At 44.2% G+C, this 144,179-nt stretch overlaps 1 protein-coding gene across 5 annotated transcripts; it reads left to right on the top strand.

The window, feature by feature from the left end:
• The first annotated feature begins 42,750 nt into the window (after positions 1-42,750).
• NOVA1 (NOVA alternative splicing regulator 1) lies at positions 42,751-141,401 on the top strand. 5 transcript variants are annotated; one of them, XM_083165903.1, is made up of 5 exons: positions 42,751-43,696; positions 45,370-45,513; positions 124,489-124,655; positions 129,713-129,784; positions 137,372-141,401. In XM_083165903.1, exons 1-5 carry the CDS (start codon positions 43,561-43,563, stop codon positions 138,377-138,379), a joined length of 1,527 nt encoding a protein of 508 aa, XP_083022029.1. In that variant the 5' UTR covers positions 42,751-43,560; the 3' UTR covers positions 138,380-141,401. The 5 variants fall into 5 exon arrangements, with proteins under 5 accessions (XP_083022029.1, XP_083022031.1, XP_083022027.1 ...); XM_083165901.1 differs by lacking the exon at positions 42,751-43,696 and adding an exon at positions 44,062-44,422; XM_083165904.1 differs by lacking the exon at positions 42,751-43,696 and adding an exon at positions 44,429-44,580.
• The last annotated feature ends 2,778 nt before the right edge of the window (positions 141,402-144,179 follow it).

Raw genomic sequence — 144,179 nt, 5'->3', positions numbered from 1 at the left:
GATACAAACTGTCCAACTAACTGATATTTAACTGCTTGTTTGACTCTTGTATTATTATAAAGAACTCAGCTGCGTGTGGGATAAAGTGGCTGTTTGTCATTCTTATGGTTGGACTGTCACATATAAGCCTTAAACTGCATTTACACATCCTCTGAGCAGATGGAAAAATAGTCTGTTTGCATTTACAAAAAAAAAACTGCAGCCTGTAAAAAATATGAAGTTTGCCTGCGATTGAACACACGCATTGTTTTATAGTTGCTGAACTATATTTTTGATTTTTTTGCATAGAAATAAAATATTTAATTGACATTTTTTAGTACTACTGCCATCAAATAAAAATGTGTACATTTATTGGTCCTTTGATGGCTATGCTAAGTATTCCATATTCCAACTCCTCCATATTTATAACAGAAGAGCAGCACAAGAAAATGTGTCTGTGGATTAAAGGTTCAATGGGACGGTGCCCGGAGAAAGGGCATGTTCCGCAACTTTACACATAATGCCACACATGATGCTATACTATATAACACACTGTAATGCCCATTACATACTATATAACACACTGTAATGCCCATTACATACTATATAACACACCGTAATGCCCATCACATACTATATAACACACCGTAATGCCCATTACATACTATATAACACAGCGTAATGCCCATTACATACTATATAACACACCGTAATGCCCATTACATACTATATAACACACCGTAATGCCCATTACATACTATATAACACACCGTAATGCCCATTACATACTATATAACACACCGTAATGCCCATTACATACTATATAACACAGCGTAATGCCCATTACATACTATATAACACACCGTAATGCCCATTACATACTATATAACACACTATAATTCCCATTACATACTATATAACACACCGCAATGCCCATTACATACTATATAACACACCGTAATGCCCATCACATACTATATAACACACCGTAACGCCCATCACATACTATATAACACACCGTAATGCCCATTACATACTATATAACACACCGTAATGCCCATTACATATTATATAACACACCGTAGTGCCCATTACATACTATATAACACACCGTAATGCCCATCACATACTATATAACAAACCGTAATGCCCATTACATACTATATAACACATCGTAATGCCCATTACATACTATATAACACACTATAATTCCCATTACATACTATATAACACACCGTAATGGCCATTACATACTATATAACACACCGTAATGCCCATCACATACTATATAACACACCGCAATGCCCATTACATATTATATAACACACTGTAATGCCCATCACATACTATATAACACACCGTAATGCCCATCACATACTATATAACACACAGTAATGCCCATCACATACTATATAACACACCGTAATGCCCATCACATACTATATAACACACCGTAATGCCCATTACATACTATATAACACACCGTAATGCCCATTATATACTATATAACACACTGTAATGCCCATTACATACTATATAACACACCGTAATGCCCATTACATACTATATAACACACTATAATTCCCATTACATACTATATAACACACCGTAATGGCCATTACATACTATATAACACACCGTGATGCCCATCACATACTATATAACACACCGCAATGCCCATTACATATTATATAACACACTGTAATGCCCATTACATACTATATAACACACCGTAATGCCCATTACATATTATATAACACACCGTAATGCCCATTACATACTATATAACAAACCGTAATGCCCATTACATACTATATAACACACCGTAATGCCCATTACATATTATATAACACACCGTAATGCCCATTACATACTATATAACACAGCGTAATGCCCATTACATACTATATAACACACCGTAATGCCCATCACATACTATATAACACACCGCAATGCCCATTACATATTATATAACACACTGTAATGCCCATTACATACTATATAACACACCGTAATGCCCATTACATACTATATAACACACCGTAATGCCCATTACATACTATATAACAAACCGTAATGCCCATTACATACTATATAACAAACCGTAATGCCCATTACATACTATATAACACACCGTAATGCCCATTACATACTATATAACACACCGTAATGCCCATTACATACTATATAACACAGCGTAATGCCCATTACATACTATATAACACACCGCAATGCCCATTACATATTATATAACACACTGTAATGCCCATTACATACTATATAACACACCGTAATGCCCATTACATACTATATAACACACCGTAATGCCCATTACATACTATATAACAAACCGTAATGCCCATTACATACTATATAACACACCGTAATGCCCATTACATACTATATAACACACTATAATTCCCATTACATACTATATAACACACCGTAATGGCCATTACATACTATATAACACACCGTAATGCCCATCACATACTATATAACACACCGCAATGCCCATTACATATTATATAACACACTGTAATGCCCATCACATACTATATAACACACCGTAATGCCCATCACATACTATATAACACACAGTAATGCCCATCACATACTATATAACACACCGTAATGCCCATCACATACTATATAACACACCGTAATGCCCATTACATACTATATAACACACCGTAATGCCCATTATATACTATATAACACACTGTAATGCCCATTACATACTATATAACACACCGTAATGCCCATTACATACTATATAACACACTATAATTCCCATTACATACTATATAACACACCGTAATGGCCATTACATACTATATAACACACCGTGATGCCCATCACATACTATATAACACACCGCAATGCCCATTACATATTATATAACACACTGTAATGCCCATTACATACTATATAACACACCGTAATGCCCATTACATATTATATAACACACCGTAATGCCCATTACATACTATATAACAAACCGTAATGCCCATTACATACTATATAACACACCGTAATGCCCATTACATATTATATAACGCACCGTAATGCCCATTACATACTATATAACACAGCGTAATGCCCATTACATACTATATAACACACCGTAATGCCCATCACATACTATATAACACACCGCAATGCCCATTACATATTATATAACACACTGTAATGCCCATTACATACTATATAACACACCGTAATGCCCATTACATACTATATAACACACCGTAATGCCCATTACATACTATATAACAAACCGTAATGCCCATTACATACTATATAACAAACCGTAATGCCCATTACATACTATATAACACACCGTAATGCCCATTACATACTATATAACACACCGTAATGCCCATTACATACTATATAACACAGCGTAATGCCCATTACATACTATATAACACACCGCAATGCCCATTACATATTATATAACACACCGTAATGCCCATTACATACTATATAACACACCGTAATGCCCATTACATACTATATAACACACCGTAATGCCCATTACATACTATATAACAAACCGTAATGCCCATTACATACTATATAACAAACCGTAATGCCCATTACATACTATATAACACACTATAATTCCCATTACATACTATATAACACACTGTACTGCCCATTACATACTATATAACAAAACCGTAATGCCCATTACATACTATATAACACACTATAATTCCCATTACATACTATATAACACACCGTAATGGCCATTACATACTATATAACACACCGTAATGCCCATCACATACTATATAACACACCGCAATGCCCATTACATATTATATAACACACTGTAATGCCCATTACATACTATATAACACACCGTAATGCCCATTACATACTATATAACACACCGTAATGCCCATTACATACTATATAAAACACCGTAATGCCCATTACATACTATATAACACACCGTAATGCCCATTACATACTATATAACAAACCGTAATGCCCATTACATACTATATAACACACTATAATTCCCATTACATACTATATAACACACCGTAATGCCCATTACATACTATATAACACACCGCAATGCCCATCACATACTATATAACACACCGTAATGCCCATTACATACTATATAACACACCGTAATGCCAAGTACATACTATATAACACACCGTAATGCCCATTACATACTATATAACACACTGTAATGTCCATTACATACTATATAACACACCGTAATGCCCATTACATACTATATAACACACCGTAATGCCCATTACATACTATATAAAACACCGTAATGCCCATTACATACTATATAACACACCGTAATGCCCATTACATACTATATAACACACCGTAATGCCCATCACATACTATATAACACACCGCAATGCCCATTACATATTATATAACACACCGTAATGCCCATTACATACTATATAACACACCGTAATGCCCATTACATACTATATAACACACCGTAATGCCCATTACATATTATATAACACACCATGTTGCCAATTACATTCTATATAACACACCGTAATGCCCATTACATACTATATAACAAACCGTAATGCCCATTACAAACTATATAACACACCGTAATGCCCATTACATACTATATAACACACCGTGATGCCCATTACCTATTATATAACATAACATAATGCCCATTACATACCAGTTATTAAACCATAATGCCCATTACATACTATATAACACACCATAATTCCCATTACATACTATATAACACACCGTAATGCCCATTACATACTATATAACACACCGTAATGCCCATTACATACTATATAACACACCGTAATGCCCATTACAGACTATATAACACACCGTAATGCCCATTGCATACTATATAACACACCGTGATGCCCATTACCTATTATATAACATAACATAATGCCCATTACATAGTATATAACACCGTAATGCCCATTACATACTATATAACACACCGTAATGCCCATTACATACTATATAACACACCGTAATGCCCATTACATACTATATAACACAGCGTAATGCCCATTACATACTATATAACACACCGTGATGCCCATTACATACTATATAACACTCCGTAATGCCCATTACATACTATATAACACACCGTGATGCCCATCACATACTATATAACACACCGTAATGCCCATTACATACTATATAACACCATAATGCCCATTACATACTATATAACACACCGTAATGCCCATTACATACTATATAACACACCGTAATGCCCATTACATACTATATAACACACCGTAATGCCCATTACATACTATATAACACAGCGTAATGCCCATTACATACTATATAACACACCGTGATGCCCATTACATACTATATAACACTCCGTAATGCCCATTACATACTATATAACACACCGTGATGCCCATTACATACTATATAACACTCCGTAATACCCATTACATACTATATAACACACCGTAATGCCCATTGCATACTATATAACACACTGTGATGCCCATTACCTATTATATAACATAACATAATGCCCATTACATACCAGTTATTAAACCATAATGCCCATTACATACTATATAACACACCTTAATTCCCATTACATACTATATAACACTCCGTGATGCCCATCACATACTATATAACACACCGTAATGCCCATCACATACTATGTAACACACAGTAATGCCCATTACATACTATATAACACACCGTAATGCCCATTACATACTATATAACACACCGTAATGCCCATTACATACTATATAACACACCGTAATGCCCATTACATACTATATAACACACCGTAATGCCCATTACATATTATATAACACACCGTAATGCCCATTACATACTATATAAGACTCCGTGATGCCCATCACATACTATATAACACACCGTAATTCCCATTACATACTATATAACACCATAATGCCCATTACATACTATATAACACACCGTAATGCCCATTACATACTATATTACACACCGTAATGCCCATTACATACTATATAACACACCGTAATGCCCATTACATACTATATAACACACCGTAATGCCCATTACATACTATATAACACACAGTAATGCCCATTACATACTATATAACACACCGTAATGCCCATTGCATACTATATAACACACCGTGATGCCCATTACATATTATATAACATAACATAATGCCCATTACATACCAGTTATTAAACCATAATGCCCATTACATACTATATAACACTCCGTGATGCCCATCACATACTATATAACACACCGTAATGCCCATTACATACTATACAACACCATAATGCCCATTACATACTATATAACACACCGTAATGCCCATTACATACTATATAACACACCGTAATGCCCATTACATATTATATAACACACCGTAATGCCCATTACATACTATATAAGACTCCGTGATGCCCATCACATACTATATAACACACCGTAATTCCCATTACATACTATATAACACCATAATGCCCATTACATACTATATAACAAACCGTAATGCCCATTACAAACTATATAACACACCGTAATGCCCATTACATACTATATAACACACCGTAATGCCCATTACATACTATATAACACACCGTAATGCCCATCACATACTATATAACACACCATAATGTCCATTACATACTATATAACACACCGTAATGCCCATTACATACTATATAACACACCGTAATGCCCATTACATACTATATAACACACCGTAATGCCCATTACATACTATATAACACACCGTAATGCCCATTACATATTATATAACACACCATGTTGCCAATTACATTCTATATAACACACCGTAATGCCCATTACATACTATATAACACACAGTAATGCCCATTACAGACTATATAACACACCGTAATGCCCATTGCATACTATATAACACACCGTGATGCCCATTACCTATTATATAACATAACATAATGCCCATTACATACCAGTTATTAAACCATAATGCCCATTACATACTATATAACACACCATAATTCCCATTACATACTATATAACACACCGTAATGCCCATTACATACTATATAACACACCGTAATGCCCATTACATACTATATAACACACCGTAATGCCCATTACAGACTATATAACACACCGTAATGCCCATTGCATACTATATAACACACCGTGATGCCCATTACCTATTATATAACATAACATAATGCCCATTACATACTATATAACACCGTAATGCCCATTACATACTATATAACACACCGTAATGCCCATTACATACTATATAACACACCGTAATGCCCATTACATACTATATAACACAGCGTAATGCCCATTACATACTATATAACACACCGTGATGCCCATTACATACTATATAACACTCCGTAATGCCCATTACATACTATATAACACACCGTGATGCCCATCACATACTATATAACACACCGTAATGCCCATTACATACTATATAACACCATAATGCCCATTACATACTATATAACACACCGTAATGCCCATTACATACTATATAACACACCGTAATGCCCATTACATACTATATAACACACCGTAATGCCCATTACATACTATATAACACAGCGTAATGCCCATTACATACTATATAACACACCGTGATGCCCATTACATACTATATAACACTCCGTAATGCCCATTACATACTATATAACACACCGTGATGCCCATTACATACTATATAACACTCCGTAATACCCATTACATACTATATAACACACCGTAATGCCCATTGCATACTATATAACACACTGTGATGCCCATTACCTATTATATAACATAACATAATGCCCATTACATACCAGTTATTAAACCATAATGCCCATTACATACTATATAACACACCATAATTCCCATTACATACTATATAACACTCCGTGATGCCCATCACATACTATATAACACACCGTAATGCCCATCACATACTATGTAACACACAGTAATGCCCATTACATACTATATAACACACCGTAATGCCCATTACATACTATATAACACACCGTAATGCCCATTACATACTATATAACACACCGTAATGCCCATTACATACTATATAACACACCGTAATGCCCATTACATATTATATAACACACCGTAATGCCCATTACATACTATATAAGACTCCGTGATGCCCATCACATACTATATAACACACCGTAATTCCCATTACATACTATATAACACCATAATGCCCATTACATACTATATAACACACCGTAATGCCCATTACATACTATATTACACACCGTAATGCCCATTACATACTATATAACACACCGTAATGCCCATTACATACTATATAACACACCGTAATGCCCATTACATACTATATAACACACAGTAATGCCCATTACATACTATATAACACACCGTAATGCCCATTGCATACTATATAACACACCGTGATGCCCATTACATATTATATAACATAACATAATGCCCATTACATACCAGTTATTAAACCATAATGCCCATTACATACTATATAACACTCCGTGATGCCCATCACATACTATATAACACACCGTAATGCCCATTACATACTATACAACACCATAATGCCCATTACATACTATATAACACACCGTAATGCCCATTACATACTATATAACACACCGTAATGCCCATTACATATTATATAACACACCGTAATGCCCATTACATACTATATAAGACTCCGTGATGCCCATCACATACTATATAACACACCGTAATTCCCATTACATACTATATAACACCATAATGCCCATTACATACTATATAACAAACCGTAATGCCCATTACATACTATATAACACACCGTAATGCCCATTACACATCTGACACATAAGTGCACCTACCTACATGCTCATTGCTAGGAACTTCATGCTCAATGCCAGGGGCTTCATGCTCGATGCCAAGGGGCTTCATGCTCGATGCCAAGGGGTACTAAAATAGCTCATTGCCAAGGGGGACCAGTGGCGAATTTAGGGATGAGGACGCCCCTAGGCACAACAATAATGTTTGCACCCCCGCCTAATTATATTATTTTTATTGATTACTTATAATCCCTTATTTGATAATAGCCAATATAATGGATTTATAAAAAAGCCACTAACTGTGACATGTCCTTTTATTATGAATACATATTTATTAAGTAGGACAGGTTACAGGGGCAGTATCTGCTTGTCCTATCCATTTACACTCTATTTAAGATGGAATATAGTACAGTACAGTGGATATTTTGCAGGTATTGGTATTGGCATCCAAGTGCCGCCCCAAACATGTGCCGCCCCTAGGCACGTGCCTCACGTGCCTAATGGGAAATTCGGCTCTGAGGGGGACTGCTAATATCTCATTGCCAAGGGGGACTGAAATTGCTCGTTGCCAAGGGGGGGCTAAAATTGCTCGTTGCCAAGAGGGACTAAAATTGCTTGTTGCCAAGGGGGACTAAAATTGCTCTATGCCAAGGGGCAACGAGCCCGTCTGCTCGCTCCCTGCTCTGCCTGGCTAAGCTGCCCCTGTCCGCAGCTATTAAGTCTGCTGCTGGACCGCTAGCCAATAGGCACATGTGGTCCAGCAGCCATCAATGCTGCTTCTGATTGGCTGCAGGACCGTAAGCGCCTATTGCTAACGGTCCAGCGGCAGACTTAATAGCGGCGGACAGCGTAGCTGAGAGAAGCCGGGCAGAGCGGGGAGCAGTTCAGGTGCCCTTTGATGTCTCGGCGCTCGGAGCTCGTGCTCCGCCGGCTCTGCCCTAACTATTCCCCTGGGGACGATGACATCATCAGTGGCCCCCATCTTCCCAAGGCCATTGAGCGCAGAGTAAGTCTAGACTTACGCCATGCTGCACAAGGTGGGGGGACTTTAACAATGGCTAGTGAATTTGTATGGACTTCCCCCTCTTCGCACAGCTGTGAAGCCCTTCACAGCCATCCACAGGGGAATGGATTTCACTTTGGTGGGGAGGGGGCGAACTGTTATCTGGTATCAGGACTGAATTGGCCCCAATAAGTCAACACCAAAAGGTTTACATGCCAGGATTGACAGGTCAACATTGAAACATATGGAAAAGTCGACACATTATATAAACAAAATAGGTGTGTGGTTTGTCTTGGGTAAGGAACGTCTGTTTCATCCATGGTCACGTGCACCTAGCATAGGCTGTAAGGGGAATGGGAGTTGTGGCTGTGATATCAGGGGGCAGAGCGGCTTCCTATTTGTAGCTGCATGGAGATATCCAAGAGCCCCATAGAAAATCGCCTTAGCATAAAGTAGTAAATCTGGGTTCCGTGCCAGCACACAAACATAGCCCACACTAAGAATCAGTCCCAATGTGGGTGTGTGTGTGTGACAAGCCCGGAGAGGAGACCAGAGTGTGCCTGTCAGGGGGGCGGGGCAAGGATGACATCACCAAGTCCCACTAACTGAGAGTCAAACTCTGGCCATTCGCAGGTTCGTGGATTGGGGGAGGGGCTAAAATTACACGAAATGACGCTATTTGTGTCATTTTAGCCCCGCCCCTAATTCACAGACCTGCGAATCCCATTGTTTAGTATAACAGGGCAGGGGATTGCAGGAGAATTACCCACCTTCATAGGGGGTGCCGGGAGGGTAGGCAAGTATGATTTATTTATTTATTTAAAGTTTCTTATATTGCGCAGCATATTCCGTTGTGCTTTACAATTGGTTTATACAAGTATTCCTGGCCAATAAAGCTGATTCTGATATCATTCTAAAAATCTACCGACCAAGATCTTTAAATAGTCGTGTGATGTGCCTCTCTCAGACAATGGCATCATATAAATAAGTCGTCCTTTTGCTATTAATATATAGATGCATGCGGTGATCAGCGGTGCCCTAACTAAAATAGTTGAATGCTGAATTCATCCTGTGGCACAGATGCAGATGGCATACTGTATGTGTGCAGCATCGCGTCACCCCGGGGTGGAGTGCTAAAAGTGAAACACGGCTAGATGGAGAAGACCTGTCATCTGTGGGTCATACAGGAAATCACTTTGGCCCTTATTCAGATTCGAGCGGTACGGCCCGCGTGCGGCCGTACCGCCGATGTTTTCCGTCTGCACATGCGCAGAGGTCAATCTGCGCATGTGCAGGCGAATTCGCCGCACATAAATTTACTACGCCGCAAAGGGGGCGTATAGGGGAGTGAGGGGCTTCATGCCCTCATTTCCCTATGTATACGCCCCGCGTTTCATGGGCGTTCCCATGCAAACGCGGGGCGTACGCATGCTAATGAGGGCATGACGCAACTCATGGGGGCGGAAAGCTGACGTCGCCGGATGTCAGCTTTCAGCCCCCATACAAGCTACCACACGGACGATTGTCCGTGTGGTCTCAGCTTGCGGGAGCTGCCGCGGCGTGCGGACCTGCCTTCGATGGTCGACGACCATCGAATGCAGGGGGCAGCTCCCACCATGGTGGAGGCGTAGCCTCCACCATTTTTATGCGGATCGCCAGCCGTCCGTGTACGGACGGCCGTGGCGATCCGTAGGGTGGGCGGGGATTCGTCTGGTGCGGTCGGAGCCGCATATGCGGCTCGACCGCACCAACCAGAATAAGGGCCAGAGTCACGCTACAGACCGGCATTGCTAACAAACTCGGGGAAATTTTCTAAGATGTGCATTCTACTTCACATGTGATGTTGCCTTGGGCAACCAATCAGATCCTGTCTACTATCTTCTAGAAGGTGCTAAATAAATAAGTAGTACATTCTGATTGGTTGCCCATGGCAACATCACATGTGAAGTAGAATACACATTTTAGTAAATTTCCCCCCATGAGTCTAGTTGCATCATTAATATTCAAAATAAAAAGCACATACCGGAAATAACATCTACCAGACCCGGCGCACATGGTCCAAAAGTTACAAAATTATCTGTCAAAATATTGTATAAAAAGTACAAGCAATAAACATAATAATGAAATAAGCAGAAACATTGCAGGAGGCACCAAATAACATCTACATTAAAGCCAAACTTTAGGCTTCTGATTCTTTTTCAGTACATAAATTGGCTGGAACAGAGTTACGGTAATATCTGAAGCTGATAAAAATGGAGGTATATCACGCTTAATCACCGATAATCATGATCGCATTATCTAGTTAGCGTCCGTTTGTAACGCCCAAAATTGTGAACCCCATGAGCCTTGCAGCTGCCTTAGGCACACAGAACATAATACCCAATAACAGCGGGTATCGGGAGTAACGGATGTCGTCATGGGGAGGTATGGGTAAAAAACGGACCCGGACAAGACCCCGGAATGCCAGACCAGATTACAAACTCTGCATTGCGGAGCTTGTAGTGTCCTGTCAGGGGGTGTCCTGTACAGGGGGAAGGGGGGGGGGGGGGAGCTGCCTGTCACCAGAGAGAGGAGGAGGGATAGAATAAAGTCACCCTGTATGACCCGGGCATGTAGCAAAAACCGGAACGGTCCGGACCACACGGGAAAGCTGTAATGTCCCCATGCCCCTGGACAAGACACCCCCGGACGGGACACTACAAGCTCCAGAATGCAGAGTTTGATGTCAGGATCGGCGTTCCGGGGTGTTGTCCGGGTCCAGTTTTGATTAAGTTCCATCATCGGGGCTAGTACGAAAGCTCCCAGTGAAGTACCACTGCTAATAGGATACCCCCATGTAGTTTTTACACCATTCACCATAGTGTTCATATGCCCCATAAGTATAAAATAAATGCAAAATACAGCGGTAGATTCCAATGCGTAAGGGGAGTGGCCTCCTGAGGGGAAGCGGACAGTCACCAGAGAGGATTGGCTAGGCATTAGAGCAGATGGTGTGAGCCCCTTCATTAATGTATAAATAGCACTGTATGCATAGTAATGTACCAACCTAATAACAGCGATGCATTGTAGGGAATACATCAAAGGCATGGGATTGTGGTCTAATGTGTAAGCACCTGATGGTGATCCTGTCTACATGTACTACCACCTACAGCAATGCACTGTAGTGAATACATCACAGTCCTGGGAATGTAATATAATGCAACATATCATCTATATATATATGTCTAGTGTCCATGAGTCTCCGACACACTGCCATCTGCTGGCAGAGAGTGACACTACATCTCTTTCTCACACATTCACTAACACAGAAGGTAGCAGACTAGCTTTCGAAGCTTGTGCTTCGCGCAGGCTTACTAGTGAATAATAATAGGGCACATGATGGCAATTCTGGCTATGTTTACTACAGCAATGCACTGTAGTGAATACATCACAGGGTTTATTTAAGGTAAAATATGTGCCAATGTAACAGACAAAATGACTATATTACCAAGGGGAGGACTTTATTGCAGTTAGGGAACAGTTATAATGACATTCCAATCACTGTGAGGAACCATATTCAATATGTTAAAGCCTACAACCATTGTGAGGTGACCATCTATTCTGATGCCAGCAGGGACACCCGGCGGCGGGCATGGAGGGGTGAGTACCGGACCCGCCGTGTCCAGCAGGGAATCTTGGTGTAGTTTCTATAGGCTTGAACCTAGCACCATGTAGTCCTGGTCCACCAGGTACTGTAACTGACCCTTAATAGAGTAACAATGTAAAAGTAGTACGGAACTCCTAGAGAAAGAGGTGGTCCCTCAGACCATGTGACCAACAGGCTGCTTTCTACTGCGCTCTTGTGGGTCAGTCCATCCCTGCAGAAAGGCAAAGATAGAATTTGGAGCTACAGTGCGATCCATTTCCCACTTGCTGGATCTCTCCATGCACGGATTCTTGCTAGGGTACTGAATGAATGCAGTCAAGACCTTAGGATACAGGTCTCCCCTCATCTCTGCTGCCACACACTGGGGGAAATATACTAAGATGGGAATAAGACTTCACATGTGATGTTGCTCTAGGCAACCAATCAGGAGAAACACCCCTGATGAAGTATTTAATAGATGAAACGCGTTGGATTTCAATTAAAAAACTGAATGTTATTGGTATTACCATATAGTGAACACAGATCTGAATTTTAGAAGAAAGTTTTAATAAAAATGATTGGACATCACAATCTGGTCTGATTGGGACGGAGACATCTCTAATTCATAAGGGAGAAAGGCTCCAATCCACTACTGTTGTGTATCGACCTCTTGGTGTTGACTTGTTGACTGTCTACCTAGACATTGTCTGTGAATTAGTCCACACTCACACTTAAGTTGCTTTACATTTGATTTTGATATGACCTTTACACATCTGCACAAAGGTCCTGTTGAGATTTTCTGCCTCAGCACAATTACTCTAAGAGGAAACTAAGAGAATGAATGAAGCGCACTTTTTGCGTCATCCATGTATCCTTGTGCAAAATCAAGGTGTATGATGGGAGTGTTAAATCAGCCAATTCAACTGTCGATATTCACTCTTCCTATTGTCAGAAATGTTTTGACCGTTGGAAAACCAGTGGGTAGGCGAAAATGTTATTAAAGCGAAGAAGCCAGAAAATAGCAACCAGCCAACAGCTTCAGGACATCCGCTTTGAATATATGGTTTTATATCGACATTGCCAGGAATTACAACAAGCAACAGGCGCAAGGGCAAACACGGGGCCAGTCAGGGACCTGCCACTTTAGAAGCAATGTTGCTGTTTTTGTTTCTTTTCTTGGTTAATATGTCAATTTAGCAGTTCATTAAATGTCCCGACTGATGAATGTGTTTTATTTGGGGAAGTGACTGACATATGTGAACATGTTCCTTGTAGGGTCCGGCGGTGTATTGTTACATGTCGCGGAAGATCTTGCAGCTCTTTGCTTGATTAAAAGTCTGGTTGGAGCGAGATAAACTTTATAACACTCATCATTCTTCAGTTACTCCACACGGACATGATGGATTATATATTGCAATGAATGTGGCAGAGCCTCTCCACGTCCCTGTTGTGGCATTTATTCACTGGAAAATGATGCTGCTCCTTACAGTTAGGAAATGGATAAGACAACTTAATATATTAAAGTATATTATGTAATATCATTTTCTGCGGCATGTCACAGCTGGGCCCTGCAGATAAGGCTATATTTTGTTCAGTGCACAGTATTTTGATTTGTTAAGGGGCAGATATGGATTATTCAATAGAAACTATTATGTCATAGAATACAGCTTCCACTGAGACTGTCATTAGGGGATCAATAGAAAGAACATCCCTAAGTCCAACAAATGGTACTTTCACCCAGTGTTGGACAGGGGTATGAAGGCCTACCAGCAGGTAGGGTGGTGGTGGTCAGTCCGCACTGAGGCTTGGCTAAATGGAGTGCATTGTCTTAGCTCCTATATAGATAAGTATAGAATATACAGATAATGCATGCAGTCAGAGGAGAGAGAACTTCCATTGGTGCAGAAGATGCACTGCAGCGGGGCCCCTGAGTGACTAAGGGGCCCACTGCTGCCACCCACTGCTGTGTGGCATATTGTGAACTTGGGATGGAGTGGAGGAGGGGGGCAAAGTATTTTTTGCATCTATGCCAACCACTCACAAGTTCCACCATGGCATGACGTATAATGTACTAGACAGACCATATAGCGGTGCAATGTAAAATCTGTATAATAATAAAGTACATGATGACAGGAGACACCAAACTCATCACCAGCCAGTGTGTAAACTTCAATAAGAACAGCAATTAAAGTCTAATAAACCAAAACCTGCAACTTAATGAATGTTATTATCTAAGTTATTATTAGGGAAACTAATTTCAGTAATTGATGCTTACTTCGTTTTTCCAGTTCCAGATGTGTGTACTGATACATATTCTCTGTAGTAGCCTTAAGGCCGTCCGACGGACAGGCGAATGTTTATGCTTATGCAATTCTCAAAAAAAATTTGGTACTTGTTTCCTAGCACGGCGCCACCGATTTTGATTGTATCCATCGGGTCGGAAAAATCGGGTCGATCGCATCGCATGCCAACCAAATCGCATGCGATGCGATCGACGCGATCGACCCGATTTTTACATTGGAATCAATGTAAAATGGTCCCTGAGACCCGATTTTACATTGATTTCAATGTAAAAAGCCTCAAAACCCCCCATTTTAATACCAAGCCCCCCCCCCCTCATGTTTCAAATCCCCCCCTACCATTGTTAACGCCACCCCTCTATTGACGCCAACCCGAAGCGTGGCGAGCACAGCGAGCCCACGAGGGGCGTCGGTACGCGTCCTCTAACCACGTCGGCGTGGAGTTGATTTCATATAGTGTGGCGAGCGCAGCGAGCCACCGAGCCTGAAGCGTGGCGAGGGGACGCGGATACCTTCACAGGTATCCGCGTCCCTTTGCGGGCTTCACAGGTATCCGCGTCCCCTCGTGGGGCTCGCTGCGCTCGCGATGCTTTCGGCCTCGGTGGCTCGCCACACTATATAAAATCAACTCCACGCCGATGTGGATAGTAGGGGTATGAAAAGGTCGGAGGACGCGTACCGCCGCCCGTCGCGGGCTCGCTGCCCTCGCATTATAATGGCCCGCAACCAAGGCGATCAACCCGATTTTCACTTTAAAAATAATTTTACATTGTTCCCTATGGGAAAATCGCGTTGATCGCGTCGGTCGCATAGCGGCCCCGTATTAGGGACCGCGATGGACGCGATCAACCCAATTTTGTCTTTCACCGGCAAATTAGCTGGTGATTGACACAAAATCGGTTCCATCGCGTTAATTGTATGCCTTAAGTGCCTTAAACTTAAGGCATACAATCAACGAGATGGGCGCCGTGATAAGAAACAAGTACCCATTTTTTTAAAGAGAAAATGTTTTTCATTTAATGGACCCTTTCAGGCCTTTGACCCCTTCGGTGGTAGGGTTGGAAATTTGTCGGGCTGAGCTGCGCTGCAAGAGCGGGATTTCCGTGAAATTTCCAGGCACGCCACTGTAAAGAAAGGGTGCATCAGTGGTGCCTCCAGCGGTGAAACCCCCCCCCCCCCCCATCGCTGATCCCACCCCCCTCCACTGTTGCCGTTCTTTCCCTTCACAGCTCCATCGCCGCTCTTCCCTGTTGCCGCTCAGGGAGGATGTGTCAGCTGTTCGTGTGTTCAAGCATCCAAACACAGGAATGTCCGAACAGACGAATGTCTGAGCATTCCAGAGCCCACCATGCGGCCCCAAAATTCTCCAATTGCCCACAAACAGCTGAAGCCGGCAGCAGCAGCGGCTGCCCCTTCTGTGGTGAGTATTTCTGGGGCAGGACAAACCTGCCCTGATCCTATTCGGCACAATGAACAGCAAATAAAGCTTAAATCTCTTCTATTTCAATCAGCCAGGTTCTCACCCGTGCCTGTGCAGGTCTGAACAGTGGCGGATCTAGACTTCTCTTCTAGGGGGGGGGGGTGGGGGGTGGTTTACTGTTTAAACTTGACCCTCCCCCTCCAGTCCTGACTCCTTCCCCTTCCCATTTCCGACTCCTCCCACTGTAAGGCTGCCCCCCCCCCAAATAATAATAATAATAATAATAAAAAAAAAACAATAATAAATGTAAAAGAAAAAACCCTGCATGGGGGGTCTGCATTGCAAACACACTGTATGTGCAGCCGGACACACCAGCAGCCGGACAGTGCACACACAAGGGAGCTCCAGGCTGTGGCAGCTCCCGCTCACCAGGCGACTTCATCCTGAAAGTTTGTCACTGCGGTGCCCGATGGCGTGTTCTGGTTGACTATACAGCAGACTATACAGCAGTGCCAAGTGTCCTAAAGGTGCTTGACGTAGTACAGAATTTATCCAGACATGATGGGACCACCTAACTTCTCTGACGATACTTAGGATGGTATGCACTCAGGGGGGTGGCTGCACAGGGTGCTCTGGTATCAGGCGATGGTGCTGATTGTAGTCACAATCACCAAAAGCTCAACTTGTTTACAGCAGAAGTCATATCTCTATGATCGAAATTGAACAGTTTTCAGACACAATCATTCCCGATTCGATGCCGATGAGCGCTTTCATTCAACCTACTGTATATCAAATAGAAAAATAGATTGTGCAGGCAAGACTATATACTGTAGTACAGATATTGTACAGATCTGTACTATACAGTAAAAATTGCATGGCTACACTCTGCAGTGCAATTCGATCCCAATTCAATCCTGATCGAATTGGGATTGAATAGAAAAGGAATCACATTGTGTGCACCGGGCTTTAACCTCATAATTATCGTTTGCAGTAGTCAACATTTTGACCTCTCGGGATCAGGCTGCTGAGTGTCTGTATTCTGATCGCATCCAATACAACAGTCTACAGTGATCTACTGTATACAGAATGTTTGGTACTGCTTTCCTAGCACGGTGCCCGTCTCTAAGTTTAAGGTACTTAAGGCAAACAATCAACGCGATGGACCCGATTTTTTAATCTCATGGATCTTATGCATCCATAAGATGCATGAGATCCATGAGATAAAAAATTGTGAGCCCCCAATAACCATTGTTAACGCCACCAGCACTATCAACGCCAACCCGAAGCATGGCGAGTGCAGCGAGCCCGCGAGGGGCGGCGGTACGTGTCCTCCGACCTTTTCATACCCCCACTATCCACGTCGGCGTGGAGTTTATTTTATATAGTGTGGCGAGCGGACGCGGACTACTTTACATGTATTCTGCGTCCCCTCGCCACGCTTCGGGCTCGGTGGCTCGCTGCGCTCGCCACACTATATAAAATCAACTCCACGCCGACGTGGATAGTGGGGGTATGAAAAGGTCGGAGGACGCGTACCGCCGCCCATCGCGGGCTCGCTGCGCTCGCCACGCTTCGGGTTGGCGTCAATAGTGGGGTGGCGTTAACAATGGGGGGCCATTTCACCCATGGGGGGGGGGCTAGCAATTAAAACTGGGGTTTTGGGGCCTTTTTACATTGATTCCAATGTAAAAATCTCGTTGATTGCATCATCTCATGCATCGTATGCCGCACAAACACATAAGATGCATGAGATGCTTGAGATATCAGCCCCACACATACAATCTAGATCGTGGGCGCCGTGCTAGGAAAGCAGTACCGAATGTTTTACTGGTAAACAACAATGTAAGAGATTTATTTACATCAGTGTCCTTGTAAAACTAAGTGAAATATTTAGAATATACCTTGGTGAAAACACAATGCAAGGCAATGTTAGAATGACACACCTGCTCTATTACAGTCACCAAAATGTGCACAGTGCAATGTTGGAGTCACAATCACCAAAAGCTCAACTTGATTACAGCAGTAGTCATATCTCTTGAATATGGACAATACACCCATTAGGGAAGGGAACCAATGCAAGTTGAATACAAGTAATTTCTTTGTAAGCAATAGAAACAAATGGGGGGGGGGGGGCATAGACGTACCCCCGAAATTAGGGGGAGCATGGACGTTTTTACTTCAGTAATTGAAGGCATTAAATCACAGTAGTAAGGCAGTAATGATGATCACTACTCCAACACTAGCCACTAGCCAGGTCTGTCTGCGGAGTGTGGCCATGGCCAGGAAAATAGAACTCTGTGTACTGCAAATAGGGACATTTGTCTCCGTCTGCAGCTGGCCCCCAGATGGCACAGCCCAGGTAATCTGTCCTCACTGGCTGCCTCTATGCCATCCATTTCCCCTGACACCAAGAGAGTGTGTCAGGCCTTGAGAAGACGTGTATACTCAGTAGTGAGCGGGGGAATACTGTGACCCTGGCATTAGTGTAAATGCATTAATAGAATAATGCAGGGTAATATACAGTAGAGAGATTGCATATTCTTCTGTTGTTCAATAATGAAAAGTAAGAAACAATGTAAAAGAAACAAGTCTATTAAATGTAAGGTGCAGCCTTTAATCCACAGTAGCCAGAACAGCGGGAACATTCAGTGTAATGTAATAGAGAAGAAATCCCAGATTACTGTGCAAAGGTCACATGACGTGTGACTGATAGCCGACAGCACCGGTCTCTCTATGGGGAAGCTCTGCATTTACATGATAAATCCTCTCACACTCCTTCTACACAAGCACATTATGAATGGGTGTGCTTAACATGCCAACATGACAATGTCCGCAAGGTCAAACTGTTGGCATGGAGACAGTGAGTCTGCTGACATTCACCATTTCTACACGGCTGACATGTCAACATGATAGTAACATAGCATCCCAGGTGGCACAGAGGTCACATGACTGGTTCCACCGCAGTCCCTGTCCCCCTATCCTTTATCCTAATGCCTACCCTAACCCTAGTATCTAACCCTAAAACCTCCTCCCCATAGCATAACCCTAACCTCCCCTTAATCAGGGCTATAAAAAGTTGGCCAGCATGGACACACCCATTAAAAATATATGCACATGGGGCGCAGTGCACCCCTCTGCCAATAAAAGAGCTGGGGACGGCCATTCTGCCCCCCCCCCCCCCCCCGCCAGACAGAGCTGGGGACGGCCATCAGTGCAATAGCCCCAGCTCTCCTGCTGCTTATAAAAAAAAAGTGACATTCGGAAAATGGCTGCCCCCATACGAAAGACGATGCTACAGGAGGCAGCGGTCTCCTCTAGCAACCTTAAAAATGGTCGGCATTATGGGGGAAGCCATTTTCCAAATGTCACCTTTTTTTATAAGCAGCAGGAGCCGGGAGAGCCGGGACCCGCAAGACAGATGCGGCAGGAGGTACCGGCCGCACGGGGGGTGGGGGGTTATTAACACTACTGGGGGGAGGAGGTTGTTAACCCTATGGGGGGGGGGGGAATGTTAACCCTACTTGGGGGTGCTGACAACATTTTCGGCAGGGGGGGCGCATAATTAATAGTTACGCCACTGCGGTAAGTGTCTTTTATGGAGGTTTGATCACAAAATACAGTTTGACACATCCCATCCTATATCATTATCTCCTTCATTCTTCTCAGTAGCATCCCGACCCCAACTGCACTTTTTTGCACTTTTTTCATTTAACTTTGTTTAAATGGCACTAACCTTTGTGCCCTTACCCCCCCCCCCCCCCCCAATTTTTTTAATTTGTTATTTGATTTTTTGAGTAACAGAAAACAGTCACTGCAACTCTCTGATCTACGTTTAACTGAAAAAAAAACACATTATCTAAAATATACAATTACTTGGCTTTAAATATATCCATTCGATTTTGAATATACAGTAGATAATTTTTGAAAAAAAAAAAATCTTACTTTTTTTACATTATGGATTATGGTCCTTATTCTGGTTCACTCACAAAGGTTAATTCTTTCTCAACCCACCGGCTACCATCAGTGCACAAGAACTTGCCTCCTACTTTAAGGACAAGATTGATAACATCCGAGATGAAATGGTATGCTCTTCTACTACCTCTAACCCGCTCTCTTCCCTACCTGAACCCTCTGGCACTTTCTCTTCATTTGAGCCCACAAATGAAAAGGAAGTATCTGCACTCTTCTTATCCTCCTACTCTACTACCTCTCCTCTTGATCCTATACCTGCACAAGTTATAAAAAATCTATCTCCTGTGCTTATTCCAACCTTAACTAACATCTGCAATCTCTCTCTTGCTACTGGTACTTTTCCATCTCTGCTCAAACATGCAGTGATTACTCCTATTCTAAAAAAACAGAATTCTGACCCTAACTCTCTCTCTAACTATCGTCCTATCTCTCAGCTTCCATGCCTTTCTAAGCTACTGGAGAGACTTGTCTACTCTCGCATCACAAACTTTCTTAACTCTCACACCCTATTAGACCCGCTTCAGTCAGGCTTCCGCTCTCAACACTCCACTGAGACAGCACTGACTAAAGTGGTGAATGATCTGGTAACTGCTAAGGCTAAAGGCCATTACTCACTACTTATTCTTCTAGATCTATCTGCTGCATTTGACACTGTGGATCACACTCTTCTTGTAGAAATACTACACTCCCTAGGTCTTAATGATACAGCCCTTTCCTGGTTCACATCTTACCTATCTGATCGCTCTTTCAGCGTTCGCTTCTCTGACTCTACTTCCTCTTCACTACCTCTGTCAGTCGGAGTTCCGCAAGGCTCAGTCTTAGGTCCTCTGCTGTTCTCCATCTATACTTCCTCTCTTGGCAAACTAATAAGCTCTTTCGGATTTCAGTATCACTTATATGCGGATGATACTCAAATCTATCTATCAACCCCAGACTTGTCACCAGTGGTTTTGGGACGAGTTTCAGAATGTCTCTCTGCCATCTCATCTTGGATGTCTTCCCGCCAACTCAAACTCAATATTTCAAAAACAGAATTACTTATATTCTCGCAAACTAAGAACAGTTACCATCCTGATATCTCCATCACTGTTGACAACTCGACCATCTACCCTACCCCACAAGCTCGTTGCTTAGGGGTCATCCTCGACTCTGACCTGTCCTTTCTTCCCCACATTCAATCTGTCTCCAAATCATGTTACATGCATCTAAAGAACATATCCAAAATACGACCGTATCTCACACAAGACACTACTAAATCTCTTATACATGCACTCATTATATCCCGCATTGATTATTGCAATAGTCTCCTGACTGGTCTTCCCAAGAACAGACTCTCACCACTACAATCCATTTTAAATGCTGCTGCTAGGCTGATCTTCCTTGCAAGACGCTCATCATCTGCTGATCCGCTCTGCCAGTCCCTCCATTGGTTACCTGTATCTTACCGTATTCAATACAAAACACTTCTACTAACTTATAAAGCTATTAACCATACTGCACCAGCATATATCTCTCTACTTATCACAAAATATCTCCCATCTCGACCACTCCGCTCTGCACAAGATCTGCGTCTCTCTTCTGCACGGATCACCAGCTCCCATTCACTATTACAGGACTTTCATCGGGCTGCTCCCATCCTATGGAATGCCCTTCCACGCACAATAAGACTCTCCAATAGCCTCCAAACATTCAAGCGTTCCCTGAAAACTCACCTCTTCAGGCAAGCCTATAATGTTTAAGTTCTACATGCATAACCCTCTGAGGCACTTATGTATTATATAGCTACCCTTCTGGACTTGTAACTTGGTGGGACTGCTATGGTATTACTGGTGCCTGTCCTTGTGTTTCCCCCTATATCCCTATAGATTGTAAGCTTGCAGCAGGGCCCTCCTACCTCCAAGTCTGTATGTTGTTACCCAGTTTGTTTTATCACTGTCTACTATTGTAAAGCGCAACGGAATCTGCTGCGCTATATAAGAACCTGTAAATAAATAAATAAATAAAAGGACAAAACCATGTGCAATGCAATGTAACTTGTGCATAGAGAACTAGATTTGGGTGGAGTTTGTACTTCAAAGTGAGATCTATATTGCCGTGTAAATATAAAGAAGCCAGTATTTACCCTGCACAGAAACAAAATAACACCCAAATCTAACTCTCTCTGCACAAGTTACATCTGCCCCACCTGCAGTGCATATGGTTTTAGAGAGAGAATTTGGTTTTGCGAGTGAACCAGAATCAGGTCCTATGTGTAAAGATCACAACAATTAGTAAAAGTAGTCAGTGTAGTGTCCCTGTCAGGCAGCGTAGTGTCCCCGCGGCAGCATAGTCAGTGTAGTGTCCCTGTCAGGCAGCGTAGTGTCCCCGCGGCAGCCCTGCATAGTCAGTGTAGTGTCCCTGTCAGGCAGCGTAGTCACCGCACTGTCCCCGTGAGCTGCAGCTCTGTCCTTGGCATCCCTGGCAAGCCTAGTGAGCACCTCTCACACAGCGCCGGTAACAGCCAGATCCCCTGCACTGGCGGATAGGCGATCATGTGCAAGTGCGTCTCAGTAATTTATGTGGCAGGGTACGGCAACCCTGCCCGTGTCTGCTTCAGGGAGATGGATAGGGTTAGGGGTTCGGTAGCTTGTGCGTCTCGTGCAAAAAGGGGGGTGGGGGGTGCGGGCGCAAGTGCATCTCATGCACAATAAAGGACGCATTTGCCAGTGCTCCATGTTACATACTGGCAAATGCCTCCATTTCAAACCCCCACTATCCATGTCAGCCCGAAGCGTGGCACACATAGCGAGCCCCGCAAAATACACGTCAAGTAATCCGCGTTGCTCGCCGCGCTTTGGGCTCATTTTCCGCGTCCGTTCGCTGCGCTTGCCACACTTTATAAAATCAACTCAACGCGACGTGGATAGTGGGGGCATGAAGAGGCTGGGAGGACGCGTACAGAGTCCCCTCGCAGGGTTCGCTGGCTGCAGGAACACGACACTGATGCTGACAGGGACACTACGCTGACTACATAAGTGGCGCCGTGAAACCATTTTTTTTTGCTAAAAGCACTACTGGGGACATGTGTAACTGGCACTACTGGGGACATCTGTAACTCGCACTACTGGGGACATCTATAACAGCACTACTGGGGACATGATATGTAACTGGCACTACTGGGGACATCTGTAACTGGCACTACTGGGGACATGTGTAACTGGCACTACTGGGGACATCTGTAACTCGCACTACTGGGGACATCTATAACAGCACTACTGGGGACATGATATGTAACTGGCACTACTGGGGACATCTGTAACTGGCACTACTGGGGACATCTGTAACTGGCACTACTGGGGACATCTATAACATTACTACTGGGGACATGATATGTAACTGGCACTACTGGGGACATCTTTAACTGGCACTACTGGGGACATCTATACCAGCACTACTGGGGACATGATATGTAACTGGCACTACTGGGGACATGATATGTAACTGGTACTACTGGGGACATGATATGTAACTGGCACTACTGGGGACATGATATGTAACTGGCACTACTGGGGACATCTGTAACAGCACTACAAGGGAAATAACATGTAACTGGCTCTATATATATGCAAGAAATGATTGCTTGGCATTCACATTCAGTATCTGAGATTGTACACAAACTTTGTTTCATATTTTGAAACATTGTTTTATGCACAAATAATGCAAGATACCTCATTGAAATATAAAAATATTCTGAAATACTGAATAATCCGTTGTCCAAAATTCCTCTGGTCCCGAGAATTTTAGATAAAGGATACTCAACCTGTACATGTGAAAAAAAAAAAGAATTTTAAATACAACAAAAATCATCTGATTTCTAATATGGTTTAAAGACTTTAAAATCAATATTTTCACCACATTGGGGGTTATTCTAGTTCATTCTTTCTGACAAAATCCTTCTTAGATGGACAAAACCATGTGCAATGCGGGTGGGGCAGATGTAACTTGTGCAGAGAGAATTAGATTTGGGTGGGGTTTTTCTTCAAAGTGAGATCTATATTGCAGTGTAAAATCATGCAGTCAGTATTTTCCCTGCACAGAAACAAAAAAACTCACCCAAATCTAATTCTCTCTGCACAAGTTACATCTGCCCCCCCCCTGCAGTGCACATGGTTTTGTCCATCTAAGAAGGATTTTGTCAGAAAGAATGAACTAGAATAAACCCCATTGAGAGGTGAACCAAATCAATTCCATGTCACTTGCATTGGCGGATCCATTTCCTTTCTCTTTCAGTTCACCTGATAATGCCATAGGCATCTGCACTGCAGGTGGGGCAGATGTAACATGTGCAGAGAGTTAGATTTGGGGGAGTTATTTTGTTTCTGTGCAGAGTAAATACTGGCTGCTTTATTTTTTACACTGCAATTTAGATATTAGTTTGATCACACACCACCGAAATGTAACACTCTTTGCACATGTTACATCTGCCCTACCTACAGTGCACATGGTTTGTCCATTAGAGAGTGAATTTGCTTTTGCGAGCCGACCAGAATTAGGCCGGAAGTGTAGTGCATGGCTCCGGGCCTCTAGGAATATTGCAGGTGTATCAGATCCTTCTTAGTAATAGAAGAAAAGTCACTGGTGCTTTTCTTCATTGGAAGAGATTTCTTCAGAAGATGTCACCGTGTTTATTGCAGCGCTGGGGAATTCAGAGTAATTCTACTCTACTAGCCACAGATGGTTAATCTACTAGATCAACACAACTCTGTAAAAGCAACTAACACACATACAGTATAGGGGTAAAGTTACTAAGATGGGATGTTACCCATGTCAACTAATCAGACTCTACCTCTTATTGGGGCAGTACGGATGGTGTAATGGTTACATTACTGCCTCACAGCTCTGAGGTCATGGGTTCTATCCCCACCATGTGTTATATATACGGGGCAGTACGGATGGTGTAATGGTTAGCATTACTACGTCACAGCACTGAGGTCATGGGTTCTATCCCCACCATGTGTTATATATACGGGGCAGTACGGATGGTGTAATGGTTAGCATTACTGCCTCACAGCGGGTTCATGGGTTCAATACTCAGCATGTGTTATATATACGGGGCAGTACGGATGGTGTAATGGTTAGCATTACTACGTCACAGCACTGAGGTCATGGGTTCTATCCCCACCATGTGTTAGATATACGGGGCAGTATGGATGGTGTAATGGTTAGCATTACTGCCTCACAGCGCTGAGGTCATGGGTTGTATTCCCACCATGTGTTATATATACAGGGCAGTACGGATGGTGTAATGGTTAGCATTACTGCCTCACAGCACTGAGGTCATGGTTTCTATCCCCACCATGTGTTATATATATATATATATATATACGGTGCAGCACAGATGGTGTAATGGTTAGCATTACTGCCTCACAGCGCTGAGGTCATGGGTTGTATTCCCACCATGTGTTATATATATGGAGCAGTACGGATGGTGTAATGGTTAGCATTACTACGTCACTGCACTGAGGCCATGGGTTCTATTCCCACCGTGTGTTATATATACGGGGCAGTACGGATGGTGTAATGGTTACATTACTGCCTCACAGCGCTGAGGTCATGGGTTCTATCCCCACCATGTGTTATATATATGGGGCAGTACGGATGGTGTAATGGTTACATTACTGCCTCACAGCGCTGAGGTCATGGGTTCTATCCCCACCATGTGTTATATATATGGGGCAGTACGGATGGTGTAATGGTTATCATTACTGCCTCACAGCACTGAGGTCATGGGTTGTATTCCCACCATGTGTTATATATATGGGGCAGTACGGATGGTGTAATGGTTAGCATTACTGCCTCACAGCGCTGAGGTCATGGGTTGTATTTCCACCATGTGTTATATATACAGGGCAGTACGGATGGTGTAATGGTTACATTACTGCCTCACAGCACTGAGGTCATGGTTTCTATCCCCACCATGTGTTATATATATATACGGTGCAGCACAGATGGTGTAATGGTTAGCATTACTGCCTCACAGCGCTGAGGTCATGGGTTGTATTCCCACCATGTGTTATATATATGGGGCAGTACGGATGGTGTAATGGTTAGCATTACTACGTCACTGTACTGAGGCCATGGGTTCTATTCCCACCATGTGTTATATATACAGGGCAGTACAGATGGTGTAATGGTTACATTACTGCCTCACAGCGCTGAGGTCATGGGTTCTATCCCCACCATGTGTTATATATATGGGGCAGTACGGATGGTGTAATGGTTAGCATTACTGCCTCACAGCGCTGAGGTCATGGGTTCTATCCCCACCATGTGTTATATATACGGGGCAGTACGGATGGTGTAATGGTTACATAACTGCCTCACAGCGCTGAGGTCATGGGTTCTATCCCCACCATGTGTTATATATACGGGGCAGTACGGATGGTGTAATGGTTAGCATTACTGCCTCAGAGCGGGTTCATGGGTTCAATACCCTCCATGTGTTATATATATAAGGGGCAGTACGGACGGTGTAATGGTTAGCTTTACTGCCTCACAGTGCTGAGGTCATGGGTTCTATTCCCACCACAGCCCTTACTGTGTGGAGTTTGTATATTCTCCCTACCATAAGGACATGCCACTCTCTGAGAAGCTTTCAAGTACACTGGGTTTCACCGGGTGCCCCGGTGATGCCTGACCCCAGAATCAGGGCTTTGGTTTGCTAATGGACAAAAACATATGCACTGCAGGTGGGGAAGATGTAACATGTGCAGAGAGAGTTAGATTTGGGTGGGGTGTACTTCAAACTGATATCTTTATTGCAGTGTAAAAATAAAGCAGTCAGTATTTACTCTGCACATAAACTCCCAAATCTAACTCTCTCTGCACATGTTACATCTGCCCCACCTGCAGTGTGCATGGTTTTGTCTATTAGCAAACCAAATGTGCTTTGAAAAACCAACCCAAATCCCCCCCCCCCCCCCCCCCTGACAACAAGTTAACATTTACCTAATTAGGCTAGGGGGGGGGGGAGTCGAACTAATAGTGAGAAAATTCTGCATATATGTCATAATAGGGGTAAGTCAGGTGTTAGTCAGTGTGGTAAACCGGATAGGATGGAGCTGTGGAACAGTCAGGGGGGGGGGGTTCCCTAGAGGGTGGCATTGCCCATCTCATGTCTTACCCCAGTTGGTCCTGACCTTGATGTTGCAGGTGGTCTGGGTCCACAGATGGAGTATTACAGGTCACTGGAAGACACTGCTGCGAGAGTGTTATTTGGATTGTCCATCCCGTTCGCTGGAGATGCTGCCAGCGGAGATAAGGGCTCTGTGTGAGGAATCTATCCTTTCAAAGATGGATTGCACGTGGGGCTCCATGATGCCATTACCATTGGTTGTTGTTTGTGCTTGGGATCCTGCGCTGTGCAAGTTACTTCCAGGCACTGGTGTAGCTAGGTGCCACGGTGCCCGGAGCAAGGGCATGTTTCGCGCCCCTCTCCCCCCCCCTGATTTGTAGTAGGCGGGGCTCTTGCAAGGCGAAAAGGGGGCACGGCCTGACATTATACCACACACACCACAATGCCCATTGCACATTTTAGCGAACTTTGTAATACACATAAAGCCACATGCCGTAATGCCAATTACACATTGGACTGATTGGACTGATTTTGCTCATTGTCAAGGGAGACTGATTTTGCTCATTGCCAAGGTGGACTGACCTTGCTCGTTGCCAAGGGGACTGACCTTGCTCATTGCCAGGGCCAGTGCCAGGTTTGTCAGCACCCTAGGCGAACATAATGCCCCACCTCCCCAGTGCCCACATTTATACACATCAATACCGGGCAACAGCATGAGGCCATTCGCTGGGCGGTAGCAGAAGGCAGCTAGCGGTGGGCGGGCGACAGCAGGACTCAGGAGGCTAGCGCCATTGTAGCAGGAGGAAGCTAGCGGGTGGGCAGGCGGCAGCAGGACTCAGGAGGCTAGCGCCATTGTAGCAGGAGGAAGCTAGCGGGTGGGCGGGCGGCAGCAGGACTCTGGAGGCTAGCGCCATTGTAGCAGGAGGAAGCTAGCGGGTGGGCAGGAGGACTCAGGAGGCTAGCGGCTGCGTTGAAACAGGAGGAAGCTAGGGGGTGGGCGGCAGGTGGAAACTAGTGGTGGGCCAAAGGTGCACTCTGTCTCTGATCACGGGCACAGCAGGAAGCGGGCGGGCAGGGCGTGGGAGCTGGCGGTAGAGAGCACAACTCGGCTCCCGGTGACATTCCGGCGCCCGGAGCTTGTGCTCCACCGGCTCCGGCCTAGCTACACCTCTGCTTCTGGGTGCCTGATCTTGCAATGCTGCAGGCACTTGTCACATGTCCACAGATGCAGGGTGCAGCTAGCTACCCACTGTGTGTGCGGGAGAGGGGTTCAGTGTGGAAGAAAAACTAGTCAGAGGACTATTCTCATTTGGCATTTGGTGTTGTTGTACCCTCTCTCTACAGTGCACTAGACCCAGAGAACATCCTGACACCACTGGCTTGTATCTCTGCTGCTGGGCCGCTGGACATTTGTCCCTGGTGCTGGTGCCTCTGGAGCTTCTTTGCAGGCATGTAGTGAATGGCTTCTGCAATTGTACATAATACACAATCAGAGTGCAGCATTATCTACCTGCTTCCCAGCCTGCAGCCAGACAGTGAATGCCTGTCAGCGTGCTATTAGTGGGTGGCTGGAGCTATCCACCAATCAGAGTGCAGCATTCCCTGCCTGCTTCCCAGCCTGCAGCCTGACAATGAATGCCTGTCAGCGTGCTATTAGTGGGTGGCTGGAGCTATCCACCAATCAGAGTGCAGCATTATCTACCTGCTTCCCAGCCTGCAGCCTGACAATGAATGCCTGTCAGCGTGCTATTAGTGGGTGGCTGGAGCTATCCACCAATCAGAGTGCAGCATTCCCTGCCTGCTTCCCAGCCTGCAGCCAGGCAGTGAATGCCTGTCAGCGTGCTATTGGTGGGTGGCTGGAGCTATCCACCAATTAGGGTGCAGCATTCCCTGCCTGCTTCCCAGCTTGCAGCCAGACAGTGAATGCCTGACAGCCATTTTCTGTATGGATGCATGTGGAGAGATAGCACAGGACTGCATAAGGGGTCATTTTTTAAAAATACTTTTTTCATTTATTCCCAAGAATGGGAAGGTAGTAGCCCCAGTATATTTCGTATATTTAGTAGCCCCAGTATATTTCGTATACTTAGTAGCCCCAGTATATTTCGTATACTTAGTAGCCCCAGTATATTTCGTATATTTAGTAGCCCCAGTATATTTCGTATACTTAGTAGCCCCAGTATATTTCGTATACTTAGTAGCCCCAGTATATTTCATATACTTAGTAGCCCAGTATATTTCGTATACTTAGTAGCTCCAGTATATTTCGTATACTTAGTAGCCCCAGTATATTTCGTATACTTAGTAGCCCCAGTATATTTCGTATACTTAGTAGCTCCAGTATATTTCGTATACTTAGTAGCCCCAGTATATTTCGTATACTTAGTAGCCCCAGTATATTTCGTATACTTAGTAGCCCCAGTATATTTCGTATACTTAGTAGCCCCAGTATATTTCGTATACTTAGTAGCCCCAGTATATTTCGTATACTTAGTAGCCCCAGTATATTTCGTATACTTAGTAGCCCCAGTATATTTCGTATACTTAGTAGCCCCAGTATATTTCGTATACTTAGTAGCCCCAGTATATTTCGTATACTTAGTAGCCCCAGTATATTTCCTATACTTAGTAGCCCCAGTATATTTCGTATACTTAGTAGCCCAGTATATTTCGTATACTTAGTAGCCCCAGTATATTTAGTATACTTAGTAGCCCCAGTATATTTCCTATACTTAGTAGCCCCAGTATATTTAGTATACTTTGTAGCCCCAGTATATATCGTATACTTAGTAGCCCCAGTATATTTCCTATACTTAGTAGCCCAGTATATTTCGTATACTTAGTAGCCCCAGTATATTTCCTATACTTAGTAGCCCCAGTATATTTCGTATACTTAGTAGCCCCAGTATATTTCGTATACTTAGTAGCCCCAGTATATTTCGTATACTTAGTAGCCCCAGTATATTTTGTATACTTAGTAGCCCCAGTATATTTCGTATACTTAGTAACCCCTGTTTATTTCGTATACTTAGTAGCCCCAGTATATTTCCTATTCTTAGTAGCCCCAGTATATTTAGTATACTTAGTAGCCCCAGTATATTTCATATACTTAGTAGCCCCAGTATTTTTCGTATACTTAGTAGCCCCAGTATATTTCGTATACTTAGTAGCCCCAGTATATTTCCTATACTTAGTAGCCCCAGTATATTTCGTATACTTAGTAGCCCCAGTATATTTTGTATACTTAGTAGCCCCAATATATTTCGTATACTTAGTAGCCCCAGTATATTTTGTATACTTAGTAGCCCCAGTATATTTCGTATACTCAGTAGCCCCAGTATATTTCCTATACATAGTAGCCCCAGTATATTTTGTATACTTAGTAGCCCCAGTATATATCGTATACTTAGTAGCCCCAGTATATTTCCTATACTTAGTAGCCCAGTATATTTCGCATACTTAGTAGCCCCAGTATATTTCGTATACTTAGTAGCCCCAGTATATTTCGTATACTTAGTAGCCCCAATATATTTCGTATACTTAGTAGCCCCAGTATATTTCGTATACTTAGTAGCCCCAGTATATTTCGTATACTTAGTAGCCCCAGTATATTTCGTATACTTAGTAGCCCCAGTATATTTCCTATACATAGTAGCCCCAGTATATTTTGTATACTTAGTAGCCCCAGTATATATCGTATACTTAGTAGCCCCAGTATATTTCGTATACTTAGTAGCCCCAGTATATTTCGTATACTTAGTAGCCCCAGTATATTTCGTATACTTAGTAGCCCCAGTATATTTCGTATACTTAGTAGCCCCAGTATATTTCCTATACATAGTAGCCCCAGTATATTTTGTATACTTAGTAGCCCCAGTATATATCGTATACTTAGTAGCCCCAGTATATTTCCTATACTTAGTAGCCCAGTATATTTCGCATACTTAGTAGCCCCAGTATATTTCGTATACTTAGTAGCCCCAGTATATTTCGTATACTTAGTAGCCCCAATATATTTCGTATACTTAGTAGCCCCAGTATATTTCGTATACTTAGTAGCCCCAGTATATTTCGTATACTTAGTAGCCCCAGTATATTTCCTATACATAGTAGCCCCAGTATATTTTGTATACTTAGTAGCCCCAGTATATATCGTATACTTAGTAGACCCAGTATATTTCCTATACTTAGTAGCCCCAGTATATTTCGTATACTTAGTAGCCCCAGTATATATCGTATACTTAGTAGCCCCAGTATATTTCCTATACTTAGTAGCCCAGTATATTTCGCATACTTAGTAGCCCCAGTATATTTCGTATACTTAGTAGCCCCAGTATATTTCGTATACTTAGTAGCCCCAATATATTTCGTATACTTAGTAGCCCCAGTATATTTCGTATACTTAGTAGCCCCAGTATATTTCGTATACTTAGTAGCCCCAGTATATTTCCTATACATAGTAGCCCCAGTATATTTTGTATACTTAGTAGCCCCAGTATATATCGTATACTTAGTAGACCCAGTATATTTCCTATACTTAGTAGCCCCAGTATATTTCGTATACTTAGTAGCCCCAGTATATTTCATATACTTAGTAGCCCCAGTATATTTCGTATACTTAGTAGCCCCAGTATATTTCCTATACATAGTAGCCCCAGTATATTTTGTATACTTAGTAGCCCCAGTATATATCGTATACTTAGTAGCCCCAGTATATTTCGTATACTTAGTAGCCCCAGTATATTTCGTATACTTAGTAGCCCCAGTATATTTCGTATACTTAGTAGCCCCAGTATATTTCGTATACTTAGTAGCCCCAGTATATTTCGTATACTTAGTAGCCCCAGTATATTTTGTATACTTAGTAGCCCCAGTATATTTCGTATACTTAGTAGCCCCAGTATATTTCGTATACTTAGTAGCCCCAGTATATTTCGTATACTTAGTAGCCCCAGTATATTTCGTATACTTAGTAGCCCCAGTATATTTCGTATACTTAGTAGCCCCAGTATATTTTGTATACTTAGTAGCCCAGTATATTTCGTATACTTAGTAGCCCCAGTATATTTCGTATACTAAGTAGCCCCAGTATATTTCGTATACTTAGTAGCCCCAGTATATTTCGTATACTTAGTAGCCCCAGTATATTTCGTATACTTAGTAGCCCCAGTATATTTCGTATACTTAGTAGCCCCAGTATATTTCCTATACATAGTAGCCCCAGTATATTTTGTATACTTAGTAGCCCCAGTATATATCGTATACTTAGTAGCCCCAGTATATTTCGTATACTTAGTAGCTCCAGTATATTTCGTATACTTAGTAGCTCCAGTATATTTCGTATACTTAGTAGCCCCAGTATATTTCGTATACTTAGTAGCCCCAGTATATTTCGTATACTTAGTAGCCCCAGTATATTTCGTATACTTAGTAGCCCCAGTATATTTCGTATACTTAGTAGCCCCAGTATATTTCGTATACTTAGTAGCCCCAGTATATTTCGTATACTTAGTAGCCCCAGTATATTTCGTATACTTAGTAGCCCCAGTATATTTCGTATACTTAGTAGCCCCAGTATATTTCCTATACTTAGTAGCCCCAGTATATTTCCTATACTTAGTAGCCGCGGTATATTTCCTATACTTAGTAGCCCCAGTATATTTCCTATACTTAGTAGCCCCAGTATATTTCGTATACTTAGTAACCCCAGGACGTACAATGCTCCTTAGATGTCCCTGGTTGTACATAATCGGATAGGTGTACGAACTATAAAGAAGACAAACCATAACCGACCTCAGTCTGCATCCAGATCATGGGAGAATTCCCAGTGAGGTCGGCAGTGATCACAGCTATTGGTGACGGAAACCTGGTGTCTAGGCAACCTCCAATGGTGATGTGCGATTCATTCACAGCTATTGGTGACGGTCATACATGTGTAGGCAACCTCCAATGGTGATGTGCGATTCATTCACAGCTATTGGTGACGGTCATACATGTGTAGGCAACCTCCAATGGCGATGTGCGATTCATTCACAGCTATTGGTGACGGTCATACATGCCTAGGCAACCTCCAATGGCGATGTGCGATTCATTCACAGCTTCAACCACGTCTGAAATCTCACGATCAGCTCCCTGGAGCTACTTAATGTTGTTGTAAATCTGCAAACGTTCCATAAACAACTTTCATTATTAGTTACCTTATGCAGATAGTAGAGTTGTGCCCGAATTTGATCCCTCACCATCTGTTGGAGAGGACTGTAGTAAATTCCTGCTACAAAATGATCTCCTACTAATCTGTCATCACACATTCCACCAGGATCTCACTTCACTAACATCTTCACTGTTATTTGCGAAGTCAGGACATGCAGCTTCAGGGTTGCCCTCTCTCTGTACATCAGAGCAGCGCTTGTAACTCAGGGACATCACTGAGTCATACTGTACCACGGAGCAAGTCCTCTTTGGGGATGTACACAGTATATCATGGACATCTGTGCCCCAGGGAAGCACGAAGTGCTGAATCTCCATCCCGCCCCTAAAACATCATTTCAATGCCATGCTAGTATACATGGCATTGAATGGGCATCAGACAGTAGGACATGCCTACCAACTGTATCCACAATGGCAAAAAGTCCTGATAATCTGGTACAATAACCTAAAATCGGGACATTTGGGGGGTATGCTGTATTTATATTCCAAAATGGAATCATCTTCTTTAGATCTCCATAGTATCAAGTTACATAGGGGGTTATTCTGGTTGAGTCCACCAAACCCCGCCCGGCGAATGGACGCCCACCCACCGCCCCCTCGCAGTGCAGGTTCACCCGCACAGGCTGTGAATATATGTTTTGCATAAACATCCATTTGTATGCCTCGGTTATCCGCCCACATCTTTTGATGGTCGACGATCATCGAATGATGTGGTGCGTGCACGCATATAAAAGTGACTTTTAAGTTACTTACACGCTGACACGGATATGGGCGGGCAGCTGGCATCCGGTGATGTCAGCTACCCGCCCCCCGCATCCGCGTCACTGCCTCATTACCATGAGAAGGCCCAGCATTCTCATGGGAACAACCCCCGCACGCCATCATGGGTGCGTGCACCCGGCGAACGGAAAGTTTGCCGTGGGTGCACGCACCCTGCGCATGTGCAGACGCAGGGTGCATGCACCCAGACGCGCACCATCGGTCCTCCGTGCCAATGCACAGAGGACCAAATGGATAAGAACAACCCCCATAATCTCTTATTACACTAAGTTCCACCTCAGCATTACAGGTGGAGGGGCTCGGTTCCACCTCAGCATTACAGGTGGTGGGACTCGGTTCCACCTCAGCATTACAGGTGGAGGGGCTCGGTTCCACCTCAGCATTACAGGTGGAGGGGCTCGGTTCCACCTCAGCATTACAGGTGGTGGGGCTCGGTTCCACCTCAGCATTACAGGTGGTGGGGCTCAGTTCCACCTCAGCATTACAGGTGGTGAGGTTCAGTTCCACCTCAGCATTCCAGGTGGAGGGGCTCGGTTCCACCTCAGCATTACAGGTGGTGGGGCTCAGTTCCACCTCAGCATTACAGGTGGTGAGGCTCAGTTCCACCTCAGCATTACAGGTGGTGGGGCTCAGTTCCACCTCAGCATTACAGGTGGAGGGGCTCGGTTCCACCTCAGCATTACAGGTGGTGGGGCTCAGTTCCACCTCAGCATTACAGGTGGTGAGGCTCAGTTCCACCTCAGCATTACAGCTGGTGAGGCTCAGTTCCACCTCAGCATTACAGGTGGTGGGGCTCAGTTCCAAATCAGCATTACAGGTGGTGGGGCTTAGTTCCACCTCAGCATTACAGGTGGTGAGGCTTGGTTCCACCTCAGCATTACAGGTGGTGGGGCTCAGTTCCACCTCAGCATTACAGGTGGTGGGGCTCGGTTCCACCTCAGCATTACAGGTGGTGGGGCTCGGTTCCACCTCAGCATTACAGGTGGCGGGGCTCAGTTCCACCTCAGCATTACAGGTGGTGAGGCTCAGTTCCACCTCAGCATTACAGGTGGTGGGGCTCGGTTCCACCTTAGCATTACAGGTGGTGGGGCTCGGTTCCACCTCAGCATTACAGGTGGTGAGGCTCGGTTCCACCTCAGCATAACAGGTGGTGGGTCTCAGTTCCACCTCAGCATTTCAGGTGGTGGGGCTCGATTCCACCTCAGCATTACAGGTGGTGGGGTTCGGTTCCACCTCAGCATTACAGGTGGTGGGGCTCAGTTCCACCTCAGCATTACAGGTGGTGGGGTTCGGTTCCACCTCAGCATTACAGGTGGTGGGGCTCAGCTCCACCTCAGCATTACAGGTGGTGGGGCTCAGTTCACTGGTGAACATCCATGTCCAGCATGTCTATGTACAGTATGTACAGTTGTGAATACAAGGGCCATCTGCTTGCTGAAGGGGGCTTGATCACACCATCTTGAGGGCAAAACTGAGCCTCCTCAACAGCATGGGCCTATGGACAGGCTTGGATGCTTTTTACCCTCTCCTTCCTTTTGCCCCGGAACATCCAATATGAGTCATTTTAGACATAAAAGCAGGAAAACCATAGAGGCACATATGGAACTGGACGGATGAGACACAGATATGTAACAGACTGATGTTGGAAAAGCAGAAAGAAAGGCAAACCTGATCGTACACAATTATTTTGTAACCCAATCAATTACATCTTTTACTAATTTTCTATGCAACCCAGTTCCTGGCAGCAGCCCGTGCAGAGTATCATCTTTTTTTTGGGAGGTGGTGGTAGAATTACAAAGCTTTACAAAATTTGTTAGTGTATTATACTATTCAGTGCTGGAGCTGGTGTAAAAGGGGGCGTGGCCAGGTGGGGCATCATTTGCATATGACACGCCCTAATTTGCATCGGCCACATCCCCTTTTCGGCGCGCTTCTCCTTTACAAGAAGTTGGGAGGTTTGCATAAGGCTTTTAATCTGTCAAAAATACAGGTCAGAAACCTTTAAATAATGGGACTTTTCACGGGTTCAGTTGCCCTGCTGCAGTAGGAATGTGTGTACAGTATTTGTTAGTTGCAGAATTGAGCGCACTTCTGCATTTTGGCTAAAATGATACTAAATTAAGAGACAATGGGGGAGATTTATCAAAGCTTGGAGATAAAGGGGTATACTCAATGCTGTGACAGTGAGCTATGATGGCAAGCAGTGCAGATAGCTCACCGTCAGCATTCAACTGCCCCCCCCCCCCCCCCCCCTTAACTCACCGTTTCCACCTTGCTGGTTCTTTTCATCAAAGTGGAAAAGGCTCACCAATATGCAGTGGGCTCGCTGCATTTGCGGAGAACCTCGCCGTTTAAGGGAATCGCGAGGATTTACACGGAACCTTTAATACAGCGCAAGGCTGGCCAGGGGGTTTGACGGCAAGGATGGCTTGTTTTTGACGATCCTCGTGGAAAACAAGCCATCCTCGCCACACAAACCCCCTTGCTGGCGGCATTGAATACTGCCCCAAGTATTAGCCAATGAGTTTCTGTCATTTTTCAAACACAGGCTATAAAATACCAGTTGAAAGCTGATTGGTTAGTATTTATATCTCTTCACTTTATTTCTCATCAATCTTTGATAAATCTCCTCCAATATTTGAGACTTACAGTATGCGTCGACAGTACTTAGGTTGACAGTCAATAATCAACTCATGAAATAGGTCAACATGCTTTAGGTCGAAATGGTCATTAGGTCGCCATGGAAAAAGTAGACTTGAAAAAGGCCAACATGTGATATGGTTTTTGGGTGGCTATGTCGAAAGGCCCCCATACAGTATGCCGAGGTATCGCATGCAGCCTCACATGCAATACCTTACCGGCCAGGATCCCTTACATCGTATGCGGCCGGTGACAGGAGTTTGTAGGGTGAGGATGGCTTTGTTTAGTGAGGAAAAGCCATCCTCGCCATCCAGCCCCCTCGCCGGCCCCTCGCTCTATTCTAGGTTCCGGGAAATCTTCACCGTCAGAGGGCAGCGAGGATTCCCCGGAATGGCGAGGCTCGCCGCAAATGCAGGCTCCCTGCATTTGCGGCGAGCCTCGCCATTCCGGGGACTCCTCGCTGCATATAGCGGCATATAGCGGCGAGCATTGCCGTTTTGACAGCCGCACTCTCCGTTTCCACCTCAGGGAGCCGGTGAGGTGGAAACGGCGAGTGAGGGGGAGGGGGGGGGGGTGTTGAATACTTGATGGCGAGTTATCAGCACTGCTAGCCGTATAGCTCACCTTCCGAGGCTCGCCACCCCCCCCCGCATTGAATAACACCCAATGTATCCTTGTTGATCTCTGGATCTGAGCCGATGCACACGAGACTGCACCTTGTTAGTAAATGACATACAATATGATACTTTTTACACAATTTATCGGCCCGATGAGATGACATCATGTGAAAAAAGCCCATATCGCACTAGTATAACGGGCACTTAGTGTTCTGTAACCAGATCCGAGCTGTTATTTGCCTATACCAGGCAAAAAATAAAAAGTAGTCTTCTGATTGGTTGTGATGGGTTCCAGCACCTCTGAGCACATGGGGGTGAGCACAGGGGAGCATCGTTCAGTGACTGCACATTTCTGTGCATGTGCAGACAATGGCTGCGATGGGACACGCAAAGTGCTAATTCGCTGTCCCGTACGCAGCTAGCAGTGTGGGCGGGAGGCAGTGGTGAGGGGTCGCGCCCATGGGAACAATCAGCATTTCATGGGCGTTCCCAAGGTAATGGGCTGGTGACACCGGGGAGGGGGGTGTGTGTGTGTGTGTGTGTGTGGACAGCTGACGTCAGCACATTCGCCAGTCGTATGAATTTTTCGTTCTATCAAATTCCTTTGATGGTGGTCTCCGATGTCCGTCCCTACCTCTCTGCCTCACCTGCAGTGCAACATACTTTTGTCAATTTGCAAAAATTACAGCCTTGCTAAAATGTCTGAATTAGGCCCATAGCTCCAAAAGAAGGGTATGGATACAGTAGTTAGGTCGACATGCATTTGGTCAACACATTAGGTCGACATGCAGAAAGGTCAGCATGGGTCATTAGGTCAACACAAGAATTAGGTCGACGTGGGCAAGGTCGACAGTCAAAAGGTCAATATGGGGTTTTTCACTGTTTTTTTTTACCCGGATGTCGACACAGTTGACATGGACACTGAAACGTAGCACCGCCTTCCCTCACTCTGCTTGGCACACTATTTTATTTCCCCACCCTGCCCTAGTGGATGGTAAAGCATGAAATACCGCCTGTTGGCACAAAAAAGTGATAAACCCCATGTCGACCTTTTGACTGTCGACCTTGCCCATGTCAGCCTAATGCTTGTGTGGACCTACACTCATGTCGACCTTTCGGCATGTTGACCTAGTGGTGTCGACCCAATGCTGTCGACCTAATCCCCAAAAGAATATATATAATATTACACAATGCCAATACTTGTTATAGGAACGCTAAGAAGACAATAGGATTAGAATAACTTGTGTAATTATTAATAATGGTTCTTATTACACCATTAAACACAACATATGACCCCCTGATCCCAGCAGCCTGTGCATGAAGCAGGAGAGCAGCCTCGAGCCAGTCACTCGCTGACCACACGCAGAAATAACCAGCCACAGCCATAGACCCCGGGACTAGTGATGGGTAGTTCGTGAATGATTAGTTCAAAATGATCTAATCTTCAAAGTGAACTAAATCGTTCAGGTCACTGCTCTGGCAAAGATTAGTTCATTTAGTTCACCAGGAAGTAAAGCAAGTGGGAGATGTAACACACAGACAGACAGAGCCCAGCAGCTGCATAAGACTCATTTACTGGATCTTTACTTCCTGAATCTAAAGTTAAAAGTACAACAAAGCCCAGCAAATACAGATCTAATAAAATAATGCACTGCCTAGCCAAAGTCTATGTGTGGTGTGTCTGTGAGTGAGCATGTGTGCTCATGCTGCTCACCTTTATGTGATGCTATCATTATATGATTAGTTCAGATGTCCAAACACTTGCTGCTGCTTCTGGTACTGGGTCCTGAGCATGCTGCTGTGCTAAATCTTCTGCTGGGATCTGTGTAGGAGCTTCTGCAGCAGCCATGTTATCAGCTCTCATGCAATACACAGGAGGCAGTACATGGTAGCTGCCAAAGATGGCAGTGCTGAGCTCAGACATGGTCTGGACTCTGCGGATCCAAATGAACTACATTGTCCTGATGACTCATGAGTCCTGCAAATAGTTCAGTAGTTCAATTAGTTCACTGATCATATAGATCCCTGAACTAATCTCTGACTATACACCATAATGAGACTGTACAGTACCTGTGAGCTACCATGTGTGGCACTGCTGTGCTCAGGCACATGTATTGTCTGTATGCAGCCACAGACACAGTGCTGGCTGCTGCATGTTATACAGTATACTGTAGTAGCTCTGTTTACTCCACATTACAGTCAGAGATGGATATGTATGAACCTTCATGATACATACAGTGGAGCAGTTGCCCCTAGCAACCAATCAGCAACTGGTTACTTTGCAAATTCTCTACTTTATCTCTCTCTAAGGTCAGCTAAATTGGGGCAAGGGGACATGTTTTTTTCTAATTACTGTATTTTAAAAGCAGAAAAAAATTGACTTATTAAATTACTCTGAATTTGGGTATTTTACTTGCATATTATGGAATATTATGGAAGGTAAAATAATAACCACAATGGGATTAATATTGCAGAGCTAAACAATAAACATGTCACTAGAAGGGTGCTGTATAACTTATTGCTTTTCTAAACTAGAAAATAATCTGATTTATTAAACATACAGTATATGATCATTGTAAAAAGACTGTAACTCCTACAATGAGCTGGTATTACAATGCCTGCTCTGTGTGTCATAATCTAGTCTAGTTCATCTAGATCCATGCACTCCTCTCAGTCTCTGAGTCAGTGCTGGAATAATGAACTAAATGAACTAGATGAACTAATCTTCTGATCTAATCTTTTGGGTGAACTAGATCATAATGAACTAGTCACCAAAACGAACTAGATTTCCCATCACTACCCGGGACAGGTGCTTCCACTTTAAGAAACGTCAGCTTTATAGTATAGGGGACACATACGTCACTATGGACGCCGACTCCTGGCCCCGCCTACCCGCTCACCTATTGGCTGCGTCGCGTACTAGCACCGGGCCGGCGTCCGCCCAGTTTTTCTGTCACCGTGGAAAACCCCGCCCCCATAGTGCTGTCAGGTTAGCATGTCTCCTGTTGCTAGGGCTAACAGTCATCACCAAGGCTCGGTTGCAGCGTGTTGCTAACGTCTGTAGTGTGAGGTCCTGTACTGTATATTATATACACAAGCCCTCAGTGCACACAGCGTGTATTGTATGTATATACCCTGCAGTGTGTTACTGCGTCACTGGCCCCTGATAACACGTCACACAGGTCTGGGAGTGATGTCATCATTACACAATGCTGCTGGTGGTAGTGGTGTGTGTGTGTGGCGGTGTGTGTGTGTGGTGGTGGTGGTGATGTGTGTGTGTGGTAGTGGTGATGTGTGTGTGTGCGTGTGTGTGTGGTAGTGGTGGTGTGTGTGTGTGTGGTAGTGGTGATGTGTGTGTGTGGTAGTAATGTGTGTGTGTGTGGTAGTGGTGATGTGTGTGTGTGTGGTAGTGATGTGTGTGTGTGGTAGTGGTGTGTGTGGTAGTGGTGATGTGTGTGTGGTGGTAGTTGTGATGTGTGTGTGTGGTAGTGGTGTGTGTGTGTGTGTGGTAGTTGTGGTGGTGGTGTGTGTGTGTGTGTGTGGTGTGTGTGTGGTGGTGTGTCTGTGTGTGTGGTGGTAGTGGTGTGTGTGGTAGTGGTGTATTTGTGTGTGGTAGTAGTGGTGGTGTGTCTGTGTGTGTGGTGGTAGTGGTGTATGTGTGTGTGTGGTAGTAGTGGTGGTGGTGTGTCTGGGTGGTAGTAGTGGTGGTGTGGTGTGTGTGTGTGTGGTGGTAGTGGTGTATGTGTGTGTGGTAGTAGTGGTGGTGGTGTATGTGTGTGTGGTAGTAGTGGTGGTGGTGTGTGTGTGTGTGGTAGTAGTGGTGGTGGTGTGTGTGTGTGTGGTAGTAGTGGCGTGTGTGTGATAGTAGTGGTGGTAGTGGTGTGTGTGTGGTAGTGGTGTATGTGTGTGTGGTAGTAGTGCTGTTGTGTGTGTGTGTGTGGTGGTAGTGGTGTATGTGTGTGTGGTAGTAGTGGTAGTGGTGTGTGTGTGTGTGTGTGTGTGTGTGGTAGTGGGGGTGGTGGAGGGTGCACAGGACACACAGCACAGTCTGGTACACATCTGCTCCATGCCACAGGACACAGACATGTAAGGGTTAATGGTTTCTCCAAGAGACAACAACAATAATAACAGGACATGAAGGAGTTAAGTGCCCATGTGCAAGTACTGAGGCTGCAGCCCAGAATAGCCCAGTGTGTGTCTCTGTGTGTGTGTCTGTGTGTGTGTCTGTGTGTGCGGGGATGCTGCTGCTGCAGCTGACCTATATACAGTAGGTGGGTGTAGGTAGCAGGGATGCAGGGCTCCCAGCAGCCAGGCACTTCACACCCCAGCCAGGAGAGGACAGGAGGCTGTGGCACCGAGAGCAGGAGCCACCAGAGAGCCAGTGTGAGCAGCAGGCAGGGGGGATTATTAGGAAACAAAAGAGAGAGAGAGAGAGGAGGAGGAGGGGGGACAGTAGCAGCAGCAGCAGAGAGGAGAAGTCAGGGAGGCTGCAATCAGCAGCAGCAGCAGCACATCCAGCTCTCTCATCCAGCTCTCTTCTCTCCTCCTCAGCCCTTCTTCATCCCCTCTTCTTCCTCCTCCACCACACACCCCTTCTTCACTGCAGCACCCTCCCCTCTGCTCTGTGTGCCTCCATCCATCCCAGCCACCCTGCTTTATATCCTGCCTGATCTGCCTCTCATTCCCCCCAATCCTGCCAGATCACCCCCTTCTCCTGCTCTGTCCCCTGCACACTCTCCTTGCCACCCCCACCAGCACTCTGCACTCCTCCCCCTCTCCTCTCCTCTCTCTCCCCCTCTCCCTCTCTCCATCTCTTTCCTCCCCCTCCTGGCTCCTCATTTATTTATTTATTTTGGGCTGCTCTTCTCTGTCTGTTCCCCTCTCTCTTGTATTGCTGTGTCTGTATATTTTGGAGGTGCAACAGGGGGCTCCCCTTTGCAGTGCTTGCAGTGCAGGTAGTGGGGTCCCCCCTCACTCCCCTTCTCCTTCCCCAGCCTGTGCCCCCCCCGACCCCTTGTGTGTCCCCCCCCTCCACCCCCCCGTGCCTGCTGCAGCCTACCAACATGATGGCGGCAGCTCCCATCCAGCAAAACGGGACCCACAGCGGGGTCCCCATAGACCTAGATCCCCCAGACTCAAGGAAGAGACCCCTGGAAGCCCCCCCGGAGGCTGGAAGCACGAAGAGGACCAACACCGGAGGTGAGTGCACCGGCTTCCCCCGGGCCTCTGCGTCCCCCCAGTGCATGCACCGTCCCCGGGATCTGCCTGCATACAAGCTGCCCATTGTAATCTACGGCCAAAATGGCGTCTTCTGCTATTATTGTGGCTTTTTATATGTCTCATAGCATCAACCTGCCCTGTGCTCTCATTGCAATAGACAATCTATGGATGGAGGCATGCACCCCATATTGTTTGGGGGGGGGGGGGGGGGGTGTGCAGCCAAGGGTCCTGCCCTGGGGATGAGTCAGTGTGCACTCTGCGAGGATGCTGTGGATGCATGGAAAGGATGCAAGCAGCTCTCACCCCCGGTGCTGATGGAGGGTTGCAAGCATTGAAGTGACTTGCAGCCCTCCAGGAAGGAAGGGGTTAATTCCCAGTGCTGGAAGATGCATGGTGGAGGCAGGGACTAGAGCAGTCAGATGCACATCAGTGGCTGCACCTCTCATTGTTTCTGGGCATCCTTTTATTTAGCCAGACAAACCTTCCTTTTCTCCACTGCCTGGATTTTTGGGAGTAATACAGGGTTGCCTTTTTTTTTATTCCCCCCAATCATTAATTGGGAGCTTGGGGGAGGGTGGGGGGGAGAGAGAGAGAGAGGCTCAGCTCACACTGGAGCTGGGGGGTGCTTCTTCTGCATCCTGGTGATGTGTCCCAGCATCTTCACGTTCATTTCTATTGGAGGCATAACAATGCAACGATGCAGAGGTGAATGCACTTGCTGAGGAATTGCAAGGACGAGAGCAGTGGGGTTTTTTCTTGGCTTGGATGTATGCTCCCAGCACAGGAATCACACATGGACCTGCACTTTTATCATAAACTGTACAGGGATATATATTTACTGGAACATGTTGACGTTATGCAAAGTCAGTGACTTGTTATATATTAAAAAAAAATGCAACATTTTCTGACATTTCATCCAGAGACAGTGTTTTGTCTACCACATGATTTGCTTTCTATGTTATATATACTGTATACTTATATTCTTTTTGTAGGATTTTATTGGGGTTTTTTTTTTTTTTTTTTTACCTTCTGAATTTGGGTATCTGGGTCTGTTTCCGATGACCTGCGCTTAGTCCAGATAACGGTGCTCTAAGCCGTAGATCAGTTTGAAATAAGGGTAAAAATCTTCTTAAACTGATTTAATTAATAAGCTTATAGGGGGATCATGAGAGATTGGAAGAAGCTAAAGAAATACATTGGGATTAGTGTGGAAGTCGTTCCAAATTACACTGAGCTTTTTTTTTCTTCTTGGCAACCACGTAATGCTTACAGATGAAACCTGCTATTCGGGGGTGACGTTTTATAACATGGTTCATTCAGAGCAAACATTTATAAATAGCTTTGCCTGTCAAATGCATCTATATATATATATGTATGTATGTGTGTGTGTTCATGTTCCATTGCTTTGTTTTTAAATAGTCTTACATTATTTGTACTTTCAGCCATCCCAATGTATTTTGTGCCAAATATTGTAGCTTGACCTTCAATTGCAATGTGTATAATTTGGGTAAAAACCGATTGAGTTGTATTGATAAATGGCATTACTGTGGGTAAGGTAAATGACTAGGGGTAAATGCGAAGAACAATGAGCACCTGAGATGTCCTAGCCAAACACTAACTGTTGCTCTGTTTTTTTCCCCCTTACTCTGCAGAAGACGGACAATTTTTCCTAAAGGTCCTCATTCCTAGTTACGCAGCCGGATCTATCATAGGAAAGGGTGGGCAGACCATTGTCCAGCTACAGAAAGAGACGGGAGCCACAATTAAGCTGTCGAAATCCAAAGACTTTTATCCAGGTAAGGATTGGGTTCTGCCAGTATGGAACTGTTCTCCTATGAATGGGCTAGTGAACGACATGATGAGGATGGAATGAACCGTTATTTTCAGTGCCTGGATTTTTCCCCCTGTTTACCTTGTTTTGGTACCTGGCTGAGAGGTTGCTGACCCAGCTTTCAGTTATTGCCCACTGTATGCTTTGTAGTGGTAGTGGCACGTCACCCTTATTGGAAGGTTGTTGCCAAGTAACTGTTCATTTCGTTATATAGGGAGGGTAAAAGGGCAGCAAAATAGGTGACTGTGTATTGCAACGTAGCTGTGTGGGAGGATTCCGTTTGAAGCTACGCAATATTGGTGATATAGTTTGCTGCAAATGAATGGATCTTATTGCAGGTGTTTTTCATGTTGTACTCCAGTGTGTACTTAGCTATACAACTTGTGTTCACAGCACAAATACATAGAATATAAAATAAACAAAGTCATATTCTACTAACCGAATATATATATATAATAATAATTATTATTATTATAATTAGCAGGTTAGATTATCATTGTCATTAAACATCAGTAAATTCTCCCATTGTGAAGTATCTTAGGCAGACTTGTGTAGGCTTTATTCACAGCCCCAAAGTGTATGTACACCATATATTACAGTTGGATATTCTGCAATATCTATCAATAGATGTAAAGAGAGTCATTGTAATGAGATGCTATAGAAATGGTGTCACCCTGTAGAAGATAGCATTAAAGGTCAGTTAGCTAATTAGTCTTCCCACTACAAAGATTTTCCTTTACACTGGAAATTGGGGCTGCATGAAGGCACTAGGCCGAAAGTCCATGATTGAGCTAATATATTTAATAGAAAAATCTCTTGTCATCTTTCTACTTCTAGCACAGTGTTACTATTCCCATCATTTTATACCATAGGTGTGACATGCAGAGGATTACGTTATACGACATATTATGCAAATTGTGAGTGCATGAGGCGTCTGTTTTGACCAATTTAGCAGCCGATGTTTGCAAACAAAACTCAGATTAATATATGGAGATTTTTAGTGTTCAATTTCTATCAGACAAAAAATTTTAATGAGTTACTTTATCGGAGTCCTTGATGTGACAGATTTTGTGTATTTTATGTTTGTGTCATATGACTTCCTCATTATTATACAAAGACACGTTTTTATTTTGTATTTACGGTACATCTTTTTGTTTGCCAGTTTCTTTGTTTTTAGTCTTTTCCATGTAATTAAACGTTGATTGCATCACTGGTATTGGAGTGGTTAATTAGTGCAGCAAGCATATTAGAATAGGAATTTCAAGTCAAGTCATACAATGTTATTACCTCCAGCCCTATGTGTATTACACTTACAGTACACCTACAAAATGTATGCAAATGGTTATCTTATAAAGAGGTTGGTACCATACATGGGCTTTGCGGATTATATACATGAATGGAGCAATCTGTAATCAAAACTACCGCTGCCTTTGAAGACGAAAATGTATAGTAGCTAACACATGCTTCCATATCAAGTATAGTATGTGTGTATATTTATATAGAGAGAGAGAGAGAGTGGGAGAGCGTGAGAGAAAGAAAGAGAGGGAGAGAGAGATGGAGAAATGTACGCATAATACGCGTGCACTCACCTTGATATTTTTTATTTTTTTTATTTTGTGTTTTTTTTTTTTATTCGATGAGATGAATCGGAATTCCAAATTTCAATGCAAAAAAAAAATCTTATTTTATTGCATCAGCGAAAAAATAAATAACATAAGGGGGTTTATCGCTTAAATTTAATAAGGTAATATATCTGGCAGAAAACCGCTCCGATAAAATTGAATTTTCTCTTTAACAGCTGAAAATGAAATAGCATTTCTTGAATTATACATGAGGCTGTATTAGATGTGCTGCAATATTACATGAAACCAGTGTTTAGAAAAGATAGTCCAAATTAGTAATTAAAAGATGCATTGTTTTGCCAGTAATGCAATTCCGCTTGAGTTGGAGAGGAATTGTTTTTTTTGCTGGCAGTCTAGGGACACTTGTAGCAGAATAAGTGTATGAAGCTCGCCACTATATGTGTTGCAGTTATTTGCACATGGTAGTGCTTTATTGGATTCTGGAAATTGCAGTATACCAGTGCCTTTTTTTATTATTGTAATGTTTTGGATCAATATACATTTGATTTTCTTTCTCCCTTTTGCTGCACATATTTTGTTTCTCTTCTTCATTCCCATCGCCCCCCTATTAGTAGCATCAGGCTGTACCAGTACTTGTCAGGTTGTGGGACACCCCGAACACTTGTAGTTAAATATATAACAGGGACACCTTTTTTAAAGTTTAAACGCTAATCGTATCAGTATAGAAGCAATTATGACCCATGAATATTTAGTTATAACATTTTAATATGACATTGTTTGATCCGATTTAGGCTTTCAGGCCTAAAACTGTATTTTCGTTAACTAATGGTTTTAATCAAAATACAATTATACATCTACAATTATACATTTATAAAATAAACGCATACTGGCTGTGAACATATTTACACTAAACCAATGTTAACTACTTGTATGATGTGGATATCTAGCTTGGGCAAGAGGTAAGATATGAAGGGAATGTTTTTAATTCTTGCTACCCAAGTCGTTATCTGTTGATTTTGTTAGCAATTTTTTTTCGTTCCTGTTATTGGTATTGGTATTGCACTTAGTGTAGTGTTAGGGTTAATCTGCTGGGCGGATAATAAGGTTGTGATTTGAGGGTCCACTCAAGGACCACCTTTTATCTGTACAACCTTGCTGCAGTATCCGCCATTTCTGCTTGACTGAAGGAATGATGCTGTATAAGATGCTCTGAAATTATTTGTATTCCCTCCCAAACTGTCTTCTACCTCATCGTACTGGTTTAGATTTTAGGGCTGAAGACCTGGAACTGTTAATTCAACAAGTCCAAAATAATTTTCATATGACGTTTAAAACTGTCAGCATCGTGCTACATATACAAACACAGATACAAAACTCCTTTAAATCGATAATGCTTTGATCTTGCGTTATTAGTAAATAGGTACGCATTCAAGCGTATTTGCAATTTTATATAGATGTCTATTACTTAGACAATCAGGAATGATATTATGTCACGTTATGTGTCTGTGACAGCTGTTGGTGTTTCCAACTTAATCCTATTATCACTGGACATTTTTCCTTTCTTGTGTTTTTTTTTATTTGATCGTAATTGACGCCTTTTTAAATATAAAAAAGGCTAAGAACAGACTTCACTTTGATTTCCCAGCAAAATAATGATCCATATTATTTACTATAAGGGGGCTGAAAATATTCTGTGCCTAGAAGTATTTTACTCTCTAATATAGTAGTGCATGGTTATAAAAAATGTCTAGATAATAAAGAAAATAATTGTTATATAGAGAGTTTTGCTTTCTGTTATTCTCTGCTTTTTTATATATATATATATATATATATATATATATATATATATATATATATATATATATATATATATATAATGGGTAAAGTTTATCTTGTTATATGTTTGATAATTAAAGATAGGGAGAATACTATATGGTTCAGCGAACTGCTTAGGGACTGTACATATTTTGACAGTCCCTGGACTACTTTACTTAGACCGCAGCTTTGGGAATACAGTGCCTCTGCAGTGCATTATTGCCTGTTTAATACACCTGTCTATACCACCCCACCCTTACCCCCAGCTTAGCAAAAGTGCATTCAAATGTTTTTATGCTATTTTATTGCGGATTGCAATATGAACCAGCAGAAAACTGAAAAAAAAATATATATATTTTAGATATGTATTAAACGTAATCATTTGAGACGATTTAATTACTTGCTCAGTATTCCTGGAGTGTAATTAGGAATGCCACGAATATAAATGTATCGATAGTAAGCTCTATCGGTTTTCGTATGCACCAACTGCTTAATATCCTCCTATAGGAAATAAGGGGAATTATTATTTTACTTACCGATTGTAGATGTTCGGAGTCACGTTCCATCAAGTTAAAGGTACAAATGAATGAACGTGAAAGTAATTAATTTAAAAATAAAAATGAGCCAACCTGTATATATATGTGTGTGTTTGTGTGTGTGTGTGTGTGTGCGCAGGCAGTAATGGTATTTCTGTACCTACTGTTGTGGAAATTCCTCAGGTGGCTACTCTTAGACCAGGGAGCCACCTGTGTATTTTCCTGAGGAGGTATTGCTGACAGAGGATCATCACAATACATAATTTTATTATTACATGGATAATCATACTTTTACCATTCAGCGCTATTTTTTACCCAGTGGCGGCTGAAATCCCACACGTGTTTTAAACCAATGAAAATACTACTTCCATAATTCTAATTTTATTAACTGTATTTTATTTGTAGTTATCAACACCCACTGCCACTTTCTAGTTGATACAGGTCAATATCAGTTACTAGGGCGCAATATCCTGTTAGACAGAAGTAGACTTGCGATTTCCCAGTTGAGTTTCCGATCATCAAACAATGAATACACCTTTATAGATCATTCCTTATAGCCAACAGTTTTGTAAAGCTGAGGTTTGCTGAAAGCCATCGCCCATCAGTAGCGCGAGTGACGTACAGGTTTAATGACGTTCAGGGGAATTGAGCAGGAGCCATATTGAAGACTGCAAAGATGGGCACTAGAGTCTAAAGCAGGGATGGGTAACCTTTGGCTCTCCAGCTGTTGTTGAACTGCACATCCCAGCATGCCTTGCTACAGTTTTGCTATTTGGCGATTGCAGGGCATGCTGGTTTTTTTAGTTCAACAACAGCTGGAGGGCCAAAGCTTCCCTATCCGTGGTCTTGATCAACTAAGTATAGTCCATTGGCAACCCATAACTCATCTTTCCTATAGATTATTCGCCCTCGTATTGGGGTGGTTAATATTGGGTGCCTGTTTCAGGCTGCGGAGGATTGTGGACAGAATTGACTTGCTGGTATCTAGATGAAAAGTGATACCGTGAGATATAGAAAGGACTTACTGAAGCATGTTACACAATTACTTTGCTCCCGATCTGTACTACAACAAAAGCAGTTAGCACAGATAAGCACAGCCAAGCAGGGACTCCTCGCCGCTCTCCTGTTTCACACTCCTGTATTTGTGTCACGAGGTCTCGCAGCCGTGTTCCTCATTTATAGAAAGCTACTATTTCTCCCTTAGTTAAAATTATACCTGAGAATGAAACTTGGCTGCAGACGCAACTCACAACGGCAAAACACTATTTGTTCGTCTCTGGTGAGAAGCACATGCACGTTGTGCCAACTGTGTAATGCAGTCGCCGGTGTCTATCCGTGGTATGGGAGAGTCTGCTCCAGCTATGTATCTGTGCCCTGCTCTGACTGGGTGCACGTCTCTGGGCCTTAGCCAGCGGTAAACAGATACTGACAAGTGACTTCTAGTGATAGGCGCTGCTGCACAGAATGGCCTCCATTAAGGCCTTTGCTGAAGGAACTAGGCCTACTTAGATGTCACATGTACAAGCATCAACTCATACACATTTTGAGTCATTTTAGCAATGATTTAAATCCCAAACCTTTTTGTTTGCTGAATAGCCCCCACACATTACTACTGCCTCATGCTGCCATTATTATTATTGTCATTGATTTGTCGTGCGTCACAGACCTCCGCAGCGCCAGGTACTGGGGAAGACAGGTTATACTGTATACATGGGTGCACAAGGTATAAATGCATTCAACGACACAAAGGGGAGGGAGGGCCCTGCTCCTGAGAGAGCTAGCAATCTAACGGAGATTTTGCAATCTGATTCAATATCATTTAATCTAATAATGTGTCTGTGATTGGATTGCTTCTTAAGTGTTAGTCTGGCTAATTTTTGGCTGGAAAATAAATAGACATTCAATCAGACGCGCATTAAATTGAATGTTTTTCTACTGTCTCTGTGGGTATACGGCAGGGAATAAGGCCATCGCTCGTCTCCGAAGTCTTTTGTGGCTGAGTGAGGAACCGCCAGGCAATAACTGTGTCCGAAAACGATAATAAATATGTGCTGTAATGGGATGATTGCTGCTGTCGACTAGTTTAGCGGCAAATAAAAAAAATGATAATGGTTCACTGATCCTTACTCTGTGAAGTCATGCAGATCTCTTCTTATTCCCGTGGGGCGTGTGCACGTTTCGTGTGGCGACGTCTCAGGGTTCCGTGTGAGAGGAACTAGATTAAAGGTACAGTACAGTGGCATCTGTAATAACAGGAGAGGGAAATTTATCACACCAAGTGGCTCTGTGAATGTCATTTTATATTAAGGTATGCATGTTGTATAGCTGTCCTGACCTCTTGGCTGCAAAATGATGGAGAAGGTCATCTGCGTGTCCTCTTTTGGTATGATGACGTTTATTTACCAACATTGCACAAATCTACGCCAGAACAGTCAGTCAGGAATTTGTGTATATCCACCTAGTGCAGCTCAGACAATGAGAGCAACTGTCTGATTGGCTGCAGTGGATTTTGTCTAGATTTGCACCCTTGAACATTGTTTGTAAATAACCCTGCACAGGGAATCAAAGGTGCACCCCTTGGGGGTGATTTGGATGTGGATTGGTTCCATTCATTGGATCTCTTCAGTCCTGATACAGTACATGGGGATGGCAGATTACTAAAAAAACAGTGAATAGAGTAGAAGTGGAGGAGTGGCGAAATTGCCCATAGCAACCAATAAGCATTGATGCAGCAGTTATCAAGGACATAAATGATTAATAGAAGCAGCCTCAGAGTCCCTTTAAGTTTTCCAGCAAACATCTTTGAATGTGGAAATTGTTTTATTAAAATTAGGATTTTTTTTGGCAAATGGGATGCACAAGCAGCTTTTGCTGATTATAGTGATATCCAGCATGCCTATATTATCTGATATAAGTAGTCCAATGATGCAGCAACAGATCCCCTGCGACACTATCATCTGTCTCAGTAACCCATGTGGTCACTAAGGCCAGGAAATGTCCATAAGAAGGTGTAGACCTCGGCACTCCCACAAAATGGAGAAGACGCACCTCTGTTTTGTGAAACCGAGAATTTTGCCGCCCCCTCCCCACTCTCGTTCATCTGACGTCTGCAGTTGTACTTCTTCCGATGACGCCGGAGCCATGCTGCTCTTGTGCAGTACAGATTCTGCAAATGCACATTGTACTGAATATCAATACATTGCGTAGAACTTCAGATTGTGACTGGACTGGAATCACCCCCATTGTATAAGATCAGTTGTGGTTGCAAGCAGGACTCCAGTCAGTGAATACATAAAAACTGTTCTGCATAAACTGGCAATTTAAGTGGAACACTTTGCATTTTAAAGTAAATAAGTAAATAAAAAATTTGCAAACAATGTAGACCTATATGTAGCTGTGTGTGAAGCGTTCATTTATGCAAAAATAAAGTAATACACGGTGGCACCAACAGTAGACATGACCAAAATACTTTTCACCTTCTCTGCATTGTACCCTAGGCACAACATAAAGGGGGGTAATCCATGAAGTCTGGCTTTTTCCACTAGCCAAAAAATATGGACATACCTGTGCATTTGGCCTTTTTTGGACAGATTTTCTGCCGACGCAGGTTCGACTGTTGAAAAGTTTAATCTGCATTGGCGGAAAATAGTCGAAAACTGACGCATTTTCGACTAAAACGAGTATGACGATAAAGTGAGTCATTCGCCGATCCACCTGCTTTCCAACCATGACGATTTTTCCGATAGTTGAAAGATCACCATTTGAATTGAATAGTTCGAAAAGTGCAGATTTTATGACTGTCTGAAAATTCGTCATTGATTGAATACCCCCCATAGAGGCTGATTATTGAAACGCATGACAGTTAAAGGCTGATTGGCTGGGGAACCTTATCTTATAGGTTTTAAAGCTTGTTGCGTATAATAGAACTTGTTGATAACCCCTTATTGTTTAATGCACCCAGCAAACAGAACGAGGGAGGACATTTTGTGAAATTGGTCAGAATGTAAATCTTATTAGGTTAGCATCCCGAAATTATGGCTCCCAGTAACAATGGGGGTTATTCTAGTCCATTCTTTCTGACAAAATCCTTCTTAGATGGGCAAAACCATGTGCACTGCGGGTGGGGCAGATGTAACTTGTGCAGAGAGAATTAGATTTGGGTGTGGTTTTTCTTCAAAGGGAGATCTATATTGAAGTGTAAAATCATGCAGTCAGTATTTTCCCTGCACAGAAACAAAATAACTCACCCAAATCTAATTCTCTCTGCACATGTTACATCTGCCCCCCTGCAGTGCACATGGTTTTGTCCATCTAAGAAGGATTTTGTCAGAAAGAATGAACTAGAATAAACCCCAATATTACATTTCAACGTCATTGGTTTGGGGTCAGAATTTATGTTTACGCTCATTATATTTTAGCCCCTGGACTTTCTTTTTTTTTTATTTAGAAGTAATTTTTTGTTTTTGATACATTTTAGAATGCCATAAATTGTGCGTCAATAGAACCACCTTCATAATGATTGTTTTGAAGGTCTGCGGTAGTGTAATTGTGTTCCCATAGCAACTAATCAGCATTTAGTATAGATTAGTTCAGTGTGAGTTGGATTTATGAAAGCAAATATGTAATTGGTTGCTATGGGTTATTCTACAGTCACCCTATTTCACTTGTTATAGGAAACCACGCAATTAAATTACACACAAAAGGGCACCCACTGAATCTTCTTTAACATTACATTTATCCCATAGTAATATCAAGGCTCAAAGTGTAAGATACTATGGAACAAAATGTACTAATTCTAGTTCACATGGGCTGTTGGCTATGGGCAACCAATCAGATACTATCTATTAACTTCTAGAAGATGCTAAATACATTAGAACAGATTCTGATTGGTTGCCTATAGCAATATCCCGTGTGAAATAGAACTCCCATCTTATTTTATTATTTATTAACAGTTCCCTTAATAAATTTCCCCCTACTGTATACGGTATGTCTTTTGTTTCCCATATGTAAATGATGTACACAGTGGGGCAAAAAAGTATTCGGGCAGCCACCGAGTTGAGCGGTCTGTAATTTCCATGCACTTCACCTGTGAGAGAGAGAATGTGGGGGGAAAAACAGGAAATCACATTGTATGATTATTAAACAACGAATATGTATATTCTTGTGGAAAATAAATATTTGGACACCTACCAACCAGTGAGATTTGGGCTCTCACAGACCTGTTACTTCTTCTTTAAGAAGCTCTTCTATCCTCCACTCGTTACCTGTATTAATGGCGCCTGTTTGAACTGGTTATCTGTATAAAAGACACCTGTCCACACCAGGGGCGGATTAAGCCTTCGGGTGGCCTGGGTCACTTTAGACAGGGGGGGGGGGGGGGGGGGGGCTGCAAACTGCACGGGGGGATAGTACACTATCAAAACACAGAGTAACCCTAGTTCACAATATGCTACACAGCAGGGGTTGGCAGCAGGGTCCCCGGTGCAGTGCACGTGCAGCACCAATCGTACTTCCGCCTCTGCGTGGGGCATGCACACCTCACCATTAATCATTGTCACATTGGCAGATAGGTGAAGCTGCAGCACTACCCCACTGCCATGCACAAAACCTTTAGCTAAAAAAAATACGGCCCTGGTCCACACCCTCAAACAGTCAGACTGCAACCTCTCCACCATGGCCAAGGCCAGAAAGCTGTCAATCTTAGTCGAACTGGGGATCCATGCAAGATCTCACCTCGTGGGGCATCAATAATCTTGAGAATGGTGAGGAATTAGCCCAGAACTACACGGGGGGACATGGTCAATGACCTCAAGAGAGCTGGGACCACATTCACAAAGGTTACCATTAGTAACACACTACGTCGTCATGGACTCAAATCCTGCCGTGCCCGAAAGGCCCCCCTGCTTAAGCCATCACATATCCAGGCACGTCTAAAGTTTGCCAGTGACCATCTGGAGGATTGGGAGAATGTCATGTGGTCACTGTGAAGCATGGGGGTGGAATCATCATGCGTTGGGCCTGCTTTTTTGTAAGGGGACAGGACGACTGATCCGTATTAAGGAGAGGTTAAATGGGGCCATGTATTGTGAGATTTTGGCCAAAAACCACCTTCCCTGAGAAAGAGGACCGGAGATGGAACGTGTCTGGGTCACTGACCCCAAACACACCGGCCGGGCAACTAAGCAGCGGCTCCATAAGAAGCATTTCAAGGTCCTTAAGTGGCCTAGCCGGTCTCCAGACCTCAACCCAATCGAAAATCTGTGGAGGTAGTTTAAATTCTGTGTTGCCTGGCAAGAGCCCCAAAACATGACATATCTAGAGAAGATCTGCATGGAAGAGTGGGACAAAATACCAGCAACAGTGTGCGCAAACCTGGTCAAGAACTACAGGAAACGTCTGACCTCCGTAATTACCAACCAAGGTTATAATACAACATATTGAGTTTAACTTTTTGTTTGTCCAAATATTTATTTTCTGCAAGAATATACAAATAAATTGTTTAAAAATCATACAATGGGATTTCCTGGTTTTTTTCCCCACATTCTCTCTCTCTCTCAGACAGCTGAACTGTACCTATGATGGAAATTACAGGCCTCTCATCTTTTTAAGTGGGTCAACTTGCACAATCGGTGGCTGTCCAAATACCCTTTTGCCCCTCTGTATTAGTTATCATTTGCAAGGTTAATTGCAGATGAAGAGGGAGAGGCTACTGAGCACAAGTGATTGGAGAATTTGGGGGGGTGACATTCGCCTTAACCCCTCTTGCAGTAGTGTACCGGGTCTTTCTACTAGCACTTGCATTAAGGAAAGAGGTCCGATATGTGTCACAAGGAAGTTGCAGGTAATTGGGCCCGTCTGGTAGGAACTCAACCACACCAGTCTCTGGTTTCACTGCAGCTGCTGTTGAGCTTATTTACCCTGACCTGCGGGGCAGGAGTAGAGACTCTTGTCCAACAGTGAACGCCTACTGCCAGCCTTTTCTCCTCGCCTCACACCCCCCTGTCATTTATTTATTATTCTCATTAGAGTAATGTGAGTATAAAACCACACACACACACACATATATATATGTGCAGCACAATCCCTTTGCATTAATATTTAAAAGTCGCACTGCTTCGATTTCTATGCCCAGGGTGAGTACAAAGACATAGGCAACCAGATTATACATTACACTCTGCATTTTTCATGCATGGGTTCCAGTTATTGTTGAAAATATGCATAACCATATTTTGTTGCTAGGGAAATGTCACATATTTAATGTTACTTGTTGTCAAATAAACATAATACCACATCATATTATTTATCCTTTAATAGTAAACCAATTGTTTGTTTATGTCCTATGCAATAATAATATATATAATAGTGTTCCTTCTAGGAACTAGGGCGGGCAGGGCGGGGGGGTCGGACCGGGCCCGCCGATGTCACTGTTTTGGGCGTGCCCAGGCCGCCAACGTCACAAAAGGGGCGTGCCCGGGCCGCGCCTTGACGAAAAAGGGGCGTGCCCGGCCGGCGGCGTCACGCAAAGGGGTGGGCCCAGCTGGCGGCGTCATGCAATGGGGGCGGACCCGGCCACCCGGAAGGCTGTACACTTCCGGGGAAGTGCCGGGCATCGCTATGTACAGCGGCGCCAGGCTTCCCCGGTCACAACAGCAGTGACAAAGGCAGGCTGTTTTAGCGGGGCACTGCCAGAGGGGCAGGGCGCATTTTGCACTTTAAAAATCGGGCAGGGCGCAGCGCCCCGCTAAAACAGCCTAGCGGGAACACTATAATAATGCAATAGTCTCTGATTTATTAAATAAATGACATAGCACCTGTTAGTCATTTGAAGTAAGAGCATAAATAGTTAATTATTTGGTTAAACCATAAAATTGTACATTAACACATTTATACTTTGCGTATAAGCCTGTGGTTGAATAAATCATTGTTTGTAGCATTAGATTCTGCTGCACTGTAACTGAGAGATGGAAGGTGATACCCCTTTTAGACATACTACCCGGGAATTACCCTGCATTTTGACTGCTGGGTCATTTTCCCGGGTGCACCCTGCACCCTTTCACACTTACAGCAGCAAATTACCGGGTGAAGCAGTTCTACCCAGTAATTTGCTGAAAAACCCGGGTATTTCTTATGTCTGAAAAAGGGTCAACCCGGGTCTTAAATCCCGGGTCCTCAACCCAGGTAAAAAGAAGGGTCGGAGACCTGGGTTTTAACACCCGGGTTGACCCTTTCAGACATACCAAAATCCCGTGTTGATGCGCGTTCATGTGCAAAAACCTGGGATTTTGCCGTATGTCTGAAAGGGGTATGAATGTACAAATACCCCGTTCTCACTGCAAGGGAAATTCCCCGGTTTAGCATATCGACCCGGTAATTTGCCTTTTAACCCAGGTTTTTTTCTGCAATGTGAACGGGTCGCATACCCGGATCTCATACACGGGTAAAACCCTTCTTTTCACCCGTGTCTGAGATCCGGGTATGCAGACACGGGTTGACCTCTTCACACTGCCAAAAAACCTGTGTTAAAAGGCAAATTACCAGGTAGAACTGCTTCACCCGGGAATTTGCCTAGCAGTGACAACGGGGGTCCATCGCCGCAGCTTCCGCTAAAAGGCGTGTAGTTCACACTCGCAGTGTGAACACGGCATTAGATGGGAGTTCTATTTAAGATAAAGCTGTTACCAATAGCAACCTAGAAAATTCTACTTCTTATTTATTTTGAACCTTCTATAAAATAATAAATTCAATCTGATTGGTTGCTATTGGAAACATCCCATCTTAACTAGAACTCCCTTAGTACTAGTAAATCTACACCGGAATGCCTTTCTAAGAATATAGAGAACTTTATTTTGTTTTACCGGACATTTCACTTTTTTTCGATGAACATCCATTTTCTGAGGTAAAATAAAATTGCATCGGAAGCACTTTGCATGATTTTACACTTGGCACGACGAATGAGCCATAAGTCGTTATTAACGAGCTGGCAACAAATCGCTCTGCGTAAGAAATCTTCTGCACATATCTACCATCTATATCTGTACTTACCCTTGGAGCCGTAGAGTCAGATTGTGTCATTGGTTCATTTAGACATTTGGACCCCAGCCAAGTGTGAGGGCGCTTCGATTCCCTCCACCCTGGAAGTGAGGATATTCCTGTAATCTCCCAGCCATGGGTCACCCAGAGGGACAGCTAGCTCCTGAGCGTCTGTCCAGTCACCTGCCAACGAGCAGAGACATTCTCTAGACATTCTCGTCATGTCTTCGCTTCTCCATTCCAACGGCGCTAAATAAACTGTTAGTGCAAAGGAGTCTCACACACTGTAATGTAGGAAGACATGGCCCTAAGACAAGCAATGGACTCAGCAGTGGAATAACAGGAGAATGTATATCACCTTTCCGGCTTTATGAGTTATGGGGAACTGTGGAACAGAAGACATCACCGTGCACAAAGCATCTGATTGTTCCTGCGATGGCAAAGATGGCCTCTGTTCTCTGCGTGCGTAAGTTTAGGCTATCTGTCTTGTACACCGCAATCATTAATTACACAAAAGCATTAACACTGTAAATTCTGCGTGTGGCTGGATGTCTTCCATTTTTTCCCAGAATCCCCCAGTCAAGCCATGTGATCAGATTTTCATATGGAGAAGTTTCCCATAGCAACCAGTCATCTATAACCTATCTAAATGTTAGCTAGAAGCTTATTGGTTGCTATGACAAACGTATCCTCCTATTCACTTTACCACTTCTTTGAAGGTTTTATAAATTTACCCCATAGAAGTCTCCTATTTAACCCCTTTGGACGGGATGTACTGAACTGAAAATGCGGTAAAAGCCCCTTTATCGGGTTTTTACTGCATTTTCAGATGCCCCAAAGCCCCCGCCGCCGGGGCTTCACTAGCTGGTGTAACCCCATCGTGACCCCACCACCCTGCACTGCCCACGCCCCCCAAGCCTCCTGCTGTGCTGCCTGGACCAGTGACCTTCTCCTCCATAGCACCTTCCGGGTGCAAGGAGGAAGAGGGGCCCAGCAGTCCCTGCAGCCGTCTGAGCAGGGGGCTACCGGGCACAGGAGGAGAGGGAGAGCCACGGGGACCCTCGGGGACCAGCTCTTATCACAGGAGCTGCCCTTTGCGATACTAGATGCATATGTTAGTACATATGCGATTAGTATCCATGCAATGTGCAACGGGATGTACCACAATTTCTTGGTACATCCGGCCCTTTGAGTGGCAAGGGAATTTGTCAAAATAGGTTTGCAAATTGCCAGGATATATGGCGGTGTGGTTAGGATAACATTAATATAAGACTTCCCTGGTTAAGGGGCCTTCTCAAGTAAAGATTTTGTTGAGCGAGCTGAGCGATGTGTCAGTGCTGAGCGATGTGTCAGTGCTGAGCGATGTGTCAGTGCTGAGCGATGTGTCAGAGCTGTGTGCTGAGCAATGTGTCAGTGCTGTGTGCTGAGCGATGTGTCAGTGCTGTGTGCTGAGCGCTGTGTCAGGGCTGTGTGCTGAGCGATGTGTCAGTGCTGTGTGCTGAGCGATGTGTCAGTGCTGTGTGCTGAGCGATGTGTCAGAGCTGTGTGCTGAACGCTGTGTATGGGCTGTGTGCTGAGCGCTGTATCAGGGCTGTGTGCTGAGCGATGTGTCAGGGCTGTGTGCTGAGCGATGTGTCAGTGCTGTGTGCTGAGCGATGTGTCAGTGCTGTGTGCTGAGCGATGTGTCAGAGCTGTGTGCTGAGCGATGTGTCAGTACTGTGTGCTGAGCGATGTGTCAGGGCTGTGTGCTAAGCGATGTGTCAGGGCTGTGTGCTGAGCGCTGTGTCAGGGCTGTGTGCTGAGCGATGTGTCAGCGCTGTGTGCTGAGCGATGTGTCATTGCTGTGTGCTAAACGATGTGTCATCGCTGTGTGCTGAATGATGTGTCAGTGCTGTGTGCTGAGCGACGTGTCAGTGCTGTGTGCTGAGCGGTGTCAGTGCCGACCACTGTGTCAGTGCTGTGTGCTGAGCGATGTGTCAGTGCTGAACGATGTGACACTGCTGTGTGCTGAGCACTGTGTCAGTGCTGTGTGCTGAGCGATGTGTCAGTGCTGTGTGCTGAACGATGTGACAGTGCTGTGTGCTGAACGATGTGACAGTGCTGTGTGCTGAGCGATGTGTCAGTGCTTTGTGCTGAGCGATGTGTCAGGGCTGTGTGCTGAGCGATGTGTCAGTGCTGAGCGATGTGTCAGAGCTGTGTGCTGAGCGATGTGTCAGTGCTGTGTGCTGAGCGATGTGTCAGTGCTGTGTGCTGAGCGCTGTGTCAGGGCTGTGTGCTGAGCGATGTGTCAGTGCTGTGTGCTGAGCGATGTGTCAGTGCTGTGTGCTGAGCGATGTGTCAGAGCTGTGTGCTGAGCGATGTGTCAGGGCTGTGTGCTGAGCGATGTCTCAGTGCTGTGTGCTGAGCGATGTGTCAGTGCTGTGTGCTGAGCGATGTGTCAGAGCTGTGTGCTGAGCGATGTGTCAGTACTGTGTGCTGAGCGATGTGTCAGGGCTGTGTGCTGAGCGATGTGTCAGGGCTGTGTGCTGAGCGCTGTGTCAGGGCTGTGTGCTGAGCGATGTGTCAGCGCTGTGTGCTGAGCGATGTGTCATTGCTGTGTGCTGAACGATGTGTCATCGCTGTGTGCTGAATGATGTGTCAGTGCTGTGTGCTGAGCGACGTGTCAGTGCTGTGTGCTGAGCGGTGTCAGTGCCGACCACTGTGTCAGTGCTGTGTGCTGAGCGATGTGTCAGTGCTGTGTGCTGAACGATGTGACAGTGCTGTGTGCTGAACGATGTGACACTGCTGTGTGCTGAGCACTGTGTCAGTGCTGTGTGCTGAGCGATGTGTCAGTGCTGTGTGCTGAACGATGTGACAGTGCTGTGTGCTGAACGATGTGACAGTGCTGTGTGCTGAGCGATGTGTCAGTGCTTTGTGCTGAGCGATGTGTCAGGGCTGTGTGCTGAGCGATGTGTCAGGGCTGTGTGCTGAGCGATGTGTCAGGGCTGTGTGCTGAGCGATGTGTCAGGGCTGTGTGCTGAGCGATGTGTCAGTGCTGTGTGCTGAGCGATGTGTCAGTGCTGTGTGCTGAGCGATGTGTCAGGGCTGTGTGCTGAGCGATGTGTCAGAGCTGTGTGCTGAGCGATGTGTCAGTGCTGTGTGCTGAGCGATGTGTCAGGGCTGTGTGCTGAGCGATGTGTCAGGGCTGTGTGCTGAGCGCTGTGTCAGGGCTGTGTGCTGAACGCTGTGTATGGGCTGTGTGCTGAGCTCTGTATCAGGGCTGTGTGCTGAGCGATGTGTCAGTGCTGTGTGCTGAGCGATGTGTCAGTGCTGTGTGCTGAGCGATGTGTCAGGGCTGTGTGCTGAGCGATGTGTCAGTGCTGTGTGCTGAGCGATGTGTCAGGGCTGTGTGCTGAGCGATGTGTCAGGGCTGTGTGCTGAGCGCTGTGTCAGGGCTGTGTGCTGAACGCTGTGTATGGGCTGTGTGCTGAGCGCTGTATCAGGGCTGTGTGCTGAGCGATGTGTCAGTGCTGTGTGCTGAGCGATGTGTCAGTGCTGTGTGCTGAGCGATGTGTCAGGGCTGTGTGCTGAGCGATGTGTCAGTGCTGTGTGCTGAGCGATGTGTCAGTGCTGTGTGCTGCACGATGTGTCAGTGCTGTGTGCTGAGCGATGTGTCAGTGCTGTGTGCTGAGCGATGTGTCAGGGCTGTGTGCTGAGCGATGTGTCAGGGCTGTGTGCTGAGCGCTGTGTATGGGCTGTGTGCTGAGCGCTGTATCAGGGCTGTGTGCTGAGCGATGTGTCAGTGCTGTGTGCTGAGCGATGTGTCATCGCTGTGTGCTGAACGATGTGTCATCGCTGTGTGCTGAACAATGTGTCAGTGCTGTGAGCTGAGCGATGTGTCAGCGCTATGTGCTGAGCAATGTGTCAGTGCTGTGTGCTGAGCGATGTGTCAGTGCTGTGTGCTGAACAATGTGTCAGTGCTGTGAGCTGAGCGATGTGTCAGCGCTGTGTGCTGAGCGCTGTGTATGGGCTGTGTGCTGAGCGCTGTATCAGGGCTGTGTGCTGAGCGATGTGTCAGTGCTGTGTGCTGAGCGATGTGTCAGTGCTGTGTGCTGCACGATGTGTCATCGCTGTGTGCTGAGCGATGTGTCAGTGCTGTGTGCTGAGCGATGTGTCAGGGCTGTGTGCTGAGCGATGTGTCAGGGCTGTGTGCTGAGCGCTGTGTATGGGCTGTGTGCTGAGCGCTGTATCAGGGCTGTGTGCTGAGCGATGTGTCAGTGCTGTGTGCTGAGCGATGTGTCAGTGCTGTGTGCTGAACGATGTGTCATCGCTGTGTGCTGAACAATGTGTCAGTGCTGTGAGCTGAGCGATGTGTCAGCGCTATGTGCTGAGCAATGTGTCAGTGCTGTGTGCTGAGCGATGTGTCAGTGCTGTGTGCTGAACAATGTGTCAGTGCTGTGAGCTGAGCGATGTGTCAGCGCTGTGTGCTGAGCGATGTGTCAGGGCTTAGCGATGTGTCAGCGCTGTGTTCTCCGGTGAGAACTCTGACCCTGCCCAGCGATATTACTACATTTATCCCCATGCTGGATATTAATCGGTGGTTTATAGCGATGCGCGGCGTCTCACATCATTGTCACGGAGCGATGTAGGGTAATTTATTTTCTAAGCGATTTATTCTAATGAAATCAGATTGTTTAGAAAGTGCCCTGAAATCCCCCTGTGTGTAGGACCCTTTAGGAGGTGTAAGATTGCAAAGGCAAATTCTACCCTCTTCTAACATTAAACATATAGATATACTGGGGCAGATGCATTAAGCCTCGTGAAGAGATAAACTGGAGATAAAGTGGAAGGAGATAACGCATATTTCAAATGCTAGGTACACACCAGGACGACTAGGGCCCGATCAGCACAATCTAGATCCAATTCCGATCAATCGGATGTAGATTGTGTGCTGATTGGGCCCTTTTCTGACCTGGTGTGGAGCGATTCCGATCCGATGCGCGGTCCCGCGGGTCGGTCGGTCGTTATTGAGATCCTACCTGCTGCAGGTAGGATCTCAATGACGACCATAGAACCGGGTGCGGGTCGCCATCGGATCGGACCCGCTCACGGTGCACATCGTGAGCGGGTCGTGCCCTCCCGCGTCATCGTGAGCGGGTCGGACGAGACACTGACGACCCGCTCACGATGTGCATCGTGAGCGGGTCGTCCTGGTGTGTACCCCGCATAACACAGCTGATTGGCTGGTGCATTATCTCTTCCAAGTTATCTCCACTTTATCTCCAGTTTATCTCTTCTCCAGGCTTAATACATCTGCCCCTATATTCCCTGTATTTGTATATCGATGGCACATATAAAGTCCATTAACATGAAATAAATGAAAGCTGGCTCTAACCCAATGAGCTTACATTGAGAGAAGAGAACGCATATGAATAGTTGTTCAGGGTGGTGAGCAGATGGCGGCTTGGACCTGGCACTTTATATCGCAGTATGTTATAGTATCACCACTGTCTTATCTAGGACAATAACATTACAATGGAGCTTTGGAACAGTGGGAGGAGTCAAGGCTGTGTATGATGTTGTGGTGAGTTATGGGAGGGGGGATGTAATCCAAGGGCGCAGTTACAGTGTACAAACCACAGTAGTCGCCGGACTGTCAGGGATCTGCTAAAAAGAAATGAAATGGTTCTTACGGGCTTACTTTTATCTGCTGCATAACACCTCTACCAACAAACATGCCTGTGATTTATTATCAGTGTTTGTGTTGTATGCAGACGTGTTATGGGACTGAACCAATATACAGGGGAATGTATCATTTCAACTCACCTGGTAACAATGCATCAGGTTTTTCATAGACTGCATTTCACGGAGTACTAGTTCTGCCCATGACAGCCGGGACTGGGGCACGTCTTCACTAAAATCTAAATCTATTATAAAAATAAATCCCAGTATTTGTATGCTGCATGCAAAAGCAGCTAGTATCTTCACTGCATGTAAAATAAATTATACTAGTTAAAAGCCCATCAAAATGACGGCTTCTGCAATGTACTATCAATTTGAGCTGTGACAGTTTTTACTTTAACTTTGAGCTGTGACAGTTTTTAACCCACAAACTCTCCACCATACCCCAATCCCTTTCTGCTCCTACCTCCAATCTCTGTCCGCACAGCTACCTCTCTCCATACCCAGCAAGTTTGAAACAGATCAAGGTGTAATTTGGCCATTCCAATGGCCTCTAGGGGTCAGCGGCAGTACTTCTCCTCATAGAGGTGAGGAGTAGTTAGCCTTTTATATATATAGATGTGCACCCCATACAATGGACTATGGTTTTGTAAGTAGAAGTTAGTTGGTTTGTAAGTAGAAGTTTGCTGGTTTGGCTCACTCTCCATTTACAGCTAAAGCCCAGGACACTGAACATGGGTGTGAAGCTAAATCATGGGATTAAACCCCATTTACACCACAGGCTGGACCCGGGATATTGCTGGGACCTACATCTGCCGGCGCTCGGTGATGACATCATCTCCAAGCACGAGAATGTGGCACTCCTTCTCTCCCTATCCTGGTGTTTCTCAGACCAATCTGGGTAGCTAGCGAGTTTGGATTCCTGGGTCAATGGACTCGGGTTAACCCTTTTACACCGAGCCATAACCCGGGTTAATCCAGCAATAATCAGGTTTTTGTGGCGATATAAGAGTGTCAAGTTTAAATACATTCCAATATATTTATCAAATAAAAAGCTTTCAACACATCTTCCTAAGTAGTTCTGCAGTAGGTTTGATAAGAGCAGGCTGCACGGACATGTGTTATTTTGGCAATGGAGGGGTTACCTGCTCAGGACTCATTTCCTCAGGAAGCCGGTGATGGGTGGGCCTCGAACTTGTGTTTCTGTGCATGAAAGTTGTGGGTTCCCTGCTTGGCTGGGATAATGTCATCTTTGGCTACTTGCATAAAGCGTGGAGGGGGAAAAACAGGGAATCGAGGGGGGCCTGAGAACAGCTGAAGTGACATTGAGCACCAGCTGGGGGATCTGAAATCAAAATAAGCTGTGTGCGAGTTGTATTAACATGCAATTATGCGGCACAATAGCAATTGTGTGGATCAAGGTCAGATTGCACTGGGAAAAAAATCCCAACACAACAGAGTTCTTTTCTGTGTCTTGTTTTCACAGCCCTCGTCCAGTATGGAAAGTCATTGTATCCCGAGAACAGGCTGAGATTCTGTACTGCCTGTATGGATGCTCCGCATTCTGTCCATAGGATAGAAACATTCAATGCTTTAGCCTCGGGATCTATATTACCCACAACGTTCAAATATGTTCTGTCCCAGGCCACTGGGCTGTTACTGTAATGTGCAGTCTGGCAATTGTTCTGTTCTTTATGACTGTGGTCTAAACCAGAGCGTGATACAGGCTGGCGCGCTGCAAGTAATGTTATACCACGTCTTGTGAGAGCCACATAGAAATGTCCGTTTTCTTATCATTCGTGTATTAAACGCAGAGACATCCTAGCCCAGCTGTGGCAACTATGGTCTGGGGCTACTTATGATGCTTCAAAAAGTTTAGATATTCTGACCATGGCCAGATTGTAATCTATAGAGGGCCAGCAATAGAAATCTTGGGGCCCAGTACTCTGATATCTCTGCCCCTCCCCCCCCCTTGCACACGCACACAAGTAACGATGAGTACAACCAGTAACTTAAAGCTGTAGCCAGAAGGGCAGACCACATACCCCCGAGCTGTACCCTGCATCCTCCCAAGGACCCAGACGGCAGAGTAGCAGCGGCAGTGAGATCTCTTCAATAATGGGCAGGCGGAGTGCCCTGTGTAAAAACTATTGGTGGCCCTGTTTTTGTGCCTCTGAACCTTAGGGCCCAGTATAGGTGAGTCCCTGATGCTGTGCCTGAATTGCTGGAGAGGGTTCTTTGTACATTAAGCAGCTCTGATCAGTAATAGGCTCCTAACTCCTGTAGCAGGACTCACTTTGCCAGGTAGAGACAGCCTTGTCTGTTATGGTGGCCATACACCACTACTGTGACTTCTCGCGGCAGTGTATGGCCATCCCATCCACCTTGAGCCGCCCGGTACCGACCATCATGTGATGTATCGCATGTGACCCCATTTCCTGCTGTCGGGAAGGGGTCCGAGTCGGATGTGCCGGCAGGTCCGATCTCTAATCCCATGCGTACGGGACAGCGCATTGCATCGGATAGGATGTCAAATACCTCACTGTCCGATCTGCCAGAATCGGGTGAAATTCGCACAAATTGCATTAGTGTATAGGAGCCTTTAGTGTTAGACGGCTGCTGATTCCTTGTCGTCAGTTCGGTTGTAAATGTCGGGTTACAGCCAAAGTGTTATTTGTTTATTAACGTATTATGGCATTCCGGCTCTCTCCGAAGGTGGATCATTAGGGCGGCAGTCAGTAGAAAGACCACTATTGGTTGACAGCGAATAGGTCGACACATAAAAAGGTCAACACATAAAAAAGGTTATGAGGATTTAAGTCAACATTGACCAAAGGTCGGCATGAAAACGGTAAATACACAGGAAATGGTCGACATGAGTTTTTATGTTTTTGGGTGTTTATGTCAAAATCTGCTAACATGAATACTGTGTAAGTGACCGCGTTCCCTTGCCTGGCTCACTGCTCTTGGCACACTATTTTAATCTAACCCCTTTGCCCACGTAACGTAAGTTGGTCTTAAAAACAAAAATCATAAAAAACTCATGTCGACCCTTTCCTGCGTTGATTATTTCAAATGTTGACATTTGGCGCGCATCGAGTTTTTGTCGTTGTCGACCTAAAGCATGTCGACAGTTCATGTCAACCTTTTTACTGTCCACCAATAGTGGTCGACCTGTTGACAGTCGACCTTATTACTGTCAACAAATCGACCGGATCCTGATCCAGAACACTATGTTCAACAAGAAGCAATAAAGCATCATGCGGTATGTTACTTACACCATTGCTGACACTGAACTCATACACTACAGAGACCATCAGCGTGAGCCTGCTCACAGGACACTGACAGCCAATCCTTTCCATGCTGTCCACAATGATCCTCTCTAGTTCCATCTCCAGAGATTCCTGTCTATTGTTTTGCTGTCTGTAAAGTTAAGGAAGAGGCTGACGTGTCCTCTCCAGGGAAGCCATGTTTTTGTTGCTGTAATGAATACAGTGCGCAGTTATTCCTAAACAGAGAATACATGTGCCAGGCCACAAGTGCGGCATTTTCAGAAATACAGCACTGCTATTAAATTACTTTGATAGGAAATGTAATTCGTTTGTGACAAAATGAAAGCTATACTCCTCCGCCACCCTCAGAATTCACCAAATCACCCGCATCATGCCCGTTTGCTAGTGAAGTGGGCAGAATGGGGAGATAATGCAGGAAGTAACATCATTTAGCCACACCCTTTCCTTGCGGGTCAGCAAATCACGTCATTTTCCCACTATGGGGTGTGGCTTAGTGATCTGACAGCCCGGCCCGTCACCCTAAGTGGCCAGCAGTGCTTCCTCTCCAAGCCTCACCTAGGTATGGCCATCGATGTGGTCTCCAATGACTGTTGACATCTATGGTGAGAATACAAGTGGCCAGAATATAGCCCCTCATTCTGGGTTGGCTTGCCCCGTTGCGTATTCACAATAGGGACAGATGTTGACGTCCAGCGCATAATCGCTTATGTGCATGTGCAGGTCTTCACTGCTGGCGCCCTCGGGGACTTGCATAGTAAGCGGCGGGCTGTGGTATATGGCTCGCGAAGAAATGCACTAAAGCTGATTTGCCAACCAACCAGAATCAAAGCCATTACGCATTGGATGACCATCGGTAGTTTCACCAATCAATGATCATCACTTCTCTTTGACTAACTGTCAATGGGCCAATCAGTATTTGGGGTGGGGATTCATGAGTGATGAGGGAGGAGTTATGTCCAGGCACCTTGGGGAAATAAAAATTAAAACCTCTACGGTTATTGTGTGCCATCGATGTAGGAAAACCATCTGGTACTCCCCCCATTCAGCGATAAACCAAAGATGATTGTGTCTCATGGATGATTGATGGCAATCTTTAGCTTCATCTAGAGAGGAGGACGTACAAAGTAGGTGTGTTGGGTCCTAGCGCTACGTGCTACGATGATGCAATTCACAGCAAATTGATAAATTACGATTGGATGGGATGTGGGTGGGTTCACCACAAAATTCATCAGCAGACCGTTACCATGCTAATGAGCTAATACAGCTCTATAGGACCGCCGTGATCACGAAGGGCCATGATATCCAGTACATCAATAACACAGCCATTATAGCTAATGTGATCAGAACCATTTTAAAAGTTTGGGATTATTGTTTTAACCCCTGTGTTTTCAGTCACTTACATTATGATATTAAAATCCTGAGTTTAAGATTTGGTTCTAATGCATGATAAGTTACAAACAATAATAATAATCATTGTACTGACAGGCCGTATATATCTGCAAAGTTATACTTTCCTTTCTTTGCTGTGTTGTTTTATTTTTATAATTTCTTGTTCCATTTCAGGACTACAATAAATTTAGTCAAAAAGTTATATTCACTTCTGAAAGTGAGTCCCCAGTAAATGCAGCGACAGAGAAGTTATTGATACGTAACATGTGTTTCCTAATAACTTTCTTCATTACTGGAGATCCATAGGATGGAAAGACTTGGAAGTGCATCCAAAAGCATCTGTAATGCATACATTTGGCAATTCCTCCAATTAAGCCTCAAGGTACACGCACCGATTTTATGTGCTGTGCTTTTTGTACTTGAAGCGAATGAGATGCGATGCTATGAACTGTACTTCGCAGGTGCGATGCGATGAACTGTACTTTGCAGGTGCGATGAACTGTACTTTGCAGGTGCGATGCTATGCTATGAACTGTACTTTGCAGGTGCGATGCGATGCGATGAACTGTACTTCGCAGGTGCGATGCGATGAACTGTACTTTGCAGGTGCGATGAACTGTACTTTGAAGGTGCGATGCGATGCGATGAACTGTACTTTGCAGGTGCGATGCGATGCGATGAACTGTACTTTGCAGGTGCGATGAACTGTACTTTGAAGGTGCGATGCGATGCGATGAACTGTACTTTGCAGGTGCGATGCGATGCGATGAACTGTACTTTGCAGGTGCGATGCGATGAACTGTACTTTGCAGGTGCGATGCGATGAACTGTACTTTGCAGGTGCGATGCGATGCGATGAACTGTACTTTGCAGGTGCGATGCGAATTGAGCCACTTTTTTGTTAAGTTAATAGGTACTAATGGACATCGCATTGCATGCACTCCTGTACTGATGCGATGCGATGAAGCACAAAGAGTACTGCCTGCAGATACTTTGTGTGTTTTACAATATTGTACCTGCGGGGACGCTCATCACATCCCCGCAAATACACGGTGTGATTATCGCACATGCAATGCATTTTGTACTTTTAAAAGTACAAAACGCATGCGATAATCGCAGCGTGTATGGGCACCTTCAGACTCAGAATTTAATTGAATAGTTTTGAACCTACTGAGGGGGAAATTGTGTTTCTGGTGATGTTGTCGTAACCCCTACATACCCCAAAACAAGCGATGTAGATGGGTGCAATCTGCCAATTTGGATGAGCATATAGAATTCATTACGCTAAATTCCATCTAACCCAATAAATCAGAGGTGAGTCTTCCCTACTTCCAGGTTCAGTGTAGATCTTCATTACAGTAACTAGTATGTCTGCTGCGTTAGACTCAGAAGCAGCAATTGTTATATAATATTACACTAACTGAAGCTGTTGTATGCACAGATTGCAAACACTACGTAATATTATTGAAGCCATGTTATTGCGCTTCGGCTATTTCTGCAGTGCAGCTGATTGGCTGGTACTTTATCTCCGATTTCTCTCCGATGCTTAGTATGTAGCAGCGATAAAGGCTGATTCTGAGTCAGATGCATTCTACCAGCCCTCTCTGACCACAGCAGCCTTCTCACTACCTTATGCTAATGGTGTATCTATAGTCGGTGCAGGGTGGGGTCTGCACACGGGTTCTGGGTTCAGGGGGGCATACACCCCCCCCCCCCCCAATGGCCATTACTTGTCTCCATGAAGCCCAGAAACAAATACATTCCAGCTATTCTTTAGTTATTCAAATCCATCAGCAACTGCCGAGTGTGTACTTGCTATTTGGGCCATATATTAAACCACTTCCATGCCAAGCTGGCAACCAAGGCAGTGAATAATCATGTACCTAATTTTAAGCCATTAAAGATTTAATTATAATTGTGTTGTGTCACATTTCAAACACTGGGGAGAGATTGCGCCTCTGCTCGGCTCGCCAAGATTTGCAAATGTGTTTTGTTGCTCTTTCTTGGCTCACACACAGGGCCTTATTTTGGTTCATTCTTTCTGACAAAATCCTTCTTAGATGGACAAAACCATGTGCACTGCAGGGGGGCAGATGTAACATGAGCAGAGAGAATTAGATTTGGGTGAGTAATTTTGTTTCTGTGCAGGGAAAATACTGACTGCTTTATTTTACACTGCAATATAGATCTCACTTTGAAGTAAAACCCCACCCAAATCTAATTCTCTCTGCACAAGTAACACCTGCCCCACCTGCAGTGCACATGGTTTTGCCCATCTAAGAAGGATTTTGTCAGAAAGAATGAACCAAAATAAGGCCCACAGTTATTTCCTCATCTCCTAATGTAATTGTTTTACATGTCCAAGGCATAGGCGCCCCGCAGAGAAGGACTATGCTATGGGGTTTTTTTTTTCTGCTGATTGTTCCAGAATATCCTTTCTCATCTACTCTTGCAGCTTTATTTTAACGAGGCCTTTGTGTGATCTGTAAACACGCAGCCCGTCGCAAATATAAAGACAAGTGACACGTATCCAGAGGAAGGAACAGTGTAATATGAGGCACAGGCTGCATATGAAGCCGGGATGGAGCAGGGAACAAGAAGTGTGGTATATAACTAATGAGACAAGCCTTGTTCAGAAGGAAGGAACGGAGCCTGTCTGTCAGGCTGCGATAGGAGACGTGTCGGACTTTCATGTGCAGGGACCAGCTACTGTACACAGATCTGAGCAGGAGCCAGACCAGCAGATTGCTTTATTAAACTAACCTGTCACCCCCATCCCCGTCCGCCTGTAGCCATAGGGAATGACAGCACTGCACACAGTATAGACGCTGAATGCTCTGGCATTTCCATGGCATTAAAAAAGAAAGACTAGTATTTTAATGTCATACATTTATGTCTTCTTTACAATCTCCAGGTTATATTTACATTATATATTATATAGACGCCTAGACCTGTCACCTATTATTCTATCGGAAACTGGAACTGGCTTTTATAAATAATAATAATATAAATTGGATGGTTCTATTATATGGTTTTATGCTTTATAAAATGTGTGCTGCTATGTACTGTTCACTGGGATAATATACAGAGTAAATGGTGCAGTGCGACACTAATCTGACAGTTGGTAACTTTGATCTACTGAATAAAATCCTTTCTCTGATTGGCTGCTAGAGCTAAAGGCCCCCCATACACTATGTGACTTGTAGAAGTCGCATCCAATCCCCCTGGAGCTGGCCGGGAACTTCCTGAGCGGCAGGTTGCATGCGGTACTTCTGCATGCGATGTATCTCATGCAATCCCCGTTCCCTGCAGCCGGGAGGGTGTCCGTCTGGAGATCTTACTTGAAGCATATATGATTTCTGGCTCCGATCCGATGCGCATGGGACCGCATATCGGATCGGATGTCACATACATGCAATTTGGGCCAATTTCCCCCAATTTCTCGGCCCAATCCGCCAGAATCAGGTGAAATCGGGCCCAAATTGAATAGTGTATTTTTTAAAAACTTTTTTACTGTATAAGCTTGCTACTGTACCCTTCATCTACATACAGTAGGTGCTTGGCTTTCCAGAAGCCAGTAGCGGGGATGGGCGGGCCTGGCTGTTTTAGCAGGGTGCCACATTAGGGCAGGGTTAATTTGCCTTTAAAAACAGCCTAGAGTGAACATTGCTTCAGCCAAACTCGGAGGCAATTACATTTGGCCACCGTTTTTTGAGTCGACAATAACTAGGTTGAAAATGACTAGTTATTCACGATACGGTTAACATGCACCAGACGTGGGAAAAAGGTTGACACAAGACACATAAAAAGGTAGGCATGACTTTTTTTTGTGCCAGTTTGCAGATTTAAGCATGTGGACCTTCAACTAGTGTATTGGCATGCACCCGCATCAGTCACCGTGCTTTGGGCTAGGTGCCTTGTTCCACTACCACTGCCCACACTTTACCATTCCCGATTGTAGTCCATGTGGATGGTAAAGTTTAAAAACGCTCCAAGAAATGAAAAAAAATAGAAAAACTCATGTTGACCATTTCTTGTGTCTATCATGACCAAGTTGACCTTTTATTTGTCAATCTATTTTCCAAGTTGACCCAATGCCTGTCTACCAATAGTGGTTGAAATATTGACTGTCGACCGAATGCATGTCAACCCAAAGTACGACTCCCAGAAAGGATAAGGGGGTGAGATTAGGGAGAGCCTCGTAAAATGACGAGATCTAGGCCAGGTTGGGCAAACAAAATATAAATGTATTTATGTGTGTTGTGTTGGCTGATTATATTTTTGAATTAGAACCCCTTGATTTCCGGTTGAGAATAGTGGGGTTCTAGAGCACCTTCCTGCATCCGCTGCTTCATATGGGGTTATTCACCATTGATGTTTCTTGCGGCATATAGGGATCAATACTTCCTATTCTGTACATTGCCTGTCTACTCTGTATTCTAGTGATTGAGCTGAGTGATGCTCTGTGCGGCTCTGTACAATGTGTAGTGTAAGCGTCTTTGTGAGAAGCACAACTGGTAACAAGAAGGTTAATCGACCTCGTAAACCATAAGAAACCACAGTGGTACAATAAGGAAACGCTGTGGCCACAGCATGGGGAAGAGCGGCCAGTTACAAACTGTGTGGTATCTGTGGCTCCGTCTGATTATAGGGCTTCCCTGGGGTTTTGGCTGCATGGGATTTCTTAAGTTCTCTACTGATTGTTATCACATCAGCCAACAGTTATACATACAGCCAAACATATGAGAACACATATTGGTGTATTCTCAGTGTCTCTGCCTGTCGATGTACTTGGCACTTGTCTGAGCGACATATCTGATCCCTTCCAGCTTGAAATGCTCATCAACCAGTCATGGATTTGCTGCGGATGTTTTTACGATATATCCTCCTTCTCCCTCTCGCTTGGTCTCTGGCACTGTGTGCGTGTGGCTTGTTAATTTAAGATTGCTGCTGATGTTGTAGTAATTGCTCAATTAGCGCAAAGTTTATTTTTTGTTCGGCTCATTGGAGAGAAAAAATAAACAAAACAACCTTTCACACACTGTCACTAATTAACTGTGTAGACACTTTGCGCTCTGAGCCCCCCCCCCCTTGTTCTATAAGGGACGGGAACTACTGTGAGACCCCCTACTGATGTCTGTACGTCTCTGTTTAGTGCCTTCTCCTATAGCCGTAGCTGATAGTATTGGATTCCATTCAGATTTGCCGAGTGCCCCAATTCCAATTGACTTTCCCTTCCAGATACCCAGCCTTGCACTCACAGCTGTATTATTATAGGACATATGTGATAATGGTGCCGGAACTTGGTTGGGCCTTTATGATTTTTCTTTGCCTCAGCATTTACCGAGCTTATATTCCATCCGTCTGCTGTGTGACAAATCAAATGTTTGCTTTTGACACAATAATTAATAAATACACACAAACCCACGGTCCTGCCAGCAATTACAGCTTCATCAGATTCTGTGTCAAATGATTACGGCCATTTTATTGGTAATTAACTAAGCCAATTAAAGCAAAGCTTTATATTCTGTGGGAAAATACCGTATCACATTATAAAGTGATACTGAGTATTGACACCTATCCTGCATCATTTTCATATTACTGTACTGTACACAGCGTTGTACACTACTACAGTATAACCTGGATTGGCTTTTAGCAATGCATCTTGGGAAGTCCATTTAAATGTACTGTAAGTGTGTGTGTGTGTGTGTGTGTGTGTGTTATTTGTAGGAACTTCAAACTGTCAGTGCACTACAGAATAGCATGGGCCATATTGAATTGCAGGCAAGACATTAATGTGTAAATGTAAATGTGAAGATTTATATTTTAGGTTTGTTACTTAGTTTGACCCTTTAATACAACATCACTCAAATGCAATACATGAGTGATGGGTGGAAGGAGCACTTCGGTGGTGTCAGGTTTGGGGAGAGAGGGCCGGAGGGACTGATGACAGCGTCCCTCTGAGTAGCTTAGCGCTGTGACGTAGCGCTAGCAGGCAGTGGAGGTCAGCGGCAGTGGCGGCAGAATTTGAAAAAAAAAACTGTTTAATACACTTTGCAGCCCTCCGATTAACTGAGTTCTCCCAGCCAATCAGAGGACCGCCGAGTGGTTTAAACTGGGGCACACACAGCATCGCTGACCTCGGTTTGTCAGATTTCTGCTTGCACCCCAGGAGGAGTATCCACTAGTCGGACTGATTTGAATAGCTCCGGGAGTTCCCTTTCAGCCCTATTCACAGCACACTGAATAGAATCGACCCCATTGTTTCCGATCAATGATAGCCAACTGGTCACAAAGTATCGCATTGGCTGCCAGGTGCCTCTTTGTGCTGGTAATGATGTCTCTGGGATCATTCTATTTGTGACACTTTTACAATCTGCAAACTTGTGTCTTAATACAGTGTAATAACTGTACCTATGCAATTACCTGTTTATCATATTGGAATGCAGGAATACTGTCTATGAATACTGCATATCTTCACATTAACATACACAATTTGTAGCACTCAAACATTGTAAGAGGCCCCATGATGAAGGAATATATATTTTACCGTCTGAGACTAATCATTTTTCAATAAACATTTATTTTAGAAAATCCCAAGAAACAGATTTTATCAATTGGTCAAAGTAAATGAGCATCAGATGACCCCAGTGCTGGCGCGGGCTGTGGATAGACTGCATGTAAGCTTCATAAATATCATTTTTACTATGCAGACTTGTGCCTGTCCCGCCTGATGGTAATGTACATAGTTGTGCTGTACATACTCAGTGTAGGTGAGATCCAGCATCGCACTATAATTGTGTGCGATCTGGGTAGAATATTACCGCCCATGTAATTCTATCGCTAGGATGATTCATCCCCAGGGCTCTGAAAGGAGGCGGTCCCTGTGATGTGCTGTGCTGGGCTTCATAGCCTAGGTGTAAGAACTGGCAGCAGTCCGTTCTTATGGGTCGGAGAACCTGCTTCATAGCCTAGGTGTAAGAACTGGCAGCGGTCAGTTCTTATGGGTCAGAGAACCTGCTTCATAGCCTAGGTGCAAGTACTGGCAGCGGTCAGTTCTTATGGGTCGGAGAACCTGCTTCATAGCCTAGGTGCAAGAACTGGCAGCGGTCAGATCTTATGGGTCAGAGAACCTGCTTCATAGCCTACAGGTAGGTGCAAGAACTGGCAGCGGTCAGATCTTACGGGTCAGAGAACCTGCTTCATAGCCTAGGTGAAAGAACTGGCAGCGGTCAGATCTTATGGGTCAGAGAACCTGCTTCATAGCCTAGGTGCAAGAACTGGCAGCGGTCAGATCTTATGGGTCAGAGAACCTGCTTCATAGCCTAGGTGCAAGAACTGGCAGCGGTCAGATCTTATGGGTCAGAGAATCTGCTTCATAGCCTAGGTGCAAGAACTGGCAGCGGTCAGATCTTATGGGTCAGAGAACCTGCTTCATAGCCTAGGTGCAAGAAGTGGCAGCGGTCAGATCTTATGGGTCAGAGAACCTGCTTCATAGCCTAGGTGCAAGAACTGGCAGCGGTCAGATCTTACGGGTCAGAGAACCTGCTTCATAGCCTAGGTGCAAGTACTGGCAGCGGTCAGATCTTATGTGTCAGAGAACCTGCTTCATAGCCTAGGTGCAAGAACTGGCAGCGGTCAGTTCTTATGGGTCAGAGAACCTGCTTCATAGCCTAGGTGCAAGAACTGGCAGCGGTCAGATCTTATGGGTCAGAGAACCTGCTTCATAGCCTACAGGTAGGTGCAAGAACTGGCAGCGGTCAGATCTTACGGGTCAGAGAACCTGCTTCATAGCCTAGGCAAGAACTGGCAGCGGTCAGATCTTATGGGTCAGAGAACCTGCTTCATAGCCTAGGTGAAAGAACTGGCAGCGGTCCGTTCTTATGGGTCAGAGAACCTGCTTCATAGCCTAGGTGCAAGAACTGGCAGCGGTCAGATCTTATGGGTCAGAGAACCTGCTTCATAGCCTAGGTGCAAGAACTGGCAGCGGTCCGTTCTTTGAAGGTAAGGTGGCCATATACTGCTGCGACTTCTCAAAGTGGTTTATAGCCATCCGATTCCCCTCGAGTCGCTCTGGACCTTCCCGGGAGCAGGATCGCATGCTGTCCTTTGACATGGGATGTTTCGCATGTGCGCTGTTCCCCCTGTACACACTGGGTGACATTGAGCTGAAAGTAGCTCAGTTTATTTCGTTTGAGCTGCTCTCAGCTTGTGTGTACAGACCAACAATGAGCTCTGATGCCCGCTCCCGCATCATCACCGGCCACCGCCATTCATCTGCTGGTATTACCAACAGATGAGCGACAGGGTGGACAGGTTTCTATAGCATCCTGGTGTGGAAAGTCTCCACCACAGGAAAATTGCTGGCAAGGGGGGAAATCCGTCAGTGTGTATGCAGCAGTGTGTATGCAGCAGTGTGTAAGCAGCAGTGTGTGTGCAGCAGTGTGTAAGCAGCAGTGTGTATGGAGCAGTGTGTAAGCAGCAGTGGGTAAGCAGCAGTGTGTAAGCAGCAGTGTGTATGGAGCAGTGTGTAAGCAGCAGTGTGTGTGCAGTAGTGTGTATGAAGCAGTGTGTAAGCAGCAGTGTGTATGTAGCAGTGTGTATGCAGCAGTGTGTGTGCAGTAGTGTGTATGTAACAGTGTGTATGTAGCAGTGTGTATGCAGCAGTGTGTGTGCAGTAGTATGTATGTAGCAGTGTGTGTGTGTGTATGCAGCAGTGTGTATGCAGCGGTTTTGTATGCAGCAGTGTGTGTGCAGTAGTGTGTATGAAGCAGTGTGTAAGCAGCAGTGTGTATGGAGCAGTGTGTAAGCAGCAGTGTGTGTGCAGTAGTGTGTATGAAGCAGTGTGTAAGCAGCAGTGTGTATGTAGCAGTGTGTATGCAGCAGTGTGTGTGCAGTAGTGTGTATGTAACAGTGTGTATGTAGCAGTGTGTATGCAGCAGTGTGTGTGCAGTAGTATGTATGTAGCAGTGTGTGTGTGTGTGTGTATGCAGCAGTGTGTATGCAGCGGTTTTGTATGCAGCAGTGTGTGTGCAGTAGTGTGTATGTAGCAGTGTGTGCAGTAGTGTGTATGAAGCAGTGTGTAAGCAGCAGTGTGTATGTAGCAGTGTGTATGCAGCAGTGTGTGTGCAGTAGTGTGTATGTAACAGTGTGTATGTAGCAGTGTGTATGCAGCAGTGTGTGTGCAGTAGTGTGTATGTAGCAGTGTGTATGCAGTAGTGTGTATGCAGCAGTGTGTGTGCAGTAGTATGTATGTAGCAGTGTGTGTGTGTGTATGCAGCAGTGTGTATGCAGCGGTTTTGTATGCAGCAGTGTGTGTGCAGTAGTGTGTATGTAGCAGTGTGTGCAGTAGTGTGTATGTAGCAGTGTGTGTGCAGCAGTGTGTGTGCAGTAGTCTGTGTGCAGTAGTGTGTATGTAGCAGTGTGTATGCAGTAGTGTGTATGTAGCAGTGTGTGCAGTAGTGTGTATGTAGCAGTGTGTGTGTGTGTATGCAGCAGTGTGTATGCAGCGGTTTTGTATGCAGCAGTGTGTGTGCAGTAGTGTGTATGTAGCAGTGTGTGCAGTAGTGTGTATGTAGCAGTGTGTGTGCAGCAGTGTGTGTGCAGTAGTCTGTGTGCAGTAGTGTGTATGTAGCAGTGTGTGTGCAGTAGTGTGTATGTAGCAGTGTGTGCAGTAGTGTGTATGTAGCAGTGTGTGTGCAGCAGTGTGTGTGCAGCAGTGTGTGTGCAGCAGCTTTGTATGCACTGAGCGATTGACAGACCAGCGATTTCCCCCATCATCGCTGAGCATACACACTGGGCAATATTGTGTATGGACATTTAGAAAGAGATTCCCCTGCCAGTTGCCATTGTACTGTAGATACAGCGGAGACGGAGCATCTCCCTAGTGGCAGAGATTACAGACATTGGATCACTGCCATTTCCCTACTTGCGGTAGTTCAACATTAAATATTTCATTTGGGTGGACATCTCCTTTAAAGCAACTCAATTTCTGTGCAAGCAGAATTAATTAAACGTGGGTTATGAATCTCTTCTTTTGTGAGTCTGATCTCTTTTTCCCCTCTGGAAATACGTTGGTACCTGTAGTTGCCTATCACTGAGCAGAGCTTGTGAATCTGACATTGTATAACCCATGTCGGACACGATCTGCAGAACAGAACCGGGCCCAGGTTCCTTGTGAGGTTCCGCATGTCCTGTGCTATATACAGCCAGCAGATGAAACACATACCATGGTGCATCGCAGATCCCTGTAATACTGTCTCCCAGAGATGGTCCTGGCTGTGCTGACAGGCTGACAGAATGCAGGGGACATACTTGTTATCTCTGGCAATAACTCACCACAGAATTATGCTGATTTCATTTCATTTATTTGCTGCAGAAACCTTCCAAGGACGTCTTTTTGATTAAATTGTTCAGACTTCGTGAATATTTATAGATATTTTCGTAAGGGATGTATCATAAAAGACACCCCCCCCCCCCCCCGTGTGGGTTTTCTGTGACATAAAAGGATGACATTAAATATGTGTTATCGTATTCCCGTTATTGCAGGGATTATCCAATGGGTTCATCGTGATTTACGTCTCGTTGTCTTTAAGTAGTTGGTGGAATCCTAAAATGGATGCAAATATAGTAAAATATATTCTTCTGTCTCATGTCGACCTTTTTATTTGTTGACCCTTTCGTCATGGATATTGTACATGTGTTGACCTTTTGTCAATGTCGACCTTGTGAACGTTGCCTTTTGGTGTTGGGCTGTCGACTATCTAGACCAGGGTGGCCAAACCAGTTCTCGTAATCATTACTAACTGTCACATTCCCCAGATCACCTAGCTGGTGCACAGGTGTAGTCATTACTAACTGTCACATTCCCCAGATCACCTAGCTGGTGCACAGGTGTAGTCATTACTAACTGTCACATTCCCCAGATCACCTAGCTGGTGCACAGGTGTAGTCATTACTAACTGTCACATTCCCCAGATCACCTAGCTGGTGCACAGGTGTAGTCATTACTAACTGTCACATTCCCCAGGTCACCTAGCTGGTGCACAGCTGTAGTCATTACTAACTGACACATTTCCCAGACTCCCTAGCTGGTGCACAGGTGTCATCATTACTAACTGTCACATTTCCCAGATCACCTAGCTGGTGCACAGCTGTAGTCATTACCAACTGTCACATTCCCCAGGTCACCTAGCTGGTGCACAGCTATAGTCATTACTAACTGTCACATTGCCCAGATCACCTAGCTAGTGCACAGCTGTATTCATTACTAAATGTCACATTTTCCAGACTCCATAGCTGGTGTACAGCTGTAGTCATTACTAACTGACACATTTCCCAGACTCCCTAGCTGGTGCACAGGTGTCATCATTACTAACTGTCACATTTCCCAGATCACCTAGCTGGTGCACAGCTGTAGTCATTACTAACTGACACATTGCCCAGATCACCTAGCTGGTGCACAGCTGTAGTCATTACTAACTGACACATTTCCCAGACTCCCTAGCTGGTGCACAGGTGTCATCATTACTAACTGTCACATTTCCCAGATCACCTAGCTGGTGCACAGCTGTAGTCATTACTAACTGACACATTGCCCAGATCACCTAGCTGGTGCACAGGTGTCATCATTACTAACTGTCACATTCCCCAGATCACCTAGCTGGTGCACAGCTGTAGTCATTACTAACTGTCACATTGCCCAGATCACCTAGCTAGTGCACAGCTGTATTCATTACTAAATGTCACATTTTCCAGACTCCATAGCTGGTGTACAGGTGTCATCATTGCTAACTGTCACATTCCCCAAATCACCTAGCTGGTGCACAGCTGTAGTCCTTACTAACTGTTACATTCCCTAGACCACCTAGCTGGTGCACAGCTGTAGCTATTACTAACTGTCACATTCCCCAGGTCACCTAGCTGGTGCACAGCTGTAGTAATTACTAACTGTCACATTCCCCCAGATCACCTAGCTGGTGCACAGCTGTAGCTATTACTAACTGTCACATTTCCCAGGTCACCTAGCTGGTGCACAGCTGTAGTAATTACTAACTGTCACATTCATTCCCCCAGATCACCTAGCTGGTGCACAGCTGTAATCATTACTAACTGTCACATTCCCCAGACCACCTAGCTGGTGCACAGCTGTATTCATTACTAACTGTCACATGTCCCAGATCACCTAGCTGGTGCACAGGTGTAGTCATTGCTAACTGTCACATTCCCCAGATTCTCTAGCTGGTGCACAGCTGTAGTCATTACTAACTCACATGTCCCAGATCACCTAGCTGGTGCACATGTGTAGTCATTACTAACTGTCACATTTTCAAACCAGCTGCATTCATTCCTACTGTAGATCCACAGGTTTCCTGAGACACATGAACTGTTGGTAGATCTTGGGGACAGGTTTGGTCTGATGTAGACACTGATCACCCCTTGCTCCATAACCTACTGTATATCTATAACGCACACATATTCCACAACGCTTTACAAATTATAATTGGCCTTTCCCATCAGTCCCTGCCTCAGAAGAGCTTACAGTCTATGTTCCCTACCACATGTACACACACATACACACTAGGGTTTATTTTTGTAGCAAGCCAATTAACCTGTCAGTATATTTTGGGATTGTGGGGGTCCATTACCATGCTGTGAGCCATAGTACTATATTTTATATCTAACATATCTAGACAAACCACAGGCTCCCAATGTTCTTTTAATACTAAAATAATATTGCCCATTTCTGGCTCAGTTGACCTATATATTCCCCTGTTTACAATATAATTATCTAATAATCTCCATGTCCTTCTTTCCTTTTGTTGCTATGGGAAACCACACACACCGATATCTCAGCATTTCAAAATATACCGACCCCTGCAGCATTATATGTTATGTCATCTTGATTGACAGTCCAATTACTGTAACCAGTGAGGTGTGTGGCTTCTTTCTATGTACCTGGTTTCACAGTAGATGGTTTCCCTGACAACCGGATAGCCAGCAATCTGTCACAATGACTCTTGCACTATCCTGAAAATGTATTGATACATTTGATTGGTTGGGTGGTTACAATGTAACATATATACTAGCATGGAATTTAGCCATGCAATGTGCACAATGAACAGAAATGCTACACCTGCAATATGGGACCAATCTGCATATTACTTGTAAAGAGGAGTGTATATCGTGTCTAAATAAAGGGTTCCTCAATGGGGTCGATGCAGTGGCAAGCCTAATCTCCTGTCTAGAGTGACGAGAGATCCCAGCGCACAATTCATTTTTATTCAATCTTTCAGGCTGATTGTGCCCAGACAGACCAGGTCTAGCCACGTAAAATGGTTAAACTCATCCAAAGTCCAGTGCTGGGTCCAATGCGAAAAGTGCTGTTTGAGCGCCCTGACGGGTCACTTTTCCCATATCCGGTGAAATGGAGGGGCCAAAGGTGCCCACCCCTGCTATTAAACAATGACCATAAGGCAGAGTTTCTGAATATTTCAGACTTGAGACAAATGAGGATGACCAGCAGGTTATCGCCTATTTATATGACACACAGACGTAAGCTTTGTCACAGTAACGGGAATGTAATACCCCTGCTAAGGCCTTATAGTATGAGGCTAGAGCGGCCGATGTCACCTGCTGCACATGTCACTCCCACTGCATTGTGGCGCACACACAACATGTTCTGTCCCACAGTGGTGGAGGGAATGAGATGCTTCGCCGATGTGGCAGTGGTTGAGTCATAGAACAGAGCGTGTAAACTTGATTTTATTCCTAGTTACAAGCAACACAGCTCGTATTTCCACTACACACGTCAGGGTCAACAAGGGTGAACAACAGGGGTACAGCACCAGGGAGTGTTTCATCTGTCCAAGCCCTTCGCATACTTAATGTTAGATTAACCCATGTACAACACCTTTCATTCCTGATGTGGGGTCTCCTTAAACATACCATACTATCCCTTGAAACCCGGGGCAATAGTAAATGGCACAGGTACTGGGATGGCTTCATTCAAATCTGCATTTCACCTGGATTTGATTAGCCGTACGGCCTGTATAATTCATGAGCATCTAAGTTTAAAGTTTTGGTGTGGTAAGCCTAGGTCTAACAGAACCAATTCCATCTACAAGGGTTAGCATAAGATAGCTAACGTTTACATTTACAGTAGAACAGCAGGGAAAGAAAACGTGTGACGCACATACTGAAGGCTGTCTCACCGCGATGTGTGCTGAGCGATCTGTGCAGTGTGGGGCTTGTCTATTGTTCATTGGCAAAGCCCCGTGATCTAGCAGGAAAGACTGCGCAAGCATGGTCTTTCCCTGCGTGTGATGGCAACGGACCACTCATCGCTGTCACCCGGGGCTATACACACGGAGCGATCACTACTCCATTTCTAGTTAGATCGCTTAGAAATGAGGCAGAATCGCCCCGTGTGTATACCCCTTAACAAATTCCATTTTTCCTTTTGCTGACATGCGCATTGTTGTGGTGAAAGGAATACAACAAAGCTGTATAAACAGTGCCTTTAAATGTTTCTGGTATGAAAAACAGGCAATAATAAGACAATTATATCCCCCACACATCTCCCTCACAGTTTTAATTTGGCCCCTAAATGACCATTTGGGTGTCTGTCTTTAATTTAATGTTAAAAATTGCTTTCACTTTCTGTTATGACATCTTTAAGCACAAAAAGGAGTGGCCTCTAGTGGTCGCTGGCAGTACTTCACCTCACAGATTAGTGCACAGGTTCTCAAATTCGGTCCTCAGGACCCCACATAGTTCACGTTTTCCGGGTCACCCGGCAGGTGCACAGGTGCATTCATTACTCACTGACAAAGATCCACAGGTGGCACTAATTATTTCACTTGTGAATTTGTGAGGAGACCTGCAAAACATGCACTGTGTGGGGTCCTGAGGACTGAGTTTGGGAACCTGTGCACTAATCTGTGAGGTGAAGTACTGCCAGTGACCACTAGTGGCCACTCCTTTTAGTGCGTAAAGATGTCATAAGAGAAAGTGAAAGCAATTTTTGCAGGGAAAAAAATGTGACATTTTAGTGACCTCATCGTTATACCGTTCGGAATCTCTTTATTGTCAAACAATACTTTGTCTTGGTAACTCGGGATCCTACAACACATCGTCCCCAGTGTCCTAGATGAAGGATCGGCTCTGGGTGCTGCTGTGATCTCCAGCAGTGTCTCCGCATTTAGCAGCTCTCACACAAACCACTAAGTGGGTACTCTGGCTCTGAAGGATAATCCCCGGAGAGAACATTGCAGCTGTTGGGTCACTTGCTCTGAAAAAAACAAACTTGTTTCAAAGTTCTATTTCTTTGTAAATATTACACTTCCTTCAGATCAACAGTTTAACAGTATTGTATGTAACATAAACAATGATACCGGTGCTCACTGATCCCAAATTCTTATGTAAATGGTATACAGTAGCAAGGAGACAAAAAGGTGCTCAAGAGACCGAGAACTAAAGACCCAACCTCCAAGTTATATTTGTCTTCACTTATTGGGCACTTGAGATTCGCCGTATGCAATGTTCAGTGTTCACGAAAGCGAACATTGAATCCGGCCAGTTCTCCATTTCATAGTCGCTGCTATTGGCTTTTGGTTTTCAATGGGACAATCAGCACAGTTTGCCGAAAGTGTATTCAGTGCCAAAATGGAGAACTGTGCTCACTGTTTTTCTTTTTTGGTGAAGTTCTCCGTTCTGCTTTCGCCATCTTTTTAAGGTGAACTGAAATGTCAAATTTTTTTGGTGTCTAAAAATCAGTTTATTTGCTATTTGAAGGATCTTGCTATTTTTATTCCTTGACAAGCACCACATAAATATATTTAGATTTTTTTTTCATTACAAATGCAGGGTGTGGGGCGGGACCAGCTCATTAAATATTCACTGCACTGGGTCCCGCTCATTACATATGAACGGAGCGGGACCACCTCAGCGCTGACTACTGCCTGGGTCACCCGGCCCTCCCTGCAGTTGATACACGTGTGCTGCAGCCCCCCGTCCCTCCGCAGCAGCCGCCATGTCCCCCTCCTGCCTGTGCAGAGCTGAGTGTCTGCCATCATGTCTGCCGTCGCCGTGTCGCCGTATTGTTCTATTTCCACCGTCAGGGGCAGCGAGCCCCTGAGGCATTGAATACGGTGACCGAATCGTGGACAACGGAGAATCACGGCGAGCGCACGGTGAATCCAGAACAGGATTCGCTGCCATGCAGTTGAGTACAGTACCTGCCATTAAATCTTGGGGGCCATGTGAAATAGAACTCCTATCTTAGGAAATGTCCTCCTTTGTGTTTTAACTTTCTGTTATACTGTCGCATTATACAAAACAGCCAGCCAGAAATACATTCCCCCGTACATTTTATGCCTTAGAATTTGTATCCACAGTGATGCAGCATCATTATGATAAAGACTCTATTAAAAGGCAATTTGATAATGGTGTTACTATAGCAACTAGAGTCAATCAGACCAAAGAACAAATGTCAGGAACTCACTGCAGAGGGCTAAATACAGTATATAACACATGATGGGGGGAGGTGTGGTGGGGGAGATGTACGAAGTCTTGGAGAGGAATAAAGTCTAATCCACTCCCAACTGTCATGTTACAGGCTGTGTTTGGACAATGACAGTTATGAGCTGTTTGGCTGATCGTTTTTATCCATCCACTCTTTAACTCTCCAAGGCTTAGTTACTGTTCCCCTGGGTTGCAGTATTGGATCACCGATAGCATACCTCCCAACAGTCCCGATTTTATCGGGACAGTCCCGATTGTCAGGGCCTGTCCCGCTGTCCCACCCGCGGGCGGCAGTGTCCCGCGGTGTGGGGGGGCTGTTGGGAGTCCCCCCTGTCAGCTGCTAAGCAGCAGGGAATAAACGCTGTGCGCATGCGCACAGCGTCTATTCCCGCAGCCAGGGGGCTGGGGGCATGGCTAGAGGCTCACAGAGCCTCTGGGATATGCCCCCATAGCGGCAAAATGGGGGCGTGGCCTCGTGGGGAGCCGCAAGTATAGGCCACGCCCCCAAATTAGGACACGCCCCCGAAAATTTCGCCGCGCCTTCGGCGCGCAGCAGCAGCGTCCCGCCTGCTGGGCTACTAAAGTTGGGAGGTATGCAGATAGGGCACAGTGAGGGATGTGCGGGAGTTCCGTCACCCGGGAGGGGAGATGTATTATAGACAGGGCTATTTTTGTGCAGGCTCTAGCAGGAGCTGTGGCCCTTATTCTAGTTCACTCTTTCAGACAAAATATTTCTTAGATGGACAAAACCATGTGCACTGCAGGTGAGGCAGGTGTAAAACCCCACCCAAATCTAATTATCTCTGCACAAGTAACACCTGTCTCACCTGCAGTGCACATGGTTTTGTCCATCTAAGAAATATTTTGTCAGAAAGAGTGAACTAGAATAAGGGCCTCAGTTCCTGCTGGAGCCTGCACAAAAATAGCCCTGATTATAGATGTACATATTGTGCCACTACAGTGCCACCTGCTTCACCGTTTTACTGAGGCAATGCCGACGAGATGTATTACGGTAACTCATTTACCCTGCACATTGGGCATTTCAATTACAATTGCATAGGAAAAGAAGAGAAATCCAAAGCCAGGCAGATCAGAGATAAAGGGCCCTGCTCATGAGAACTTACAATCTATAAGGCAGATTTCGGAGGGTTATAGGGAGTCTTTCTCCTTGAGGGATTTGAGTTAAGAAGTGCGGTTCTGATTCTGAGACGGACAACGATTATGGAACCAATTCCGTACAGCTCACATCAGTGTGCGTCTGGGTGGTGCACCATCTCACCTCCCAGGAACACGTGTCTTGAAATTCACTCTCTTTGCGTCCATCTTCGTTCTGCATCTTGACCGCCAACTATCGGGGTGCATGTGCAGTGCAAATCGGACGCATGTGCATGCAAAAAAGCTTTGCCCTGCTTGAGTGCAACATATCCTCTTCTGAATTAGGACCTGTATATTTTCTTTTGAGCCATGTATTAAAAAAAAATCATGATGACCCACCGCCACCACCCCCACCCCCCATCCACCCCACCCTCCAACGCACTAGTCTGATGTTATAAGCTAAATACGATAAGATGTAACATACATCAAGTGCTGTGTTTCCCGCAGAATTTAGAATACCTTGTTTACTACAAGATGGTCGTGCGGAGTGCGTTTACTTGGTGGCAGGTGCAAGCAGAGTGTTTTGTGACCTCTCACTCGTTGGTTGTAGGAGTCTCTAATGAGTGCTCCCCCCCCCCCCCCTCCTAGCCGAGGGGTCTCTAAGCTGCAGACGCTCTTATCCAGCAGATCGGCTGAGCAACGATGAAAGAAAACAATCAGAGTTAATGCAGAACAGGCAGATGTTTGTGCTATTACATAACAGTGGGCAGATGTGTGTCACTGACAGAAAACGTCATATTGTAACTCTTTCACCGTCTTTTTCCCCAAATGTTCTACCGTTAAGAGTGTTTGTCTTTGCTTTAAAAATCCTGACACGTCCAATATAGTCACAGATATGCCCCATGCCACATTGCTAAGGGCTCGGCTCTCAGATGTCCACTCCTACCACTTAACACACCCAGGCACACCCACGTTGGATAGTGTACAGACGCATTCCCTCTTCTACATCCACACCCACCCATGTCTCTGTGAATTACATAGTCACACTCATGCACAATTACAAACAGGCACAAACTCAAACACTGACTCTGCGCAAACAAATGACAGCAGCCTTTGGCCAGTCTGCGGATAGCAGGGCAGGTCCTGTTCCATAGTAAAGTCTCTACACTGGGTTGAATTCCTTGGCTTTGCCCATTCTATTTTCCCCGAACTACCTCCCTCCAAATCACATCAGCCAAAATCTGTAGCTTCTGACCCTTTTTGTGTCTGACCTCATCTGGTCTGTGTATCCCTTCCTCCATCTCTCTTTCTGGAGATCCCTTTTCTTTGTCCTTTGTCTCCATTGTCAGCTCGCTTTCACCATTTATTGCGGACCGTTTTCCACTCTCCCTCATTAACATCACCATGGCTGCATTGCATGGATTTACAAGCAGGGCATCTCTTCCCCAGAGCAGTGAACGTGCCCTGGTTCTGCCTATGTGCTTATGTGAATCACTCCGCTATATGACCCGTACGTTGCACAGTTTGTGATAGAAACACTCAATTGCAGATAGTTTATGGAGGTCACATAAGGTAATGGCTGGACAAGTGTGTGGGATGAATTGGGAATCATTGCACAGGTGCGGCTGAAGAGGTGTCAGGTAGGTATGTTTCCAGAATGGAAGCCTGATGTAACACAGTCCATCTCAATGGTGGCATTACGGGAAAAGGTGTGAAGTGACAGTGAGAGGCAGAGATCAGCAGCTGAGTAATTCCTGTCAGTAACGCTGCTGTCAGGTGTAAAACAACAATACAAAATGCAGCAATAGAACGACATATTTATTCCAGGTTCATCAGTTTCTTCTACAGGCGAGAAGACCAGTGACAACGTATGTTTTGTATTGCCCACCTAATTATATATCGTAGCCCTTTACGGCAATGACAGGGTTAAGGGTGGGTTGGAATTTTGAACCTTTAGAGCATATTATGTTGGCACTAACTGTTCCTGTGTGTAATTGGCCTCCCTCCTTTTTGTACGGCCTCCCCCTTAACTGTGCCACAGCTCCCATGTCTATTACCCAGCGTCCTCCATTCTCATGGGCTCACAGTTCTGACATCATGCTGAAAGTATGCCCAAGAAAACTCTGTGGAAAATACAATTCTAGCTGAGTAGAATATGAAGCTAAACTGTGGGGAAGTGGCCTGGAACAGGATGGTATGTTTGAGCAGAGGGGGGCCATATATCTATCTATCTATCTATCTATCTATCTAATCGATCGATCGATCTATCTATCTATATACACACACAGTAGTTTTACAGCAGTATTTAAATAAGGCCATGTTTTCAGCAACTAGTCCTTAGTAGTACATATGTGGTCTAATGTTGGCAGCATCATGATTGTACACCAGCAGCTGTGTGGTGTAACCCTGGTCAGATCTTTCTATGAGAAGACCAAGTGTTGTATGCAAAAGATCAAGCGCAACGGAATCTGCTGCGCTATATAAGACACTGTAATGGAATATGCTGCGCTATATAAGACGTTGTAACGGAATCCGCTGCGCTATAAAACACGCTGTAACGGAATCTGCTGCGCTATATAAGACACTGTAATGGAACATGCTGCGCTATATAAGACGCTGTAACGGAATCTGCTGCGCTATATAAGACGTTGTAACGGAATCCGCTGCGCTATAAAACACGCTGTAACGGAATCTGCTGCGCTATATAAGACACTGTAATGGAACATGCTGCGCTATATAAGACGCTATAACGGAATCCGCTGCGCTATATAAGACACTAACGGAATCTGCTGCGCTATATAAGACGCTGTAACGGAGTCTTCTGCGCTATATAAGACGCTGTAACGGAATCTGCTGCGCTATATAAGACACTGTAACGGAATCTGTTGCGCTGTATAAGACACTGTAACGGAGTCTGCTGCGCTATATAAGACACTGTAACGGGATCTGCTGCACTATAAATGACGCTGTTACGGAATCCGATGCACTATATAAGACGCTGTAACGGAATCTGCTGCGCTATATAAGACGCTGTAACGTAATCTGCTGCGCTATATAAGACGCTGTAACTGAATCTGCTGCGCTATATAAGAACCTGTAACGGAAACTGCTGCGCTATATAAGACGCTGTAACGGAATCTGCTGCGCTATATAAAACACTGTAACGTAATCTGCTGCGCTATATAAGACGCTGTAACTGAATCTGCTGCGCTATATAAGAACCTGTAACGGAAACTGCTGCGCTATATAAGACACTGTAACGGAATCTGCTGCGCTATATAAGACACTGTAACGGAATCTGCTGCGCTATATAAGACGCTGTAACAGAATCTGCTGCGCTATATAAGACACTGTAACGGAATCTGCTGCACTATATAAGACACTGTAACGGAATATGCTGCGCTATATAAGACACTATAACGGAATCTGCTGCGCTATATAAGACACTGTAACGGAATCTGCTGCGCTATATAAGACGCTGTAACGGAATCTGCTGCGCTATATAAGACGCTGCAACGGAATCTGCTGCGCTATATAAGACACTGTAACGGAATCTGCTGTGATATATAAGGCGCTGTAACGGAATCTGCTGCGTCATATAAGACACTGTAACGGAATCTGCTGCGCTATATAAGACGCTGTAACGGAATCTGCTGCGCTATATAAGACACTGTAACGGAATCTGCTGCGCTATATAAGACACTGTAACGGAATCTGCTGCTCTATATAAGACACTGTAACGGAATCTGCTGCGCTATATAAGACGCTGTAACGGTATCTGCTGCGCTATATAAGACGCTGTAACGGAATCTGCTGCGCTATATAAGACACTGTAATGGAACATGCTGAGCTACATAAGACGCTTTAACGGAATCCGCTGCGCTATATAAGACACTAACGGAATCTGCTGCGCTATATAAGACGCTGTAACGGAGTCTTCTGCGCTATATAAGACGCTGTAACGGAATCTGCTGCGCTATATAAGACACTGTAACGGAATCTGCTGCTCTATATAAGACACTGTAACGGAATCTGCTGCGCTATATAAGACGCTGTAACGGTATCTGCTGCGCTATATAAGACGCTGTAACGGAATCTGCTGCGCTATATAAGACACTGTAACGGAATCTGCTGCGCTATATAAGACACTGTAACGGAATCTGCTGCGCTATATAAGACGCTGTAACGGAATCTGCTGCGCTATATAAGACATTGTAACGGAATCTGCTGCACTATATAAGACACTGTAACGGAATCTGCTGCGCTATATAAGACGCTGTAATGGAATCTGCTGCGCTACATAAGACACTGTAACAGGATCTGCTGCGCTATATAAGACGCTGTAACGGAATCTGCTGCGCTATATAAGACGCTGTAATAGAATCTGCTGCGCTTTATAAGACACTGTAAATAAATAAATATCACAACACCGAGGTTGATGCAGAGTGGAACGAGTCCGTTCAGCTCTGTACTGTATATGTGTTTTCACTCAATGCCTTAGAATGATATATACCTCAGCACCAGCAATACAGAGCTGTATGTACATCGCTGAGTACATGCTCCCATTTAGGGTATTAAGAGGCTTCGCTGGGTATTCTCACATCAGAGGAGCTCAGAGAGGGCACCTGAGGGAATTGGGATTTAGGTATGGATGTGCGTACACATAATTCTGCATTGGGGGTGGATCTCCCGCACCAGGGACAGGGCCGGTGCACTGATAATGATGATGGCTGTCAGCCCTAGTGTACCAATGGGGCAGCTGCTCATAAGAGGCATATGGCTGGATGTATGCATTTACATATATGCATAAGCCCCATTAGACCCAACCATTGTCAGTGTATGCAGCATCACATTAATATGTATACACTATACAAAAATATGTAAATGCAGAGATTGAATGTATAATAATGTAGGGGAATGACAGGGTTCATTGGCTGACATAAATTGTTGTAAACATAGGTTATATAAAGTCATTTTAGAGACAAATAACTATTATATAGGAAAGTAAACTGAGCATATGACGTAATAGTGAGTATGTTGCCTGTTCAGGGGCTTACATATAATGCCATATAATTAATTTGTATATAAAGCACATGGTGCATGCAGGGCCACACTGGACTATAGAAGAACCAGGTAAATCCCTAGTGGGCCCCACTGCCTGAGGGCCCCATACACTAGTACGATTTGGCCTGATTTCACTTGATTCCCGTCCCGTTGGGAGGTCGGAGATGAATCCTATGTGCAATCGTCAGCGATGCACCGCATCCGAATTCCATAGATCTCCCCCGGGAGTCCTTTTACATGCGATAAATCACATGCGATTTATAAAATGGCGCAACTGCCAAGTCGGCTGTCATCCCTCCTCGGGAGCTGCCTAGGAGCTCAAGGGAAATCGCATCCGACTTGCCATTAAGACAAGTTGGATCACTGTATGAGGCCTTAAGTGTCAGTATCATGGATGAATTTGGGTGCTTGTAAAATACACCAAGATTAGCTCTCCTGCCAATCAGCGTGAATGGACACACCCCTTTCCTCTCCTTTATAAGGATCCCCATGTCCTCTTTAATGGTTGCCCAAATCCCTCTGCGGTGGCTGGCCGCACACCTTAATCTTGGGCCCTCCCACTGCATTCCCCGGTGATCCATGCATGCCCCCCATCCGACACTGGGCGCGCTAGAACATTTTAAGAGTTGGACATATAAATAATACTTACCAAAAAAAAAAGAGATGAATCAAATTCAAATAGCAAATCACCTGAGTACCAATACCTGCCACATGTAACCCTGCCGAGTATCAGACAGGACTGTGATTCGCTCGGCAATAGTACGATATCCAGGCTTGCTAAATTGTGTGTATTTGGCTAAAACATTCTGGAAAACCTTCAGCTGAATCCAGGATTTGGAATTTCCCTTATATTGAAGGTAATGTCTGCGTATGAATGTTTCATTGAATGTAATACCCCTTTTACACCAAGGCATAACCCAGGTTGGACCCAGGTCAGTGTTGGTGTAAAAGGGGCCAACCCAGGTCCAGGAACACTGGTCTCCTACCCAGGTCCTGACCAGGGTTGAACACTGGTTGGACCTGGGTCGTGGGCGAAGGATACGAGCAGTGCACACAGAAATCATAATTGGATGCAGTATCATTTATATATATTTTTTTTTGGGGGGGGGGGGGCTGGGGGGAGCACATGGGAGATTCAGTCTGCTGCTGCAGGGGAAGGGGCTGCGGAGAGCACATGGGTGATACTGCACTGTTATACCGCTATGTGTCCTTGAGCACTGAATAAAACTTTTTGAAAAATATTTTACAAAATAAACATACAAACATTTTTCAATGCTAACTTGTCATGTCTTTTAATTTGTATTTTAAATCATTGAGGGAAGGTTGGCTGGCAGTTTATCAGTCCTAAAATGGACATTTTTAATGTCATCCATAGGGAAAAGCAGGGCTGACCCAGGTTCAGTGTAAACGGCGCAGACCTGCGTCCGGCCAGGGTCACAGTGCTGTGTAAATGGGGTATGAAGCTGGGTCCAACCCTGGAAACTCCCGTGTTCAAAGACCAGGGTCCGACCAGGGATTTTGGTGTAAAAGGGGTATAATAGTCTGGTTCAGTAAAATATCAAACATGTTGGGTAAACAAACCCTAAAATGTCACCTTGCCTTGGCACCATCCCTGTACAACACCCATGTGAGTGAATCTGCCCCTGTTATTCGGTCCCTGCCATAAGGTTTTCAGCCATCCCCCACAGCTATAATACCGAACATTGCTGTACGCTCGAAAATCATAGAATCCAACCAAAAAGTTATTTATAGCGCTTCCCGCCGCCCGGGGACCAGGCCAATTTAGATTCTCAGTGACAGTATTGTTTTTTTTTCTCCTTCTCAAATCTTTGTGCATTTCCCTGGGTATATGGATTATGTAGGCCAGAGGCAGGATGCCGTTCTAATTACACAGTGTGACTGCGCACCTCCAACCTCCTCCTGTTCACTGCACACAGTTTCAGGATGATTCCATTTCTCCCGAAGATATATACAGTATATATACTGTATATATATAAATATACTTTTCTTTTCTAAAACAGAGTGAGACAGAAAGATTAAAGCTTGAAACTTGGTCATCAAATATTTAAAATGTGCTTATAATTTCTCAATAATAGCCAGATTAAGAAATTATTATATATATATATATATATATATATATATATATATATATACATACCGTGTTTCCCCGATAATTAGACCTACCCCGATAATAAGCCCTACCCCAGATTTTGGACGCTGGTCCAAAATAAGCCCTCCCCCGAAATTAAGCCCTATCAAATTTCCCATGTATTTTTTGGTATTTTGTAAGTGTAGCCCCCGCTCAGCCCCGCTGACCTCCGCTGCCCTCCGCTCACCTCCTCTCACGCCCGCTCACCTCGCCTGCAACACCGCGGCTCCCGTTCCCAGGGATGCATTGCGGTAGGCGCGGCGTCACGTCACGCCGCGCACATCACCGCTCAGCTCAACGCCGCTCAGCACACACAGCGCCGGCAGGTCCAACAATACCGTTACTGGTACAGTACGGTAATCCCTTTAAAGAGATCCGTTACACAAACAGGTGGGGGCATGTACCGTACGGTAGAATATGGATGACTGGGATGGTAATTGTTGACTGGGGCATTTTTTTGAAGGCGCAGTGGGGCATTTTTTTAAAGGAGCAGTGGGGCTGTCAAGGTCTATTAAAATAAGCCCTCCCCCGAAAATAAGACCTATGGTCTTTTTTGAGCAAAAAAATAAAAATAAGACAGTGTCTTATTATCGGGGAAACACGGTATATATATACTATTTATGTCAAGATATATCTCAGGGCCATTGTTTTTGGTTTCACCTTTGGTTAAAACAGATGGTTTCAGAAGAAATCTATTAAAAATGACACATTTTCATTGTAGACACCATTCACCAGATCTGCCATGGTCCCTCATCAACCATGACCCTCCCCCATCCCCGTATCATTTGCGGTATAGCTGAAGAGAAAGTATCGGAAATACAATATGGAAGCTGGTATTCAAATGCTTTTATAATGCTGTATGTAATTTTTTACATTGAAATATCATATTGTGGAATTAAAAGCAATTTGACGCTACATATTAATTATTGACTATAGGATTTAAAATTATTTCTCTAACTTAAAAAAACCCCACAAAAATCCAGACAATTGTGGTCTATGCCATACCTCCAAACAGTCCCGTTTTCCGTGGGACCATCCCGTTGGTCCCACCTACCCCCCCCCCCCCCCACCTTGGGCCGGCAGTGTCCCACAGTCAGCGTCTATTTAGCGATATATAGGGTGAAAGGGGCGTGACCAGGTGGTGACATCATTTGTATATGCCACACCCCTCATTTACATAGGTCACACACCCTTTTTCCTGCACAGCGTGGCTACGCCGCGCAAGGGCCCCGCTTCCTATGTTCAACAAAGTTGGGAGGTATGGAAATAGTCCCTTTTAAATTAATTTTTCACCATGATTATCTTTCTCCGCTGTATCACTCTCCAAGGCTTAGTACATAGAAGTTGAAAAGCAATCATCTTATAGCTGTTATTTTGTAGAATGTGCTTGTTAAATGTTATGTAGAAGCTGATTGGTTGCGGTGGGCAGCTTCTCAACTTTTCTAATTAGAAGGTTTGATTCCCACTCATCGGTAGAAGATTTGGTACTTGTGAGTTATCTGGGCGCCCGATTTTGGTACTAGATCGCATGCGATATCGCATGCGATATCGCATGCGATTTGCGATTTGCATGCGATTTAGCATGCGATTTGCATAAGATTTGCTATTCATTTCATTACCCCACTATCCCCAAAGTGTGTCTATCAACGTGAACCCGAAGCGTGGCGAGCGCAGCGAGCCCGCGAGATGCGGCGGTACGCGTCCACCGACCTTTTCATGCCCTACTATCCACTAGGGCGTGGAGTGAGAATAGAATAGTGTGGCGAGCGCAGCGAGCCACCGAGCCCGAAGCGTGGCGAGCGCAGCGAGCCCCACGAGGGGACGCGGACACCTGTGAAGCCCGCAAGGGCACGCGGATACCTGTGAAGGTGTCCGCGTCCCCTCGCGGGGCTCGCTGCGCTCGCCACGCTTCGGGCTCGGTGGCTCGCTGCGCTCGCCACACTATTCTATTCTCACTCCACGCCCTAGTGGATAGTAGGGCATGAAAAGGTCGGAGGACGCGTACCGCCGCGCTCGCCACGCTTCGGGTTCACGTTGATTGCCACGCTTCACGCTAAGGGGATAGTGGGGTAATGATGAATAATGAAACGGATAGCAAATCGCATGCGATATCGCATGCAAATCGCAAGTACCCAAAATCGGGCGCCCAGATAACTCACAAGTACCGAAGATTTTAATAACAGTATTTGGTGGAGACTGCTTGCGTAGAATGACTGTAATAACAGTATTTGGTGGAGACCGCTTGCATAGAATGACTGTATTAACAGTATTTGGTGGAGACCGCTTGCGTAGAATGACTGTATTAACAGTATTTGGTGGAGACCGCTTGCGTAGAATGACTGTAATAACAGTATTTGGTGGAGACCACTTGCGTAGAATGACTGTAATAACAGTATTTGGTGGAGACCGCTTGCGTACAATGACTGTAATAACAGTATTTGGTGGAGACCGCTTGCGTACAATGACTGTAATAACAGTATTTGGTGGAGACCGCTTGCGTAGAATGACTGTTATAACAGTATTTGGTGGAGACCGCTAGCATAGAATGACTGTAATAACAGTATTTGGTGGAGACCGCTTGCTTAGAATGACTGTAATAACAGTATTTGGTGGAGACCGCTTGCGTAGAATGACTGTAATAACAGTATTTGGTGGAGACCGCTTGCGTAGAATGACTGTAATAACAGTATTTGGTGGAGACCGCTTGCGTACAATGACTGTAATAACAGTATTTGGTGGAGACCGCTTGCGTACAATGACTGTAATAACTGTATTTGGTGGAGACCGCTTGCGTGGAATGTCTGTAATAACAGTATTTGGTGGAGACCGCTTGCGTACAATGACTGTAATAACAGTATTTGGTGGAGACTGCTTGCATAGAATGACTGTAATAACAGTATTTGGTGGAGACCGCTTGCGTACAATGACTGTAATAACTGTATTTGGTGGAGACCGCTTGCGTAGAATGTCTGTAATAACAGTATTTGGTGGAGACCGCTTGCGTAGAATGACTGTAATAACAGTATTTGGTGGAGACCGCTTGCGTAGAATGACTGTAATAACAGTATTTGGTGGAGACCGCTTGCTTAGAATGACTGTAATAACAGTATTTGGTGGAGACCGCTTGCGTAGAATGACTGTAATAACAGTATTTGGTGGAGACCGCTTGCATAGAATGACTGTAATAACAGTATTTGGTGGAAACCGCTTGCGTAGAATGACTGTTATAATAGTATTTGGTGGAGACCGCTTGCTTAGAATGACTGTAATAACAGTATTTGGTGGAGACCGCTTGCATAGAATGACTGTAATAACAGTATAGAATGACTGTTCCAGATACAGAATGTACACTTTAATAACAGTCCAGAGCAGGACATAAGGCTTGTCATGCTATACAGTACCTCAGTATTTTTAGCTTTTCTGGAACAGATAAAAAAATGTGGAGTAGCATTCAATACTAACCATACTATTATCTGCACCAATATTTTACACCAATATTCTAACAAACACAAAATGTTGTCAGGTAGGGGTCCCTTGCTATGTTCTCTAGTTTGTTTTTGGGGCTCCTTCTGAGATTCCATAGGCTGAATAGACTAAGAACCACATATATAGTGTATTTGTTTTTGGTTATAGAATATGAATCAAATAAGCCATTAGCCATTAATACCCCTTTCAGACAGATACCAGGGTGGGACCCTCCTTCTCCCCCTTTTGGAACATAGGTTGGATCCCATTCCCAGCATACTACTACCTTTCACACAAGTGATGACAATGCAAGTCGGGTCCTTTCTCTGTGTGAAAGGCCCTCCTGAACCAAAATTGCAGGGGCTTTAACCTGGGTAGTGTCGACCAGGATAGACCCTTTCACACACAGACCCACAGTGACCCAGCTTACCTCAGTTTTCTCTGACTGATAGGGGTATTAGTAATACGTGCATTGACCCTTAATCTTGAAATACATCTTCTAATTCAGAATTTAGAGTAAGGTGTTGAGAGCATTGTGGTTGCAGCTATGAATTTTGCAGAAAACATATCTGCTTCCTCGAGTACAGCAAATTGTGAATCGTTCAGACATATACACATGTATTACTACTATGAAGGTTATCTCTTTAGGAAAGGGGGCTTGTGCACATTTACCCAGGGCTGTTTCTCTAGGACATTTGGTTCCCAGTGTGAACATTTAACAATGAATCCCACCTATAGATATTTAAAAAAAAGACTAATTTGAAGGCGCCAAAAGTGCATCGGATGTGACCTCGCTGAAAGTGTTATGGCCTTGCAGGAAAAGACTACCTTACACCACACACAGTAATGCTTGGGACACCATATTATACCCCACACAGTAATGCCTATGACACCATATTATGCAGGGGTTAAAGTGAGGGGGAACAGTGGTTAAAGTGAGGGGGAACGGGGTGGAACTGAGTTCCACCACCTCTAATGGTGTGAAGGAACGTTTTAACCTCCACATTGGTCCTGCACAGTAATTCTTACAGGAAAGCATTCTAGTTTGCAGGTGGATGCCAAAAACCCTACCACTGGCCCTCTCTCTGACTAATTGGGGGAGGGGTATAATTAGGTGGCATAGAGAAATGAGTTCCCCCACCACTTTATTCCCTGCCCACATAGTAATGCCTCACATCATATTATACCCCACACAGCAATTTTCTTTTCACCATATTATGCCCCACACAGAAATGCCCATGACACCATATTATGCCCCACATAATAATGCCCGTGACACCATATTAGGCACCACATAGTAATACCCGTGACACCATATTATGCCCCACACAGCAATTCCCGACACCATATTATGCCCCGCACAGCAATTCCCGACACCATATTATGCCCCACACAGAAATGTCTCTGACACCATATTATGCCCCACATAGTAATTCCCCTGACACCATATTATGCCCCACACAGAAATGCCTCTGACACCATATTATGCCCCATACAACCATACTCACATAAATACACGCTCTTAGTAAATACAGGTGGTATAGGTACAGAAATGAGAGCCGCTAGGGTGAAGCCATTTGTTTAAATGACGCTATAGGGGGAAATTTACTAAGATGAGAGTTCCATTTCACATGGGATGTTGCTATGGGAAACCAATGAGATCCTACTTCTTATTTATTTAGCACCTTCTAGAAGATAAGAGATAGTATTTGATTGGTTGCCCATCGCAACATCCCACCTGAAACAGATCTCTCATCTTAGTAAATTTCCCCCCAAGTCAGGGGTTCCCAAACTCTTTTGACTCACGGCACCCCGAAGCATCACAAATTTTTTCGCGGCACCCCTAGGCTAAAGGTTTCTCATTGAGAAAGTCAGAAACAAATATTAAATTAAATAAATTGTGTTTATACAGGTTGAGTATCCCGTTTTCGAATATCCCTTATCCGAATTATTCCGAAAACCATACATTCCAAAAAGTGGGAAAAATTTTTTTTTTTTGCTAAAAACTCACTAGAGACATTTGTAACAGCAGTACTGAGGACATGATATGTAACTGGCACTATATATGTACAAGAAAATGATTGCTTGGCATTCAAATTCAATATCTGAGATAGAACACAAATTTTGTTTCATGTTTTAAAACCTTGTTTTTTGAACAAATAAAATATATTTGTGTGCATTTCATGTGTTTGATGTGTTTATACAGCATAAATGCAAGATACTTCAAAATACATAATTGAAATATAAAAATATTCCAAAATACGGAATAATCCGTTATACAAAATTCTCCTGGTCCCGAGCATTTTGGATACGGGATACTCAACCTGTATCTCATCTTTAGGATCAGTTATGTGGTAATGGACAACATGTACTTCTGTTTGTCCATAATTTGACTATTATATTGGATATAAATAACTTGAATTGGTCCTGGACCATCAACCCAGGGCACCCCTGTAAGTTCCCCAAGGCACCCCAGGGTGCCACGGCACACAGTTTGGGAACCACTGCCCTAAGTGTTTAATTATAAGTAGATAAATGACATCCTAAACTTGGTCCCCAAGGCATGGTCTAGGTGACCCACCTTTGATAAAGCCACCTGGAGTGGCGAAACGCGTCAGGGAGCTGTTTGGATAACCCCATTTACTGACCCATACCGGATAGAAGTCTGAACCAACCTCTGGGACCCTTCCAACAAATTTGAAGGAACTTTTGCATTGCATTACATCCATTGCAGTTGTCATCTGCTAAACCATCTCTGCGTCCACGGACCCGTGGACTGGACTCAATTACCCCCTCACAGCCATCTGTGATTTGTGCCATCTTGGACCGAGCAAGGACTGTTGGAGGACTTCTATACCCTCTAAAAGGGTGGTAATTATCCTTTCCAATATTTCATCCCAGAGGTATACTAGGAACGGACTCTCCGGTGCCCAATACACAATCTTGGGGTGTTCATGTATGTTTTATCAAATCCTTTTATGATATATGTAATTTTTAACTTATAATTAATTGTTAATAAATCTATATTATTTAAGATCATCCAATCTGAAATCATTTTGCATTCATTTTCAAAGCTGTGCGCTGCTACATTTGTTCACTTGCATGGTCTAGGTCTACCCAGCTTTAGGGACCCATTTATCACGGATCGCATTTACATTGTGATCTGGGGGATGCAGCGGTGCAGGAAGGATCGCGGCGTGGATCGGAGATTCCTGCTGCGGTCCCTCCCGATACATTCGAGGGATACTTAATATTTGTGTGTAACGGATTTAGCCGCAAATATTGAATGATAAATGGGCGCCTTAGTATTGCAGGGAGCTGAGAAGAATGGCTGAATATCCCCTGTAAGGAGCTGCAGAATGTGTGATCTATATAAATAATTGGTAATTATAAATTATAAAAGTTCTATTCACACAATAAAGGTTGTTTACAAAGGAACACATGGGACCTTCAATAAGCATATGGCACCACAGTCGCATAGTTTCCCAGAATCTCTAGGGGACTTACATTCATGTAAACCTTAGAGAACAGTCAGTACTGCCACAAAAAGGAAGTCACCTGTGCCTAGACCTGGATAGCCATAAAACCTGGACTGTTGGTGTGCCTTGAGGACCACTGATATAGGTGGTTACCGCAACCAGTCCGGGATTACGCTGGACAGTAATTAAGGCCGAAGTCCGGTGTGGTGGCGTTCCCGGGCTATACAATGTCCGGTGTAATCCTGGATGGGTGCTGACCATAGATCTAGGTGAACATCTAAAAGCACATACATGTCTGTATATGTTACTGGCCAATCAGTTACTGGGCTGTTCGGTTGGACGATACTTAATTTGTAGATCTACGTGATTTTGTGACTTCCAAGAAGGTGAAACTCTGTAGTGCATTCCAACTGTGAAACTCTGTAGTGCATTCCAACTGTGAAACTCTGTAGTGCATTCCAACTGTGAAACTCTGTAGTGCATTCCAACTGTGAAACTCTGTAGTGCATTCCAACTGTGAAACTCTGTAGTGCATTCCAACTGTGAAACTCTGTAGTGCATTCCAACTGTGCTTTTTTACCTATCTCCCACTTATGTCCATACATTATGGCTTTAGAATTCTGCACCTAATTGTACTTGGATTGTAGGCCTGACTTATCATGAATAGAGGAGTATGGGAAAGGCAGGGCTGACTTATCATGAATAGAGGAGTATGGGAAAGGCAGCCTATTACAAGACGTGACCGACAGACGTACAGTACTGCATGCTGTCATTAATCAGGGTTTGCACTGCAGGGCTGCAGGTTCGTACCTTTGTAGAAAGCTTTATTGACAATGTACTGCTACACAAGGACAGGCTTGCATCTGCCACTTGCTGCAGTTACTGTATTTAGCAGTTTGCCTGTGAACTACACACACGCACAGATTCAGTAGATTTTGTTGCCTTGCGGGTATGGTATAATGGGTCAACAATGTCTAAGTCAACAGTCACTAGGCTGACCACTAATGGTCGACATTGACTAGGTGTAGACCTATAAATGGTCAGCACACCCTAGGTTGACATTGACAGAATATCGACACAAGCAAAAGGTTGACATGGTGGACACTGAAAATGTTGTAGAAAAACGGTTTCAAATTTTTTGGTGTCTATGTTGACATATGTTGACATGGACACCGGATAAATGTGCCGTGTCCCCGTGCATAACTCGCTGTTCTCACCATGCTTCGGGCACTATTATAATCTAACTATGGTAAAATATGAACCAAGTCGTAAACAAAAAATACATGAAAGACTTGTGCCGGCCTTTTCAATATCGACCTTTTACTCGTGTCGAACTTCTGTCACTGTTGACTTAGGGTATGTTGACTCAGACATTGTTGACCCCAGGGAGCGGATACCTTGCCTGACTATATAGCCTTTATAGATACTTTGAGATTAACAAATTCATCAAGAACCTTCCTATGGAAGAAGACCTAATGAAGGGTTGCGTTCTGTTCTTACTCCGATTAATGGATGATATATTTCTACGATTCATGATTATTGTATTGATATGTAACTCGTTTGGCAAGATGTAAGCCGCCCTGTCCATGTTATTCTATAACTAAGTCTTCTGGATAAAAAGGTTTTCGATCTTAAACCATTAAGTAAACAGAATTAGACCAACGTAGGCCGATCATCGCAACATCTGTTCCCCCCATTGCCAGTCCTTGCACTTGGCATGAACCTCCCACATGTATGTTGCTGAGCGCATTCAGCGTATTGCAGGGAAGTAGGACAGAATGTAGGGCATCTTCTAATCTGAGAGGAAACACTTGCAGAGAATGTCTGAGAGCCAGCGAGGAAGCAGATGGAAGTAGGGGGGACCTGGGATGATGAAAATAACGTCTTACTCATGCTCTGAGGGCTAAGAGCTACAGTATCTGCTGTTAATGCACATTTCAGCCGCTAACACTTAGTAACGGTCATATTGCAGCGATTACATTCTAACATGCAACACGAGCTGCTCCTAATGTGGTCTGCAGCACTGCTGGGTACGGGGGTTAAGTAGGCAGTGTCTACTGTAGGTCGGCAGTCAAAAGGTCAAAACCTGAAAAAGCTCGACATGGTCAGAAGGTCTACACAAGCAAAAGCCTGGTATCATTTGTTCACGTTTTTGGTGTCTATGTCGACCTGGAGACGGAATAAGTGTCTCGTGTTCCCATGCTTCGGGCACTATCGTATTCTCCATCTATGCCCACTGGGATGGTAAAATATCAGCAAATCCGATAAAAAAAAATCATTAAAAACTCATGTCAACCTTTTTCCATGTCAACCTTTTGCTTCTGTCATCCTTTTGATGAAGTCCAACTAATGCATGCCGACCTCCTTCATGTGTCAGCCCTTTTACTTTTGACCAATAGTGTTTGATGTAGACATGGTGGTCCTAATTACCGCATACCGCACTGCTAGGGCAATCGATTGCACTGGTAAAAGTCCTCTGTATGATAAAGCACTAACCTAGGATGTATGTACGGCCCATCTGGTGTAAGCGGAGGTACAGAATGGTAACGGAGCTGTAGAATAAGGGCCTTAGCGCAAAGTTTAATGGAGCGCATGCAGGTTTCACAGTGACTCCAAACTCACAGCAAATCACCGTCTGTATTGGCCGACACACCACCAGTTTTAATACCTATTTATTTACGTTTCCGATGCATGTTTACTTTTGGTGCAGGTCAGTTTAGTGAAATCTGCCATCATTCTAATAGGGCTGCCGCCAACCATTCAGTCTCTCACACCTGGGGATGCTCAGGCCTTTGCAAAGTACTAGGGTCAGAAAGAAAACTGCACCTCTTAAATTAATAAAATTGTTTTCTGTGCCCCTTATTAATAAATAATGCAATCTGGTTCCCCCTTATTAATACATAATGTCCTCTGGTGCCCTCTTATTAATAATTGATGCCCTCTGATGTCCCCCTATTAATATATAATGTCCTCTGATACTGCTAAATATGAATATCCGATATACACATAAAATATACTGTTGGCCGTTATTACAGTTCTCTCCTATTTTATGCCCCATCACATCATTAACAAACAATGCTTACCCAAATGTTCTGTAGTTTGGTGGCTCATATAGGTCACGTTCCGCGTATTAGTTACTGGAAAGTTCAAATAAGTTGTTTTTGCTTTTTAACAGATGGTTATTGTGGTTTGTGGCCACAGACCGAGCACAAACATCACTCACAGGAATAATACAAAGAAAACAAGGCACTAACGTTATATAGTATATGATAAATTGGAAGATTCGGATGCATAAACCAATCAGAAGTGCCACCTCTTAACGTCATCATCAATTTGCATTTTGCATCGGACGTTAAACACCCAAAGAGGAACCGCCTCTCATCAGTCACATGCTATAGTGCAGTAGATCTCAAACTCACTTCTCGGGACCCCGCGCAGTTCATATTTTCAGGTCACCCGAGAGGTGTCCACTAGGATGGTAAAGTTCCAACAAGCCTGATAAAACCAAAAAAAAATAAAAAGCTCTTGTCGACCATATTCCCATCAAACTTTTGCTTGCGTCGACCTTTTGTTAATTTCAAAGTAGACACTGCCGACCATTGTTAGTTGTCTAACTAGAGGCATTTTGCCATTAGTGGTTGATCACATCGACCGGATACAGATATATACCGTATACATATGTCCTGTGGCCTGCATGGGATACAGAGGGAAAAAGCACAAAATGCTTTTACAAAATCTGTACGAGCTCTAAATGATACTGCGGGATTCCATGGAATATGAGACACATTGGGTGAAATGTAATAGGATGAGAGATTCAGAAAGTGAGAGATTTGGGAAGAAATCTCCAGGGTTTTTTAAAGCGGCAATCATTTACACTGCAAAATCAATACGGTTTTGCAGTGTAAATGATTGCCGCGTTAAAAAAACGGATTTCTTACCAAATCTCTTTAATTTTCTTAATCTCTCATCCTATTACATTCCCCACCAAACAAAGGCACTCACAGGTGACTTTAAAATACAACTTATCTTATGGAAAGTAGATTTTCAGTTCCTGATGATGTCATATTTAATTAGAGGTTCAGGAACTGAGTTCCTGCTGGTTCCTGCTGAAAAATAGCACTGGATATAAGATAGCACACCAAAGCAGGACATAACGCCTCCTGCAGGCGGACATTGGTTCTACGTGTGAGCAGGCAGCAGGGGAGTGATGGTGATGAAACCCCTCTATAATCAGGACAGAGCATAGAGAGACAATCCGGGGGCACAGAGAGACAATCTGGGGGTACAGAGAGATAATCTGGGGGCACAGAGAGACAATCTGGGGGCACAGAGAGACAATCTGGGGGCACAGAGACAATCTGGGGGCACAGAACACTATTTTACAAGCAAACCATTTCTTACAGTACAGTCTGAGTCGCAGAACTCTATGGTGACATCTGCAACGTCAGCCGGTCAGAACAGTATTAAGGAATATACCGTAATTAAACACAGTAAATAGAAAAGTGTAACTACAATAACATAAAGGACACGGGGAGTTTTAAAATGCCCAAATTGGATACTGCCACAGTAGTGTTATTGCAATGATAACAGAAGGAAAATTCAGTGATTAATACTTTATTATATATAAAAAAAATGTTAATTAAAAAATATATATAATATCATTTGTAATATTTTTTTAAAGGGAATTGGAAGCCTTATGGGACGTACATATGTAGCGATGTACGTAGATTAACGCTCTGTGACGCTAGAGCACTCAGATCGCTCAGCGCTGCACAGCGCTATGTGCTGAGTGATCTGTCAGGGCCAGTGTTCTCTAGTGAGCGCACTGGCCCTGACCGATTAATAACCAACATGCTGGCTATTAATCACCGGGAGATAGCAACGCGTGGGGCTGCGTATCACTATACCTATGGCCCCTACACACGCACAGCGATGAAAGGCCATCTTCTTAGCGATGCAGTTAAATTAAGTTAAATCCCTCAGAAAATGCCTGTATATGGCTACGTGGGTAGGCCCCAAGAGTCATGTGAACACTGTGCGCCCTTACGCTGCCCCCCACCGCACTGATATATCGCTGAGAACTTTTGGTGAATGCCATCATGTGCAATGGGTATTATGGTCATTGTGCTGTGTGGTATAATGTGTAATGGGTATTATGGTGTATGCCATCACGTGTAATGGGCATTATGGTCATTGTGGTGTGTGGTATAATGTTTAATGGGTATTGTGGTGTATGCCATCATGTGTAATGGGCATTATGGTCATTATGGTGTGTGGTATAATGTGTAAGAGGCATCACTGTGTGTGCCTTAATGTGTAATCATTACGACAGAATATAAAATGGGCATAGCAGAGGATCGCAATGTTTATTTGGCGTAATCCTAGTGCAATCTGCAATTTTTTTATATATGTTTATATTATTTTTGTTTCTAATGTAAATTTCTAATATAAAAATGTGCTCTCCCGATTGAAAAATCTGCCTGGTGGTCAGCTCCCTGCCTGGTGGTCAGCACCCTGCCTGGTGGTCAGCGCCCTGCCTGGTGGTCAGCTCCGTGCCTGGTGGTCAGCTCCCTGCCTGGTGGTCAGCTCTCTGCCTGGTGGTCAGCTCCCTGCCTGGTGGTCAGCTCCCTGCCTGGTGGTCAGCACCCTACTCTAAAAAAATCCTAGAGTGAATCTATGGGATTTATTTAGCAACGAGTTTCATCATATAAAACGAGTTTAAATATATATTGCTTCAGCCAATCAACTCACAATTGTCATTTTTCAAACATGTGGCAGTTAGGAGCAGATTGTAGTCAATCTAGTCAGATTGCTTAGAAAATAGCACAAAATCGCCCCTTCTTATGAGTAATGTAAGTTAAACCAAACAGGGAACATAAAGTATTAATGGATAAAGCAGTGGTACATAACATATATGTTGGTAGGAAGAACCAACGTTTCATGTTTTCCACCTAGCGTATTAATCCCCATATCTAGGTGCAGAGTAATGTTATGGGCGAGTGTAAGGACTGTAAATTGGGAGTACACCCTGAGGTGGGAAAGTAGACACAAAGGAAGAAGCGCAGGGTGCAATGTGTAACTGTCTCAGAGTAATACCCTTTCCTTATGCAGGCAGTTCCAGAGACATTATTTGCTCGGTGCACTAATGACTAAATTGGGAAATTTGCACCCGGTCCTCTTTTCTGCTTATTTTCACTTGAGTAAGTATATCCATGCAATCCCAGTTCTGGCAGTGAATGGGTTAAAATCAGGAGTTTGTTTAATTGCAGCGTTTCGTTAGCGGAGCGTCTCAGATGCTCAAAGCTTTTGTGTTTTATTAATTGGAAAATTGATCCAGTACAGCCCTAGGGACAGATTCAAGCACTTACCCGCAAAGTGCTGTTCTCAACCACTGCACTGGGTCTGCTTAACCTTAGCGGGATTTCCTTGTGCATCTTCCAGTATATTCATCCCATAGTAAGTAACTGGTCCCATGACTGTACATTACTAAGGAACAAACCACATGTGACAGACAAGGTGGTCCTCACCATACACATTGCTAGCACAGGGAAGGCTATGGCTGGTCTCTCTATGAGAACTCTCACCTCCGTTACAGCAGTCTGTCAGGGCTATGTATCAGAATATTGTCATACTAGGTGATTCATCGCGCCCTACGGGCGCTCTTCACACCGTCGTAAGGGGCTGCGCCCCCTTAATTTGTGAACGTTTGTATATGAGAAATATGGTTAGAATTGTATGAAAGATGCCCTGTATTGCAACTTAGGTGTCCGCGAATCGCGGGAGGGGGGGTCGCGGAGGGTGCCGCGAATTGCAGGAGGGGGGGTCGCGGGGGGTGCCACGAATTGCAGGAGGGGGGGTTGTGGGGGGGGTGGATGCTGCGAATCGCGGGAGGGGAGGGATTGCAGAGAATCGCGGGAGGGGGGTCGCGGGGTGGGTTGCCGCAAATCGCGGGAGGGGGGTTGCGGGGGTTGCGGCGAATCATGGTAGGGGGGGTCGCGGGGGGTGTGCCGTGAATCACGGGAGGGGGGGTCACGGGGTGGGGTGCCGAGAATCGCGGGGGGGTGTGTGTGTGTGCCGTGAATCGCGGGAGTGGGGGTTGCGGGGGGGGTGGGGGGGTGTGACGCGAATCGCCACAAGAAAAAATCAACACAGAAAGGTCAACACATGTAAATGTTGACATAAGTGTGGCACTTCATTGGTGTCCATGTCGACACATGAGAATGAATATGAAAACATTCAAAAAATGAAAAAAAAAAAACTTCAAAAACTCATGTCAACCTTTTTCATTGTTGACCATAGCCATGTCAGTGTTTTCCATGTGCAATTTAATTCTGGAGCTGCCGCGAATCGTGGGGGGGTGCCGCGAATTGCGGGAGGGGGGGGTCGCGGGGGTGGGTGCCGCGAATCGCGGGAGGGGGGGTTACGGGGCGGGGGTTGCGGCGAATCATGGGAGGGGGGGTCGCGGGGGTGTGCCATGAATCACGGGAGGGGGGGTCACGGGGTGGGGTGCCGAGAATCGCGGGGGAGGTGTGTGTGTGTGTGCCGTGAATCGCGGGAGTGGGGGTTGTGGGGGGGGGAGGGGTGTGGGGGGGGGTGACGCAAATCGCCACAAGAAAAAATCAACACAGAAAGGTCAACACATGTAAATGTTGACATAAGTGTGGCACTTCATTGGTGTCCATGTCGACACATGAGAATGAATATGAAAACATTCAAAAAATGAAAAAAAAAACTTCAAAAACTCATGTCAACCTTTTTCATTGTCGACCAAAGCCATGTCAGTGTTTTCCATGTGCAATTTAATTCTGGAGCTGCCGCGAATCACGGGGGGTGCTGCTAATTGCGGGAGGGGGGGTCGCGGGGTTGGGTGCCGCGAATCGCGGGAGGGCGGGGTTCACAGGGGTTCCGGTGGGGGGTTGCCGCGAATTGCGGGAGGCGGGGGGTCACGGGGGGTGCCGCGAATCGCGGGAGGGGGGGTTGCGGGGGGGTGTGACGCGAATCGCCACAAGAAAAAATCAACACAGAAAGGTCAACACATGTAAATGTTGACATAAGTGTGCCACTTCATTGGTGTCCATGTTGACACATGACAATGAATATGAAAACATTCAAAAAATGAAATAAATCTTCAAAAAGTCATGTCAACCTTTTTCATTGTCGACCATAGCCGTGCCAGTGTTTTGCATGTGCCATTTAATCCTGGGGCTGCCGCGAATCGCGGGGGTTGCCGCGATTTGCGGGAGGGGGGGGTTGCGGGGGTGGGTGCCGCGAATCGCGGGAGAGCGGGGTTTATGGGGGTTCCGGTGGGGGGTTGCCGCGAATTGCGGGAGGGGGGGGGTGCCGGGGTGCCGCGAATCGCCGGAGGGGGGGTTGCGGGGGGTGTGATGCGAATCGCCACAAGAAAAAAATCAACACAGAAAGGTCAACACATGTAAATGTTGACATAAGTGTGCCACTTCATTGGTGTCCATGTCGACACATGACAATAAATATGAAAAAATTAAAAAAATTAAAAATAAATCTTCAAAAACTCATGTCAACCTTTTTCATTGTCGACCATAGCCATGTCAGTGTTTTGCATGTGCCATTTAATCCTGGGGCTGCTGCGAATTGCGGGGGGGGGGGGTGCCGCGAATCGCGGGAGGGGGGTCGCAGGGGGGGTGCCGCCAACCGTGCAAGGGGGGGTCGCGGGGGGGTTCTTTTTGCCGCGAATCGCGGGAGGGAGGTCGCGGGGGGGGGTGTTTTTTCCGCGAATCGGGGGGGGTCACGGGGGAGGGTTTGCCGCGATTCGCGGGAGGGGGGGGTCGCGGGTGGTGGTTATGCCGCGAATTGCGGGAGGGGTCGTGGGGGGGTTCTTTTTGCAGCGAATCGCGGGAGGGGGGGTCGCGGGGGTGTTTTTGCTGCGAATCGCGGTAGGGGGGGTCGCGGGTGTTTTTGCCGCGAATCGCGGGAGGGAGGGGGCGCGCGGGGGGGGGGGGGGAGGTTTTGCCGCAAATCGCGGGAGGGGGGCGCTCACCTGGTGGCTGTGGAGTAGCAGTGCTGGGCAACATGGAAAGGCAGTGGGTGTCTGGCACTGTCTGTCTGTCTGTGGGCTCACTGGGCTGGTTCTCTGTCACATACCTCCCAACATGACCCTCTCCAGGAGGGACACAATGCTCTGTTTCTAGACTTCCCCTTAATGTATGATTGCCATCACCTGTTTTAAACAGGTTAATTTCTCAGAAAGGTGTTCAGCACAGATGAAGGCAATCACACATTAAGAGGAAAGTCCAGGAACAGAGCGTTATAGACACAGACACCCACTTTGAGTGACAGATGTAGACAAATATATAGGAGATATCATCTCATGATTTTCTCCAACCATAGTGTTAGAATCTTCGATAACCTGGTATAGGGGGAAACACAGCGTCACCGATTTCCATATTTGTTGCAGAGTTTCATTAACGGTTTGCGTTTGTGGTATAACTGTTGTAGTTGCTTAATATTGTAATAATGATGGGAAACAAATATGTTAGATGTTATTACCCGCATGTGTAACTGTGTGCACCGTGCCCTGTCATTGGCCCTTATTCTGATTGACGCGGACTTTACCGCGTACTTACGGATCGCGTCTTTACGGCGTCTGCGCATGCGTGGAGAACGCTACGCGCATGTGCCACGCCTTGACTCGGTACCAGTTCGGGCAAATCCCGTCCAAAACTGTTCACCGTTATTAGTCGGGAAATAGGGGCGTATTATGGGCGTCATGCGGAATGACACATGGGCGTAGTTTCAAAGTGGGCAAAACGGGGCGGAAACATGGGCGGACACGGGGGAGTACACTTATGTTGGGGGGCGTACATTCGGAAACCACTCCGAATGCACGCGATCAAAAAGGGCAGAAATGTGCGGTGTCCACAAGTGTACTATTGCTTTGCGGACACCACTCGTTCATGCGGTAGGCGAACGTACGCCTAATGACTACAAGCATTAACACCTGAACCCAATAGAATCTACTCCTTTACTCATTACTCACTAATAGGACGCTTGTCAGTGCTTTAATTGAAACCATTGCACTTGATTTGCTGTAAGGGTTAATGTGTGCAATGCATGTGTTAGGCATGCTTGTAAGGATATATTGGCATCTAATTGATTCCAATTCCAAAGAAGCATTTTTTTATGAGGATAGGTAATTGAATAAGTGGGTCATGTGATGTATTGCAGAAGATACATAATAGTGGGTTGTTTGGCGTAAATACTCCGCTTACGGGCGGTAGCACCGCTTGGCTCCCGTTCGGATGCGGTATTTCCGAGCATACTCTGTAATACTCTGTAATACCGTGCATAATCGGAGTGTTTCTCCCGCACACGCATGGTTTGTATGTCGTCCGTAAACACGCCCTGTTCTTAAAGAGTGAGTCCGTCCGAATGCGGAGGACACGTGGGCGTTTCTACGGACGATGGCCGCACGCGGCAAAACACCGTGGCGTGCGGACCGCACCGTAAGAATGCGGGAATATCCGCACCAACCAGAATAAGGGCCATTGTCATGAAAGACGGACCTGCAGCCTGTGCACCTTCATCTGTCACTGACACCAGAGACATACATGCAGTCTGTACCTTTCTCCTGTCACTGTCACCAGACATGTACAAGCAGTCTGTACACCTAGTCCTGTCACTGTCACCAGAGATGAACATGGCGTCTGTACACCATGTTCTTTCACTGTCACCAGTGATGCAAATACAGTCTGTGCACCTGGTCCTGTCGCTGTCACCAGTGATGCACATGCAGTCTGTGCACCTGGTCCTGTCGCTGTCACCGGTGATACACATGCAGTCTGTGCACCTGGTCCTGTCGCTGTCACCAGTGATGCACATGCAGTCTGTGCACCTGATCCTGTCGCTGTCACCAGTGATACACATTCAGTCTGTGCACCTGGTCCTGTCGCTGTCACCAGTGATACACATACAGTCTGTACACCTGGTCCTGTCGCTGTCACCGGTGATACACATGCAGTCTGTGCACCTGGTCCTGTCGCTGTCACCGGTGATACACATGCAGTCTGTGCACCTGGTCCTGTCGCTGTCACCAGTGATACACGTGCAGTCTGTGCACCTGGTCCTGTCGCTGTCACCAGTGATACACATGCAGTCTGTGCACCTGGTCCTGTCGCTGTCACCAGTGATACACATGCAGTCTGTGCACCTGGTCCTGTCGCTGTCACTGGTGATACACAATAAGTCTGTGCACCTGGTCCTGTCGCTGTCACCAGTGATACACATGCAGTCTGTGCACCTGGTCCTGTTGCTGTCACCAGTGATACACATGAAGTTTGTGCACCTGGTCCTGTCGCTGTCACTGGTGATACACATTCAGTCTGTGCACCTGGTCCTGTCGCTGTCACCAGTGATACACGTGCAGTCTGTGCACCTGATCCTGTCACTGTCACCAGTGATGCACATGCAGTCTGTGCACCTGATCCTGTCGCTGTCACCAGTGATACACATGCAGTCTGTGCACCTGGTCCTGTCGCTGTCACCAGTGATGCACATGCAGTCTGTGCACCTGGTCCTGTCGCTGTCACCAGTGATACACATGCAGTCTGTGCACCTGGTCCTGTCGCTGTCACCAGTGATGCACAAGCAGTCTGTGCACCTGATCCTGTCACTGACCAGTGATACACATGCAGTCTGTGCACCTGGTCCTGTCACTGTCACCAGTGATACACATGCAGTCTGTGCACCTGGTCCTGTCGCTGTCACCAGTGATGCACATGCAGTCTGTGCACCTGGTCCTGTCGCTGTCACCAATGATGCACAAGCAGTCTGTGCACCTGATCCTGTCGCTGTCACCAGTGATACACATGCAGTCTGTGCACCTGATCCTGTCACTGTCACCAGTGATACACATGCAGTCTGTGCACCTGGTCCTGTCACTGTCACCAGTGATACACATGCAGTCTGTGCACCTGATCCTGTCGCTGTCACCAGTGATGCACAATCAGTCTGTGCACCTGGTCCTGTCGCTGTCACCAGTGATGCACAATCAGTCTGTGCACCTGATCCTGTCGCTGTCACCAGTGATGCACAAGCAGTCTGTGCACCTGATCCTGTCGCTGTCACCAGTGATGCACAAGCAGTCTGTGCACCTGATCCTGTCGCTGTCACCAGTGATGCACATGCAGTCTGTGCACCTGATCCTGTCGCTGTCACCAGTGATGCACATGCAGTCTGTGCACCTGGTCCTGTCGCTGTCACCGGTGATGCACAAGCAGTCTGTGCACCTGGTCCTGTCGCTGTCACCGGTGATACACATGCAGTCTGTGCACCTGATCCTGTCACTGTCAGCAGTGATGCACATGCAGTCTGTACACCTGATCCTGTCGCTGTCACCAGTGATACACATGCAGTCTGTGCACCTGGTCCTGTCGCTGTCACCAGTGATACACATGCAGTCTGTGCACCTGGTCCTGTCGCTGTCACCAGTGATGCACAAGCAGTCTGTGCACCTGGTCCTGTCACTGTCACCAGTGATACACATGCAGTCTGTACACCTGGTCCTGTCAATGTCACCAGTGATACACATGCAGTCTGTGCACCTGGTCCTGTCACTGTCACTAGAATTGTAAAGACTGTTGCTGATTGGTTGCTTTGGGAAACTACTCTTTATTTCTCTCCAAGTCTTGATACATCTGTCCTCAGGAGGATTAGAACAACCTACTGCCAATCATAAAATGTTGACGGAAGAAAAGCACAGAATATTTCACTCCTGTAATGCCTGCGTATGTTTAGAATTTGCAGTCGGAGCGACGAAGCTAACCCACGTAGGGATGACCAGTAAAACCTTCAACTATTTGGGGAAAGCCATTGAGTGGTTAATACCAGTAATGGCCAGTGGTAAAACATGTGCAGATGCTGGAAACTATTAACCATTGGATGTCGCTATTTGCCTTGGTATCAGACCATCAATGATTGCTAACATCGATGGTCAACAGTGATCCCTAAACCCAAGCATTGACAACAATGCAGAATAGTGGCGTATTAGCTCCTGACAAGCTATTGCAGGAAGAAATTGTGTTTGGAAAGCGAATCCCAGTAGATTATGTGCACAATGATGGATGCGGTTTTACAACAAGCAGCACAGCCTGTATCTGTTTATACTAATCACATCGCGTTCTCCCATGAAATTCTTGTACATATCAATGTAATCCTTCAGGTGTCATTTAACACTGGTTGCCCAGCACAGCATTGCAGCATGATTTCCCCAAGGGCAGCTACAGATTTTATTCTTAAAATATAAAATGTCCTTAAATATGCCCGTTGGTATAGCCTTGTGGTTTGGTGTGACTGCTATCGTTCTCAATGTATGCTGAAAATGCAAAATCCAGTCTTTTTTTCCCTTGAAAAGACCCACGTTGATATACGGTGCTTTAATGGGATTAAGTGTGGCGAGGTTGAATCACATCAATAAAATGACAGTGTGTACTGTATCTGCGGTTGTTCAGAAAGGTAGAAGCTAGGGGTCAGAGGTCACCGGCGAGGCTCCGTCACAGATGGACTGAGAAGAAGTGAATGCCTGGATGAAGCCTGTGTCATGGCGATAAGGAACAACCCCTCATTTTAAAAGCTGTGATGATTGCTTAGAAAAGAACAGCTGTCTCCTCTTTTTCTGCAGCTTAAACTAAGGCCCTGAAACTCCCTATGGTTTTACATTCCACAGCAGGCTACAGAACCTACAAATATAGGACAGACCATCCAGAACGCGGAGAAAGCACATTAACTCTTCACTGGGAAAACACTGCAGCGGGGGTGTCAATGTTCCCAATGAGCCAGTCCTCCGTCTTAGATGTTACATCTTGTTTATAACACTGACTCGTCCTTTAAGTGCTCATTGTACTGATGACAATTGCTTGTTTCATAAATAATCTACAATATTGAGGACAGATCTGCACCTTAGGTTAGACCAAATGACCGTGTCGCAGACTGTCCCTTGTTACTTTCTGCTACTAGGTTGTAAATCGTGGTGTCAGATGATGACGGCCTAACAGTAAGGATCCCGATGGTCAGTATACTGACATCGGAATCCCGACTGTTCAAATGCCCAACTTTCGGGATACTGACTGACAGGGGCTATTCTCACTTGTGGGGGTCCACGACTGAGCCCGAAGCTTGGGGAGTGCAGGTTTGCGCTTACCCCCCCCCCCCCCCTCCCATCTGAAGACTGATCATCAGAATCCCGACTGTTGGGCAATGGGTAATAGGCTGAGTAGGTTTTCTGCTCTGTTCAAAAAAGGTACAATTTATGAATGGCCGTCGGTGTGTTATCCCTCGATGGTTAACATCAAGGGAACCATTGATTGTTAACTTCGATAGTGTAAAACAATGATTTCGCCTACCGATGGTCACCCCAGCTTTCTTGTTTAGGGCCCGAGACGTGGCTTTGTGAGTGTCAGGGGCGGAGCTCTGTGTCCTGACACCTTAGAGGGTAAAACAATTGAATAGCTTTGTTGCATCAATGGCAGGGTACCTTGGCAGGGTTTATTCATACATAGGAGCTGGTACAGAGATGTTACAGCAGCTTAAGTGACTGCAGCTTTCTGTTCTATACGAATATTAATCTAAATGTCTGTCCTAATAAGGAAGGAAGACTGTAATGTATAGTGAAGGTATTACTTTTACAATGTATCATAGCTGGAATATGAGTATATAGTAAGGGCATAATGGTAGAGAATGTTATAAAGTCTTTATACCGGTGTTTAGATTTTTCTAGCTAGCTCCTTGTTATATGGCAAACATGGTAGCCTTGATTGTCAGAAGATTCAGCTGCTTTGGGAATGTGCATGATGGGGAAGGACTTGCACTGAGCCCCATAGCTTTATCCAGTGCTGCAGAGAGTATACAAGACTTTTAAGTATCTGCGTACCTCCAGTGTATTGCACCTACATTGAGCTAGGGGTGAGATTACACCGAGGGGCACATGTGTTGGAGTACTCATTGATACATAGTTCTCCGAGTCCCATCACATGGGAATGTTCTCTTAGTTTCACTTGTAGGTTGCAGGTGTAAATTCAAGTGGACAACAAAAACTTGTCTTTTGGTGAACATCACCATTTATGTTATTAGTATTTATTACCAGGTATTTATATAGCGCACACATATTCTGCAGAGAATATTTGTGCAGTCACATCGGTCCCTTCCCCAGTGGAGGTTACAATCTATATTCCCTACCACACTTACATGTACACACAGACACACTCAAAATATTCAACATAAATCTCAGTTTCCAGTTCAACATTTTCCAAAGATTTTAATTGTAACATTGTAGCTGAGTCATTGTAACATATTTACATATCCTCTTCTAATTTCTATTTGTACGTATAATTGGTTGGCAGGCTACCTGTGAAACACTCCTCTGTTCACTCTTTTATTGCACATAAGAAAATGATACGTAGGTACGCGGGTCAATGTATACCAGGACATTACATCGCTACACAGTTGTATTTATCCTCACATCAGTGCCATTCACAAGTGCAGTGGGGGTTTAGGGATTTTTTAAATCCTACGAGATTCATTCCCGGGACATTTTAATTTATAAACCTACTAAATGTGTTGTATCGCCTTCTAGTGGTGAAAAACAGAAATTACCAAATAAAATTGTTTTGTAGAAGTGATAGACAAATAGAACCAAGCAGATCGTAAGTATAAATTTGGGTCATTTTGATAGTTATTTTTTTTCTAGATGTTAAATAGAAAACATGCTAATTACCAAAGCCAACAAATGTAGCTTTGTTAAATAGACTGAATTCCTATACCTATATTCTCTTTACTGGATAATCGCGGGTACCATAACAATGTTTAATAATGCACAGAAGTCCTTGTGAACAAAAATGAATTTTTGCTTGTTAGTAAATATTTTTGGGTGAAATTTACTAAGATGGGACCTCTATATTAATCTACTTATTATTTATTTAGCACCGTCTAGAACAGGGCTGGGCAACACCGGCCCTCTAGATGTTGGTGAACTACACATCCCAGGATGCTTTGCATTAGTTTTGCTGTGTTGCCATGCTGAAACTGATGCAAGGCATGCTGGGATGTGTAGTTCATCAACATCTGGAGGGCCGGTGTTGGCCAGCCCTTGTCTAGAAGATAATAACTTGTATTTGAATGGTTACCCATAGAAACATCCCATGTTCACTAGAACTTCCAGTACATTTACCCCGTAAAGTGATCGCTCACTTATTCTTTGGGCAGAATCGGCAGCCGTTTTATTGGTTCACGAAGAACCAGTGACGTCATTGATTTGTTCTGTGCCTCTCATGTAATAAGAAAGATTGTAAGCAACTCTTCTTGCTCATAATAGTTTAACCAGATTTGAAGCAACTTAATACACAGCGTGTGGAGAAATAATATGTAATAAATTATTAATATGTATCACAGTGGCATCTCTAATATATGTCCCAGCATTCAAGGGTGGTGTGTGCTTAATCCCACACAAAAAATAATACTCCCCTCTAGATCTGGGATTATCAAGGCATTTGGCAGATTATAGCAGCAGGAATCAAAGCATGAAAAGGGTTTAAACCTGTCGGGTTTAATGCGCATCTGCAGAATAGCGCATTAACCCCTTTCCTCGGTACTGAAAGGAAACAAATGTAGAAGCAGTCTAGGATTTCCTGCAGGCCACAGACACCTGCGCGTTGGACTGATTCAGAGACACAAGGTTGTTGTACACCGCAAAGCGATTTGTTTATCACTGCGTACTGGTTACACACTGGGCGATATTTGTAACTATTTTGCTGATTCCAACATGTCAGAACGGGATGCAGTCAAAATCCCGACAGGGTCAAAATCCCGACAGGGTCATAATACCGACAAGGACAAAATCCCGACAAGGACAAAATCCCGACATTTAAAATACCGACAAGGACAAAATCCCAACATTTAAAATCTCAACAAGGTCAAAATACCGACATATAGAATGTACAGGTGAAACTGTCAACATGACTTTGGGTCGACTGGTCGGGTCGACATGGTTTTTTTTCACTTTTTTTGACCCGACATGATGCCCTACCATCCACTAGGGCGTGGTGGGAGAATAAAATAGTGTGCCCGAAGTATAGCGAGCAAATCGAGCCATGCGAGGGGCTGCGGTTCACTTCCAACTGTGTCCATGTCGACTGTGTCGACATTCGGGTCAAAAAACAGTGAAAAAACCCATGTCGACCTCGCGACCTGTCGACCCAAACTCATGTTGACAGTTTCACCTGTACATTCTATATGTCGGTATTTTAAATGTTGGGATTTTGTCCTTGTCAGGATTTTGTCCTTGTCAGGATTTTGTCCTTATCGGGATTTTGTCCTTGTCGGTATTATGACCCATTCAGGATTTTGACCCTGTCGGGATTTTATACCGAATCCGTCAGAAAGACAACATTGAAATATCGTCATTTGCTTATGCACAGTGTCGCTGACGATGCTCAGTCCTGGATGTCGTCTTCGACATCCTTCGTCATCTGTACACGCAGGACGACGGATGATATCACTAGCAAGGGCCATGCTGAGGAACCCCCTTACCCCGCCCCCACTTACCCCGCCCAACACCCCCTCCCCATGCGCCTTTGCTCCTCGCGGCCACACAGGAAAGTGTGCATGCTGCTGATCTCGCTGGGTACACATATCGGCCCACTGTTCACTCTTAAACAATTAACTCAGATGTAAGAAATAATACATTTATAAGTTACATCTGAATAATGCGTTTGTTCTAGTACACAAAAACTAATTTGCAGAGCACAGTATATTTCCTTGGTCTGGCATGTAAAATATTGGGAAGGAACATCTGTTTCTCCCACAAGCATAGCCATAAAGATAAGGAATATTAAATGCTTGCAAGTGCTGAACGGATTGGCCACAGAGTTAATTTAATTGAAAGCACAGATCACATTGATAGTAGCAAACCTTAGAGAGATCATTAGACCAGACCTCTGCTTTATAAGATATACAGTAGGACGGGAATATTTATACTGCTAGAAGAAACTATTTCAGACAGTTTTTTTCTTCAACTTTGTTTCCATCACCAAACGGTTTCATTGTCCATCAATACCGGTTCCATTCATTCAAAGAACATGCTGGAAACATTCTGTAAAGTGAAACTGGACATGATTGCAGTCTCCCTTTGTCCGACTGTATCAGTAAAGGTTTTTTTTACTCAAATTGACCAAACCGTGTTGTTCTATAGGAAGGGCAATGATAACAGGTGCAGAGTCATTTAGTTTTGGGTGGGTTATTTTGTTTCTGTGCAGGGTAAATACTGGCTGCTTTATTTTACACTGCAATATAGATCTCACTTTGAACACACCTCACCGAAATCTAACTCTGTCTGCACATGTTACATCTGCCCCACCTGCAGTGCAGCATGGTTTTAATAGCTTTAAGATCAGGTCTAAATAACCCTCATAGGCCACCTGTTCAACATGAACTTTTACAATATTTACTACATAAATGTTCAAAAGGAGCAGATGGGGTTTCACCGCTGCGATCAGCGACCTCCTTTTTTTAGGATTAGTGTTCCAAAACCTTGTCATATCCACAGACAGCCATTGCTATGGAACTACACTTCCCAGCAAACAATGCTGCAGTATTGCTGCTAGGACATCCTAGAACTGTGTCAGGACATGCTGGGATGTGTAGTTCCACAGCAGCTGGAGTACCAGCGTTACATATGTGTCCACATACATCTATCCTCCATGCAATACACGTCGCAATATATACGTAAAGCAAGAGCGCTGCATGACCCGGTAGTGCCCAGCATCTTTTTTACTACTTTTTACATTAAAATGCAGAATATCATATAATTTTATTATCATTTTAATCAGCAGGCACTGCTTGTGTGTCCTATTTGTCCCATTTTGCTAAATACATTTTAAAGGAAAAAGTTGCAAAAAAAAAACATGACATGGTACAACTAGAATGGAGGTGAAAGGAGGTTAGATGTATTTGGACATACAGCTGGGGCGCCTCTCAGCCGGCACTGGGAATCGCTGGCAATCACTGGCGGAGAGGTGCAATCCTCTAAATAAATAAGAAGTAGAATTGGTCTTTTGGAAACGTCTTCAATAGAACTGTGGCTCTATGATTTGAGTGTTTTGTACATTGAAGGCAAAAGCCAATAAAAAGAATCTGACAACAACAATCTCTAGTATATAGAATTATCAACAGTTGAGAGGTACATACAAATATATTCTGCAGTTATCAGTACAATGCTTTTGTTGTTGTTATTATACTTTCTAGCCGCACTGCAGTAGTACATGACGCTGAAACAGGGATCAGACCATTAAATCATAATAGGAACATAGAAGAAAGAGGAGTTTGTCTCCGCTCTCTCCAGTCTACAATCTAAAGGCAATGAGGGCATTGAGACACAAGGCGCAAGTGTACTGTGCAGTGCTCCAGCCATGGTGCACAGGTAGTAGAAGAGATGTGCTGGTCCAGCCCGGTGCACAGGTAGTGGAAGAGATGTGCTGGTCCAGCCAGGTGCACAGGCAGTAGAAGAGATGTGCTGGTCCAGCCAGGTGCACAGGTAGTAGAAGAGATGTGCTGGTCCAGCCAGGTGCACAGGTAGTAGAAGAGATGTGCTGGTCCAGCCCGGTGCATAGGTAGTGAAAGAGATGTGCTGGTCCAGCCAGGTGCACAGGCAGTAGAAGAGATGTGCTGGTCCAGCCAGGTGCACAGGTAGTAGAAGAGATGTGCTGGTCCAGCCAGGTGCACAGGTAGTAGAAGAGATGTGCTGGTCCAGCCCGGTGCACAGGTAGTGGAAGAGATGTGCTGGTCCAGCCAGGTGCACAGGCAGTAGAAGAGATGTGCTGGTCCAGCCAGGTGCACAGGTAGTAGAAGAGATGTGCTGGTCCAGCCAGGTGCACAGGTAGTAGAAGAGATGTGCTGGTCCAGCCCGGTGCATAGGTAGTGGAAGAGATGTGCTGGTCCAGCCAGGTGCACAGGCAGTAGAAGAGATGTGCTGGTCCAGCCAGGTGCACAGGTAGTAGAAGAGATGTGCTGGTCCAGCCAGGTGCACAGGTAGTGGAAGAGATGTGCTGGTCCAGCCAGGTGCACAAGTAGTAGAAGAGATGTGCTGGTCCAGCCAGGTGCACAGGTAGTAGAAGAGATGTGCTGGTCCAGCCAGGTGCACAGGTAGTAGAAGAGATGTGCTGGTCCAGCCAGGTGCACAGGTAGTGGAAGAGATGTGCTGGTCCAGCCAGGTGCACAGGTAGTAGAAGAGATGTGCTGGTCCAGCCAGGTGCACAGGTAGTAGAAGAGATGTGCTGGTCCAGCCAGGTGCACAGGTAGTAGAAGAGATGTGCTGGTCCAGCCAGGTGCACAGGTAGTAGAAGAGATGTGCTGGTCCAGCCAGGTGCACAGGTAGTAGAAGAGATGTGCTGGTCCAGCCAGGTGCACAGGTAGTAGAAGAGATGTGCTGGTCCAGCCAGGTGCACAGGTAGTAGAAGAGATGTGCTGGTCCAGCCAGGTGCACAGGTAGTAGAAGAGATGTGCTGGTCCAGCCAGGTGCACAGGTAGTAGAAGAGATGTGCTGGTCCAGCCAGGTGCACAGGTAGTAGAAGAGATGTGCTGGTCCAGCCAGGTGCACAGGTAGTAGAAGAGATGTGCTGGTCCATCCAGGTGCACAGGTAGTAGAAGAGATGTGCTGCTCCAGCCAGGTGCACAGGTAGCTGAAGAGATGTGCTGCTCCAGCCCGGTGCACAGGTAGTAGAAGAGATGTGCTGCTCCAGCCAGGTGCACAGGTAGCTGAAGAGATGTGCTGCAGCGGTCTGAGATCCGTCATTTTTATTTCAGTATTTAACCTACAGCAGTGCCATTCATTTGCGTAGAGGACAATCCTGCAGATTAGGTCATTAGAGATCCAGCGTACAGAGAAATATACTGGGGGCATCAGATCTGACGACAACACCGGAGAGATCTATTATTTAGGATTTTCCCGAAATGTCTTTTCTCATGAAGAGAACATGTCTGGGGGTTGGGGGTGCATGCAAAATACAGTTTTCACCCAGTGACAATCACACACCAGCAATTAGCCACTGTGAACAATTAGCACATTCCATTCGCTTGCTAATTATTACAATTAGCCACATAGTCTTTAAGTGATTGGGGGCAACACATTAAGACTTCATTATATTTCTATTTGAATATAAAGACGGAGTATTTGCACCTCGGAGCTCGTAGGCATTGCGCAGTTTACCGCAGTCCCCACTGGGCTGGTACCGAGGCGAGGCAGCTGTGGGGGGTGAGGCTGCCTTCACTGGGATCACTTGGGGCGTTCTTGATTGGGGATGGAAATAAACGTGTAGTTCAAGTCCTTTACTTAGCGACATAAATGGGAAGCTGGCAGCACAGCGCACATTGTAGAAAGTAATGTTGGGTATCGCTGTGCGAGAAACCAGACAGCATAATAGACAATTAAGAACAGCTTGAATCACCCATTCTGCACAGACTGTATGGTGTTTAGGAAGCCGAGTGGCGCAGAAGGATCTAGGTGACCGGTCTCCGCTATCTGTTGTTTTACTCTGTTGTGCGCCCTCTTCTGGGTTTGTAGCAACATTTAATATATGATTTTGGCATCTCAGCAGAGGGGGAAGGCCGCAGAGGAAGCAGAGCCTTGCACTGATTTATATTGTGGTCCGAGAAGTACTTATCATCAAGACTTGGGGTTTTTTTTTTTTTTTTGGCTTTTAAGCGAGCACTTCTCAGCAGCATTATAATGCCCCGCACTTGTCCTGTCAGCTCGGTGACAATGATAAAAGACCCTGCTGTTTCTTCCAGACACTAATGAAGCCTGAAAGCTTTTAAACATGACAAAATTTCCCAGAGTTTGTTGATTTACGGTTTTTATTTTTTATTACTGGTGGTAACCACAGCTCCGTCATCATGGCGGGCGTGCGGATCACCGCTGAGAATTGCTGTGCCACTTTATGGCAGCAAAAAGCACTAAAATAAAGGCAGATCATTCTTCTTCCACCCGCAGACTATTTCGCAGAAAAAAAATATTGATTGTCTGTCTGTCAAAAAAATCAGAGCGCATACAAACATCTTCTTAGACCGGTATAAGGCTGCAAGGGCCTTCTGTGTAGCGGAATACTAGATAGGTGACCAGGCTCAGTGCACTAATGGAGAACCCTGGCACTCTAGCTGTTGTTGAACTACACATCCCAGCCTGCCCTGCCACAGTTTTAGCTTGGCCAAATAGCAAAATACTAGCAGGGCATGCTGGGAAATGCAGTTCAACAACAGATATGGCTTCTCAGTGGCAAAAGCTTTACCTTCCTGTCTTTCAGATATGCTTTTCAGATTGGACGTACTTCTGTCCAATTGTATTTGAATTCTTAGTTATGCTCATATAGAACAAGGATTAGAGAAACAATAAAGTGTAGTATTTCCGACAGCCGGGAAATCAATCATTTGCCATCTAATCTTACGGACTGGGTGAATAATTACACCTCAGATTAATATTCCCGGTGCGCCCTCTAGTGTTCACAGCGCAGTGGGGATGACCTGCTGTAGGCCATAAAGTGACTTCATGCCAAAAAGAAATAGTCTCCCATCAAGGAACACAACACAAGGTAACACAAACAGGGTTCCAGGCCCATACACAGCAAAGTTTAAATATAATCAGTGTTTTCTCTCAGGCCAATAATATTGAGCATACACACTGAACAATATAGATGAACGATATCTTCCAGTGACGTCACCGGATTCGACCAGCATGTCCCTTTCTGAGTGATATCTTTTACAATATCCTCTAGGGCAGTGATCTTCAACCTTTTACCTTGTGGCACACTGAATAAGATTTTAAAAATGCCAAGGCACACCATGAGATCCCCACAGGGCAAAACACATTAGACTGCACAAGAAAGAAAAAAAACATTGGTCCCCATATAAAAAACACTGGTCCACACAGCTAACAAAAATACAATAAATTGACCCTTTTCATGAAAAGAAGAGACCAGTAAATAACAGTTGAAGTGCTGGTGACTGTAAACTGGTTCGGGCATCTCTAGATCTGGGGGCACACTTGAGAACAGCTGAAGGCACAGTAGTGTGCCACGGCACAGGGGTTGAAAAACACTGATCTAGGGCCTTAAACGTGTCTGATATAGGTAAAGGAGGAGTCCCTATTGCAGCAAAGTCCAATTATTTTTCAGTGACTGTATAATTCATGCACCATGATAGGCCACATTTAGAGAACCAGAAGTCCCAGCATGTTTCATCTGCTTAAGTCTTCCTCAGGGGTAGATGCGTGTGTTTGGAATCCTCTTACATTCTGTATGATACTGAAGAGCATTAGCTGGTTGACACCAGTTTTCATGTTGTGTGTGTGTGTGAAATACATAATGTCTCTTTCACATCGCACAAATAACCCGGGTCCGACCGCGATCACCGGCAGAATGAAGAATGAGGACAAATGCCGCTGACGCCAGTGTTCTCTCACCGGAGAACACTGGCGCTGACATCTCGCTCAGCACTGTGTGTGTGTGTGTGTGTGTGCGCTGATCAGCAATGTGTGATCACTCAGAACAATCGCTATATGTGTAGCCCCATTAGACAAAATTGCTTAGTCAAAAATACTTAGTCAAAATTGTCCATTAGCCAATATCTCCCAGTGTGTCCGGGGCTTACCCATGTAATGTAAATAATCTGCATTATTGGTAAAGTGCACACATGCAGGTCAGCCCGGTCATACTCTGTTCATACATATCTATGTAATTACCTGTGTGCTTGTGGTGCATTGGAACCTACCGGTGTCATTGTCACTGAAGTGCTCAATATTACATAACAAGAATACCAGTAACACCATCCATCGTCTTTACAGGTACCACAGAGCGGGTCTGTCTGATCCAGGGCACCGTAGAAGCCCTTAATGCAGTCCATGGGTTTATCGCGGAGAAGATTCGGGAAATGCCACAAAACGTGGCCAAGACAGAGCCGGTCAGCATCCTGCAGCCACAGACAACCGTCAACCCAGACCGGATCAAACAAGTATGTATTTGGGAGATCCCACAAAGATCTATGTGAAGTGTTTATGTGGCCCGTGCATCATGTAGCAGTGTATTTTGGGGGAATTGGTTTATAAGGGAATGTACAGTACAGTATGATTATTCTCTGGCAGATCCTCGAGGCGGGTCATACATACACATCTGTGTAGAATTAAATACATTTATTTTTCAAACTGAAAAGTTTCAATATAGCTTGTTTGACCTACTACTACTACCCAAGGCAGATTGGTGTTACTCACTGACTGTAATGGGGAATTCCATGCCTCCAAATGAGGGAACAATATTTCTCAATGTGGGGTTAGCATTTGTGAATGTGGCTATTTGCCAGTTATTCCGCATGGTCCCAACTGTTCAAATGGAAGCACCCGCTCAGGTATTCAGGGGATGGTACTTGTGTTATCAGACAGGTCGCAGAGATGTGTCCTCAATACCCCATGAAGCGCAGTGTGCCTAGTGTGACGCAGCTGCCAATGTAACTCTGCTGACGCCATTAATGCATCTTAGTCACAACCCAATGCGACTAGAACGCACAATTATTATTATTAATTTATCACCAGTTATTAATATAGCGCACACATATTCCGCAGAGCTGTACAGAGACTATTATTACCAGTTATTATATAGAGCACACATATTCCGCAGTGCTGTACAGAGAATATTATTAATAGTTATTTATATAGCGCACACATATTCCGCAGCGCTGTACAGAGAATATTATTACCAGTTATTTATATAGCGCACACATATTCCGCAGCGCTGTACAGAGAATATTATTAATAGTTATTTATATAGCGCACACATATTCCGCAGCGCTGTACAGAGAATATTATTACCAGTTATTATATAGCGCACACATATTCCGCAGCGCTGTACAGAGATTATTATTACCAGTTATTATATAGTGCACACATATTCCACAGCGCTGTACAGATATTATTATTACCAGTTATTATATAGTGCACACATATTCCGCAGCGCTGTACAGAGACTATTACCAGTTATTATATAGCGCACACATATTCCGCAGCGCTGTACAGAGATTATTATTACCAGTTATTATATAGCGCACACATATTCCACAGCGCTGTACAGATATTATTATTACCAGTTATTATATAGCGCACACATATTCCACAGCGCTGTATAGAGACTATTATTACCAGTTATTTATATAGCGCACACATATTCCGCAGCGCTGTACAGAGACTATTATTACCAGTTATTTATGTAGCGCACACATATTTCGCAGCGCTGTACAGAGATTATTACCAGTTATTATATAGCGCACACATATTCCACAGCGCTGTACAGATATTATTATTACCAGTTATTATATAGTGCACACATATTCCGCAGCGCTGTACAGAGACTATTACCAGTTATTATATAGCGCACACATATTCTGCAGTGCTGTACAGAGATTATTATTACCAGTTATTATATAGTGCACACATATTCCGCAGTGCTGTACAGAGACTATTATTACCAGTTATTATATAGTGCACACATATTCCACAGCACTGTACAGAGACTATTATTACCAGTTATTATATAGTGCACACATATTCCGCAGCGCTGTACAGAGAATATTATTACCAGTTATTATATAGTGCACACATATTCCGCAGCGCTGTACAGAGATTATTATTACCAGTTATTATATAGCGCACACATATTCCGCAGCGCTGTACAGACTATTATTACCAGTTATTATATAGCGCACACATATTCCACAGCGCTGTACAGAGACTTTTATTACCAGTTATTATATAGCGCACACATATTCTGCAGCGCTGTACAGAGATTATTATTACCAGTTATTATATAGCGCACACATATTCTGCAGCGCTGTACAGAGACTATTACCAGTTATTATATAGTGCACACATATTCCACAGCGCTGTACAGAGACTTTTATTACCAGTTATTATATAGCGCACACATATTCTGCAGCGCTGTACAGAGATTATTATTACCAGTTATTATATAGCGCACACATATTCCGCAGTGCTGTACAGAGACTATTATTACCAGTTATTTATATAGTGCACACATATTCCGCAGCGCTGTACAGAGACTATTATTACCAGTTATTTATATAGTGCACACATATTCCGCAGCGCTGTACAGAGACTATTATTACCAGTTATTTATATAGCGCACACATATTCCGCAGCGCTGTACAGAGATTATTATTACCAGTTATTATATAGCGCACACATATTCCGCAGTGCTGTACAGAGATTATTATTACCAGTTATTATATAACGCACACATATTCCACAGCACTGTACAGAGACTATTATTACCAGTTATTTATATAGCGCACACATATTCCACAGCGCTGTACAGAGACTATTATTACCAGTTATTATATAGCGCACACATATTCCGCAGCGCTGTACAGAGATAATTATTACCAGTTATTTATTAGTGCACACATATTCTGCAGCGCTGTACAGAGATAATTATTACCAGGTATTATATAGCGCACACATATTCCACAGCGCTGTACAGAGACTATTATTACCAGTTATTATATAGCGCACACATAGTCGCAGCGCTGTACAGAGACTATTATTACCAGTTATTTATATAGCACACACATATTCCGCAGCACTGTACAGAGACTATTATTACCAGTTATTATATAGCGCACACATATTCCGCAGCGCTGTACAGAGATTATTACCAGTCATCTATATAGCGCACACATATTCCGCAGCGCTGTACAGAGAATATTATTACCAGTTATTATTTAGCGCACACCTATTCCGCAGCGCTGTACAGAGACTATTATTACCAGTTATTTATATAGCGCACACATATTCTGCAGCGCTGTACAGAGACTATTATTACCAGTTATTATATAGCACACATATTCCGCAGCGCTGTACAGAGACTATTATTACCAGTTATTTATTAGCGCACACATATTCCGCAGTGCTGTACAGATAATATTATTACCAGTTATTATATAGCGCACACATTCCGCAGCGCTGTACAGAGGATATTATTACCAGTTATTATATAGCGCACACATATTCCGCAGCACTGTACAGAGATTATTATTACCAGTTATTATATAGCGCACACATATTCCGCAGCGCTGTACAGAGACTATTATTACCAGTTATTTATATAGTGCACACATATTCCACAGCGTTGTACAGAGAATATTATTACCAGTTATTATTTAGCGCACACATATTCCGCAGTGCTGTACAGATAATATTATTACCAGTTATTATATAGCGCACACATATTCCGCAGCGCTGTACAGAGGATATTATTACCAGTTATTATATAGCGCACACATATTTCGCAGCACTGTACAGAGATTATTAGGTACTTATGTAGTATCTGGGCGTCCGATTTTGTGATTGTATGCCTTACCTTAAGGCATACAATCAGATGCGATGCGATGCGATTCGATGCGATTTTGCATAGGATTCAATGTTAAGAAGGTCCTGTTCATTTCCCCACTATCCAAGTGGGCATAGAGTTGATTTTATATAGCGTGGCGAGCGCATATTTCTTAAAAAGTATTCTGTGTCCCCTCGCGGGGCTCGCTACGCTCGCCACGCTTCGGGCTCGGTGGCTCGCTACGCTCGCCACAGGTTTATATCCAACTCCATGCCCACTTGGATAGTGGGGAAAGGAAAAGGACCCCTTTTTCCCATTGAATTCTATGTTAAAATGGACTCAGACCATTTTAACATTGAATCCTATGGAAAAATCTTGACCATCGCACCGCATACGATTTGGTCGCATGCAATGCGATCCGATCCAATTTCTAAATCGGACGCCCAGATACTACATAAGTACCGATTATTATTAACAGTTGTTATATAGCGCACACATATTCCGCAGCGCTGTACAGAGAATATTATTACCAGTTATTATATAGCGCACACATATTCCGCAGCGCTGTACAGAGATTACTATTACCAGTTATTATATAGCGCACACATATTCCGCAGTGCTGTACAGAGAATATTATTACCAGTTATTATATAGCGCACACATATTCCGCAGCGCTGTACAGAGAATATTATTACCAGTTATTATATAGCGCACACATATTCCGCAGCGCTGTACAGAGACTATTATTACCAGTTATTATATAGCGCACACATATTCCGCAACGCTGTGCAGAGAATATTATTACTAGTTATTATATAGCGCACACATATTCCGCAGCGCTGTACAGAGAATATTATTACCAGTTATTATATAGCGCACACATATTCTGCAGCGCTGTACAGAGATTATTATTACCAGTTATTTATATAGCGCTCACATATTCCGCAGCGCTGTACAGAGACTATTATTACCAGTTATTATATAGCGCACACATATTCCGCAGCGCTGTACAGAGAATATTATTACCAGTTATTATATAGCACACACATATTCTGCAGCGCTGTACAGAGATTATTACCAGTTATTTATAAGCGCACACATATTCCGCAGCGCTTTATAGAGTACACATCGCTCTGTGTGTAGGGGCCACAGCGATATAGATGTGTGGCCCCGCGTGTTGCTATCATCCGCCGATTAATATCCAGTTACATCACCGATCACGGCCAATGTTCTCACCGGAGACCACTGACCCTGGCAGATTGCTCAGCACACCACGCTGACACGTTGAGCGCTGTGTGCTGAGCGATCATGCTGAGCGTTCTGAATGATCTAGCGTAGGACAATGCTGATCACTTGCAGCTGACGGACACTGAGTTGCTTTGACTTCTATACAGTATATGGTGGAACCTTTTATTTTCCTTTTATTTAACTTTCCTGCTGAAATTGTTTTCTATCACTAAACCAATCTCATCCATCCTCCTCTCCACCCTGGCTCCACCCGGAAATGCTTTTTATTTGGTACCTTTTTTATTTCCCCCCCCCCCCCTACTTTTTTAATTTCACTCCTTCAATGCCAGCCAGAACTGTGCTCTACAGACTGACGCTGGCATTGAAGGGGTAACTTTATTACTCAAGCTGACTGATTTCTGCTTCTGACCCTGCTTTGTTCTGCAGACATTGTCATCATTACCACCAGCCACCAAGTCCTCTCCATCCGACCCCATGACCATCTCCAGAGCCAGCCAGGTACAGTACCATTCTCCATGTACCATGTTACTCACTTAGAACAGGACAGCGCACCCACCAGGGATCATCACCATCATGGGGGAAGGGAACAGCGCCCCCCGTAGCAGAGAGAGCTACGTTACATGTCACAGCAGATTGTAACACACATTGGATATACATTCAATGTTAGCAAGTGATTTACAAGTAACAAAACGGTGGCAAAATCTCAAGTGAATCACCTAATACAGTAATACAGTAAGTTATACACAATGTACATTTCCCACCTGTACATGATAGATGAATGTATGTACCAGCGCAGGCTGTGGAAAAAAAAGCTATAATAGAACGGTATCTTTTACAATATATTTATTAATAATAAAAATAGCTGTATTTTAAATTCATGGAATTCCATATAAATAAGAACATAAAATTAGATTGTACAATTAAGATAAATGGACATTCGTTAGCTCAGTTTTTGAACATCACTTACATAGACATATATTGTATGGATATATTACCAATCGGACATCAATGCAATTGTCTCCCAGTATAGCAGCAGATGATTCTCAGGTGTCCAATAAGTCCCAACACAGAGTCCATAGATGGACTTAGGATTCCTCTGACAGGGTAATGGTAAACCTGGAGGACTGGAATGAGTCTGGAGCTGCCTCGGATGATTTCTTCCGGATAAATTACTGTTTGGAGATTAGATGGAGCAAGTGGGTTGGTATTGTCCGTGGTCCAAAAAAGCCTTGTAGTGATGGTTGGAGTGAATGTCCAGTATAGAGCTCAACGCGTTTCCCTGGGATTAACCTCCCAGCTGATTCTGCTCCTGAGGAAGCTGGGAGGTTAATCCCCGGGAAACGCGTTGAGCTCTATACTGGACATTTATCCGGAAGAAATCATCCGAGGCAGCTCCAGACTCATTCCAGTCATCCAGGTTTACCATTACCCTGTCAGAGGAATCCTAATTCCATCTATGGACTCTGTGTTGGGACTTATTGGCCACCTGAGAATCATCTGCTGCTATACTGGGAGACAATTGCATTGATGTCCGATTGGTAATATATCCATACAATATATGTCTATGTAAGTGATGTTCAAAAACTGAGCTAACGAATGTCCATTTATCTTAATTGTACAATCTAATTTTATGTTCTTATTTATATGGAATTCCATGAATTTAAAATACAGCTATTTTTATTATTAATAAATATATTGTAAAATATACCGTTCTATTATAGCTTTTTTCCACAGCCTGCGCTGGTACATACATTCACCTTTGTTCCTACATTCTCGGGGCCTGACAACCCCAGTACCAGCAGCAGATAGTAGCGCACCCATCAATCTTGTTGTTTCTGTACACGATAGAGCAGGCTGGGCAGCCCCTGTATTAGGTGGGCAGCCCCTGTATTAGGTGGGCATCCCTGGGGATTAGCCACAGCACCTTTTGATGCTGAGCACCTTACCAGAGTTTTGCTGTTGTACAGTTGCCACAATGGGGTAAATGCAATAAGATGCGAGTTATATTGAAGATGGAATATGTTGCGTGCGATTTGCAACAAGTGCCGAGATTTTTGCGATGAAGTGACGAGATTTAGAGCAACGATTTTGGAAAACTTAAAACCAGGTTGGGTTTGAATTTTTTATTTGAAATGACCACAATCAATCTCATGGTTACACTGAAGAAATGTCAGCACTTGCCGCAAGTTGCAGGCTATACCATTTGGCGCACGGTCACTGAATCAGCCTGTAAAAGATCAATGACACAAACAGCAGCAGTCACTATGTAGTATAGAACTAATCTACAAACACTCCTATAAACAGATATAAGGGGGGGGGGGGGGGGGGGGTAACATGTGACCCTTCTTGAGTAGTAGGTTAGAGCCCAGAAGAGATAGCGGATTCGATGTCCGGGCGTTTCTATGTCCTCAGTAAAGTGCTTACAAATGACAATTTATTAGACACACCAGAACAACCATTTTTGTTGTGATCCATTAATTTCACTATTTTTTGCATAGATTTAGGACATTTTGCTTTTATTAAGTTCTGTTTATATTATATTACTTACAACTTGTTCTATTGATTTTTAAAGTTGAGACAGATACATAGAAGAGAGTTATTCAATAACAATAAGTCACATATCATTTTATACTAGCAGATGAAGCGAATCCATTATGAAGTTTCCGATATATGGCTGGATGCGAGCTACTAAGGCCGATAAAATAGGTTATCTTTAGATAAGACAACCATTAGCCTGATTCCGATGTATTGGGTTGAGCACTGCGTACTTGGAAGGTATAGATATAGATAGACACTTCCTGCGTACGTGTGTGAGCTACGGCTGTGTCTTACGCCGCCCATACATGCACAGCGCGTTCTAAACTAGATTGCTTCGTGTTTATTCCAAATGCATCCGATGAGCTAAAACAGAGTGAGTTCTGAACGAGATACAATGCGATCTAGTTCCAAAAGTACCTGCAGCACTTACCTTTTGGATTGTAAGATGTGATATGCACGGGAGCGCGCATCACATCGGCAGCCCAAAACGCACCGTGTATGGTTGGCATTAGGACATAGCATCGGATAACATAGGTGGGCTTAGTGATCATGAGGTCACTCAAGTTGGCTGATGCAGCTCTTTCCAACAGCACAGGGAATCTTAGATGGCAAAGGGAGACGCTGGTTTTGGCACCGCCACACAGTGGAAGCAACACGCCTCTGTTTTATGAAACTGCGGCTGACATCCGCCCCTCCCACAGCCCAAATGGCTGCAGATAGTCACTCGCTTCACATCTGCAGCCGCATCGTGTCCCGTACTGCACATCATTCATATGGGTCAATGTACCAGTTTCCAGCACTGCAGGATTTCCATGCAGTAAAAGTTCTGTTGCAGCACCCACCTCATGCAGAGGTCACAACTGATAACCAGGCCGAGCTATTTAGATCAATCATTAAATTACAATCTTTCATTACAGTCAATTACACTCTGCGCTCTTTGGTCCTGCCAGCGATTTCCCAATTTACGGGTGTTCTCCAGCCTGCAGCGCCTGTCAGGAACAGTTCTTGCTGCTTTTTGTTTTCCCACCAGGGTACAGCTCGACTTTTAACCCTTTTTATCAACGGACATTTTTCTCCATTGCGTCACGTAATGGGAAATGTAATATTAGCTGCATAACTTGTATTTCCTATAGTATTTGTTTCCAAGCCACACAGTGACTACGGATTTAGGCAAGAGACTTTGTTAAAATTACAATAAGGAAAAGTTTATGTAAAATCACTGAGAGTAACAACATACAATATATTTTAATCCTATAATTGTAAAGTTTTGGTCACATTATAAAATCTTGTATCAAAGCAGCGCTGTACAGGGAATATTATTAATAGTTATTTATATAGCGCACACATATTCCGAAGCGCTGTACAGAAATTATTATTACCAGTTATTACATAACGCACACATATTCCGCAGTGCTGTACAGAGACTATTATTACCAGTTATAATATAGTGTACACATATTCCGAAGCACTGTACAGAAATTATTATTACCAGTTATTATATAGCGCACACATATTCCGCAGCGTTGTACAGAGATTATTATTACCAGTTATTATATAACGCACACATATTCCGCAGCGCTGTACAGAGAATATTATTACCAGTTATTATATAGTGCACACATATTCCACAGCGCTGTACAGAGATTATTATTACAAGTTATTATATTGCGCACACATATTCCGCAGCGCTGTACAGAGAATATTATTACCAGTTATTATATAGCACACACATATTCCGCAGCGCTGTACAGAGATTATTATTACCAGTTATTATATAGCACACACATATTCCGCAGCGCTGTACAGAGATTATTATTACCAGTTATTTTTATAGCGCACACATATTCCGCAGCGCTGTACAGAGATTATTATTACCAGTTATTATATAGTGCACACATATTCCGCAGTGCTGTACAGAGACTATTATTACCAGTTATTATATAATGCACACATATTCCACAGCGCTGTACAGAGATTATTATTACCAGTTATTATATAGCGCACACATATTCCGCAGCGCAGTACAGAGAATATTATTACCAGTTATTATATAGCGCACACATATTCCACAACCCTGTACAGAGATTATTATTACCAGTTATTATATAGCGCACACATATTCCGCAGCGCTGTACAGAGATTATTATTACCAGTTATTATATATCGCACACATATTCCACAGCGCTGTACACAGAATATTATTACCAGTTATTATATAGCGCACACATATTCCGCAACACTTTACAGAGAATATTATTACCAGTTATTATATAGTGCACACATATTCCTCAGCGCTGTACAGAAATTATTATTACCAGTTATTACATAACGCACACATATTCCGCAGCGCTGTACAGAAATTATTATTACCAGTTATTATATAGCGCGCACATATTCCACAGCGCTGTACAGAGACTATTATTACCAGTTATTATATAGCGCACACATATTCCGCAGCGCTGTACAGAGACTATTATTACCAGTTATTTATATAGCGCACACATATTCCGCAGCGATGTACAGAGATTATTATTACCAGTTATTATATAGCGCACACATATTCCGCAGCGCTGTACAGAGAATATTATTACCAGTTATTATATAACGCACACATATTCCGCAGCGCTGTACAGAGACTATTATTACCAGGTATTATATAGCGCACACATATTCCACAGCGCTGTACAGAGACTATTATTACCAGTTATTATATAGCGCACACATATTCCGCAGCGCTGTACAGAGACTATTATTACCAGTTATTTATATAGCGCACACATATTACGCAGCGCTGTACAGAGAATATTACCAGTTATATTATATAGCGCACACATATTCCGCAGCGCTGTACAGAGAATATTATTACCAGTTATTATATAGCGCACACATATTTCGCAGTGCTGTACAGAGATTATTATTACCAGTTATTATATAGCGCATACATATTCCGCAGCGCTGTACAGAGACTATTATTACCACTTATTATATAGCGCACACATATTCCGCAGTGCTGTACAGAGAATATTATTACCAGTTATTTATTTAGCACACACATATTCCGCAGCGCTGTACAGAGAATATTATTACCAGTTATTTATATAGCACACACATATTCCGCAGCGCTGTACAGAGAATATTATTACCAGTTATTATATATCGCACACATATTCAGCAGCGCTGTACAGAGACTATTATTACTAGTTATTATATAGCGCACACATATTCCGCATAGCTGTACAGAGATTATTATTACCAGTTATTTATATAGTGCACACATATTCCGCAGCACTGTACAGAGAATATTATTACCAGTTATTATATAGCGCACACATATTCCGCAGTGCTGTACAGAGATTGTTATTATTACCAGTTATTATATAGCGCACACATATTCCACAGTGCTGTACAGAGACTATTATTACCAGGTATTATATAGCGCACACATATTCCACAGCGCTGTACAGAGACTATTATTACCAGTTATTTATATAGCGCACATATTCCGCAGCTCTGTACAGAGATTATTATTACCAGTTATTTATATAGTGCACACATATTCCGTAGCGCTGTACAGAGGCTATTATTACCAGTTATTATATAGCGCACACATATTCCTCAGTGCTGTACAGAGAATATTATTACCAGTTATTATATAGCGCACATATTCCGTAGCGCTGTACAGAGAAGATTATTACCAGTTATTATATAGCGCACACATATTCCGCAGCGCTGTACAGAGACTATTATTACCAGTTATTATAAAGCACACACATATTCCGCAGCGCTGTACAGAGATTATTATTACCAGTTATTATATAGCGCACACATATTTCACAGCGCAGTACAGAGACTATTATCAGTTATTATATAGCGCAAACATATTCCGCAGCGCTTTACAGAGACTATTATTACCAGTTATTATATAGCGCACACATATTCTGCAGTGCTGTACAGAGACTATTATTACCAGGTATTATATAGCGCACACATATTCCACAGCGCTGTACAGAGACTATTATTACCAGTTATTTATATAGCGCACATATTCCGCAGCTCTGTACAGAGATTATTATTACCAGTTATTTATATAGTGCACACATATTCCGTAGCGCTGTACAGAGGCTATTATTACCAGTTATATTATAGCGCACACATATTCCTCAGTGCTGTACAGAGAATATTATTACCAGTTATTATATAGCGCACATATTCCGTAGCGCTGTACAGAGAATATTATTACCAGTTATTATATAGCGCACACATATTCCGCAGCGCTGTACAGAGACTATTATTACCAGTTATTATAAAGCACACACATATTCCGCAGCGCTGTACAGAGATTATTATTACCAGTTATTATATAGCGCACACATATTTCACAGCGCAGTACAGAGACTATTATCAGTTATTATATAGCGCAAACATATTCCGCAGCGCTTTACAGAGACTATTATTACCAGTTATTATATAGCGCACACATATTCTGCAGCGCTGTGCAAAGATTACCAGTTATTTATATAGCGCACACATATTCCGCAGCGCTGTACAGAGAATATTATTACCAGTTATTATATAGCGCACACATATTCCGCAGCTCTGTACAGAGATTATTATTACCAGTTATTATATAGCGCACACATATTCTGCAGCGCTGTGCAGAGATTATTACCGGTTATTTATATAGCGCACACATATTCTGCAGCGCTGTACAGAGATTATTATTACCAGTTATTATATAGCACACACATATTCCGCAGCGCTGTGCAGAGAATATTACCGGTTATTTATATAGCACACACATATTCTGCAGCGCTGTACAGATATTTTTATTACCAGTTATTATATAGCGCACACATATTCTGCAGCGCTGTACTGAGATTATTATTACCAGTTATTATATAGCGCACACATATTCCTCAGCGCTGTACTGAGATTATTATTACCAGTTATTATATAGCGCACACATATTCTGCAGCACTGTACAGAGAATAGTTGAACATTCACATCAGTCCCTGCCCCAGTGGAGCTTACAATCTATATTCCCTACCACATGTACACGCACACTCATTCATTCTAGGGTTAATTTTTGTTAGGAGCCATTTTACCTACCAGTATATTTTTGGATTGTGGGAGGAAACTGGAGTACCGGGAGGAAACCCAGGCAAACACAGGGAGAATATACAAACTCCCGACAGTTAGAGCCATGGTGGGATTCGAACCCATGACCTTATTGCTGTGAGGCAGTAATGCTAACCAATTGGGTTATTTAAGATTACCCAGCCGTTGTAGAACTGCAAGTCTCAGAAAGCAGAGTTTGTTGTTCCACAAGCGCTGGAAGGACACCTACCTCTAATGTTATGGATCGTAACACTATGTATTAGTAAAATAAGTTATCAGTATTACAACTCTGCCTGTAATGATATCCGTGTTTAGATGTTGTCCGCCATCAAAGATAAACACATTAAGCCCCATCCTGATTTATAATCATGTGATTTCCACCTGTCTTTTTCCCCCCTTGGCTTCTTCTTCTTGTTTTTCTAACCTCAGGTGAAGATCATCGTCCCCAACAGCACTGCAGGACTGATCATCGGGAAGGGAGGTGCCACTGTGAAGGCGGTAATGGAACAGTCTGGTGCATGGGTGCAGCTTTCCCAGAAACCAGATGGCATTAATCTACAGGAACGAGTGGTGACTGTAAGTGGGGAGCCAGAGCAGAACCGCAAAGCAGTAGAGCTGATAGTGCAGAAGATCCAAGAGGACCCACAGAGCGGAAGCTGTCTGAACATCAGCTATGCCAATGTCACCGGACCCGTAGCTAACTCCAATCCCACAGGATCCCCGTATGCCAACACTGCTGAAGTTCTGCCTACCGCTGCGGCTGCAGCAGGGCTTCTGGGACATGCCAATCTTGCTGGGGTGGCAGCTTTCCCTGCTGTCCTCTCCGGTTTCACTGGCAATGATTTGGTCGCTATTACATCAGCTCTTAACACCCTTGCCAGTTATGGCTACAACCTCAATACTCTAGGGTTGGGACTGAGTCAAGCAGCAGCCACTGGAGCACTAGCCGCTGCTGCTGCAAGCGCTAACCCAGCCGCAGCTGCAGCAGCAAACTTGCTGGCTACATACGCCAGCGAAGCATCTGCAGGTGGTGGCAATGCAGGGGCAGCGGCTGGAACGTTTGCACTAGGCAGCTTAGCTGCTGCCACCGCAGCTACCAATGGATATTTTGGGGCAGCATCGCCTCTAGCTGCTAGTGCCATTTTGGGCACTGAGAAGTCAACGGACGGCTCCAAGGACGTTGTAGAAATTGCTGTGCCAGAAAATCTGGTAGGTGCCATTCTTGGCAAAGGGGGCAAAACATTGGTGGAATATCAGGAGTTGACTGGCGCCAGGATACAGATCTCCAAAAAAGGGGAGTTTGTCCCCGGCACCAGAAACCGCAAGGTAACCATAACAGGCACACCAGCCGCCACGCAAGCTGCCCAATATCTAATTACGCAACGAGTCACTTATGAGCAAGGTGTTCGAGCGGCCAACCCACAGAAAGTGGGTTAAATGCCCTCCCTGTCCTTCCCTTCCCTGGATGTTAACTTAATTGTCCCCCCCCCCCCTTACCCCTTCTTCTTTTCATGGATGTACTGTATTTTGCAGGAGCGATTTATATTTTATTTTTTATTAGATTTTTTGTTTTTGTTTCCGTTTTTTTGTTATAGGCAGGGGAAGTGCGCGTCGGGTTATTAATATATAATTATGCAAATGAACGCAACAGTGTTGACAAAGCGCATCTGTAAATAATACATGTTTTGCGGATGTTTTAGAGAGGGAATTTTTTTAGTGTTTTTTTATTTTATTTTTTAATTTTGAAGGATTTTTGACAGGTTATCTCTCTCGTTGAGGTTTATTGTTTACGCGTCAAAAAGTAACGTTTTTTGAAGCCTGCCATTTTACCAGCATTGTTGTAGTCGAAAATGAACTGAATGTAAACAGAAGTGACGCATAGGTTTTAAGCTCTGTGCGGCCTGACGAGCCCGGTAATGCTCTGCACTGTCAGGTGTTGCCGGTCCCCTCGGAACTGCATAGTAATCAGTATTAGTCCTTAGTGACGCTATAACTGAACTACTGTTTTGCTGGAAAACAGCAGAGGGTTTGGGTGGGTAGGTTACCTATAAAACAAAAGGGAGTAAGGAAAATCAAAAGCACTGTCCAACTTCACTCATGCTTCCTGCCCTGGGGTGGCAGCGTATGAGGGAAACAATGTTTTGGAATAAAAAAAAAGAAAAAAAAATAGTTTTAAATTAAAACAAAAAAGATATATATATATATATTATCTAAAAGCAATATAGTTGCAAAAAAGCACTGTAAAATATATATTAAAAATGGTTAAAACTGTGGAAAAAAAATAACCTTTTTTGGTAAGTTTACAGATCAGTGTCTTCATAACAACCTGTATGACGGTGAATATTCCGGCTGGCCAGGCTACATTTCTATCATTTATGGCTCATGGATCCCATCAGATTTACCTCTTCTGACGGGTGAAGTTCGGTTTTACAAGAGCTGTGTCTGTTTCCTTCCTTCATTGGGTTTCCCCTCCTGCCCCTTCATGCTGAAATCCTTTAAATCCCCAGTCTCTCACCCCATCTTGTTTTAAATGCTTTATAAATCACCCATGCTTTTTCCTCCCCTAGATGACCTTGTTTCCAGTCGTACTCTGGAGAGACAACCGATGTCACACGTTCAGCAACATTTCACAATGGCGGTTGTAGTTAATCTATTCATTGCTATTGTGCGGCCTGTGGCAGCTAAATTGTTATTCGGAAAGGCATTCCTCCTCTCTGTCAGACAACTTCTAGCTTTGATTTTTCTCCAATGTAAGATATAACCAAAACTGTTAGTTACTGCTTTTAGTTAACGTTAATGGTTTTCATTTGGGGTTCATAGTACTGGGGTTTTAACTAGTCCCCCTCAGTGACTGGCCAGCCAGGCACCAGTTGAACCATTAACATCCTCCCCCTTTTAGACTTAGCGCTGTGCTGTGTGCGTATTGGACATTTTCTGCGCCAAATCCCACACGCACACAACCAATGAAAGTGCCAACTGTTAGCTGATGAGGTTTCATTATCTGCAACGACTTAGTGAGGGCGTTGCCTTTTAAAACGCTTCTGATTGTGTATAATTTTAACACTAGCAATCTCTTAGTGTTGTCAATGTAGATTTTACTGTGAACAGTATCTGTGATTTTTAGCTGTTTTGAACTCTCTCCGGAGAAAGGCTCAGTCAGCCACCGCAGTCTCCGATAGACGTTTTACCTGCATGTTCTTTTTCCGTGGGGCATCTTTATGTCGGCTTCAGTCAGTACTTCCCTGCATGCTCGTTTAGCTGAGGTAGTGTTCATTTCCGGCGTGTGTCTACCTGTCGCAGCGCAGGTTCCTCCAAGGGCCATATTGTTTTCTTTTTTAGAATAAGCCTTTTTTGTTCTCCAACTTGTCACCCCCCCCCTTCATGTTTCTGAGTGCCAACTAGCCAGATCATTCTGTTAACCTCTGCATTTGGGCCACCTCAAGCCGCTGAAAAGTGGCCGTTCATGAACCCAGCATCTTCTCATGCTATGCATGCAGTCGTACAAAAAATAAATAAAAATAAAAATCAATGGACAATAAAGTAATTAAAAATAGTAAATAATAAAAATTAAAAAAAAAACACAAAAAAAAATAAAATGCTGGCTACCTCTGGATCATCAGGCTGAGAAATTCCCAAACAACTGTTTTCCTTCCATCTCAACTTCAATCCATTGATAACGTCCATCATAACCAACTCAGTGACATTTATCGCTGCTCCTCCTGTGCAACCAATAACTGAACAATGATTGTGATGTCCTCTCGTCTGGCTTCTCGCCCAGCATCTCTCTTTCTGAACTGTGATCTCTTTTTTTTTTTTTTTTTACTTTTTTTTTTTTTTTCGTTCATTGAACTTACAAAAAAAAAAAAAATTATATATATATATAATACCTTCATCACCATGTTATATAATATAATTATGGAGTATTGATTTAAACATCCTTCCCGTCAGTTCCTTTCCACGCAACCTTCCTGCCTTACTCCTGTGCAGTTTCTGTTCACTGTTATTAGCCCCTCCCCCCTTCCCTCCCCAATTTTGGAGAGGCCTATGACGCACTGCTGAGCGAAGCCATGCGATCTGTCAAAGGCTCCTCAAATTTGGAGGTGGGAATCCAGCCATTCCAATCTGATGATCAAGTCAATTTCTTTCTTTTTTTTTTCCTTTTCTTCTTTCTTTCCTTCCATTTTCACTTTCTCTTTGATTACAGAAAGAAAAAAAAAAACATTTTCAAAAAGAGAAAACTGATATATATTAAAAAAAAAAGGAATGATATTGCTTGTTTTTAAAATGGAAAGAGCAAAGCTGTCGTACAACTGTGTTTTAATTGGTAATGGTTATTTATCGTTAATAGTCTCTGTAGCTCTGTAAGTTTTTATGACAATACAGTGTAACTAGTGGTTAGCCGATGATGCGAATATATTTACTCATATCATTATAAATGTGCTTTGTTCATCATGTATCATCACTGTCTCCCGTCTCATTATTTTCCTTGCATGTCACTAGTTTCAATTCATTTATAATACATTAACAGTGAATAATACCTATCAGATTTATTTTCCCCACTGTCCTGGTATTAGCAGGTGCACCAACACAGAGCTGCAGGTTCATCAGCTTTCCATGCTCAGATTTTCCTCTTTAAATGAACATGCTGCATTAGGAGAGATTTGCTGCACTCAGCGGATGCTACGTTCATTACAGCCGTCAGCCTCTCCTGGCGTGTTGTAAGTGGCACCCAGCACTAAAACGCTCTGCTTCTGGCAAACCGTGTGGACGGAGGGCAGTGGCAGGATGGATAGTGTGGATACTTGCCTCTATATTGTTATTTTATATTCTCTACAGAGAAAAGCCTCTGAAGCTAGCAGACGTCCCGGCACGCACGCACATTGCAGCATATTCATTTTGCAATAAAAAGGCAGCAATGCAATTTGATCACACAATAGCAAAAAGCTGCTTCAGACTTTAGGAGACCAAGGGCTTTGAGAAGCAGATAGGTGGCTTCTGAGGGACCTGTTTATATGAATCTCGGGGGGGGGAAATGTTTCAGACCCTTTGTCATATCTTCTATTCCAACAATCTCTGGGAATCATACATTCCATCCAAGAACTCTGCAGCCTCTGGTTCAGACTGTGTGTGGCAAGAGTTGGGCGTCCTTCCAGCCTGTTACATGGATTCTCCTATAGCCATCACTGTTAACATGTTGTAACCATACCTGGCAACAAGGCACTAAATAAGGCAAATTCCTGTGATTGCACAGAATTTATTACGATGTCCTATTGTCACCTTTTCGGCATGACGCTCCAGCCCTGGATATAGAACATAAAACATGGATTCCACCATAAGAGAAGCTGCGACTTGTACTGCTCTCTGTGAAGGCATTACGTGGCATAAAGGCATCGCCGATTCACTTGCCACCAGAACGTAATGAATATCTGGTGACGTGAAACATTCCACAAAGCAGCTGTCTGGTATTGGTCAGGTGCCTTCTCGTCATTCTAAAAGGTTTGCAACATGTCAACAGTACGTTAATCTCTGACGCAGGAGGGTCTCCAAGGCATTTCATTGTAGCCCCTCTTCTGCAGTGAGAGGGTTAAATGTCCATTTTCTGTTCTGTATAGCTCATGGGTATTTTTAATGGATCCATTTCCTTCCTCAGTCTAGAGAATCTGACAGAAGGAACCACGATTGTAACTTCACCACATGGGGGGGGGGGGTGGTTCACAAAGAAAGATTTCTTTGCCTGTCATTTCGAATCATAACCAGCAGCACGTCTTGAAGCGGAGAACAACACAGGAAGCTGCTTTTGTCTTGTAAAAGAATGCCGACCCATCCATGTCTTGACAATGTGCTTCTTTACAGCATCACCATTAACTCAGCTTCACTCATAGAGTCTCCTGCACCCAGCACCTCCTGTACAGTCTTACCCCTTCATCCCTCAGCACCGTAGTACAAGGGATTCAAACTATCACTGTCCCCTCTCACACACTCTCAAGTGAATCCTTTCACGTTTTGATATCGTAAACCAGTTGCACTTTAATTTGGGCATATAGACGTGAGCAGACCAGATCTTGCAACTTTTCATTAATAAGGAGTAGGATATATATTTTGGTTTCGAACAAGCCTTTCATAGCCCAGTCTGCTTTCAAATAATCTTGGGTCAGACTTACAAAATGCAGTGGGAAGTTACCATGGTGCATGGCCATAATTGGTGGTTTCAACACATAAATAAAAGCCGCCGTAACTTGATACGAGTCCCTATTACTTATCCCCCATCCCCGTAGTTCAGTTTTTTTGTTCTGTAGCTAACAGTTGTGGTGTAAACCAGTCACTCAATTATGCCTTGACACAATCTAATTATGTCCAAGCATGAGCTCTCGTACATAGACCATTGGGACTGGCCCGGCATTGCCATGGATACGGAAACCCTGCCAGCCCGCTCAGCTGTTCCCTGGAATGCTCAATTCATCCTTTGCAAAACAGGGGAATTTAAATGCTAATTGTAATTTCAGCCCATGATTGACATAGAATAAATGTATTCAGCAGCTCCGACCGTGTCTTTGATAACAGAGAACCTCAGTTACAAGCTCCTGCAGTTTAGAAGGGCCTAGTGTTGGTTTGCTTTGGCTGGGTTTCTCGCTGCATTGATATATATATAGTACTTGCAGTGTTCGAAAGACTGCGGTTATACTGAGATTACACAAAGCTTAAGAAGTTTATAATGTCAGAGGCACCGAGAGATGAAAAGATTTGACTTAGTTAAGAAAAATAGGGCATTGAGGCCAAATTAGGACTGAAATGTCTTTTTATAGAAGAATCACATCTTAAAATACTGTATGTACTCTAGCAGAATTAACCACTACGCATTGCATGAGACTAGACAATTTGTAGCACACACACACACACACACAACAAAGTATGCACTTCCTCTGCTGTGTAGAAATTAACTGTCACAATTACAGCCAATTTCATTGTAAGGGGGATTGATAAATACAAAGTTATTTTGGCTAATAATTTTAACAACATTTCCGGAAATCGATTAGAGACGTCATTTAAATAGCAGCAGTTTCACGTGTACAGTATTGTTAAAGCAGAGAGATGGTTACCGCTACTTACAGTACGTGTGTATTTGCATCACAAAAGGAAAGCAACACAAAAACTAACATTAGGGGTTTTTATTTACTAAATGGTAATTGCTGCCTTTACAATATTGCCGCTTTAAATCCTGCAGCCGAACTGCTGAAAA

The sequence above is a fragment of the Crinia signifera genome, chromosome 12 (genome assembly GCF_055691185.1).
Source record: "Crinia signifera chromosome 12, ASM5569118v1, whole genome shotgun sequence".
NCBI classification, from domain to species: domain Eukaryota; kingdom Metazoa; phylum Chordata; class Amphibia; order Anura; family Myobatrachidae; genus Crinia; species Crinia signifera.
This window is presented reverse-complemented; position numbering and strand designations above follow the sequence as displayed.

Coding starts and splice junctions, on each gene's coding strand:
- NOVA1 (XM_083165901.1), top strand. CDS start 44,137: ATGCACATCAGTGGCTGCACCTCTCATTGTTTCTGGGCATCCTTTTAT. Junction 44,423..45,369: donor AACAATGCAACGATGCAGAG/GTGAATGCACTT, acceptor CTTACTCTGCAG/AAGACGGACAATTTTTCCTA. Junction 124,656..129,712: donor ACCCAGACCGGATCAAACAA/GTATGTATTTGG, acceptor TTTGTTCTGCAG/ACATTGTCATCATTACCACC.